Source organism: Acartia tonsa, chromosome 9 (genome assembly GCF_053477335.1).
Source record: "Acartia tonsa isolate MP-2025a chromosome 9, ASM5347733v1, whole genome shotgun sequence".
In the NCBI taxonomy this organism is placed as follows: Eukaryota; Metazoa; Arthropoda; class Copepoda; order Calanoida; family Acartiidae; genus Acartia; species Acartia tonsa.
The window spans coordinates 30,198,048-30,339,872 of record NC_137268.1 but is presented as its reverse complement, the minus strand read 5'-3'; the positions used below and the strand labels follow the sequence as shown (position 1 = coordinate 30,339,872).

At 33.4% G+C, this 141,825-nt stretch overlaps 6 protein-coding genes across 10 annotated transcripts; 3 read left to right on the top strand and 3 right to left on the bottom strand.

Annotated features, from left to right (window-relative positions):
• The first annotated feature begins 6,607 nt into the window (after positions 1-6,607).
• On the top strand, positions 6,608-13,452 carry LOC145328740 (uncharacterized). 2 transcript variants are annotated; one of them, XM_080172559.1, is made up of 11 exons: positions 6,608-6,765; positions 10,257-10,333; positions 10,491-10,521; positions 10,868-10,949; positions 11,762-12,253; positions 12,371-12,432; positions 12,512-12,612; positions 12,710-12,772; positions 12,864-12,937; positions 13,158-13,245; positions 13,354-13,452. In XM_080172559.1, the coding sequence occupies exons 1-11, from the start codon at positions 6,697-6,699 to the stop codon at positions 13,427-13,429; spliced, it is 1,215 nt and encodes a 404-aa protein (XP_080028685.1). In that variant the 5' UTR covers positions 6,608-6,696; the 3' UTR covers positions 13,430-13,452. The 2 variants fall into 2 exon arrangements, with proteins under 2 accessions (XP_080028685.1, XP_080028684.1); XM_080172558.1 differs by having other exon boundaries at positions 10,865-10,949.
• A 1,041-nt stretch (positions 13,453-14,493) lies between these two features.
• LOC145328739 (uncharacterized) lies at positions 14,494-16,734 on the bottom strand. The gene has a single exon (XM_080172557.1). It carries the CDS (start codon positions 15,884-15,886, stop codon positions 14,747-14,749), a length of 1,140 nt encoding a protein of 379 aa, XP_080028683.1. The 5' UTR covers positions 15,887-16,734; the 3' UTR covers positions 14,494-14,746.
• Positions 16,735-20,167: 3,433 nt separating this feature from the next.
• Positions 20,168-30,810, bottom strand: LOC145328745 (uncharacterized). The gene is made up of 3 exons (XM_080172567.1): positions 30,753-30,810; positions 30,459-30,611; positions 20,168-22,142 (listed from the first exon to the last, which is right to left on the bottom strand). Exon 3 carries the CDS (start codon positions 22,135-22,137, stop codon positions 20,716-20,718), a length of 1,422 nt encoding a protein of 473 aa, XP_080028693.1. The 5' UTR covers positions 22,138-22,142; positions 30,459-30,611; positions 30,753-30,810; the 3' UTR covers positions 20,168-20,715.
• Positions 30,811-39,338: 8,528 nt separating this feature from the next.
• Positions 39,339-81,489, top strand: LOC145328744 (uncharacterized). 2 transcript variants are annotated; one of them, XR_013882579.1, is made up of 25 exons: positions 39,339-39,364; positions 39,966-40,069; positions 40,478-40,606; positions 40,867-40,999; positions 41,827-41,874; positions 44,482-44,568; positions 52,176-52,235; positions 53,436-53,522; positions 58,997-59,079; positions 60,948-61,040; positions 62,502-62,575; positions 62,995-63,096; positions 64,113-64,199; positions 69,156-69,233; positions 72,122-72,195; positions 72,827-72,883; positions 73,184-73,255; positions 74,422-74,566; positions 75,549-75,618; positions 76,133-76,302; positions 78,143-78,248; positions 78,684-78,777; positions 79,213-79,385; positions 80,471-80,886; positions 81,200-81,489. XR_013882579.1 is itself a non-coding variant. In XM_080172566.1 (24 exons), exons 1-24 carry the CDS (start codon positions 39,354-39,356, stop codon positions 80,785-80,787), a joined length of 2,454 nt encoding a protein of 817 aa, XP_080028692.1. In that variant the 5' UTR covers positions 39,339-39,353; the 3' UTR covers positions 80,788-80,937. The 2 variants fall into 2 exon arrangements, 1 of the variants encoding a protein (XP_080028692.1); XM_080172566.1 differs by lacking the exon at positions 81,200-81,489 and having other exon boundaries at positions 80,471-80,937.
• Positions 81,490-85,927: 4,438 nt separating this feature from the next.
• Positions 85,928-108,451, top strand: LOC145328743 (uncharacterized). Its single transcript, XM_080172565.1, has 16 exons — positions 85,928-86,046; positions 87,163-87,224; positions 87,971-88,027; positions 89,494-89,549; positions 90,129-90,193; positions 93,633-93,679; positions 95,505-95,544; positions 96,093-96,194; positions 96,894-96,977; positions 97,644-97,709; positions 98,335-98,366; positions 98,654-98,720; positions 99,177-99,846; positions 102,459-102,525; positions 106,379-106,420; positions 108,300-108,451. The coding sequence occupies exons 1-16, from the start codon at positions 85,960-85,962 to the stop codon at positions 108,307-108,309; spliced, it is 1,554 nt and encodes a 517-aa protein (XP_080028691.1). The 5' UTR covers positions 85,928-85,959; the 3' UTR covers positions 108,310-108,451.
• A 6,149-nt stretch (positions 108,452-114,600) lies between these two features.
• LOC145328742 (uncharacterized) lies at positions 114,601-131,058 on the bottom strand. 3 transcript variants are annotated; one of them, XM_080172563.1, is made up of 7 exons: positions 130,977-131,058; positions 127,023-127,106; positions 121,680-121,762; positions 120,351-120,427; positions 115,899-116,008; positions 115,717-115,805; positions 114,601-114,757 (listed from the first exon to the last, which is right to left on the bottom strand). In XM_080172563.1, exons 2-7 carry the CDS (start codon positions 127,085-127,087, stop codon positions 114,726-114,728), a joined length of 456 nt encoding a protein of 151 aa, XP_080028689.1. In that variant the 5' UTR covers positions 127,088-127,106; positions 130,977-131,058; the 3' UTR covers positions 114,601-114,725. The 3 variants fall into 3 exon arrangements, with proteins under 3 accessions (XP_080028689.1, XP_080028690.1, XP_080028688.1); XM_080172564.1 differs by having other exon boundaries at positions 121,689-121,762; XM_080172562.1 differs by lacking the exon at positions 130,977-131,058 and adding an exon at positions 127,715-127,787.
• Between the last annotated feature and the right edge of the window lie 10,767 nt (positions 131,059-141,825).

Genomic DNA, 141,825 nt, shown 5'->3' with positions numbered 1-141,825 from the left:
TTTAGAATTAAGGTTGAAAATTAGGGATTTTCAGGCCCCCGGGAGTATTCTTAGCCCCCCAGCACAGCTTCACATCACTGAGAAAAAAATATAATGTCTTTATACTGGGTCTATTTTAGCCTCCCCAGACAGCTATTAATCTTTATTCTCAGTCCGACCACAGCTCCTCTATGCTCAGCAGGATTGTTCCGACATTTTTTGCCTGTCCCTTGACATTTTAATCACAGTTTAAAAGATCACTTTTTTTTATTTTCAGTGGGCTTACGGCTTCTGAAACATGAGAGGCTTGATCCACCTCTCTCTCTTGTAGAAGTGAATCAAGCAATATTAGCTTGGTCGTTTAGACCAAACAATAAAAATTCAATAAAAGTCCCCAAAGTTGTTGAGCCAAAGAATAAGAAAACGTTATATAAAACTTTGGGGACTAGTGTAATAAACATCCCAATTTCCCCTCCCTGTCTGTTTACTTGGAGAAACAAATGAACAGCACAAATGACCAAGCAGGGCGTGAATTATTTTGACATAATTTACTTCATTAATCTCAGTCTTTCTGTTAGGGAGGGTGCACCTCATTCAAAAAACATATTCTGGACATGTAAACTTTTTTTCACTTATTTCTGCGCTACTTATGGCCATATTTGTCCTTTTCTCAGCTACTGTTTAGGATTAACATCTAACATTTTTTGTGAATATTTTTTTTCTAGTGACTATCTGTTCCATAACTTTGTTTGTCGAAAATGCTACAGGTAACATTGAATTCCTTAAAACCGCGACTTTTGCGTAGCATGTAACGCATTCGCTCGTTGTTGAGCAGGTGATAGGTTCGAATCTCGGCCAAAGAACACCTCATAATCAAAGAAGCTAAAAGTTTTCAGGTGCGCGACTTCAATAGTTAGTGTAGGGGAATGCCATATAAAACAGGTGCAGCTCGTTATCATTCTTAGTCAGGACTTTCATACAATAGTTGTTCAATCAAAGGGTTGGTTTTACTAAATGGGCGTTTGACCATAAAATGTACATGTAACGTATATTTGATAAAGATCTCGTGGTGTATCCCGTCAACATTGGCTTAACATGAAATTTCTTAGGGGAAATGTTATGTACTCGGCTGATATTGTAGACAGAGATTATTTTCTTTGTTATTTACGAACAATAAGATGAGACTTCTGTGCTTTGCTGTTTTTGAATTTTCACATTCTTGTACTTTTATATTTCTTTGTATATTCGTCTGTTCTATTAATCTCTTTTATTTATTAGAATATTTTTCCGTGTCCAATAATTTTTTGCCTTTGCATTCTTTTCTCAGTATGATTACTTTAAATCTACTTCTCTAGTTTTTTCTACCTAACTTATCTCACCATATAAGTTTGTGCTGTTTTAAAAATGAATAAATCAACATGTTTAAAATGGACGTACGGACATTCTGGTAATGATTATAGAGTTGCTACGCTTTCTAAATCGTACCTAACTACTAGAGGAATCATCAGCCAAAGTTTGAAATCGATAGGACAATTCTAACATGTCTAAATTAACGAATAAAAGCTATCTATCTCGGACGGACGGGCCTACCCTAATTATAGAAAAGCTACGCTTTTAAAAAGGTTATAGAAGGAGGGGACATTGGGCTGTTTACCACACTAGTCCCCAAAGTTTTATAACTACGATCTCTTATTAGTTGGCTCAACAACTTTTAGAATTATTTCGAATTTTGATTGGTTGGTTCATTAAGTTGAGTGTCCTAACATTTCAACCACCAATTGTACCATATAGAAGGGGTAATTTTGTGAATCATTATTGGGGGTGTACATCAATTTTAGATTGCCGTATCCCTTTAAACCCCGTAAAAATGTGTAATGTTATTTCCGTCCATTAGTATCTCTCAAAATCATTGAACTTACTGGGTTCTCCATTTAAAAAACTTTACATGGTTTTCAGGACTGTTATTCTATACCCTCCTCTCCCTTCGAATAGGAAGCCTCAGCCAAATCAACGAAAAGTTTATACAGCCTCAGCCACCCTAAGCCTCACTTAACCTCAACCACCGTCAGCCTAAACCGCAGCCAACCTTACCAAGCAGCTTTCAGCAGTTGTAGCCGCTTTAATACTCGGTCAAACGGCTTAGACAAACCGAACGGATTCGAGTAAGCTGGCCACATTTCGATTTTATGAACTGAAGTCTAGAGGTTGCGTGATTTTTCTAATATTTTTGAATATTTTTTTTTTTAATTTACAACTGCTGTCACTTATGTTTATCAGCCAGTTTGATTTTTGTGAGCTTCGCTTATGTATGGTATAGTATCATCCTTGTTAACATTACACATTATTTGCATTTCTGATATAAAACATAAAAAGCGTTTTATCCGTAGGAGAGAGATAAAGAATTTTTATTCAATTTCCTATTTTGTAAGATTGCTTCTATCATATCCTCTATCTATAATACAAAGTAGCTTGATGTCTGTCCGTCTGTCTGTCCGTCTGTCTGTCTGTCCCTTAAGATCTTGGTAACCACTGAACCGATCGGATTCTACTCTTCAGGGAATATACCTACTGGTCCTGAGGTGGTTTTAGGCTATTTTCTTGGGGGGTGGAACACCCCCAACCCCCCCCCCCCCTAAAAAAAACCACCCCAAAATTTTTTTTTTTTTACATTTTTTATAAAATCTTAGTAACTGCTGATCAAATTGGGCTCTACCCTTCTGGGAATATACCTACTGGTCCTCTGGTGGTTTTAAGCTATTATCTTGGGGGATGGGCATTTTTTGTCTATCCCGAAGGATCTCGCTAACCGCTGAACCGTTATTGTTCTTCTTTACAGTGAAGCTTCTTATAGGTCCTGGGAAGGTTTTAAACTATTTTTGGGGACGGTGTCTTCACCCCCCCCCAAATATTTTATTTTATCTTTTGAAACTCAAATTTAAAATTGGATGAGGTCGACTTTTTCCCCTCCTACCTTAAGTGCACTAAGATGCTTCTAGGGGCGTAGCTGCTAGTCTATAATACAAAGTAGCTTGATGTCTGTCTGTCCGTCCGTATGAAGATTAAGATCTCGGTAACCACTGAACCGATCGGAGTCTACTCTTCGGGGAATATACCTACTGGTCCTGTTGTGGTTTTAGGCTATTTTCTTGGGGGGGGGGGGGTGGAACATCCCCAACCCCCCCAACAACAAAAAAATCCTCCCCCATTTTTTTTTGTAGAAGATTTCCTTGGTCCTTTTTTTGTAGAAGATTTCCTTGGTACTTTTTTGTGTAGATGATTTCCTTGGTCCTTTTTTTACGAATTTCACCTTAAATTGAATTGAATTGCGTAATTGGTAACGTGTCGGCTTGAGAGGTTTTATGTTCGATTCAGAACTACAACACATAATGCTAGAAACGTTAAAAATGGAACTTACTGCTACTATGTCAAGTACTTGGCACTAATAGAAAAGAGTGGGGGAATACTTGGGCCCTTAAACAGGTACAACATTTTACCAAGCAAAAGGAATTTAAGACAAAGGTTCTGCAGTCAAGGGTTAGTTGTTCTTTAGGGTGTTACCTAGTTGACATGGAGGGAATGGGTTCGAATCATTGCTAAGTCACTAACAAAGACGTGAGCTGCAGTGTTAAACGTATAATGTTACTTAAGTATTTAACATTTTTCATTATTTTTTTCAATAAAAGTATATAAATAATTATAGGTTTTGTTCCTTTTTAATTTGCCTAGAGACTGTAAAAAAAAGGAAATCTATATATTTCTTAATTTGCTTGGACAATATCTTTGAAACATGTATTGGTTTCCCAGGGCATGAATTGTTTTGTAATTTATACAGCCTAAAGAGAGAGAGAAAAAAAAAGGTGGAAATCACATTTTGAAGAAGTGTTGAACAGACCTGAACCAGAAATTACTGCTGAATTAGAACCAGGACATGAAATAGACATAGATATAAGACCACCAACTATTCAAGAAGTTAAAGCTGCTATACATAGCCTAAAGAATGACAAAGCACCAGGACCTGACTTGATAACTGCCGAAATGCTTAAGGCAGACATAGATCTTTCTGCTAGGACTCTAACTGATCTTTTTGATAAAATTTGGAGGCAAGAAAAGATACCAACGGACTGGTCTAAAGGTATAATCATAAAACTACCTAAGAAGGGAGATTTGAACAATTGTGATAATTGGAGAGGAATTATGCTGCTTTCTATCCCAAGCAAGGTCCTATGTAAAGTTATTTTAAACAGAATTGATGAGAAAATTGACAATAAGCTGAGAGAAGAAAAAGCTGGATTCCGTGCTGGAAGGGGCTGTGTTGACCAAATTTTCACCCTTAGGACAGTTATTGAACAATGTGTTGAATTTAACAAGCCACTTCACATAAATTTTGTTGATTTCTCTAAGGCCTTTGACTCCATACACAGACAAACACTCTGGAAAATACTAAGAAGTTATGGTATACCAGAAAAGATGATAATTATGATAACTAAATTTTATGACAACTTCCAAGCCTGTGTTTCAGTTGGAAACAATAAGACATCTGATTTCTTTAAAATAAGCACTGGAGTTAGACAGGGATGCATTTTATCACCTATTCTATTTATATTGGTCATTGACTGGGTGATGAAGGAAACCACAGAGGACAAAAAACGTGGTCTCCAGCTGGGCATACTAGGACACCTAGAAGATCTGGACTTTGCTGATGACCTGGCACTGATTTCAGAAACAATTAAACATCTACAAGCTAAGACAGATAGACTAGTCAAATATGCAGGACAAGTCGGGCTCTTTGTTAATGTCAAGAAGACTGAAATTATGAATATACCTACAAACCCTGATCAAACTATAACAATAAATGGTGAACAATTGAAACAAAGCAACAAATTCACCTATCTGGGGAGTGTTATCAGCAGTGAAAATGGCTCAAAGGCTGATATTAAAACCAGGATTGATAAGGCTAGGGTTGCTTTCATCAGTCTACACAACGTTTGGAGTTCAAAGAAACTTGCTCTGAAAACAAAAATCAGACTTTACAACAGTAATGTGAAATCAGTTCTTCTCTATGGAGCGGAATGCTGGAGAACTGTGAAAACTGAAACAAATCAACTTAATGCATTTCACAATAGCTGCCTAAGAAGAATTTGCAAAATATTCTGGCCAAACAAAATATCAAACCTTGAGCTGTATGCTAAGACCAAGTGCAATAGTATTGAAGCAGAAGTGAAATATAAAAGACTAAGGTGGCTAGGACATGTGCTCAGAATGGAACAAAATAGGTTTCCAAAAAAGTGCTTAAAATGGAACCCCACCACTGGTAAACGTAATCGGGGACAACCAAAAATGACCTGGAGGCGGAGCACTGAAAAGGACCTCTTTAATTTGGAATTAACATGGGGAGAAGCTGAGAAACTTGCCAAAGACAGCAGGAATTCATGGAGGAACAAGGTGTCCGTATTCTCTGGCCTTCAAAGTCAAAAAGAGAGATGATGAAAGAGAGAGAGAGAGTTAGATTAAAAAAGACAAAATCACGACATTAGTTATAGAGTAGCTTGGCTACTTAAGTAATGAAAAAACTTGAGAGAGCTCCTCTATAATGAACAAGATAGTTCTATTTAGATTTATTTATGCATTTATAACTAAGGAAAGCATTTAACTAGATACTTATTTTCGTTATTTCTTAATTTTCGTGATTTTTTTTAACGAAGCAACTCTATAATTCCCTTATACTCACCGTCAGCCTGTCAGTCTATCCCTAAATGTGAAAAATGAGATTTTCTCGGCTGCTTTTAAATGTACAGTGAAGATTTCCATGGCCTGTGCACATCTAGTCTATATATTAGATTTTCCGTCATGCTTTGCAAAGACAAAATTACTTAGGGATTTTAAAAAGATTTTGTAATTTTCTATTATATGTATTTTGCATATTATCTTTATTTTTTAAATCGGCTTTATAACTCACTAGGTCCGTTGGTAAATCAAAAGACATTTTGTGCTTCGCTACTTATTGATGTTGCCATCCTTGATTCAACATGACAACATCCATAAAAGCGAAGCTCTGAAACGGTAGGACAAAAGGGCATTAATAGTGTCAGAACTGAATAATCTGAACATGTATTAGAGTCGAAGCCAAATTGTAAAAAAATTGTTGAAAAATTACTTGATGCTAGATAATGTTTAAGGACATACTTACATTTTTAGGACTTGATTATAGAGTTGCTTCGCTTATAATATTGTACTTTGTTGACCCAGGAATCAGCATACAAAAAATCAGATTAATCAGATAATTATATCATATAAAAACTTGTTGTTAAAAAAGTTAACAATCGTTACGTTTAAAATGGACGTACGGACATTCTGAAAATGATTATAGAGTTGCTACGCTTTCTAAATCGTACTGCAGGAATCGCCACACAAAGTTTGAAATCGAGAGGACAATTTATTATTTTAACATACCTAAATGAACGAAAAAAGCTATCCGTTCCGAACGGACGGACGGATCGACCCTAATTATAGAAAAGCCTCGCTTTTAAAAACTGTGGGGTCTGTTAGAATTGAGTGATACATTTTAAACAAAAAGGAAATCGAATAAAAAATATCATAAGTGTTATGAGAGATAAGGTTTATAATTCTTTCCATGCATTCTTATATTACATTAATCACAACTTTGTTACAGTTAACCACAAAATATCATAACAAATACGCAGTGAATTAATTATAAAAATGTTAAAAAGAGGCCTTTTTAACTCGGATTTGAAACACCAAACCCTTGTTATTGGGTTCTTGTACGCGGTAGGTTCAGTTTATTAAACTAGCGGCTGCACATATAAACATCTCAAGATTTAAATCAAAAAAAATTATTAGCCTAAAACCATCCCAGGACCCATTAAAGATTCCATAAAATAGAAAATCCAATAAATTCAGTAGTTATCGAAATTTTATGTTAAAACCAAAATAAAACTTTACCAATTTATATGATAAAACTTCAAAACACTCGAAAACTTTTATAAATAAAGAAAAAGAAAACATCTATTAGGCACCAAAAAAATTTGAATAAAGTAATAGAGGAGAGGTTCAGTTTTCATAAAAAGGAGAAAGAGAAAATGTTTGATAAATCATAAAAATCACGAAACCTTTACAGCATGACCCTCGAAAAAGTATTTTTAAGCATCTGCAGCGCATATTTCTCAATGAATTATCAAAAAGTGTATATGTCCTTGTTCTCTGAAGATTACCACATAAGTAGATATAAAAATATTTTTTTTACATCAATTAACAGCTGAGATTTTTAAAGCCAAAGTTTTGAAAAAGTAGCTGAGGAAAAAGTAACTTTTCAAGAAAAATGTTTTTTTAAAGTGAAATGACGTGTTTTCCTCATAATTTCAATACTTTTATAAAACTTATATAAAGATGTTTCCAAGAAATTTATTTCATGCTGAAAGCACTTTTTTCACTTGCTCTAAAAGGCATTTTTAGATTAGTGTAAATTGCAAAAACACCCTTACAGAATGAAATCCTATAAAAAATAGTAGCAAATTGAAAGTTTACATAAACAGAAATCAAACACTTTTTATTTCATCAAAATAAGTTAAAAAACCAAAAAGTTACAGCTACAAACTTTTATTAAACATTTAACAATTTAAATGATTTTTATGTGTCTTAGATTAATTTGATGAGTGGGCGTGAATTTATTGGTAAAGGTGGCGCTAATCCTTCCTGTAATGAGCATAAATTGGGGAGGGGTTTATTTAAGGTCATATTAATAAGTGGAAGATATTATAAGATTTGAGGGAAAATGGTTATAAGAAAAATGTATTCAGTAAAATTTGAAAAGTAGGTAGTTTTTTATATGTAAAAGTAACGTTTTTTAATGCAATAAAAAATGTATCAATTGTAAACTTGCTCTTCTTTCTTATTTGTTTTTCAACTGGTTGATAAAAAGTAATATACTAATAAAAAACTAAGAAATATTTAGCAATATCCAGTTTCTCAAGCACTTTTTCCAAACTTTGGCTTTAAAAATCTCGGCTGTTAATTGATGTAAAAAAAATATTTTGATATCCTTTGATGTAGAAAATTATAGAGAACAAGTACATATTAATCTTTTAATATTTTATTGAGAAATATAGGCTGCAGATGCTTAAAAATACTTTTTCGAGGGTCATGCTGTATAAAAAAAAGTTTCATTCAATGTCTTTTAAAGCATGACCGACAAAGTAATTTATACACTGAATGCTCATTGGTACAGGTATCATCACCAAACATTTAAACTGTCTATCTTAAATAGCAGCCGAGATCATTGCATTTCCCCTACAATATTTTAAGCGTGGACGTACAAAGTAAATTATAGAGTAGATACGCTTCTAAAAAAAATAAGAAAATATATTAGAATTGTTAAAAAAAATACTAAAATATCACGAATAATTTCCGAGGTAGTGGTGTAGTGGCATATGGACGTACATGACATGTTTTACATACAAGCCGTTGCATTCTTTCTAAATGCAAAAACAACAGACGAACAATTTAACAAAAGTCTAGTTCACAAAAGACATATGTCGACCTCTGGAAATTTTAGGTCGACCTAAAGAAGCTTTAGGTTGACTGATTTTATAAAGGCATTTGTTAGTTGTACTTGTTTAGGTTGACCTCCAGAATAAATCTGTTGACCTCTAAAAGTTGTTTGTGAACTGGGCTAAAGATTAAAATTTAGTCAGCTATAAATAAAACGAACTGAGTGTCAATAATCCTTTTTATAAAGTAGATTTTTTTTGTCTGATGCTTAATATTTCATTAACTATTAAAGTGATCGACTTATTCTATTAAGGGAGCCTTTACATTATATAGTTCCCAGTATGGTTCTAGGATATTTTATTTTTAGATTTACACCTTTTTCTGTCCCTTTCTTACCATTTTTAATACAGAGCCCCTAAATGCTAGTGGGTTATATAGTGTAAAGTGGTCAATAACTTACGATTGACTTTACTGTTTTTAAAAGCGAAGCTTTTCTATAATTAGGGTCGGTCCGTCCGTCCGTCCGTAACGGATAGCTTTTTTTTGTTAATTTAGGCATGTTAGAATTGTTTTATCGATTTCAAATTTTGCATGGTGATTTCTTAAATAGTAAGGTACGATTTAGAAAGCGTAGCAACTCTATAATCAACACCAAAATGTCCGTACGTCCATTTTAAACATGTTGATTTTTTTTACTTTTTTAACAACATATTTTTATGTGATCTAATCAACCGATTGATCTGATTTTTTGTATATTGATTCCTGGGACAACAAAGTATAATGTAATAAACGAAGCAACTCTATAATCAAGTCCTAAAAAAGTAAGTATGTCCATAAACATTATCCTGAATCAAGCAGTTTTTCAACAAATTTACTTACAATTTTGCTTTGACTCTTATACATTTATATTATGATTATTCAGTTCTGACACTATACAAGTGTTAATGTCCGTTTGTCCTACCGTTTCAGTGCTTCGCTTTTATGGATGTTGTCATCCTTGTTTTAGTAGGGCTAGTTTTGCCTATTTTTGTAGCATTACTTGGGACATAATTTATCAATTTTCTTTGTAAAAAAATATTACTATTTCGAAATTAATTAATACAATTTACGTAAGCTCCAAAGACCACAATTCCAAATAATTTAATCATGTAATTGAATTTACCTGGAGCAAACAGGGTTTATTTGTATTGGTGTCCAATATTATTATGGGCATGGATTTGGGAGACCTGAAAATTATTTCATTGATGTTTAAACCAGACAACAATCTGTCCCATTTAGCAATGACCCCTGGTCTAGCAGACAAAACATCCTATGAACTTAAGGGTTAACAGTTTTCATATAACTTTCTTAGGTTTATGCCAGAATATACTTGTTCTATAAGGGTTAATGACAATTTTAGCATATCATTTAGTAATTTTCAAATACTTAACACTAATAAGCATGATCAAAACAGTATTAAAATGAATTTTCCTGACAGTGTTCTGAATCCACATTATCTGTCATGATAAGATAAGATGTTTCAATGGCCCAATAATAATTCAGGATTTCATCTCGAGTAAGTTTTATATATGTTGCCTCCTCTATTATTTTACATTCATTCAGTGATAAAATAAATAAACATGGCAAAGTAAGTTGTCATACCCATATGTTCCCTGTCCCTGTATTTTTCAAATTAATGATATTTTTTTTACAAACTATTCTTAAAACACTGTACAAATTAATTAATGATTTCTCATCTTATGCAGGGTCTCTTTTCATTTGGCATATTTTAGGGTTTGGCGATTTTTGGACTGTTCTATGGAATTGTGTTGCTACAGTACTCTGTCACTGAAACTTATACTGATAATGGGTATAATCTTTTTTTTAGCTAACTCTCTTTTTTAATTTTTTAAGTATTAAAGTATTAAAAAATTAAGTAAAGCAAATTTTCATAATTAAATTTTTTTCATAATAGAATAGGTAGAAAAGCTGAGACTTTCCTATATTATTAAATATAATATTTTCAGTGAAATAGAGTGGAATAAAATTGGATCAGAGGAATAAGATGTCAAATGTGGAAAAAATCATAAATATTTAAGCCTAGTTCACAAAAGACAAAGATCGACCTCTGGAAATTTTAGGTCGACCTAAAGAAGCTTTTGACCGTTTGACCATTTTTATATAGGCATTTGTTAGGTGAACTTGTTTAGGTTGACCTACAGAATAAATCGGTCGACCTCTAAATGTTGTTTGTGAACTGGGCATTACATTTTCATCTTTTATTATTTAACTAACTGATTTTGAATCCTACAACTAAACTCCTAAATATCTTTTAAAAACATTAAAATCTATGTATAAAATGTAAATTCTAATATCATAATAGACATTTCTTATGTGATAGAAGATTGAAGAATCCCAAAGAGCAACAGAAAAGTACCTCTCAAGCATTCTTGATAATCGAAAAGCTACCATTTTGAAACAGAAAGGTTAAAATGAAAAAAAATAATTCTACTACCTTTCAATTAAAAATTTCAAAATTCAGCATTATCATTAAAGGAAGCCTGCAAGAAATACATTACTTTAATTGCTGAAAGACTGCCACAAGTAGACCCAATACCCCAAACTTCAAGCCTTCAGCTTCAATAACAAAAAAGTTGTAGGTATTTTAAAATGAAATTTTATGTACAATGAAAATTTTAAAAGATTTCAATTGCTCATTAGAGAAATAAATACCTTATCTTTGTCAGAAACTTAGATTGCCGGTAACTGATTAGATTTTTACAATAAGAACACCACATTTCATAGTCAAAATCTGTGAAAAAAATTTGGTTTAAATTGAGTTTTAAGCATAAAATCATAGCGGAGACAAATGTAACTAAATACAACCTCAGCTGTGACTGGTTGTTGAGCTGATCCAGCCTTCTGATTGGCTGGAAATACTACAGTACTCTCAGTACAATGCAAGTTAAACTGATTTTTTTTAATGATTTTGATTATAAAAATGGATATTTTTAATTAAAGATATAATTAGTTACTGGCAACCTAATTTTATAATAAAAATAAGCTTATCATTTTGTTTCTGGCTACGTAGTTTAATTTCTAAATTTCTAACATGAGCAATCAAAATCTTTCAAAATTTTCTTTGTACATAAAACGTCATTTTAAAATGCCTACAACTTTTTTGTTATTAAAGCTGAAGGCTTCAAATTTGGGGTTTTGGGTCTTCTTGTGGCAGTCTTTCAGCAGTTCCAGCGATTATTTCTTGCAGGCTTCCTTAATATATTAACATTTTAATTAGAAAATACCACAGCTATCTCAGCAATTGAAGGAATGCTAGGAGAAGCAAGCTCTATAGATAATGATGTTGAAACACTGATTCAAGAGAGTGAAGAAGATTCACTAGATCTACCTCAATCACATGACGATGTAGCATTTAACAACACAGTTTTAGATGAAAAAGATATTGATCCCTTAGATACCAATGCAACATATACTGATATTGAAAAATTGGCTGATGATGATGATAGTGAACATGCAAATGAATTAGACATTAAAGCCAATGATTTTGAACAATCAAATAGTTTTAATGATTCATTAATGCAAAATGAAAATATTGCAAACACACTACACATTTTAAGAGAAGAAACAAATATAACTGATAAATCTACTGAGATATCATTAGAGAGTGATGTCTCAACTATAACATCTGATGAGAGTTTTACTACCACTATTACAATACCAAAGCATGTTAAACAGTTGGAGAGTCTTCTTGATAATGAAGGCATTGAAGGTTAAAATTTTAATATGATTTTTTATATTCTAAATGCTTAGGTTTCTATATTTTTAAAAGCCTACAAAGCTGATATTATGATTTACTATGAAGTTTAAACTTTATTGTTGTTTTCAGCAATATTTGCATCCATTGTAAGATTAGCATGCTCTATAGTTCTAATTCTTGGTGTAAAATCAGTAAGTAAATTTAATCAATTTTATAAAACCAAATATTACTAATTATTTATATTTTGGGTTTTGAAATATCTTAATCTAGGGTCAACATTGGTTTCTGGTACCATGGATTGTAGTTGAGTCTATTGAGATGGCTGCTTTTCTGTTCAAGGTTATTGTAAAAGTAGCTGTACATGGAAGTTGGTAAGATGTAATTGTATTTTAAATAAAGATACTTTAATAATAAATTACAATTCTCTTAGATTTAGATACTATTAAATAGGTAACCAATTTTTTCAAGGTCTCTAATGGGAATATTTATGTTGATTCTTTTGTATGTTTTGGGAGGTTACTTTCTGTACAGGTAAACATTTGACACCTAAATCATAAATTTAATCAAGCACCTAAATAATTTTGATAATATTTTTTTTGAGACTAAAACCCACTTAATTTAGCGTTGTTTCATTCCATTCATTACTGAGAAGAATGTCAAAACAAAGTAAAGAGGTTATTACATCAGTAAGTCATGGTAAGTTCTTGAAACAGGCAAATTTTAGATATTTATTGTAAATTTAGATAATGTAAATTCAAACATAATTCATTTATTGTAATAATGATATTACTATTACTTGCATGCAGCTTTAGATGATGGTTTGTATTTAGAAGTATTCATTGATTATAATAAAACTAGTATTTTATATAAAATATATTTAGCTCAACACTTAACACACATATTGTTTTTAAAAAAGGTGGATTCCAAAGTGACATGAACTACAGAAAGCTACAAGATGATACATGGGTTATTGACCCTCCTCTAGCAGTTGAATTTAGAGATAGGTAAGTCTAAAATACAAAATTTAAAATTATCTGCATTGATTTCACATGATAATGAAGAACAATATGAAATTAGTATGTAAATTAAGTTTAATTTTCATTCAATTTTAGAGATTCTGGCTTTACAAGGGAAAAGATAACTACAGAAGAAAATGATGATTATGTCTTGTATGTAAAAAATTCTTAATTTAAAAACACTAGAATATTGTGTCAATAGTTTTTTTTTTTTATTTTGAACTATGAATCAACTTACCTATATTATATTCTTTCTAATATTTTTAAAAGCGAAGCTTTTCTATAATTAGGGTCGGTCCGTCCGTAACGGATAGCTTTTTTCGTTAATTTGAATGTTAGAATTGTCCTATCGATTTCAAATTTTGCATGGTGATTCCTTTAGTAGTTAGGTCATAGAGAAAAAAATAAAAGAGGAATCGAAGCAACTAGAAGACGAAAATAGGCACTGGGCCTAGAGGCCTACTCAGCGCTGTTGCCGCGCTAAAATTTATTGCTATTCCACTACTTTTCAAATGGGAGGATTAAAAATTATTAAAAAAAATATTTTTTTACTTTTTACTATTTCCATATTTAGGGCAAGAATATTAGATTAGATATTTTCATTTTAATGTTTTAAATAAAAATTACATAGAATTTCATTTTTATTTAAAAAAATTTGTTCATGAAAGATGAATCCTTCTATTTCTAAAAATGGGGAAATTTTTTCATAATGAACATTCAGCTGATTCTGACCGCCCACGGCTGTTTGCTAAATATTGCTTTTCTTTTTATTCACATTATTATTTATGATTGACTTACAAAAAGCCCTGGGCGGCTTTTGATTTTTGTCTGCTTCCAAATCTAGGGATGGGGAAGTAGTATTTTACCATGAAAAAGGGGTGAGTATTCATCCTCTTATCCTTTTTCCTTATGAGTTAGGTACGATTTAGAAAGCGTAGCAACTCTATAATCACTACCAAAATGTCCGTGCGTCCATTTTAAACATGTTGATTTTTTTACTTTTTTAAATAGCTTTTTTCGTTAATTTAGGCATGTTAGAATTGTCCTATCGATTTCAAATTTTTCATGGTGATTCCTGTAACAGTTACAGTACGAGTTAGAAAGCGTAGCAACTCTATAATCATTACCAGAATGTCTGTACGTCCATTTTAAACATGTTGATTTTTTTACAACAAATTTGTATGTGACCTAATTATCCGATTGGTCTGATTTTTGGTATACTGATTCCTGGGACAACAAAGTACAACATTATAAGTGAAGCAACTCTATAATCAAGTCCTAAAAATGTAAGTATGTCCATAATCATTATCCTGTATCAAGCAGTTTTTCAACAAATTTACTTACAATTTAGCTTTGACTCTTATACATTCACATTCTGATTATTCAGTTCTGACATTATACAAGTGTTAATGTCCGTTTGTCCTACCCTTTCAGAGCTTCGCTTTTATGGATGTTGTCATCCTTGTTCTTTTGATAATATGACAAAAAATTACATGTTGAAATTAAGTTTGAAAACTTTGCTAAGTATTGAAAGAAACTCTTCCAGTATTCCTACAGCTGACCAGCCAAGCCATAGACCAAGGGATCCTCCTATATCAACAACTAGATTCAGAACATCAAATCCAATAATGTGTTTATCCACCTTGACATTCTCATCAAATGTCAAAAATACAGATATATTTCCATTCTTTGAATTTCTAGAAAAATAATGTTCAACAGTGGTTGTAATTTTTGGGCAAGGTTTTGGACAACCCCAGTTTTGATCCATATCTCCTAAAGATACAGGAGCTCCAATAGGATAAAATTTTACCCAAAACTCAACCTTGTCTTTAACCTCTGACAAAACTCCATAACAATGATTAGTTTTAGATATCCAAGGAGGATTACATCCAAGAGCAGGTTCAATTTTGTTCATAATGTTGTCTTCAAGGCATTCTGAATAACTGTAGTTGTCATATTCTGAGCAAACTTCGCCTGGAATGTTGTTTGAGTATAGAAACTTGTCCACTTTAACTTTGTAATACTTTTTTACACTTGATTGGTCATCATTGTCATAATTAATCTCAATTTTATCTCCTTTTGAACTTTCAGATGGAAATCCAAAGTTTGTAAGTTTAGACTTGTCAATAACATGCACAGAGACATTTGCATCAGATACAATCCCTACAAAACCTTTATACTCATCAAAGTTAAAATCATCAGCAAGGGCACAGAAACCATGTGGATAAAACAATCTCCAGGTTATATCAATAACTTTTTTTGTCTTATCCCAAAAATGCTTTTCCTTTATGTGGAATACTTTAACATAATAATCTGATTGAAAGAACTCTTGAACTAAACTTTCATATGATAGGTTTCTCTTGCCATTCCATGAAACTTGCTCATCAGATGCTGTTTTTAGTCTTCCAACCAAGAACTCAATAAAGTGAGTATAACCATGACGTTTTAGGGCATTCCAATTAATCGGATCTTTCTTGCAAACCACTATTGCTAGAGGTGTGGCATCATTCAGTCTTTCATCATTTGATGTAAGCACAATTGGCCCTTGAAAATATTTCCTAAATGATTGCTCAATTTGATATGCAAACAATATAAACGCAACAATTCTTATTACTATTCCAAGGTACATGTTCACCAGGAGACTAAGACTTAAAATTCTAATTACCAAGTTTTTTATGGTAAGAGTTAAACAAACAAATACAATTTGTGCTCAGAAGTTCCAAATGAAAATCAATATTTAGAAAGTAACAACTTTATGGCCAATAGTGCCAGTGAATATGTACTTTGCCAAAATGAATAAAAATACTAAATTTTTTTTCTTCTGAAAATCATGCAATAGGAAAACAAACAAAATGATGAAAATTTCTCTTTCTAAAAGTAATAAATTAACCTCAGAAAATGAATATTTTATACAAAATCAGGATATTTCTGTTCACAAGGAAAGTCGTACACAGACAGACTTATTATCTATAATTCAAAGTAGCTTGATGTCTGTCTGTCCGTTGTTGTGGTAGCCATTAGGAGCTAGACTTGTCCCTCAATATACCAAGCAATTCCACACATTTTTTAGGCTTTGTCCATAGATTGGTGGGGGTTAATCTTGTTGGTTTCGTCAGGCAATTAAAAACATGTACATTGGTGTGGTCCTCAAGGTTACAATCTTTACATTTGGGGTCGATTCTTGGGTCAATTCTAGCTAAATCAGATTGTAGGAATGGACTGTACCCTGATCTTAGCTGAGCTCTGTCAGACCGTCTCTTAAGATCTTGGTAACCACTGAACCGATTGGATTCTACAATTCAGGGAATATACCTACTGTTCCTGTGGTGGTTTTAGGCTATTTTCTTGGGGGTGGGACACCCACAACCCCCAAAAAACAAAAAATCTCCCATTTTTTTAAAGGAAACATCAGAGGTACTTATTTTTTTTTTAATTGCCTCTTTGGGCACAGCCCCTAGAAGCTAGCTATTTTTTAGAAAGATAAATGTTTATCTATAGATCCTACTTAAAGTGTAGCTGCGCTATTTAAATTTAATAAACAGAAATGCAGGGAGTAAGGGAGGGGGCAATGGATCGAATATTCAATTTTTAGGAGTCTCAGACTTTGGGTACTGGCTTAAAGGGAATGTGCACAAATACAGCAGATTTTGACTGACTTTGGGTACTTGCGCTTCAATGCCCCGCTAACTAGCTGAGCTAGCTTTGAATATGCAGACAGAAAATTTTGTTATTAAGGGGTGGTTTTTAACAAATATTTTTTCCAAAGAAAATGTCATTTCATGTATAGAAACTCTACTGTGATATTTATGTATTAAACAATCTAAGAACTTCTTGAATTTATGTGTCAGTTAAAAATATATGAGAAGGGTTGAGGTAGTTCTAAACAAGATTTTTCTAGTGATTAATTACAGAATGTTTACTACATACATGCAGTACTTTTCAGCTCCTCAGTTCCACTAGATGGCCCCTCTCCTCTTTATAGAAAAATATCCTCTTATAGGTCTGCATTTAGGTGTTAAAAAATTTTTTTAGCGCTTCGCACCATAGTAACACTAATACAATGGTAATTAATTTTTATTAGAATTAGATATTATGCTGAAGACAGTCAAAGAATCCCCTTCTTAACAATCTTAAAGCAATTTTATAGTTTTTTTGTGAAAAAGAAATATTTACAACTTTTTTTAGAAACTGAATTTTGATCAATTTGATTGGTTAATTAAAATGATTGATATTTTTTACTTATTGTTACTTAGGTAGTTATTTTTTAGACTTCAAGAAATATTTTTGTATAATGAATATTAAAGGGGGACGTAACTGAAGCTTTTTTGATGCAGAGGGGGGGGTTTTCTCAGGAACCACTTGATGAACCGTGTAAATTTTTTGGACTTAAGCTTTTATGGGTATGAACATCTTATGGTTTCAAAGTCAACCCCCTACCCCCACCCCCTAGCCCCTCAGGGCTCAAAAACCCCCTAAAAATGAACCTAACCTTAATTTTCTCAGAAACCATTTGACCAATAGGGATGATTTCTTAAACTTAAGCTTTTATGGTTATAAACTAGGTAACTTCTATTTTAAAAGTTACTCCCATGCCGCCAACCCCTAGCCCTCCCTGGCTCCAAAAAACCCTAAAATGGACCTATCCTTAATTTTCTCAGAAACCATTTGACCAAAAGAGATGATTACTTTACTAAGTTTTTATGGTTATAATCTAGCTTTTAGCCTAGAAGTCACCCCCCAGCCGCCAACCACTAGCCCTCCGGGGCTCCAAAAAACCCTAAAAATGAACCTAACCTTTATTTTCTCAGAAACCATTTGACCAATAGAGATTATTTCTTCAACTTAAGCTTTTATGGTTATAAACTAACTTCTAGTTTAGAAGTTACTCCCCTGCCGCAAACCCCTAGCCCTCCGGGGCTCAAAAAAAAACCTAAAAATGAACCTAACCTTAATTTTCTAAGAAACCATTTGATCAATAGAGATAATTGCTTAAACTTAATCTATAATGCTAATGAACTAAATTTTGGTTTAGAAGTCACCCCTCTGCCGCCAACCCCTAGCCCTTTGGGGCTCCAAAAAACCCTAAAAATGAACCTAACCTTTATTTTCTCAGAAACCATATGACCAATAGAGATGATTTCTTATACTTAAGCTTTTACGCTTATAAACTAACTGCTAGTTTTGTAGTTACCCCCCTGCCGCCAACCACTAGGCCTCCCGGGATCAAAAAAAAACCCATAAAAATGAACCTAACCTTTATTTTCTCAGAAACCATTTAATCAATAGAGATGATTTCTGAAACTTTTATGCTTATAAGCTAACTTTTAGTATAGAAGTCACCCCACCTGCGCCAACCCCTAGCCCTCCGGGGCTCAAAAACCCTAAAAATTGACCTAAACTTATTTTTTTCAGAAACTATTTCATCAAGAAAGATTATTTCTTAAACTTTTATGCTTATAAACTAACTTATAGTTTCGTAGTCACCCCCCTGCCGCAAACCCCTAGCCCTCCGGGGCTCAAATAACCCTACAAATTTTCTCAGAAACCATTTGATCAATAGAGTTGATTTCTTAAACTTATGCTTTTATGCTTATAAACTTACTTTTAGTTTAGAAGTCACCCCCCTGCCGCCAACCCCTAGCCCTGCGGGGCTCCAAAAAAACCCTAAAAATAACCTAACCTTAATTTTAAAAATCAGCATGTTTTAAATGGACATTTGGACTTTCTGTTAATAATTATAGAGTAGCTACGTTTTTTAAATTGTACCTAAATACTATAGAAATTATCATGCAAAGTTTAAAATCAATAGGACAATTATAATATGTCTAAATTAACGAAAAAAAGCTAACCCTCACAGACCAAACTGTCAAAGTCAAATTGTTGGCTAAGATAGATATTGTTAACAGACAGACACAAAGACTTCTAGGCACTTTGCTGGAATAAATTTTGTACCTGCTGTTTATACAGTGTGTTCTTCAAATCTGCTGTCCTGTTCTTTCCAGCCTCTGGTCTTCCAGTATCCCGGGTTACCACTGTGGTTGTCCCGGCATTTGTTTCTGCAAGTATCAAGGTCGTGGAAGTAGGGGGCAGGTTGATGTTGGTTTGCTGAAATAATTAAATATTAATATGTTTAATAAATCAGTTGAAACCTAAAACTTTATCCTAGCTACCAGCCTTAGTTTTCCCGTCCTGTATTTTATATACTTTAAGGGTTAAGGTACAGTAAAAGAGAAATGGCAGCTCTACCTGTATATTGGATAGTGCCAGCCTAGATTTCTCTTAAGAGCCGGCAGACATTATAGATAGACGGTCTGAAAAAAGTTTTGTTTTTGAATGATTGGAAAAAAGAAAGAACAGACCGATTATTTATAATATCTGCCGCAGTAGACTGAAAGCAACCTTCTGTTCTGGCTCGACCTAAAAATGGACAGCCGTTAGATTGGACTGCACACTCCGGGGAGGAAAGAAAAGAACATAGGGTTGCAAACAGACCACTGCATATTTTACAATATTTTGTTAGTGGGAAAGGGCGACACAAACCGGTCTTGAAGCCAATACCTTACAATATTAAGGTATTTTTTTTTTTACAGTATTGGACCTACTTTCAATTTGATTAGGTAGCTATTTCATTTCATTGTGTTTTTATTTTATTTACATTTATACCCGTGTATCTGAAAAAATATAAAATTGTGGAGCATTTAAATTTTTAATAGCTGGAATGTCAGGCACAAATTCTCAATAGCTATATCTGCCTGGCGCTGCTGAAGCTGTTCCTGCTCCTGGTTGATCCTGTTGTTGGCTGCAACGGCTTGTTCATGGGCCAGGTTGGCAGCCGCCAGCTGGTCTTCATAGAAATCCGCCATCTGCTCAGCCTGATATTCGGCCAGGCGGGCTCGAGCCTCAGCCCGGGCCTGTGACAAAAGGTTTTTTAGTTTTTTAAGCTTAGTAGCCGAAATTCGGCGCCATGGCACGAGTTGCTTTGGCTGGTTCCAGCTTGGGTCCGCAGCTTCCTTGTAGGCTTCAGCAGCTGGTCCCATTTTTGTGGCCAGCTCAAAGGCCTTGGCTCTAAAAGTCATCAGCATTGCTCTGGCTTCCTGCTCTGTCATATTGCCCATGCTTTCCTCCCAGCTGTCTACCGCATTTTCCAACAAATAAAAGGGGCGGGCTAATGTGGCCAGGTAGTGGCTGTTTTTCTTGTCGGCAGGGAAGTTCGTGTAGAACATGTCTACACCGAGCCGGAGCATCTCGAGCGTACCGCGAATATCACTGATTTGTGTGGCTAAAAAATTACCGTGGTGTAGGGGCATGTTATTGTTCATGGCTGCCATTTTTATTTTTGCTTTTTGGTTCTGAAATATTCAGAATTAATGCAGTGGAATAAAACTTTTAAAAACGGGATATGGAATATTAAAAAGATAAAAACACATAAAAAAAACTTATATTTTTTTTTTCATAAAATCAGGATAAAATGATACAATATTTTATTTTTCTTACTTTGAATTTAGTATCTTGGCCGCTTGGAAGACATCCTGCCATAGAATTCCTCATGATGTGGGTATTCTTGGTGGTCACGGCGGTGATCTTGGTACTGGTGGCGGTCACGGGGGTCATATTGATCAGGATATTGGCGGCGGTCGCGGGTTCATATTGTTCAAGATACTGGCGACGGTCTGGGGGGTCATATTGGTCCTCCCGATATTGGTCATGGGTCGTTGGGTAATCCCTACGACCATAAGGCTGGTGGTCAGACTGATATGAAAACTCGGAAATCTGCTGAGAGTTTTCACGGTGGTTTTCCTGTTGATAGTAATCGGTCCGATACTGAGTTTCTTCTTGATAGTGGACCTCTCTTGGGGGTGGTGAGGGTTGCCTAAACTCTGGTGAAGGTGCTATCCAGCGCTGTGATAGTGTTGGACGCTCTGGAGACAGTGATTTTTGGCGCCGTGGTGGTCTTTCTGTGGATGGTGATCTTTGGCGCTGTGATGGTTTCGGTGCCGGATTACGGATTTTAGAAGATTTTTTTTGTAGACCATAAGTAGCCAAAGTTGGGTTGGACTTATGTTTACAGTCTTTACACGTCTTTTTTCTGCAAAATAAACGATTTGTGTGATATTTGGGGATGGTCTTGATGAAGGCATCCATATTCTCCACGGTTTTCATTCGATGCAGGTACTTTTTTTGGGCAGCTGTATACTCCAATCTTGCCAGATGTACCTCAAGGGTTTTTCGTTTGGCTATAAGGTGATTGATGTACATAGTGTCTGTAAACAATCTTTGGTACCTTCGGGCTTTTGCATGATCTGGTCCGACTAGCTGCCGGATAAGATCAACATCAATGGCTTGAGTATACAGTTTTTCTGTATTGTTTCTTGCCGTGTATTCTACAAGATTGTCGATTTCTTCCAGTAAGTCATCAGGTAATGGAGGGGGAGTCCTATCCTCGTCTGGGACTTTCATTTTTGAAAGTAGTTGGAACTTTGCTCTCTTGACAACTTGTTCCCGGATGTATCGTGTTGTTTCACAAAAGGTACCTTTGTTGGTCCACTCTGGTGTAGGTATATCATCTTCCTCGCCAGGTGTGAAGTTGCCTCCTGTTTCGTCAGTGGCTTCGATTTGGTCCGAGAGATCGAATATTTTATGCTGGAGTTCATCAATCGTTTTTCTGACCGAATTGATTTTTTGGGCCGTTTTGGCTTCCTCCAGCAGAAGTGTTACCATACCATCACTGGTAATCTCATCATAGAGTTGCTTATCAATGGAATGTTCCTCATTTATTGCCAGCTTTGCGTAAGCTGAAGTCTGGACCACCTTTGACCTTTTCTTTTTGGCTTTATATGACTCTAGGGTAGCTTCTTTGATGGTTCTGTTGTTGGAATCCATCGTGACTAAAACAAAAAAATGTTTTTTAGACGCGGTAGTGTCGATAAAGGGATACAATAGTTTTTTACATAATATATAGGGACAAAATAAATTATAATAATACTAAATGTCGCTTCCATGGATGTTGTAACACTCCGGTTCTGCTCAACTGGGAGATAATTACAATCCCACCGTTTGGTTATGAAATGATTAAGCTACAACGCCGTAAACAGCGCTGTAGTTATGTTTGTTATGAGGTTGAAATGATTAAAAGTACATTACTACATAGTGTGGTAGTTGTGTTTCGAAGAGTTAAAATTACTTTAATGATAAAATGCTGTTAAAACATCAGTGACGATGAAAAAGCAAGAAGTCTTGTTTGTGCCAAGTAAAGTAAAAAAATCACCGTTAGGTACAAACATGATTGGTTTTGTCAAGGTTATTTGAATGTAAAATTAAGGCAGGAGCAAGCAGTTTTCAGGTAGCTTCAGCCGTGTTTTTGAAGAAGAAAAGCAATAAGTTCTGGGGACCAGTACTCATTTGCGATTTAGTGGCAGTTTCAGCCGTGTTTTTGAAGAGAAAAGCAATAAGTTCTGGGGACCAGTACTCATTTGCTATTTAGTGGCAATTTCAGCCGTGTTTTTTGAAGAGAAAAGCAGTAAGTTCTGGGGACCAGTACTCATTTGCTATTTAGTGGCAATTTCAGCCATGTTGTTTTATGAGGTATTATATGTGGTTTTGTTCGGTGAGGTATGACTTGTCACACTGGGAAGACGCGGACCTGATTTGGTCAACTAACGATAACTCGTCCTCGGAGAAGAGAATAGCAATGTGCCTGACACTTCTTCTGGTTTCATGAAACTCTTCTCTCCAGTGTTTCCGCCAACGAATAATTACTTGACGAACAATACCATCATCGGAAGTGATGAGGTGTAACACTTGGCCAAGGCGCCAAAGTTGGTCCCCGATTAACTCATCTGGGGCACGGAGAAAGACAACAATATCCATCTCTTTAGGCTGTGGACCTGTTTTGCCAAACTTTTTTGGCCTTGGGATGTAATCTGGGAGACGTTCATACAGCCAGATTTGCCACCATGATTGGTAGAGGCGCTCCATCTGTTCCAGGAGACGGGAGGGTTGTTCTACCCTCATTGGCCCAGTGGGTGCTCGCCTGTTATTTCTGCCGTGTATCAGACGGTTTGGAGTGATGAGGTCTGCATGACCTATATCCTCAGTCCTGGATACAGTGCAGATTGGCATGTTGTTTATCTCGTTGGCAATGTATGAGAACGCAGTTTCATATGACATAACATCCAATTTAAGACCATTGAATGTTGCATTGAACAAGGTTTTAATTTCCTTGATAGAGCGTTCCACACATCCCTGATAATTGTGTGCAGCGGTAGGACCGATTTCGTATTCGATGCTACAGCTTTTTCCATTCAGTGTTTTGGTAATGTCAGCCATGGAAAATTCTGACTTTGCTACGCCTTTGATAAGTTGTGCACCTGGGTCGATGTACACCTTTTTGGGGTAACAGTACCGATGAACAAACCGTTGGAAAGCCTGTAGGAAGGCGTCTGTGTTATACTTTGTCATAGCATAACAAGCAGTAGCAGAAGAAGCTGGGTCTCTACAGACTAGGCCCCAGACTTTGACTGAGGACCTGTGGTTGTGTTCACAGTGGGCCAGGAAGGGACCCATGAGGTCAAGTTGGCAGTAATAGAACGGAGGAGCAATGGTCAATCTGTTTTGGTGGATTGGTCCCATTTCAGCTTCTAAAAGCTTGGCTTTAAACCTACGACAGTGTGGGCAAGCTGCTCGAATCTCCTTGGAAAGATCTCTGCCATTGAGAATGTAGGCAATGTGCCTAGACTCTAAGAGTGTTGCATTTACATTTCTGTGTAGTGCGAGCTCTTGGTGGGCATATAGCATAATGGAGTATGCTATTATGCTATGACGATCAACAATTGGTCTAACGAAATGAAGCGGAGACAAATCTGGCATGATATTGTCAACATCTTCAATGTTTGTTCCCTCGACAATACGACCATTGTATTTTATGATCCCATCATCGGAGACGACATTGTTGCCGTGGGCCTTTGAGCTGGAGAACTTGATTATCTCTTTGGTTGCTAGCCTAAAGTAGTAATTCTCAGCTGTCTGGATTTCCTCGTCCGATAGCTGGACAACCCTTGTGGTGAGTTGTGCGGCTTTTGCCTTCGTCTTACTGCGATATGATTTGAAATCAAAGAAGCAGAACTTTCTAATAATGGCAATGACACGGAGAGATTTAGGCCAGGACCGTTTACATGGGTCATAAAGATAACCTGAAAACTTTGTTATCTCAGCTGTCCTTTCCTGAGGTGATTTTGAATCACTGTGAAGGATTCTAACCTCTTGGGCAGCGGCCTGTTTTGCCTCCATTGTTAGCTTGAGGTCTGTGAAGGATTTGGCTGGCATGTCCTGGTAGTCGAGATACATCCAGGGTTTGCCATTCTGCCATTCTGAGTTAGAGTCAATGTCCTTGATAGTGGCAAGGAAACGAGTCCCAAGATCTGCGATGTTGTTTTCAGATTCAACATGACGCCATTGATCAGGGGAAGAGAACCTTCGAATTTCGATTACACAGCTGCGCACGCCAAGGGAGAGTGGTCGCGCATCTTGATGAAGCCAAGACAGGACAACACTGGAATCTGTAAAAAAGGTGACCTTGTCAACCTTATTCTTGAGGTTTTTTGCGACAGTTGTTGCAAGAATGGTGCCTACAACAGCTGCCCTGAGCTCTGCTCGAGGGATTGTGGAGCCGGTCACAATCTTGGATTTAGCAGCTGCTAAACGGACAGTGACCTCTCCTGAGAGAGATGTTGATCTAACATGCACACATACAATTGCCATGTTTTGGCTAGCATCAACAGATACTAACAGATCAACTTTGGGTTGAGAGTTTGCCGGGATCACTGACCGTGGACATGAAACCGATGCAAGTTGTTGCATGGTTTCAATGTTGGCCACCCAGGTGATGAGCAGCTTGGTTGGGAGCCCATCATACCAACCAGTGGCATATGAAAGGAGGTCGTGATAATCTGCTTTGAATTTAGCAGTCACAGGGGTGCATAACCCAAGGATGTCGAAGTTTGAAGCAACTTGCGACAGAATGGTTCTTTTGGTAAAGTTAGGTAGAAGAGCCTCTGCAAGGTTGCCTTCTACTGGTGGAGGTCTTTTCCCTCGTTTTGTCTTACCAAATGACAACGGTTTTGCGTCCAAGCTGAGGGTGTCGGCTAGTGGTGCCCAGCGATAGCCGAGGTATCCGACATGTATTCCGTCACTGGACACGGTATCTTCAGGTACAGCTGAAGATCTGACGAAGCTTTTAACACTCATGCCTGCTAAGTCAAGTGTGAATTTAACTCCAGCAATAAGTTTATCCAGATCAGCTGCGGAGTCTGTTGAATCAGAGGTATCATCAACATATGTTTTAGTTTTGAGGACCTGGGCACCTGCAGTGTGTTCAGGGAAGTTGTCCATGACATACTGAGCTACCTGTTCAATTCCCTCTGCTGTTTGGTTGCCAGAGGGTTTAACACTGTAGATGATTGTGCGCATGATACGTGTTCTGACAGTGCCACTGGGGTCAAGACTGTCGACCCATAAGTATTTATGCCAGCGGAATTCAGATGGTTCCAACTTGACTTGGTTGTAAGCCATCCGTATGTCACATGCGAAGGCATGCGGGCCTGCTCTGAAGTTGATATCCAAAGCTAGGATCTTTTCCAATTTGTTGGTGCCTTTTGCCAAGACATCATTTAAGCTTTTACCTGAGGAAGTCGTCGCAGATGCGTCGAAGACTACACGCACAGGTGTTGAGATTGAGTTCTCTTTAGTGACGAAGCGCCAAGGGAGGTAATATTCTCCTGGAAGGTTGTCTACTAAAGCTCTTTCCTCAGTGGACAGGTCGTCAATGTCACATGAGTAGCCATTAGATGCTAGCTTGTCATGTGATGCCAATACCTGTAGTTTTGCCTCAGGATCTTTTTGGAGTTTTCGCAACTGTGACTCCAGGACTTTGAGGGCCCTATTTCTGTTGGGTTGCAACTCCTTAACCGGATCAGCAATGAAAGGGAGGGTTGCTACGATCCGTTTTTCGTCCGGTTTGAACTTAACCGAGTTTTTGATAAGGAATTGTTCGGCTTCTTCTTTGAGAGAAGTTGCCTCCAGGATAACGCCGTTTTTGCAATCGTTGCAGACGCGGCATCCTATACAACGGTAAGGTGCTTGTGTGCCAATGTCTTCACTTTCGAGGAATTTCCTTTCATGTGTTTTGACTTGTTGGATATTTGAGCTGTATGTATAAACATCCAGCGAAGTGTCCTCATCTGTAGTTTCCTCTACAGTGATTGGACGGAGATGTGGGAAGGTATCATCTTTGGGGTCAGTTGCACACCAATTTTTGCCACTGTTGAAAAGTGATTCAGTGGTGTAACGATATGCAGACAGTTCGTGAGTGAAAAATAGCGCAGCACCCACGAAATTTACCGTCTCAGCTGCTTTAGCCCAAGCCTTGTGTGGTCCACCAAGTACACCTGTGTGGCCATTGACACCCTTGAGTGGGCTTCTGTACAATGACAGGCCACAGGGTAATGAGCATATGCGCATTGGGAACAAGTAGTTGTACTTGATCCCGAGAATTATGTCGACTTGGCCTCCTCCAATGACATCGGGTACAGTTGGCAGGAGTTCATGACCCTTGTAATGTGCAACAAGGTCATTGTACGGCTCGTTGAGTTCCCATCTGGGAAACGGAGCCGTTAATGTGTCCATCTTTGCGGCGATTATGGTCGCAGACATAGAACTGTCGTCAACGGGCAGTGTAAACTTGTCACTTCCATAGGGTAAGTGGACAACTTTACCGCCTGCTACGTTCATGAGGGTTGGTCCTGGGCGGTGCTCCGACGCGTTTAGTCTTATAGCTGCTGAGGCTGAGACTGCTGCGGTACCGCACCCGCTGTCATAAAACACGAATAGCGGGTTCCCCGAGGGGTCAGGAACATTTTGGCACATGAAGATGCCAGGGGCGGGAACATCAGGAAAGGTGTTGGGGCCGGAATCTTCAGGTGAGGAGTCGGAGGTTTGGAGATTCATGGTGATATTATCCATGAACAGTAAATTGCCAGAGGTTATATGCATGTCCTTTGGCAAGGATTTGCGGAAGTCGTCCAGGCGACGCTTGTTCTGCTCGGTATGAACAGAACACGCAAGTATGTGTTTCTGTACACGGTGGAGTGACGCGTACTGGCAACTGTCGGTTTGACAGTAAAAGGTTGTGCGACAGTTATTTTTGTGATGATTCCACCAATCGTCAATGTTTTCAAAATTGACGTTGGCGTCCATCCTGAGGCACCTGTGACATGCTTTTGTCTTGCCGTGGAGTTTACGTTTCTCCTTGTGCGGTGTGTTGATGTACACGTTGCATTCAAACAAATATGTATGTTTGTTTTGACAAAGAGCACAATCAGTCAATACGGGCTTTGAAGATGCGCCTGTATATGCTAAGAGCGGGGTTTGCGTCTTAGCCGACTTGTCAACAGTCTTGCCTTTAAAACATTGTTTTGGCTCCTCTGATGCATTGAAAGTTGAAGCCGTGTAAGTGTTCGAGGCTGGTTTACTCCGGTTCGAGTTTTTCTGACCAGGGTTGTTACCAGTCTGGTGTGGCTGTCTATTGCCGGAGCTACCACTGCTCGTGTTGGCATTGTTTCCAACAGAGGTTGTGGTGCCAGTATGGAGGGATGCTCCTTCATGCTGATTAAGCTGGTATTGGAGTTGGCGTAGCTCACAATCAAGGAAGAGGAGAAGCTGTTCATAGCAATACTGCCCATCTTCCTCTCCATTTTCATCAGCGCTTTTGAGGAACGTTTTTGACATTTCCTTAAAGTAGTCGCCTTTGAGAAGGTTCAGCACGGAGTTGGCGATATCTGTTTTGCCGTGATACAGAGTTTGCTCCGCATCGTTCTCTTTTGCAAACTCCTGGGTATCAGCAAGTAATGAACGGAGTTTTACCATCCAGGTAATCTGCTGTTCCCAGTTGTATTTTGGGCATGGTCCAAGTTCCATGATTTTAGCCTTGCGTTTGGCTATGATGCTGGTTTTACTGCCATAGTGGAACGACAGTTGCTTCATACAAGCCTTAATGTTTTTTTCGGCTGAGCACAACATCTGTGCGTTGCCTTGCAGGCATTTTTCCTTCAGGATTTCTAACGCTTCGACTTCTGCTATTGAAGGCATTGAGTCGATGTAAATCTGGAACTTCTTTTGGAACGTGAATAGGTCAAATTTATCCGTTTTAGCCCCAGAAAAGCGAGGGATAGGAATGTTAGATGACCGCTGATTGAAAGAGTGTCCTGAGATAGGTACCCCAAATCGAGTTCTCAAACTTTCAACGAAGGATTCCACGCTGGATATCTCGGTTTCAAGCATGGTCGACTGGGCATCTAATGCTGTTGCATCTTGCTCCATGTCAGTAACCATTGCGTCCTCACATAAGGTTTTGGCTTTCTGTAAGGTACGCTGTGCTTTCTCAATTAGCTCTTTAAATTGAGCATTGAGCTTATTGAACTGACCTAACTGCTTAACTTCGGTGGTTTTAAGATCAGTGAATTTTTCGCAGAGGTCGTCAAGCTCCACAAGCAAAGGGTCCCTTTTTTGTTTTACCCTTGCTTGCTTCACCGCGTATGTCGTAGGATTTATGCGGTTGGGGATGGGGGCTGTATGCTGGAGCGTAGTTGCTGCAGGAACAGCTGTGGCTTGAGCCGTAACTGCTGGAGGCGCAGTTACTTGCCTGTCACATGGTAAGGTACCTGCCTCGGATCCGACTGCTGAAGTGGTAGTCGAGTCGTCAGAACAGGTAGAGAGAGGTACTGCTGGGGCAGCAATTGTCGTAATTGATTGAGCTTTCAATCGTGACGTACGATGTTCATGAATGAATTCGATTTTCGAGCGCATTGCTAAACGTAGCTGTAGTGCTTTGTTTACGTCAGCTTCGGTGACCCTTGGGTCTGGGCTGTTGCGAAAGAAAGCTATGATGTGGCGAATTGACGAGGCTTTTTCTTCCAATAATGATAGACTATTGTCTAGCTTTTCAATGCTAAACCTGTCAGGGTTATTTATGATGCCCTGACAGTCTTCGTCTATCATCATGCACTCATCGCATTCGATGATGAGTTTGGTTGCCTCATCAGTCATGGTTGGGGTCTGCGCTGTAAAAAGCGTAGATAGATCGACACTAATATTGTGTGTCGATGTGGAAGCGTTAGAAGCGGAGCCTGGGAGGTGGTCGTGTAACGGGAACTGTTCAGGGTTATAAAAAACCTCGTCCTGAACCTCTTTCTGTAAATCTTCAGAAATAATTATCCCAATCTAGTTGCTGTGGGGCTAGCTCAAACTCTTCAGTATCTGTAGGGGTTGTGGGGGTTTGTGGTGAAAGGCCGTTATACGGATGTGTAACGGGAAATGTTGTCAATGGATCAACAGGTGAGGAGGGTAGGTGGGGGGCTGCAAGTAATTGGGGAGCTGCAGGGGGTGTAGGGAATCCTCGGATAGGTGACGGGGATGGGCTACGGTGGTGGCTGTTTTGGCCTGGGGGGGTGCGACTAACACTGGACCTGCATGAAGAAACGACAGGCCTAGAGTTGCGGTCAACCGGTTTTTTCCGTTGAAGTAGCGCTTTTTTTGTTCTAAGGAGTTTTTTGGCGCGTAATTCAAACGGGGTGTTGAGTTTATGTTTTTTGGCTAAAACTCTGACGGTTTTAGGCTGCCGGTTCACAACAGTCGCAGAGTCGGATTTTGAACGTGTATTTTGTGGAGGGGTGGGGTGGTTAATGGAGGGTAGGTGAAGGGTGTTATGCCTTGAGCGTGTAATTGCTCCGGGCGGTTTTGTAATGAAAACTTCCCTCATTTACCACTTATGGATGGTTTTATTATATTTCTATATACTACCCTTTTTTTTTTTTATTGGTGATTATTATTTTCTAAGTTCCGGTTGAACAGAACCATTGAAGCTAATAATGGGATGGGTCTTGTAAAGTACAAGTACCGGAGGAAATAAGGGGGGGGGGGGGTTTAAGTGGCCTTGTGAACAAGTGCCGGGGGGTAAAGTTTGGATGTGCCCTCAATTAATAAGAGCTAAATTAGACCAAGCTGTATGGTCAGGAGTTTTTCTAGGTATGGCACAGTATCCAAGATCTTATATCAACATCAATGTCAAAGTCAAATTGTTGGCTAAGATAGATATTGTTAACAGACAGACACAAAGACTTCTAGGCACTTTGCTGGAATAAATTTTGTACCTGCTGTTTATACAGTGTGTTCTTCAAATCTGCTGTCCTGTTCTTTCCAGCCTCTGGTCTTCCAGTATCCCGGGTTACCACTGTGGTTGTCCCGGCATTTGTTTCTGCAAGTATCAAGGTCGTGGAAGTAGGGGGCAGGTTGATGTTGGTTTGCTGAAATAATTAAATATTAATATGTTTAATAAATCAGTTGAAACCTAAAACTTTATCCTAGCTACCAGCCTTAGTTTTCCCGTCCTGTATTTTATATACTTTAAGGGTTAAGGTACAGTAAAAGAGAAATGGCAGCTCTACCTGTATATTGGATAGTGCCAGCCTAGATTTCTCTTAAGAGCCGGCAGACATTATAGATAGACAGTCTGAAAAAAGTTTTGTTTTTGAATGATTGGAAAAAAGAAAGAACAGACCGATTATTTATAATATCTGCCGCAGTAGACTGAAAGCAACCTTCTGTTCTGGCTCGACCTAAAAATGGACAGCCGTTAGATTGGACTGCACACAAACCTTATTAAAGAAAAGCTTTGCTTTAACAAAATTTTTAATTAATAAAGTATAGAGTCCAAACTCTTTTTCCCATAACAGCTGAAGTCCAAAATATCTGCATTTAATAATGCGGTTCCTGAGAAAACTGAGGTTAGGTTATTCCTCTGAAAGCCTACTAAAAAAAATTTACTAGAAATTTAAGCTAAAGTATATTTTTTAGGGGGGTTTTGAGCCCAGGGTGGCTATGGGGTGGGTGACTTCTAAAATAAAATTAAGTTCATAACCATATTTCTGCCAAACAAAGTAGTTTATACACATAAAAATTTATCTCTATTGATCAAATGGTTTCTGAGAAATTAAGGTTAGGTTCATTTTTAGGGTTTTTGAGCCCCGGATGGCTAAGGGTTGGCGGCAGGGGGGTGACTTCTAAACCAAAAGTTAGTTTATAACCATAAAAGCTTAAGTTTGAAAAATCATCTCTATTGATCAAATGGTTTCTGAGAAAATTAAGGTTAGGTTCATTTTTAGGGTTTTTTTTGGAGCCCCGCAGGGCTAGAGGTTGGCGGCAGTGGGGTGACTTCTAAACTAGAAGTTAATTTATTAGCTTTATAGATTAAGTTTAAGCAATTATCTCTATTGATCAAATGGTTTCTGAGAAAATTAAGGTTAGGTTCATTTTTAGGTTTTTTTTAGAGCCCCGGAGGGCTAGGGGTTGGCGGCAGTGGGGTGACTTCTAAACTAGAAGTTAATTTATTAGCTTTTTAGATTAAGTTTAAGCAATTATCTCTATTGATCAAATGGTTTCTGAGAAAATTAAAGTTAGGTTCAATTTAGGGTTTTTTGGAGCCCCGGAGAGCTAGGGGAGTGACCTATAAACTATAAGTTAGTTTATAAGCAAAAAAGCTTAAGTTTAAGAAATCATCTCTATTGATCAAATAGTTTCTGAGAAAATAAAGGTTAGGGTTATTTTATAGGTTTTTTTTGATCCCAGGAGGGCTAGGGGTTGGCGGCAGGGGGGTGACTTCTAGACCAAAATTTAGTTTGTAACCATAAAAGCTTAAGTTTAAGAAATCATCTCAATTGGTCGAATGGTTTTTGAGAAAATTAAGGTTAGGTTAATTTTTAGGGTTTTTTTGGAGCCCCGGAGGGCTAGGGGTTGGCGGCCTGGGGATGACACCTAGACCAAAAGCTAGTTTATACCCATAAAAGCTTAAGTTAAAGAAATCATCTCTATTGGTCAAATGGTTTCTGAGAAAATAAAGGTTAGGTTCATTTTATAGGTTTTTTTTATCCCAGGAGGGCTAGGGGTTGGCGGCAGAGGGGTCACTTCTAAACCAAAATTTAGTTTATAACCATAAAAGCTTAAGTTTATAAAATCCAGTGTGGCCACAACCAAAAAAATACTGATACTGAAGAAAAAAAAGGAAATACTGAAAATACTGAATCCTAAAATAAGAAAAAATACTGAAATACTGAACAAAAAAATACAAATACTGAATAAGTATTTTTTTATTTGATTCCTCATTTCAAAATTTCATATATCATAGCTTTATTATTAGGGGGATATTTTAAAGATCTTTTAATTTTGCCTCTTAGATTTTCTTGCACCAATTAAGCAGAAAATGACTGATAAATATTTTAAATGATTACAAAACTTAAATACTTTTTAGTTTAGTTAAGAGCATAGACGTCCAACCTTTTTTTAGGGGGGGGGGTAGAATTTTTTTAATTGGGGGGTAATTCTTTTTTATTTTGAGGGGGGGGGTAAAATGGCGCCTGAAGCAAATTTTTTTTACCCCCCCCCAAAAAAAAATTTTACCCCGGGGGTAAACTTTGTTTGGGGTGGGGGTAATTACCCCCCATGAAATCTGTTGGCAGGAGTAAATTTTGTTTACCCCCCCCAAAAATTTATCCCCGGGGTAAAATTTTTGGGGGGTAATTTAAATTTGATTTAATATTTAGTATTAAAAATGCGCGCGAAGCGCGCAAAAATTTTTTTTTCTTAGAGATTTTTTATTTTTGGGGGGGTATATAGCCCCCCAAAATTGTTTGGTAATTAAAAGGAAAGTAAAGTGAGGCGCGAAGCGCCGAAAAAAATCTGACATCAACTACTTGAAAAAACATCTTATTTATGCAAATTTTTTTGGAATTTAAGAAATAATGAAAATACTGAATCATGAAAATTTCCAAAAACTGAAAAATACTGAATAAAATTTTCAAATACTGAATATTCAGTATTTACTGTAAAAACTGAACCCCCAATTTCCAAATACTGAAGAATACTGAATATTTTCAGTATACTGAAAAATGTGGCCACGCTGAAAATCATCTCTATTGGTCAAATGGTTTCAGAGAAAATTAAGGTTAGGTTAATTTTTAGGTTTTTTTTTGAGTCACTTAGGGCTAGGGGTTGGCGGCATGGGAGTAACTTTTAAACTAGAAGTTAGTTTATAACCATAAGAGCTTAAGTTTAAGTCTCTATTGGTCGAATGGTTTCTGAGAAAAATAAGGTTAGGTCAATTTCTAGGGTTTTTTGAGCCCCGGAGGGCAAGGGGTTGGCGCAGGTGGGGTGACTTCTATACTCAAAGTTAGTTTATAAGCATAAAAGCTTAAGTTTAAGAAATCATCTCTATTGATTAAATGGTTTCTGAGAAAATAAAGGTTAGGTTCATTTTTATGGGTTTTTTTGATCCCGGGAGGCCTAGTGGTTGGTGGCAGGGGGGTAACTACAAAACTAGAAGAAGACTTTGAAACCATAAGATGATCATACCCATAAAAGCTTAAGTCCAAAAAATTTACACGGTTCACCAAGTGGTTCCTGAGACCCCCCCCCCCCCCTACCTGCATCAAAAAAGCTTCAGTTACGTCCCCCTTTTACTCATATTAGCAACTATTGAAGCTTCATGAAGAAATTGTAAAAAAAAATCGTAAAAAGTTAGCTTTTTTGTGTAACACAAGAGAATTAAATTGTTAAAAGTTAGCTTTTTTGTTTAACACAAGAGAGAAAAAATACATGATGTCAAGTTCTTATTTCTGTATACAAACTTTAAATGAAGATAGCTAGACTTTGAATAAAGGTAATAACACAAAATCAAAAGTTTTTTTTAAAAATTAGGTTATTGTTGTTTATATCTGTAAAAAAGGGGGGAGGCGGATGTGCCACTTTTTGAAACCAAAAGTAAAACATGCATGATCTCAGCCCATAAAAGAGTTACAGCTCTAAAATTCAGCTCAGCAGTTGCTTTTGTGGAGAACAATATTGAATTGTGAAGAAACGGCGACAGAACAGCCGCTCCCGCCGATTTTTTTTGCATTTTTTCGCCAAATAAGACAGTTCTCAATCAACTGAGATAAACTTTTTTCTCATAAAGTGTAAAATCTTATAAGTGTCAAGGCAAAAGAAATTTCGGCGGGAAACAGCGGTTTTCGGAGATAGCGGCTGTTCCGCCGCCGTTTCTTCACAGTTCCATTTTGTTCTCCACAAAAGCAACTGCTGTGCCGAATTTTAGAGCTGTAACTCTTTTATGGGCTGAGATAATGCACGTTTTACTTTTGGTTTCAAAAAGTGTCACATCCGCCTCCCCCCTTTAAAACATGCATTTTAAGTGTCCTATTCTACTTATACTAGGCCTACCTAAAAATACCGGGACTCGAACTGGGCGCACCTGACGCTATATTCTTTGACACAAACTTTGTTTGCATATAAGAAATATTTACATAGACGTTGATTTTGCTAAAATATTCCTATCCTAACTAAAATTATGATAATTTATAGATTTTTTAAAAATAGGGTAGCTTCGCTCCTCCAAAACAGCCAGACGTGCTTACCAAATGCACATTAGAAGTTAACAGAAGCAAATTTAAGTTATTTCCGAGCTTAAGCAAAAAAATTACATAATTTCTTCAAATACAAGCCTAGATATTGAAGTTTACTTTTGTCTAAAGATCGCAATGTGTAGTATAGAGAACTAAAATCAAAGAGGTTGCTCCTCTTTTTTAGAGGTTGGCCCCTCCTTTTCAAGGTTATAACACCTTAAAATAGAACATAATTCTAATCTATAATACAAATTAGAACGATGTCTGTCTGTTTGTCTGTCTGTCTGTTTGTTTGTAGAGAAGGATCTCGCTAACCGCTGAACCGATCGGGTATTCCTTTACAGGGTAGCTTCTCATAGGTCCCGGGAAGGTTTATAACTATTTTCTTGTGGGGTGGGACACCCCCAACCCCCCCAAAAATAGTGGGGTCGACTACCCCCCCCCCCAAAAAAAAATTTTTTTTTTTTTAATTTCCTTTAAATCTAAAATACAAAAAATTAGTTTGATCTAACCGCTTGGGGCAAAGCCTCTAGAGGCTAGGGGCGAAGCCGCTAGTTATTTAATAAAGAATCATAATATAAAGAACTAAAATAAGAGGTTGCTCCTCTTTTTTAGAGGTTGGCCCCTCATTTTAGAGGGGTGGTCCCTCCTTTTTAATAGAGTGGCCCCAACTTTTCAGGGTTAAAACACCTCAAAATAGAACATAATTCTGATTATTTAATAAAGAATCATAATATAAAGAACTAAAATAAGAGGTTGATCCTCTTTTTTAGAGGTTGGCCCCTCATTTTAGGGGGGTGGCCCCTTCTTTTTAGGGGATGGCCCCTCTTTTTTTGGAGGGTGGCCCCTCCTTTTTGGTGTTGGCCCCTCCTTGCGAGGAGGTTGGCCCCTCCTTTTACTAGGGTGGCCCTTCATAAGGAGGAGAAAAGTTGGGTTCCAGTTGGGTTCCAAGAACCCAACTACTGCATGTATGGTTTACTACATTGTGATGTATTGATAATTTAATTTTCAAGTAAATGATTTTTTTCTTAGAACTAATTTTGTTCTAAATTAGGTTACCATGATCCCCTTACAATTTTGGTAATATTTTCTTGATAAATCTGGTTTTCATTGCTTTTCAGCGAACGCTCTTAAATTAAATTAATTGCCCATTGTCCCCTCCCTTACTCCCTGCAGAAATGTGTTTTATACTCAATTTGTATCACACACACTTGCAAGGATTTGATTTATTTTACCTTAAAAGATTTTAAAAAATAAATGCTCTACAATAAACCCTTTCATTGTATATTTGCAGAAAAGATTATCAAGGGGGGTTTGAGCTTTATAGGGGTATTTTACAGACAACAAATAAGGTAAATAGTACCCCCTTTGGTGTACATCTACCAGCTACCTACTAAAAATTTTTAAAAAGCGTCTCTAAAATGATATTTTTATTTTTAACACCTCCCCTTATGTATAAGGGAGGGGGAAGTGACTTTATACCTTTCTCCTTTGGCTGTATTAGGGTGTGTAGAGTTAGACCCTTGTGAAGAGGATTTAGAGTTGTGTATCAACCCCCATCTGCAAGCCACTGTTGTTGACGTATGAACAGAAAAATAAATCTAGGTTTGGTGATGGTAGATTAATAATTGACGAGTTTTTGGTCTGTACTGAATCCTGAGCCGGGTTATACCTGGGTTCGCCATAGATAAAAAAAACAGATCTCTAAAATGTCGTTTCTTCCTTCTATTCAGCTGGACGACAGAAAATTTCAGGGACGCTTTTTCGTACAATTGAACTACATCATCAAAATGCAGTGTCAAAAAAGTCATATATGTATTAATACGTATTTTTCATGGAAATGCCACAATTTAGTTATTAGTAATGATGTTTGATTTCAATAATAGTAATTAATTTTCCATGACAGAAAAATTTTTAGAGAAATAATTTTTCAACGAAGAGTCAATATTCACTGATATTGGGTCCTCCCCTCCTTCCTATGTGGATTTATCAGGATAGTAGGGATGTTCCCTGGCAATTCAGTTTGCAATATCTGAGGCTTCATGGGGACAGACGGACTGACAGACCGATATAACATTTTTAAGTTTGGAATCTTCTTACTAGTTATTATATTTATTTTGAATTTGGAACAATAATAATTGTCTGCTACAAAGCAATATCAACAAACAACAGCTGATTGGCTAGGACAGAAAAATCCACCAATAATATGTCATATACTTCTTTAATAATAAAATCCGCCAACCATAATTCAAAAGAAAGTCACGTGATCTATCAAAGGATATCTACTATAGCTTCTGTGGTGGAGACTTCTAAAAATAAGCCAATAAAAACTCAGAGTTTGGTCAGCTGACGTTTAGTCATAAGCGATCAATAATTTAAAGTAGAACAATTTTAAAAGTGTTTACACCATGTTTCCTTTTTTATTTAGAAATAAAATTCTAAAAAAAGTATTTTGTAGTTTTACGATGAATTAAAAAATACAATACCACGATTATTTACAATTTAAAAAAGGGAAAGCTTAAATTATTTTGTTAAAGACTGGCCACAGCCTCGGAACATGTTGCCAGCAAAACGTCAAAATTTGGTCAAAAAATATTTCTTTGTTGTCAAACTTTTGAACTTATCTAAAATATTTTTTAATTTCGATTTTTAGATTTATTTCTAATAAAATTTAAAAACTTACTTCCAATTTTCACATAATGAACTTTTTCAATTACCAATTTTTAAAATAAATAATTATTATAAAGTTTATTGTTATTTTATTTTTATAGATGAATATTTCAATTATCTCATTTAGCGTTCTTTTTTTACGTTAATTTTATTCTTATGGTATATTTCGGTTTAAAATTTCAACAAAGCAAAAACTGGCCAAAATAATTTGAAAATTTGTGACAACAGTTTATTTCCTTCTTTGCTTTTGTTAGCTTTGCTACAGCTTCTCGTCAATTTATTCTCTACTATTTTCTGCAATTTTATTGCGAAACAATCAAAAATTTGCATAAAATATATTGTCAATATTATGATTTTTCAGTTATACACGTGAATATTATATTGTTATAGTGAATTTTAAGATAAAAAGTATCTCTTATCTTTATTATTTGAATATTTCGTAATTGTTTTTTAATTTCGTTCGTATTAAAAAAAGAAAGATAAGGTTTTAATTTAATTTTAATATTAAACAAAAGCATACATAATTATCGTTTGTTTATTACTAATAATAAACATTTTTAATATAAATAGCTTTTTTTACGCAAAGTTTAGAATGTCCTTGATTTTAAAAACCTGAAATTAAAGGGTAATTACCCCTTTTTATATCAGCTTCCCACTTTTGTTAAATACATGGCTTTTTTCGTTAAAACAATTTTAGGAATTTTTCGGCTTTCATTAAATTTTGTAATACTATTTTATTATCAACTTTACAAAATATTATTTTGAATTTAAAGTATATTTGTATAAATAATTATATAAAACTTTTTTTTCGTATACGATTGAATGCATGTTATTCCAATTTATTTTACACAAGCGATATTTCTATAATGATGAAATCCATTATGAAAGATAAATTTCTAAGCTATGGTTTGTTTTTCTACAATAAGCTCTGCAAGGGTTTAGGGCCTCCATAGATTAAATTTTCTAAAATTAATTAAAAATAAATTCACCCCTCTCTTTTATATTCGTTTATTTGAAGAGTAAGGGTTGTAGGGGTGGGTTTTGTGTTCGACAGTCATTTATAGGGAGAACACCAATCAATACCTGTAGAGGTATTCTCTGTAATAATTTACTTGATGTCGTGTACTGTCATGCGCTTGACATAACAGATATCATGCTATTTTGATTTAACGTCTGCTTGATTAAGTCTTAATTGTTTAGCAATGTAACCTCATTAATGAATTTTTATTAATCCAAATGATCCCCAATTCTATAGCAGACAACCAACCCATGATTCTACAACGATAGGGTGGAGAAGTCCTAAATATGTGCATGACAATCACCTGTTTTTATCCAAGGCATTCCCCTAAATATCACTAGCTAACAATATCGAACGTATTACATAATAACTTAGACTGATGATTTATACGTCTTTTGTTATGACGCAGTTTGAGCTATGATTCGAACTTATCACCCCTCCTCCTCCATCATAACGAGCGTTGACGCAATGTTTTACGCTAAAGTCGCTGGCTCCTTATACCCAGACTAGCTACTGACAACTGTTACTTTAAACCAAGCTAACGCAACCAAAGTTTTTTTTTTAACTGGTTGAGTTACTAGTATTTACGAGATTCAATGATTTAATTTTGTGTCAAATATACCTTTCATCTTTTTCGCACTTTTTAACTTCTTAGTTATTAATTATGCAATATTTTTCTATTATATTTTATGATTGGCATTTTTAATATAATAAAAGAAAGTTTTTTTCATTTCTAGTTAAGATATCTTGGTAATGTTTTTCTATTTTTTTGGTCAAAACTTTAAAAATTCTGTGGACAATATTTATCCCTGACAGCGGAGATAAGTAGTGTTTTTGGTGTCTTATGAATTCAGTTTTCAAACAATAAATGTATAGATAAGAAGTTACTGTATTAGTGACGCAAAAAAATGGACAATTGGTAACTTTTTAAATATTATTTTGTTCATAAATATTGACATATGAGATGACTAGGAATTTTATACCTATAAAAGTCATAAAAAGCTATTAAAGATCATTTTCAAAGTTTTTGTTTTAAATTAATTTTGATATTTCTGCAGCTGTCGAAATTCTAACAAAAAGGGGTAAAACTTAGGTATTTTTAAAAAGAAATATTAAATGAAATCTTAAATTATTAGGTAGGTATTAACTAAGATAATATAGAATTATTAACCTGCTTACTCTTAGGTTAAATTAAATCCAAATGCAATGTAAAAATACGTCTTGTAATTCTTTTGTAAGTTATTTAAGTTAAATGTTAGTTATTATTCAATAGGTATTAAGTATTTCTTCTCAGTGCAGAATAAATGTACATTGAAAATAATCTCTAGCTCCTGCGGGAAGCCTTTACCATGGTAGACTCTATCCCTATGTGGTAATATTCCTCCGGGACTTTTGTAACTTCTACCAAGTATAGTATAATCACCTAAGCTACATAGGGTGTTTTTTTTTCTTCTAAAAAGTTCGCTATAAAATATTAGATAAACCCCCATAAACTTCTTTAATGGAACATTTCTTTTCAGGAATGAGAATGTTGGCCCTGGGCTTGAGGATGGTGTGGGGACCACTCTGCTCTCCCAGCCACTAGGAATGTTGCGCATCAAGAACAAACTCTCTATTCTCTCAGGTAGGGTTCAATTTATCAACCCTGCAGTGAGTAAGAATCACAACTCGGTCTAAACACATCTTTTATTTGAATACCAGAGTTGTGTAGAAGGTATTTATTCAGACTTAAAGCCTAAAAATTTTCTGTGCTTGTATTTTTTATTCATTCGCGGTTTTATACCTATCTACTTTTCACCACCTTATTTGTTATGATAGGCATTTATTTTAACTAAATTAATAGATTAATAGGTAGGATAAAGAAAATCATCCACTTTACCAATCTCGTGAATACAAACCGGTATCCAGTAAGTGTAGACTTTAGTGTACTTCTAAAATCTATACAAAAACAAGTGATATAATTAAATATATTCTGTATCGTTACTATGAAAATTTTTATCATACAAAATTACAAATACAAAATTGCTTGCAGGTAATGGGATCAACCCGTTGTATCTGAGCAGTGAACAGTCCTCGGATACATTAAGCACCATACTTCCCACCGACCTCAACAACCTTCTTGCCTCCCTGGGAAGTGGGCTTGGCCTCCTAAACAACTCAGGTCATTCATTGTATTATAACATGTAGTTTTCATAATATTAAAAAGGGGAGTTCTGACACTTTAGTCTTCAAATATGTAAATAACATGAGGTGCTATATATTTATACTTAACATGTTTAATGTAAGTTTCTGTAAATGATTTCTAGATGTTTATGTCTTACACGAAAGGACAGTAATATTTTTTTCATATCAGGCATCAGTTTTTATGAAAACTAGGTACCTAATCTTTTTTAAATTTTTTTTTCACTGTTTAATATTTAGGAGGCCAAGACCCCAGCACAGTTACCCCCGGAGGAGAGGACCTTATTGTGACGGGAGGAGAGGACAGTATTCATGGAACCAGATCTCTATTAGGATACACAGACGGTGCATACAAGTATTATTATAACACCAGGTATTACCTACAGTTTTTTTTCTTGGTTACGTAGACGAGTTTTATTGAGGAACACTTACAGTTCCAGGGGTATTTGTTTAAGTCACCCTAATCATTAAAAAACAATGTGTTAATTTTAATTTCCTTAACAAGCCTTATTGTTAGGTTATGTGTTTACTGTTTATTAAGATTAAAGAAGGAGACCTGTCATATGTGGGCATGGTAAGGGCTAAGTAAATAAGTTAGAGCTGATTAGGAAGCCGGGTCTAGCATGGCACATCTGATGTTAAATCATTCATCCTACATCTAAACATGAAGCACATAAATAGAAAAAAATCTTTTAGAGCCTTTTGATGTGTATCTTATTCATGTACCAGTACCTACACTACAAATACAATAATAAGTCAATTCGACAACAAGACGGAGTCGTGCATATGAACGCATTGCAACGGATTAAGAATACGTGGATTTTTTTCTTACACGTTTCTCCCTGCTGGCTAATATAACGAGACGCCCCCCCCCCCCAAATATCAGTCCAAAATAAACTTCTCTTAAGTAATCTATGCCTAGTCTACTTTTATATAGCTGTCCATTAACAAGGCTTAATTGTTGCTGCTTTTGAATTTATTGTTCACGAATATAAGGATAATATACAATTGTTGTGTTGTGGATATCATTCTCAATCTCATGTAAAGGGCTGAGATACAACCATATTCAAATTGTTTATGTTGTTCTCATCTTAATACAATTTTTAATATATTAGCACCTTAGATTATGAGATTGATCGTTAAGTAAATTTATCAACAAATTACTAGGTAAGTACCTTATTAATAATGTTTTTTTTTCAGGATGCCGTGTCACGCAAATTGTTCTGGACACGGTGAATGTCTTAACGGGTAAGCTTTCACTTAGTCCCATTGTTTTTATTAGCGGAGCTATCTTATTCGTTGGCTTAAAAATTTTGGGTACTTGAGTGTTAAATTTGGATAGGATGAATTTAAACTATGGATTAGCAGGGTGACCACCATGTACGTTATGTTCAATATGTTCATATTGAACACCATTTAAAGTTTTTTTGGTACGTTTTTGTACGTTATTGGTTTTTGTGTTCAATATGAACATTTCAGCATACGTTATTGTACGTTTTTCTGTAATGTATGATTGTATTAGAAATCATTAATAGTTTGTATTTCTTAAAAACTAATATAAAAAAATTTTACAAATTTTTCCTGGGATCTATGACGTAATTGTGAAGCTTCCATAAAATAACTATACTCAATCAAACATTTCAGTAAATATAAAAAAAAATTCCTCTAATTACAAACCTTACCAAGACAAATGAGAATTTACACTTTAAAGGAGTGTTATATTTGTTCATCAGTTAGCGAGATATTTTTTAGTTGTTTTTTGTGTTTTCATGTACTTATAGGAATGAGATACTACTTTCTATATTACAAAGTAGAACGATGTCTGTCTGTCTATTCGTCTGTCTTAAGCTTAAGATCTCGGTAATTGTTGAACCGATTTGGTTCTACTCTTCAGGTAATATACCTACTGGTCTTGTTGTGGTTTTAGGCTATTATTTGGGGTTTGGGACAACCCCAACTCCCCTACAAAAAAGCAAAAATATCCAATAAAAATTTTCTATTTTTAAAAAATTTAAGTAGGTAAGTGGGGGGGGGGGGGAACTCCCTTTAAAAAAAACCCACTCATTTTTTTTTCATTTTAAAAGCGAAGCTTTTCTATATTTAGGGTCGGTCTGTACCAACCCTAATTATTAATTTAGTTATTTAGGCATGTTAGAATTAACCTATTGATTTCAAACTTTGCATGGTGATTCCTTTAGTAGTTAGGTACGATTTAGAAAGCGTAGCAACTCTATAATCGTAACTAGTATGTACTTACATCCATTCTAAACATGTTGGTTTACTTTTTAAACAACAAATTTTTAAATGATCTATTCATCCGATTGTTCTGAATTTTGGTATATTGATTTCTGGGACAACAAAGTATAATGTTATAAGAGAAGCAACTATATACCTAGTCCTAAAAATGTAAGTATATCCATAAACATTATCCTGTATTAAGCAGTTTTTTTCAATTTACTTATATTTTTGCTTCGACTCTTATACATTTTTATTCTGATTTTTCAGTAATGACACTATACAAGTGTTAAAGTCCGTATGTTCTACCGTTTCAGTGCTTTGCTTTTATGGATGTTGTCATCCTTATTTTTTTTACAAATTACAAACGAACAATTTTATACCTATAAGAATGGGAATTTCCAATACCTCTTTGGGTGAAGCCCCTAGAGGCTAGGGGCAAAGCTGCTGGAATATTTAACCGTACATAAATAGATGAATAAAAACTTAATTATGAGGTAGGTACTTTTTACATGATTAAATTGGGGTAAATTTTCTTAGGGGAGGTAATTAAGTGGGGGTAATTAACACCCAAAACAGATTTCAAGGGGGTAGAAAAATTGCCAGCATGCATCGCGTGCCAATTTACCTTCCCCCACCCTCTCACAAATTGAGTTTTTTTATACCCCCCTTTAAATAGTAAAGGTTGGACAACCTTGGATTAGTATACTTCTTTCTATATATACTAGCGGCTATGCCTCTAGAGGCTTCTAGGGGGGGGGGCGCACTTGAGGAGAAGGGAATTGAATTGGATAACCCAATTGCTTAATTTAGATTTTAAAAGAAAAATAAAAAAATATTTGGGAGGGGGATTTTTTTGGGGGGGAAGGGTTGATGCCCCATTTTAATTTTAGTTTTAAAAATTTTAAGGGGGCGGATTTTTTTCTAGGGGCGATTTGGAGGGTGGTGGTACCCTCCCCCAAAATAGTTATTAACCTTCCCGGGACCTCTGAGAAGTTACCCTGTTAAGTTATTGGAAGGAATATGGAGGGCAGAAAAATAGCCTAAAAAAACCATACCCGGACTCTTTATAAAAATGTAATAGAATATAACCATCTAGGGACCAATAAGAAGCTTCCATATAAAGGAGGACCACATCGGTTCAGCGGTCAGCGAGATTCTTCCCTACAAATAAAAAAGCTTACTACTATAATATAATAGGATATCAATTCCCTGAAGAGTAGATCCCAATCAGTTCATCATTTACTTAGATCTTAAGCTTCAGACAGACGGAAAGACATTGTTCTACTTTGTAATATATATATATATATATATATGTGTGTGTGTGTTTTATGGTACGTTATTGTACGTTATCTTTTCAAAAAATGTACGTTATTGTGTTCATTGTAATTTTTTTGTAGTACGTTATTTTCAATATTAATATAAAAAAGGCGGTGGTCGCCCTGGATTAGTGTGAAAAATTCCAATTGATAATTTATCATCATTTGGATCTATGTCAGTTTAGCGTCCATTATATTATCTTTTAAAATCCCTACATATTTGATAAAAATTATGTGATAAATCTTTACAAAACCTAAACCCGCATAAATTATACCTAATCGTTCTTGTTTTTCTTTTCAGGTCTTGTTACTGTATGATCCAGTATGAGGGGACTCAGTGCAATTCTGCAAATTTTTCCTACCACGTTGCATTCACATCAATATTCAGGAAACAAATCCAAGCATCAATTCGCCAAAATTATGCATTTTAAAAGCGAAGCTATATGATATCCCCCCCCCCTGAAACTTGGTTCTCCTTGAGGTAAGAAGGACGAACTAATGGACAGACACTACAATTTCAATTTAATTTTTCAACAGAAAAGGTTATTTTTTAAAGGGGTAGTTTCACGAAATGCATTTGAACTTAATTTAGTGAACCGCATATTTTTTCTTAGTTAATGGGGTAAACTACATTTAAATAGCATATATTTGAAATAAATTCAATTTTCTACCACGTAGTTTTTAAAATATCAAGACCTGAAAATTGTCTTTTTGTGATATATGCAATTTAAAAAGACGATTTTCAAGTCTTGATATTTCAAAAACTATGTGGTAGAAAATTGAAATTTTTTCAAATATATGCCATATAAATGTAGTTTAACCATTTAACCAGGATAAAATATGCGGTTCACTAAATTAAGTTCAAATGCATTTCGTGAAACTACCCCTTTATGGAGGATTTTTTTTCTTGGGCGATTTCACTCAGGAGGTAGGAGGTACCCTCATTCAAAATATTTATAACTACCTATTTATTTGACTTATATAAAACTTCACGGTAAAGGAGGGCCATATCGGTGCTGTGCTTTGCTAAATCTTAAGACAGACAGACACAAATCTTCTTTTTATATAAGGATATCTTGTCATGGTATAGTTCCGCATCTTTTGGTAAGTACCTATGCAAATTAAATATTTTATATTTCACGCAACTGACAAAGTATATGTCTATTTTGTATCTAAAAGTCATTGGATGACGTAGTTTATGGATATGGATTATGTTGGAACACCTAATTGGATAATCAACTCTATTTATTGCAAAAAGATCAATTTACCAATTATTGCTTATTTTGTTCTATTTACAAAGAAAATGTTTTTTTTCTTCATATATAAGGAAGGGATTACCAATATCTAAAAAAAATTCATATTTACATTAAGTTTTTTTCCAAGTTTAAGAAAAAAGATTCTTTGAATACTGTTTAGATTTAAAACTTTAATATGCTAGGGTAATGATTAATTTTGGATAAGATTGATCTATAGTAATTTTTCTTTAGTAGTCATATCATTGTCTTTAATTTTTCATAACTTCATAGCTAGGTACCTACAGATTTTAAAATAATTTGATAACATATATATTCATATTTTGCTCCATATTATGATCCTCAAATGTACAATCAATCAATAACATATGCTAAATTCGTTTCGGGATTGGTGTATAGATTCAGAAAAAAATGTATTCATTTTTCTGCCAATAAAAAATATTTCAGTTTTATCGATTCTACCAATCCAAAATAACGCTTTCCTTAATATTATTTCTACAATACTACATAACAATAAAAACTCTTTTGGTTGATCAATAAGTTTCGTCTTATTCTCTTTCTTTTTTTTTTTATTGACTAGGTTGGTATAAGTTTTATTGACCAGGTATAAGTTTGAGATATTCAGAGAATATAATATGTTCTGAATGTATCTGCACATGTGAAAAGAATTACCATTGTGTACTATTTACATTTCCAATCACACACACACAAAAAAATCTCTTAAAAATTTATTTTTATTTGAAACATTATAGCTATTAATTAGTGGGTAATTTTAAACGTTTTAGGTAGCTAACTATTTTTCTGTTTTAATTTTTAATTCTTTTTATCTTTGTGATTGCATATGCATATAGTACACGTGACATAAAGTTTGTTTGTATATCTAGGCATAAGCTCTATAGATCTTCTCACTCTAGCTACAATCAGGGATAGAAGAATAGAAAAATGGTCGAAAATATTCTTTAAACATTTATTAAACATTCTGTCTTTGGAAGCGGTTAAATATCTAGCGGGTGGGGACAGGATTCTTAACGGATAAAACAATGGCCGATAAATTGTTGTCCATCCCCAATGATGATACACAAAATTCCCCTTCTGTAGATAACAATTGGGCGGGGGGGGGGGGGATATAAATTTGTAAATTATTTTTATTCCTCTACATCCCTGGTAAAATATAATATTGTACTTAGTACATATACCTATATTGTATTCCTTTCTCCAGATCCATCAAATATTATATTATGGATACGTACTCTTCAAAATTTGAATGATTTTCTTGTTGTTATCTAAATTATCTTTAAATTAAAAGTGCACTTTTGACTTAAAGAAGGCATTTGATAATGTACGAATAGCAATAGAATTACTTCATTTTATTGTTTGGGGGTAATTTGCAGTAACTGTGCAATGTCTTTTCAATACTATTCATTTTAACGTGTAACTTAAGATAAATTTAATCTCATGCTTATGAATTATTATTTTTTTTTGTATTTTCTCCATAATTTGTAAATCCAGTATGAATTCAAAATTCACATTTTCCACAATTTAATATTCACAAAGTTTCAAAGTTGACACAGCATGATCTAGAAAGTGTCACAGGAATAAGGCTTCTAAAATTAGCATTAATGAAAAGATTAAAGTACTACAGTAAACATTTAAGTAAAAGAATTATAGAGGGGGCACGAGCTATATGTAACTCTACGTACGTGGTGGGGACCCTGTGCCGACTTTCAATTGGTTTTTTTAATATTAGCCAATAGCGTCGGAAATATAAACACAACAAAGTCGCTACAAAAGAGCAGAAAGCAATATGCTAGTGTAAGATAAAGGTTCCCTGCACTTGGGCGAGGTAGTTGTATGGGTTATGCATAAAACATTAATAGACGTTTGTTCGATTGTAGGTATTGTTTTGTTAAAATTTTTGCTTTTAAGAAGTGTCCAATTTTTATTTTGACACTGCATGAGACATGAGAAGGAAGGACTTCTTTGTTTGAAAACAAGGAAATCAAACTTTCAGAATAGTATAGCTATGATAGAAAATTGGGACAAAAAAGCTAACAGTACTAAAAGCTGAATAACATGATTTAATTTTGATAACGATTCAAAATGAGACTACAACATGAGATAAAAAAAATTATGCCTCACTAAAAATCTTATGCATAATTTTTTGTATTTTACCTCTAAAGGTTTCTGGGATCTTCTAAACAGACAACTTTTATCTAAGGATTTATTTGCAGACAAATAAAAATAAGACTTGTAAAGTAGCTCCAATATTAAGTTAAAGGTCAATTAACCGCCATTGACATAAATTACAAATTAAACCTTTCATTATCAATTACAAGTTAACTACGGCTCGGATTTTCATTGAATTAGTTAAAATTCCGCATAAAATTCTTGAAGCAAAAAATGTTTACACACTTCTGTGCAAAAACAAGCTTGTTGAAATATTTATAAATGTTTTGCCCAAATTCTTAAAGGTTAAGCACAGATTACCTTTTAATGTAAAGAGAAAACAAAAATATTAACCCCATTCAAATTTTATATAAAAAAATTATTTTTTACTCACAGCAGCTGTAGCAAGCAAATGATGAAGTTAAAAAATTATTAGAGCGCAATTTTCAAATCCCTCTAATATTTAACATAGAATAGACTCGTTGAATATATTTTATATTTGCTTATAGACAAGGAATAGATTGTTTCAGAGACAGAGGGGAGAATGGGCTGATTATTGCACTAGTCCCCAAAGTTATATGACTTAATAACCTTGGGGACTTTCATCAAATTTTGATTGGTTTGTTCATGAAGTTTGGTCTCCAAATTTTTCATCCACTAATTTTGTTATTTAGGGGTAATTTTGTGTATTAAGATTGAGGATGTAATTTAATTTATCGGCCATTGTCTTATCCCTTTAGATCCCTGTATTCGATGATTTTAATTTATAAATAACGTTTGAGTGATACTAATATAAAGATACAAAGAAGTTTTTGATTAAAGATAACACTGTTTAAACAATAAGGAACATATTTTTTTTTAAATATTACGTTTTATTGTTTTAAATATTAAATTAAATTTGCAATACATAGCTATTAGAAACGTTTTTCTGTTAAAAAATTAGAATGCTACGACTTTTGAGACTACAAACTTAGAGGTTTGTCCTTATTTTTGAAAATGAATCATTTGACACGCATGAAGGGGGGGGGGAGATAGAAAAGAAAGTATCTTTGCTTAGTTCTAGGTGACAAGGACTGGGGAGGTCTTTGTTATTTATTATATCCCAGGGATAAAAATAAATGTAAGTTTTGAATATGGGTTTTATTTTTTTGTTGCTTATGTCATTTTCATTGGGTTGAAGGATTTGATTATTCCATTCTGTAATGTTTTTTTTACAAATCAAATTTTTAAAATAATAATTAAGCATATCTAGAAATTTTTAAAAAAGAAGCTTTTTGGCCAGTTGAAAATGTTCATGGGTTATTCTTAATTATTCAGTTGTTTTAACTATAACTGGGGGGGGGGGGGGTAATCAAAACGGTTCTTGATGTTATTTTTAATGTCTATTTCTTTGTCTCTTTATCTCTGATGACTTTGAGAGAATGTAAGGAGCCGCCATATGAGCAGGCTAAACTTTGAATCTAGTTCATTCTAGTTAAAAGGAAAGACTAATCTTACAAACTTACAAAGTAAATAAGCTATGATGCTTTTATGTTCTATGTAAACACATTTCTAACCAGGGTTTGTCAGACGCCAACTTAGCTGCTGCAGATTTTACTTGATGGTAGCTTACGACTGCGAAACGCACAAAATTTGGGCGGCTGCTGACCTTCATTTTTAGCGGATCCATTTGCAGATAAGGATCATGGAAAGAAACGAAGTAGCGGGTTTCGTCGTATTTTCACATTAGCTTTTCTATTTCTTCTATTTACCTAACCTACCCAAAAATAACCCTGTCAAAAGCTACTATAAAAATACGACGAACTCCATTACTTCATGTTCTTTTCTTGATCCGCAGATTATCTCAAATATTGGGGGCTGCGGCTGAACATTTTCCATAACTGCGGATGCCGACCCTTGGGGGTAACTTAATCATCTGTCTCTTAAGAGAAATTTAATGTATATAGAAAACTTTTAAAGATGAAAGGAGAATGTTTATTAATATTATTGTTAGGCTAGCAGCAGAGCAAACAAGAATTATTAGTATGTTTAAAAATATGAAGAATTAAATACAGTAAATTAAAAGAGAATGTAGCATAGAAAATAAGTCATTTATTTGAGCACAATGAAAAATCTTAAAAATGCATTACTTACCATGATCTAAACATTTCCCCTTGTATTTCAAAAATTCATTGCAAATCTTAACTTACCTTTTTTCCTAGAGTTGTACTCTTAACTTGAGTGACTTCTTAGCATTTTACAGTACAGCCAGTTAAAATATACATTATAAATATCCAGGAATAGGTACAAATATTCTAGAAAATCTTTGGAAGAAATCTGAAAGTTTAGTGGGTTATTAGTTTTGGCCCTAATTCGCAAATCTGTTTGGATTTCCAATTTATACTTGATGTATGATTTACTCAGAAAAAGCTTAGTTAGGTAATAATAACAAGCTATTGTTTGGAATGAAGTATTTATTCATGATAATTTATCTATGGAAAATCAAGATACAGCTTAAAAAATATTATTTGCCTTACAGTGATTGTATTTTGTCCTAAAGCCTACATTTCTTCAGTTTAGGTTTTAGACTTGTAAAACTAGTTTGAGCATTTAACTTAACTTTTGTTCGACTATGGCATGTGTCCTACTTAAATCCACTTAATTAGTCATTGAGTATCCTATAGAAGCCACAAATAATCTGCCTTTAAGCAAGTTGTATGGCATATTTTATTTGATCACAGAATCTTATTCCTATTACAGCAAGCAAACATCCATTAGTTATTTGTTTACATTTCTAAGATAGATGTTTGGTAGGCAGAGGCATTGGGAGCCAGGTTTAGCATTCATGCATTCTAATATTAGACTGAAGATAGATGTTATTTAGACTAATCTTAAACAGATTTTCTTACATAAGATGTAAACAATAGAACATGTTTTTTAACCAAACCTGTTATGTTTTTTTTTAAGTCACAATTTTCTTACACAAAAGTTTTGTTTTTATTTTTGTAAGGGTAACTATTTTCACTAAAAATAAGCTCAATTAAGCAAATCTACAAAATAAAAGCTATAATGTCTAATTCTATTTTACTCTATTATTACAACTATAAATACCAAAGTTATAGCCTACTTTTCAGATACTTTGAAGTTGCATTTCTTAGAATATCTTCGTACAATTTTCAATTTTGTATTTAATTTTTTCAAGAATTCCATCTAATGGATTAACTAAATTTGCTAAAATCAATGAAATAGAAAAACATTCAAGAGGCCATATTTGAAATGAAAGAAATTATCTTGAAGATGAAATAACCCATATTAATAATGGATTCATGAATTAAATACATATTAATGCATAAACGATTTTGGCAAATGTATCTTTAATCATTGAATAAAGTACCTAACAGGTTTGGATGGAATTTAAGGAGGAAATTTTTTCATTTAAAATTTTTTTCTTATTCTTATTCAATCTGTAATTTGTCCGAGTTTTAATAATTCTTTGTATAGTTGCACCCTTGCTGTTCTTGTAGTGCATTCTCTCAAAATATTGAATAAAACAGATAACAGAACACTTATGATTGTCCTATGAAAAGTATTTTGTCTTAAATCATTAAAATAAAAGACTTCCTTTTTACTTTTAAGATTTTGATAGGCTTACAAATGATCTACCTATTCCATGTTTTTTAGTCTTTTGCTATTTATTTTTGTTATTCTGAATGGTATTCCCTATTCCAGGTTGCATTATGGCTGTGCACCATAAACCTATCTTTACATTACAATCGAGGCTTGCAGCAGCCTGTACCAGCCTCCAGGGACAAGGGATGACCAAATTTAAATCTATACATAAAAATACAAATATTGATGGAATAAGAGATCTATAGTATAGATGTTGTATATACAGATAACTTCCCCCTTTCCCTTTTTCAATCACCTTTTTTGTCTGCTAGCAAATTGTTTTCTGCTACTTGGCTGTGTTAATATAACCTACACCATTGGTTGATTTTCAATGACACAATTGAGAGTCGGCACAAGGAAAGTACGATAGGGAGATACAGTTTTTAGTCACATCCCCCTCTAGTGTTTTACTCTAATGATGTAATTTTCTGTTTCAAAATATTTAAGTTTCTAGTTCTTCACAATAGCATTTTACTTGCTGATTATCTGGTTTAATTCCGCGCCAGTAAGGCCTATTTTATCACCCTTATTAGAATTTCGAAGCCAAACTTTGTTGATTGGCACCATTGAAATTTACTGGCACACGAACAGCTGTAACTCTCTGAGAAATTCTCAAATATTTAGGTTAAATCTATCAGTAATAGTTTTGGTAATTATATTTGTCTCAAATTTATTAATTGAATTAAGTAATGCATATTCGAATTAAAGTTAAGCTTATAATTAAGAGCAGGGATGAAAAACTTGATTTGTTTCGGAATAATCTGCCAATTTATTAAAACCATCATAAACAAAATCTGAAAAAATATCTCGGATTCATTTGGGATCAGAATCTTCCAATAACCAATTAAAAAAACTTTAAACTAGTGGAATACCTTTAATAAAACCATACTTTTGAATTAATGAATTGATGTGGTGTTTTGTTATGCAGTTTGATGGCTTTGACATCTTTGATACAGCTGGGGATGTGTATACACGCAGAATATCTCAGGTACGGCTTTGTAAAGTAGCGCAGCTTCTCTTTATAACGTTAGGTTGAGGTTGACCTACTCCTTTAAAATTTACAAAAACTAAACCCGGACCTAAACAAAGCTATCTTAAAATTAAGATTCTTGGGTCCTAAGTTTTGAAGCTTAAATGAACGCATTCCCAAACAGACAACTTTCAAGTTGTTGAGTGTCCTTTAAAAATGTACACATAATATTATTTGTGCAACTATGGGTATGACACTTCACAACATCCTTAATATTACCAGGGAGGGGGAGATCTATTGTGACAGTTTAATCAATCTACAACCTTTCTTCCCCCCCCCTCCTCTCCCAATTTTTTATCCTATCTTAATCATAAAATATTTAAGAATTGAGTACCTAAAGATTTATTTTTCATCTGTTGTTCTATCTCTGTATTACTAAATGCTACCCAGTTTTGCCTCTTTTCAGGAATAGGGAAATAGAAAAACTGATTTACCTCCAACTTTTACATTAATACTTTTTAAAAAATCCAATAATGTTTACTTTTATGCTGTAATAGTTCTCAACTAAAACCCTTCTAAATAACTTGTAAAAAATCTGTCAAATGTTTTTTTTTCAAATCCGCAATTTTTTTTTTGTGAATTTATTGATTCTGAATTCCTGGTCTCGCTTGAAAAGTTATAAATACAATATTTCCTGTAAAATCTAGGCCAATAGCTAGTAGCTTCATTTCTGAAAATTGCAGATTCAATTTGTATGGAGATTCTGAAAAATATAAGTTCAGATTAAAACAGACATTATCTAACCTTTATAGTTTGTCTGCAGAAACCAATTAAAGGCAGCTTTATTTAAAAGCGAAAATGAACAATATTTTTATTTGGAATCTAAGAATCAGAGAAATCCTTAACCACATAAATGTTTTATCAATGTCTTTTTATATTTGAATCTGCGGACAGTTGTCTTTACTTATAAAGCCATGCGCAAAAAAATATTTCTGCAATCCAAAAAAATTCGCTCATTTTTTGCTTAATGTTTATATCTGTTTTGGGGAAGATGCTTGCCTTCCTAAATATATAAATCGCCTTTTCATTCAAAAACTGAAGTTAAGTTAAGGGTAGACTCTGAACCTCTTCCCTAAAATGCCCGTAGAGTCCTCTGGGAGCTTTACCGCTTAAATTATAGAAAGAGAATCCTAAATCTAAAAACATATTTTTATTTAGGCAAAAGACCCCGTCAATATGGCGCGCCTGCAGAGTCACAACACAGAAACTTTTGTATTTCCTTGTCTTTCTTGCTTCTAGTCTTAGGTAAGTCACATTGTTGCCCTCGTCCTTTTAGTATTATTGTTCTTGTTAAAAAAAATGTTTTAAATGGTAAAAGTTGATAGGGTACAAGACATTAAAGGTTTTGTCCACTTTAAACTTCGAATCAAAACGTTGACTAATTTTTATCCAACCCTCCCTTCTTTCTCCCAGGGAGGGTGTGGGCAATGGCAGTTAAATACCTAGTATTTTATTATTTTGTACTCCTCTACCCCTGCAAATATTAATTACCATCATCATAAAGGTAAAAAACTTTAGGGTGATAACTATCTCCTCCACACAGGTAAATTTGCGTCAATTAATGGAATTTAGACTGAAACAAAGCATTTGACGAATGACATCATAATAATTTTACTTTTTATTATTATCTTTTAAAATGAGGTGCAATATTTTGCTATGTTGTTCACCATATTGAATTTTCTTTACTAAGGAGAAACCTTTATTCGTAGAAGAAACCTTTATTCGTCGCATATCTTTTTCATGGATGTGCCTTTATGTACATTTTACTTTATTTTTTATCAAAATCGAACTTTTCCCGTTCTCTGTGCCTTATTGAAATGTAAAAGAATTGATATTGACGTACATGAGCTGACATAATTGACATTGTTCTCTGTTTTCACTTAGTTTTTCTATTTTGTATGCAGCGCAGCTACTATATAATAGCAAGTGGACTGTCTTTACGTCCATCTAAGTATGATAACCGTGCCATCTAAACTTATTTTGTACAAGTTAACTTTTTTTTATTTTCCAAATGATTTTTATGTATTCAAGTTTTTTAAAATTTCTTTGGAAGTCATTTGATAGATTCTCCAGCCTCCAGGTGGTCTCTCTAAAGGTAAAAATGAAAAAAAAAATTTAAGAGTTAGATGTCAGCTTATGAGACAAAATATGTATGTTTTTTCTTCTAATATGTGAATAACAATCAAAAAGAAGCATATTTTGTTTTATAAGTTAACCTCTAACTCTTCAAAAAAAAAAATCTTATTTTTATTTTTTACCTGTACAGAGACCACCTGGAGGCCTGGAGCTCCGGAACCTGGAGGCCTATCCAAAAAATCTTAAATCTGGGGGAAATTCATCATATAAGAATGATTTTATTCCTAATAACCTATCCTCTCAGTCCAAAGACAAAGCCTATAATCACTGTTTACGCAAATGTGTCAGAACTCCCCCCCCCCCCCTTTATATCATGTTTTGAAAAAAGCTTCATAAATTTCTTAATATGGCTCCAGTTAATCTCAGCTGGATTAAACCCAGTTCTGAAGAAAAAAATATGTACCGTTAAGTATTAAAGAATATTTCTTCTTAGGGCCTAAAATCTCAGATTAATTTTTATCTTATTATTCGCGGAAAACTGTCTAAGACATAATTAAATAACTATTAAATCATATTGTTGACTTACATATTCTACACACAGTTTAAGTTAAATAAAAATTATTAGAATACAATGAAAAGAAGCATATTTTATTTTCTTAGTGACAGCATATGAAATTAAGCAACATGTTTTTGCGTAGAAATAAACCACGGAAAAAGATATAATTATAAAAATACAATAAACATTCCTAAGATAAATAGGTATTGTGAACATTTCTCGGGTATAGAATACCTTTCTCAAAGTACCTTTTGAGTACACACATTTTTTGGAAATAAACCAAAGATAAGGTTGGAAGGGGTTAGTTTTTGTTTATTGCTTTAGGTTGAGTTATATTGGGCCTAGGAAAAAATAACTATCATTTCCCCCCTATCTTCAATTTTTTATTGAAAATGATTTCAATGGTTGATGAACAATTTGAGTTAAAGCACCAAAGTCACCGTTTTTTCTCGGGAGTTGATAGTTTCTTAATCCAGTTTCTCATCCATGCTGTCCCTGGTAGAACCCTGATAATTTGAATTCCTAAAATATCTGAACGAATTCATTTAGCAAATTCTATTATCAAGGTGGAATTTTTTCATAACATATTATTAGGTCAAGTTTAAATACGACGAAGTTTTGGCAACGTTTTTAGCTTAAATAAAAAAAACAGATCTATAGTACGTTTTTTTTCAAATGGAGAACTCAATCAGTTTAGCGGTTAGCGAGATCTTAACGAACAATTAAAAAGCCTTAATACATTTTATAAAGTTTTAGTTTATTATTACGTAAATAATCTCAGTCTCATGCAAAACGTTCTAACACACTTCACTTGAAAGGAAGCGTTATTTCTTAAAAGTACACTGTTCTAACTAACTACTGTATTCAGCAGTGTTTCGGAGCCGGGAGCCGTGGAGCCGCCATATTTAGCTGGAGCCGTATTTTCGTTAAAAAACGGCTCCGGCTCCGGACTAGATAAATAAAGAGATTTTTTATAAATTATAATTTGGTAACTCTGTTTTTTCATGTGCAAATGCCCCTTTTAAGTTTTTCAATTCCATTTTTATCAAAAATTGAACTTTTAAAACCTTCAAAAGTCAAAAATAGACTTGGGAGAAAAAAATATGTCGAGATTTTCTTGATTTTAGGTCGGAGCCGGAGCCGCACCAAAATCAAACGGCTCCAAAACGCTGGTATTCAGGGATATACCAACCAATGATGAATGGATTTCTCACTATTTATTTCCTGTTAAAACTGCTTTTTATTGCTAGAATTATTGGATGGAAGAAAGATTGAAAATTAATTTGTTTGCTATTGTCCTCTCCCTCCCTGACTGAAAGGTCATTCCTCTATAATTTAAATTCCTTAGCTATGTATTTCTGTTCAATATTCATTAACAAACTTTTAACAATGTAATTTAAGTGACTTTTAGACTAAACAAAGTTAAAATATTGTATTAAATATTTAGTTTAATACAAATACATTTTTTATGCCTAAAATTTTATAAAAACTTAATTTTTCCTTTTTTAAACTTACAAACTAACAAAACTTTTATTGATTTTCATTTGTTTTCCTTCAAAATTTACGTTTTCTGAAAAGCACTGTCAAAGTAACACACAGGACATATATAAGAGAAAGTATACCTATTGTATATAAGTGTGATTAAATTTTTGTAAAACGGCTAAGAATTTTGTGTAAATAATTTGAATGTCTTTGTCGCTTAAATATTAATTTGTTTGAAATAAAGAAGGCAAGAAAAAGCTTTTATTGCATAATATGACACATTTTAACAAAATATTACACAGCCAAATTTATTCTAACAAACAAGTGTATGCATATTTTGAAGTAATTGTGTATGATTATTGTGTTCAGTAGGATCCCAAAAACTGCTCTAACTACATTTAGGCGGCCTGTACTAGTAATGGTCCCGTCTACATAGTAGATAGGCGTTTGGAATATCATGTGGGGATTCCTATGACAAATGAATTGTCCATTTGTTTTGTATATACTTGATATTTTGAGATTTTTCTTTGTTTATCATTTATTTTAAGGGATAGAATGATCTTGAAATTATTATATACTCTCACCTAATTATGATAAATAAAATTACCACTTAAGTCTGTAGATTAAACCAATGGTGGAAAAGTTTTGACACCGTTAGTTTGGACAAACCAATCAAGTTAGATTTGTAAAAGTACCCAAAGGTTTTTAGCTAACCTATGATATATGTATTTAAAACTGTACCCTCCTCCTTTGCTAATCATGGATGTGTTAATCCTTGTTAATACCAAATTTTTTTCATTGTATACTATATACTACATCAGTTAGTTATCAGTACAACTAACCCAAATGCAATGTTTACTTTTGTTCCTTTCTTTCATTCGTTTGCTGAAATATATGTTTGTCTCCTTGCAAAATGTTTTCTTTTAAAAACAAGGATGACAACATCTATAAAAGCGAAGCTTTTAAATGACGGGACAAACTAACATTAACACTCGTAGACTATCAGAAGTTAGAACTGAAAAAAATGTTTTCAAGAAGTAAAAATCAGCATGGTTAAAATTAGTGATGGCAATCCGTCGAATTTTTGGGCCGGATTCGGATTCCGGATTCTTAAAAGAATCCGTCAAAAAAAGTGGCGGATTCCTTGCGGATTCCGGATTCTTATTTTTAGTGGATTCCGGATTCGGATTCCGGATTCTAGCAATGTTTTAAAAGGCTTTTTTTTTAAATTAAAAAATTTATGTGCTACATATGTCCTAAAAGTTAATGTTTTTGGTTTTTTCTATAATTCACTTTCGAGAATTGAACCAGATTTTAAAAGATAATATATATAATGATGATAATCTTTGCCTTCAAAAAGGGGAAGTTGAAAAAATAAACTCAAGACGCTAAATTTAGCCTACTAATTAAGAATCCGGAATCCGCTATTAAAAAACGGATTCCGGATTCGGATTCTAAAATTGGCCCAAAAATTGGGCGGATTCCGGATCCCGGATCCGGATTCCGGATTGCCAACCCTAGTTAAAAACTTAAAATGGACGTACTGACTTTCACGTTTAAAATAGGCGTTCTTTTTATTGTTGCTACATTTATATGGATCATCATGCAAAGTTTGAAATCGATAGGACAACTCTAACATGCATGTTTAAATTACCGAAAAGAGCTAACCGTTACGGAAGACCGGACCGACCTTAATAACACAAAAAGCTTCGCTTTTAAAAATCCAATTTGATAATTCATTGACATACAGAGAACGAAACTGTATTTTCTTTCAGTTTTAAATTTTTCTCGAAGCTACTAAATAATTTCATTTGATGGATATTTTGAATTATCATTTTAAAAGGACATTAAGCAAGAAAATTTTTAAAAAAAGATAAGAGTTTATCTTCCTTGTTTGTTGAAGAATTTAAAATTTTTGATCATGGAAAGAAAACCATGATGTAGCAGGTTTCCGTCGTATTTTCACAGTAGCAAGCTTTTCTCCTATTTCTAGCCCCTGCGTGGAGCTTTAAACCACCGGGGCCAATTTCTTAACCCTTCGGGGCAATCATTTAACATTTACCTAACCAAATCATAAGGACAAAATCGTTAATGTTATAGTTCTAATTGATTTATTTTGTTTTACAGTATTATGTAATAATTGTAAAAATGTGTAAAATATTAACACATATTATCATAAATGTCTCCCTAAATTATACATTTTTAATCTATTACATAAACTTAAGCTTTTACAGGAAAATAAGATAGTAAAAATATTTTTTTGCAAATTGATGTTTTTGGAAATAATTACAGATGTATTATTACTCTAACTGTAGCAATGTCTCTCATTTTATATAGTTTTTAAAATGGATATTGGTACTACGTGGGACCCCAACCCTATCCCTGTGTTGCTCTTACCCTGCAGGGCTACCCCTTATACAACATGACATAACCTTACCTATCCAAAGGTTACAATTAGCACCAGAAAAAAACTGACCACCCTCACCCTTAATTTAGTTTTTTCAAAAAAAGAAGGTGGATTTTGTACTCGACAAGTCACTTTAAGGAAAGCGATTAAATAAAACTGAAGAAACAACATAAACTAATTTTGTTTTTTACTTTTCAGGGCAGTATACTTTGCTTCCCCCAAGCTCGACTCCAGTATTCTTGCCAGTCTACTCACAGCTTACTATCCAGTCCTATTGACAGGTAATATTTTATATCCTGATATCTACTTTGCTATTCACCTTAAAAACAAGTAGCATATTTGATAAAGATTTAAATCCGAGGCCCGCTTTTTGGATAATTATGGGTTTAGCATCCAACCCACTCCTTTGTCCATTCGTTAAATTGTAGATATACTGCTGATTTGTCAGGCACGTGACATAAATATGTATATTAGAAGATATCGTAGGCAATAAACAGGCAAAGAAATATACAATGACAACTTTAAAAATGCTTTGCTGATTGTTTCTAACCCTCTAATACATCTAGTAGGCGACGTTTCTCTATAAATAGTATAATTTAAAAACGTGAAATTTCGCCTGAAGCTCAAATTTTCTTACAATTTTTAAGATTTATCAGTAAATTTAAAAGTGTAGGTAAGTTTTCATTAATATTAAATATTTAGAATTATATTTTCTACGTATATTTATCATATTTTAATAAAATTGTTACCAAAATTGAGTTTTAACACGATCTCACATTTTTAAATATTTGCATTAGATAGGTGATATAATGACATAATTTTGTGTTTGTGTGTGTGTTTGTGTTTGTGAGAGATACTTTTGGTTATAAAATTATTCTCAATCCTTATACTAAAGTAACAGGATGTCTATGTGTCTGTGTATCTGTGTGTCTGTACCGAAAGATCTCGCTAACCGCTGAACCGATCGGGTTCTCCTTAATAGGGTAGCTTCTCATAGGTCCCGGGAAGGATTATAACTATTTTTTGGGGGGGTGGGACACCCCCAACCCCCCCAGAAAAGGAAAAATCCCCCCCCAAAAAAAAATTTTTTAAATTTTTATAACTAAAATTAAAAATGAGGGGGGGCATCTACCCCCCCAAAAAAAAATTTTTTTTGCCTACCCAAAAATTTTTTTTTTTACTTTTTAAAAAATTTAAAATAAGAAATTGGGTTATTAAATTTGACTCTCTCCTCCTCAAGTGCCCCTAGAGGCCTCTAGGGGCGTAGCCGCTAGTTTTTAATATTGGACTAAATGCTAAACGGTTCAAACTTTTTATCACAAAGATTATAAAACAAAAAAAGTATTCCAAAACTTTTTGTGTAGAATATTACCTACTTGAATCGTCTTTTTTTTCAAATGTGCCAGAATTTATTTGGTCAACATTAAGAACAGCTAGACTTAATAAGCGCATTTGCCTAGAAGCTTGCTCACAATTTTACGGATTATTGCTTAAGCTACTATTCCCTTTGCCCTCTTTTTTTAAAATCTAGGTAACACTGCATTCAGTTTTATGTCGGGCAACATATGGACATAGTTGTGTTTGTTTGAAAATATGATTTAAAAAATGAAATAGGAAGTTGCTGCAGTGGGAGGAAGCCTTTCATATTAACTTGCATTACAATTTTTATATCAGCTTTGATCTTGTTCAGTTCAATAATTGGATAAGAAATTTCATTTTTCCTTAATAATCTTTGAATTTGTTTTATATCCCTTTTTGTCACCTGCCATATTAAGGGGATAGTTCAACGAAGTGCTTTTAACGAGTTGTGGTAAAAGTCACGAAAAAGATAGAAAGCATAATTACAGTAATACCGTCCTACATATAGAATTTTGTAGAACAATAATAAAGTGGAAAAAACTACTTAGTGATAATTTAACATGTGTTTAAGAAAAATAGCCTAAAACCATCTGTTATTCTATAATAAATTTTCATAAATTGGATAACTTTTTCTTTTAAAAGTGTTTTCTAAAAGATAAATGGGCCAGCAGTAAAAATTGGGTACTGGTAGATACTGTTATCCTTACAACTTTACAGTGACCATCTCAAGGACTTGCTAATGTACCATAGTCATAGATAATGCTCGCAATAAACAATAACTTTATTTCAGGATCTTCCTTAGTTGTCTGTTTCTGGGCAGAAGTTTTTCACCTGGAGTCCATCAGATGGGATAGGCCGAGGTTCCTGTCCAAATCCTTTTTAGGTAAACTTTGCTATAGTCCGCTGGCATTAGCTTCAAGTTTAGCGTTGGTTCAAATATTCCGGCTTACAGTGCGTCATAACCCAAGCTTTAATCTGTGTTAACTCTATATAATGCCAACAACATGACATAATAGCCAGGACTTTCAAGTAAAGGTGCAGCAATCATCAAGTGATGTCTGTAGGATATCATATGACAAAGAACGTATATACATAGTATCCTACATTTATAGGTTGTTTCTTTAATGGAGGACAAAGAATTGGAATTTTACTATAAAAAATTGCTATCGGTTATAACATTTTTGGGTTGTTTTATTAAATTTTGATTGTTAGGTTCTGGCTAGCAGTAATAGTTAAATTTAAAAAAGTTGAGTTTTATAATAATTGGGAATGTGTAGGTATTGATTTAACGTCCATTGTCCTCATTCTTTCTAGAATTTTTTAGTGAGAGAGGGGATATTGGGTTGTTTGATTTCACTAGTCCCCAAAGTTTTATAATAATATTATAATTTCTTATTCGTTGTCTCATCAACTTTGGGAACTTTAATCAAGTTAAGTGTTCAATTGAGATCCCTGAGAATTTCTACCCTTTTGCATAAACGAATCCTAGTTTCCCTTGTAAAGACAATAATACATTCAATATTATACATACTTGACAAGTTGACATTCAACAATTTATACATGGCCAAACCACATGAATCTAAAGGGATAAGACACTGGCCAATAAATTTATGTACATCCCAAGTGATGATACACAAAAAATACCCCCTAAGTAGATTAAGATTAGTGGTTGAAACGTTTTGACACAATCAATCAAAATTCAGTAAAAGTCCCCAAAGTAGTTGTGCCAGTGCATAAGAAAACGTTATTATAAACTTTGGGGACTAGTGTAATAAACAAGCCCATTGTCCCCACCTCTCTGCAAAACCTACGTCAGTAGTATTGAAAAATCAATAACTCAAGTCAGGATAAAAGATTTTTAAATTGATAAAGAATTTTATTTGGGATAAATCGTATTAAAAAAGTAGACATCTCCTCTTAAGGGGCGTTTCGTCTTATTTTCACAGCAGCCTTTGATAGGTTATTTTAGATTAGGTAAATGTTAATCATTGATCCGCAGGGGCTAGAAATAGGAGCAAAGATACTGTGAAACGCCCCTAAAGAGGAGGTGTCAAGAAACTGACAATACCCAAAAAGTAATATTTTTTCTAAAGAAAACTTAATTTGCCTTCAACTTTTTACAAAAAAAAAGTATTTGATTCCATTAAAATGCAAAAGAATCAATATAATTACGAACTTTTTGAGCTGAAAGTCTTAATTTAATTTGAGAGATTACTCCAAAATTTAATCGGCTTCCCATCCCTATTTCTTTAACCTAATTATGGGATTTATCCATCCCTTTATTCTTGAGTGAATTATTGAACAAAATATATAAAGATTAATATATTATGTGTTTCTATTTCAGGATTTATTGCATTCAACATAATAAATTATTCAATTCTCATTGCTGAGCTGTTCCTTATCAAATTTGGATATGAGGTAAGATAGAAATGTATTAGTCATTGCTTTATCAAATAACTTAATTCTATGAAAGCGTTGAACTTGATTTTTCTACGGCGAAAAAAGCAGTAGGTATTGTGTTCATGTCTGAATTTATAGATTTCGTCAAATACTTAACCGATTGAGTTCTACATTATGTGGAAGCTTCACAAAGGTCCCGGGGTGGTTTTAGGCTATTTTCTGTTTTCCCTACCATTTGAAGAGCACCTAGATTATTAAATAATTGTAGTCTTGCCCATTAGTGGAAATTTATCGTATTGGAAATACTTTTATCTAAAATAGATTTTAAAAAAACTTCTCATGATCTATAAGAGACTAAGAAAGACTATAAAAGTCAAGCGATTAGCGTAATCACATACAATCAGACATCCTTTTGCATAATAAATAATTTGTTTTAGGACGATGAGTATTACGCCCACATATTCAATGGTTGTTACGCGGGACTCATGTTTATTGTTGTCATTTTCTTCCTCATCTATGGAGTCGAGGTCTTCTTTAAGGTAAGCAACTAGAGCCTAGTCGACAGGTATATTTCGGGTTCGAGTCCGTGCTATGAAAGGGTATGGGTGAGTGGCACCTGAACTGAACTTCAGTCAACTTAATGCTAGACTCTTGGTCCTTCACCTCATACATGTGATACAGTACAAAGCATACAACCAACCCTTTGATTGCACGATCTTTGTCCTCGATCCTCAAGATCCTCACTGTGCATGGTAATGAGTTGCGCCTGTTTGAGGCCAAGGCATTGAAAGTGTAACATGTCATAGCAATAATATCTATAACTTGTGAAATGACGTAATGAGTATGTATTTAAGGGTAAATACCCGACTAAGATGACATTTAATCATCATTTTAAGTAAAGTCATATATCCTTTCATACTATCATGGAATAAAATGGTTGTTATCTTAGCATACAAAAGTTGACTTTCATTCATCATTAACAATGGATTTAGAGTTAATGTTGCGTTTGAAATAAATATTACATATTTATTTTATGTATTTTTGACTTAATAAACGCGTTTGATGGTTTATTTACATCATTTAAATACCTATGATTTTTAAAAATGATTAAGCTCAATTACTTTATATAATTTTAATCGAATTATTTGGTACTTACTAGCGGCTATGCCCCTAGAGGCCTCTAGTAGCACTTAAGGGAAGTTGGAGAAGCTTCACTGTAAAGGAGAACTATATCGATCCAACGATTAGTGAGATTTTAAGCTACAGACTTGATAGATATCATGTTACTTTTATATAAGGATATAAAATTCCTGAGGGGAGTGGATATAGGCTGTTTATTACACTAGTCCCCAAAGTCTTATATTAACGTTTTTCATTTGTTTGCTTAACAACCTTGGGTACTTTTATAAAAATTTAATTGGTTGGTTCATTAGTCGAGTGTTCAAAGGTTTCAAGCACTAATTGTAATCTACAGAAGGGGTAATTTTGTGTATCATCATTAGGGATGTACATGAATTTGTTCCTCAGAATAATAATTAAATAGCTACCTACCTAGGTACGTGGCGGTTTTACAATCCAGAATGTTCCAAACATAATCAACACAAGAAGATCACCATTGAAAAAGAGAACCTCCACCACAAAGGTAAAGAATAGTTATTTATCGCATCCTAATATAAACAGCTTTCCGCGGATATAAAAATGTACAATTATAAGATTAAAACCTGATTTTTAGCCTAGAGATGCCGAAGGCATGGCCAAAAAAGTGGTTTTAATCCCATGATTATGGCGGAGAACCGGTTCTTATTCACCGGATATTTAGAACCACGCTATCTTATTCGTTGGCTTATAAATTTTCACCACTTTTATAAAAGTAAAAATAAAATTTGAGGGCGACTTCTCTTTGGAAGGTGAGGGTACCCTACCCTAAATACACAGATAGACGGATGGAAATACTGTTATTTTTATATATAGATAGATATATACTGAAGTTAAATTCTCTAGAATATATGTAAATCTAAATATAACAAAGTTTACTTATGTAAGAAATTTCATGAAAAATTAATTTATTTTCTCACAGAATTGAATTGAGCTAAGTATAGTACCTATACATATTTTATAACATCAAACAAGAATGATTAAAATTATAGCTGCAGCGTGGCCATATTCTTCAGTATACTGAAAATCTTCAGTATTCTTCGGTATTTGGAAATTGGGGCTTCAGTATTTTCAGTAAATACTGAATATTCAGTATTTGAAAATTTTATTCAGTATTTTTCAGTTTTTGGAAATTTTCATGATTCAGTATTTTCATTATTTCTTAAATTCCAAAAAAATTTGCTTAAATACGATGTTTATTTAAGTAGTTGATGTCAGATTTTTTTCGGCGCTTCGCGCCTCACTTTACTTTCCTTTGAATTACCCTATAACTTTGTACATTAATTTTTTTTTTTTTATGGTAATATACATTTTTTTTCAATTTCATCTCAAATATAAATTTTTTAGATATTTGAGATGCTTTTATACAGTATTTTTTTTGTCTATTAATAGAATGAATAATCTAAGGTGAGTACTTTGCATGATTATTGAAGGTAAAGTTTTTTAGCATGCTCTTAACCATAGACGTCCAAGGGGGGGGGGGGTAAAGTGGCGATTACCCCACCCCCAAAATTTTTTTCATTTTACCCCCCCCCCCCCATTCATAATTTACCCCTACCCTGAGGGGTGCCTACGGCACCCCCAACCATTTAATAAAATTTAAATTACCCCTCCAAAAATTTTACCCCGGGGGTAAATTTGGGGGGGGGGGTAAACAAAATTTACCACTGCCAACAGATTTCATGGGGGGTAATTACCCCCCCCCCCTCCCCAAACAAATTTTACCCCCGGGGTAAAAATTTTGGGGGGGGGGTAAACAAAAATTTGCGGCGCGCTTCGCGCGCCATTTTACCCCCTCCAAAAGCGAATTATCCCCCCCTTCAAAAATTTCCCCCCCCCCCCCCCAAAAAAAAAAGGTTGGACGTCTATGCTCTTAACTCAACTAAAAAGTATTTAAGTTTTGTAATCATTTAAAATATTTATCAGTCATTTTCTGCTTAATTGGTGCAAGAAAATCTAAGAGGCAAAATTAAAAGATCTTTAAAATATCCCACTAATAACAAAGCTATGATGATATGAAATTTTGAAATGAGGAATCATATAAAAAAATACTTATTCAGTATTTGTATTTTTTTGTTCAGTATTTCAGTATTTTTTCTTATTTTAGGATTCAGTATTTTCAGTATTTCCTTTTTTTTCTTCAGTATCAGTATTTTTTTGGTTGTGGCCACACTGTAGCTGGCAATCCGAATCCGCCAAATTTTTCCATCATTTTTTGACCCAGAATCAGAATCCGCAAACCGCAATTCAAATTGCGGATTCAGAATGTTAGTTTTTATGACTTGTAGCACTTTAAAAAAAATTTATATATGGTAGACAAGAAAAAGTATTTTATTGTTTCTTAACTACAGGTAAAATGGTGGGTAGCTTCCAAAGTTATTTGTTATTTTCACAGTAGCTTTTCATGCTTATCTAGATTAGGTTAGGTTAAGTGAGGGTTAGAAATGGCCGCAGTAGGGGCAAGAATATTATTTTATTTTAGAAAGACCTTTGAAAATATTCTGGAATCCGCATTTTTTTCGTATTTTTGTAAGAATCCGAATCCGACCCAAAAATTCGGTAGATTTACCATCCCTAATCAAAATTCATCGTGTTTAGTAGCGGAGCTACAAATGGATTAGGTCTATAAGTCAGTCATAACGATTATATAGTACCAATACATTGTAGTATGATTTATTATACTTAGGTTTTTTAACATAAAAAATGTGCTTTTTTGTTGCGCTACTTGTCCAAAATCATTAATATCCTAGTTTTATTAAAAAGTTCAAGTTAAAAAATCTAAAAAGGAAAGACTGTTATAGGATGCTACACAGTAAAAAATATCTTTTTTTAATGCTACTCAAATGTAAATTGAGTTTCATATTTTTGCTTTGATCATGTTTAAATTGTATAAGTGTTTTGTTTCTTTTAAAAACAGAGTTGAAACAAAAAATATTTGTTTTTATTTTTCGCTCTTTGATTCATTTAGTTTCTATGCGAAATATTTGATAAAATATATAAATTGTTAAACTTTTGGTTGTTGATAAAGTTTTTTTTGCTTACATTTGTTTGAAGGGAAAATATTGCTTTTAAGAAAATGGTACATAACATGGTATTTTAATACAGTATGTTTATTTTGCTTATAAATTAAAATTATTTTTGTCCTTAAATAAATCTATGCAGGAAGGTACAATTTCTACAAGATTAAAAACCTACCTATCAAATCTTTTTCTGACAGTTCTTCTAATATTTTTCAGTTTGCTGATCCCTGCCCCTATATATTTTTATGTGGATCTATTTTTATTTTTGTTGTACGTGTGTACTTTGGTCATGTGTTGTAAAATTAAAGGAAACAAGGATGATTGCGTTAAAATCATCCTAGTTAAAATAAAGTAAAAGGATGTTTGTGTGTGTCTATTTTTACCGAAGGATCTCCCTAACCGATGGATAGATATGTTTCTTCTTTAAAGTGTAGCTTCTCATATGTCCTGGAAAGGTTTATAACTAATTTGGGGGAGGGCGCATCCTTTTGCATAAGATAAAGTTTGAACTTAGAACTTATCTAAAGTGAGAAAATGCTTTGATACATTAATATTAAACTGTAAGGCAGTTTCTCTTTTAGAACGGTCTATTGATCTTTTTTCACCTTAAGGGTATTTATTTAGGCATAGGGACGAACAAGACTTGTAGAAAAACATCGCTACATAAAAAAGTACACCTCTGTTTAAACCTACATATGCAATGTCATTTTTAAGTGTGAATGTATTTTTTAGTAGGTAGCGAAGCTAATTTGTAATGTCCGTCTGTATGTCTGTAACGTTTTTAAGAAAATGCGATTTTATCGGCTCTTATAAAAGAGAGACAGCTGAAACTGCTTGTCAACATTCTTATCAATATGGAGCTTAATTAAGTGTAAAACCATGGCGGTCGGACTGCTTTTAAACAGATTATTAGCCGCTTTTATTTTTAACAACTGATTTTATTGACTCATAATAAAGTACACCTCTGTTTAAACCTACATATGCAAAGTGTAGGCATTTTTATGTGTGAATGTTTTTTGGCGTACTCTTTTTACTTTAGCTAGATGTTACTTTATTACTACAATTTTTTTTAAGCAAAACAAAGGATTGAATTTTCTGAAATCGATAGTTGGTAGTTTGCCTTCTACTTTTCAATCGATCAAAATGTTGCTTATTATTTTGATAATTTTTTTTTAAAAAGTTGATGGATTTTTTTTGCTACTTTTAGGAAACATTTCATGCATTATGTTCTTTTAACTATTTCCTTCCTAATCAATTTTTAAACACACAACTTAGAAATTTTATATTTGATGAATTTTGAATATGAATTTTTAGCATTGTAGTATGTTACTAAGAAGTGATTTTTTGCTTACTAGTAGATTTGCCCCAAGGGGAGATGGTAAGTCCCCCTCCTCTTGTAGTTATTTATTAATATAGTTGTTAAAAAGATGTTTTGTTTATTGTTATTTATCCTGAGAAGCAAAACTTATGCGGATTAGCCATTAACGAGATTTTAAGCTTTATATTTTACATCGTTCGACTTACAATTGACCTACAGTCATATTAATCTGAAATACACACGGATTGTATTAAAAAATAGCGCAGCTACGCTACAAAAAAAAAGTGCATTTATGATCTAACTGGGTCTTAACGTCATTGCCATAAGGTTTCACTCTTCTAATTACATTGCGAGGCCAGGGACTTAAGGGACAGATAGATAATGTTCAAAATAATGAATTTATTTTCTCTCTCATTTTTCTATTCTTAGATTTTTCATGGTCTCATATAAATGCTATATAAATTATTACAAGTTACCATAGACAGAAAATGGATAATATTTATTTTTGGATGGTGGTATGCCTGTCCAGTGTCCCTACTTTATAATGCCAAATTGTTTTTACCTGTATATTATTGCACTTGACTTTTAAAGTTTGTTTTAGATTAGAATCAAATGCAGGTTAAATACATGAAGAGTATAGATGTGTACATTTTTCTTTTAAAACTTAACCTTCATATTTATAAAAAAAATAATCTCCTGATTTTACCATTAGTCATATAATCTTTCTACACCGAACAAACATTGTTTTCTACTACATCTTATAATATATTTTCAAATATGGCTTCGAAACCGATTGTTTTCCACTGGATTAGGGATTAGAACCGGATCTCAGCCATATTGAAATCATGTATAGCATCATATTAAGGACAATTTTCCATAAATATTAAAGTAAAAATCTTAAGATTAAAACCAATTTTTGTTAGTACGGGCCTTCGGCACCTTGGGGCTAACAAAACTGGTTAAAATCTTATGATTTTTCCTTTAATATCCACAGAAAACTGTCTATGATACAATGTGATAAATAACTATTCTCCCTTATTGCATAATACTATTTATTATGTTAAATTGTTATGACTGCACCACTTAAATTTATATTTGTTTTTAGATAACAACAGAATCCGAAGAACAGAAGCCTATGGTGGGTTCCTCCAAGTTTTGTGGCATTATCCAGCAAACCTCTCAGGTATAAAAAGTTGTAAAAGTAAATTATCTCATTCGTTGGCTTAAAAACTTCAAGAAGTTTTCCAGTGTGACTTCGAAATCGGTTAATATCCGCTGGATAAGAACCGGTTCTTAGCCATACTAAAAATCATGTAAAGCATCGTATATGAGACAATTTTCCGTAAGTATTAAAATAAAAATCTGAATAAAAAAATAATACCAGCTTTGTTAGCCTGAGCCATCAGCGAAAAGCTGTCTATAATACAATGCGATAAATAACTATTAATAAATCCTGTTGTATGAACTAAGTCTAAACTATATGGAAGTGTCTAAACTATTCCACAAAGTTTTCGTATATAACCTAAAGAAAGGGTAACATGGAAAATAGAGCCCTCTAGGGGCGTAAGGGGGGGGGGAAGTTTGTACACTTATAGGAAATGAAATTCAGTACCAAAGTTTGGGAGGGTCGTATGGGCTTGTTTTTAAAGTTATCAACCTAATTCTTTTTGTAGGCTCTCTTATATGACTTGATATACACGGAAAACTTTGAAAATTGAATTTCGGTACTTTCCTTCTAGGGGCTTGTGGAGCAAAAGACCCCCAAAACACTAAAAATATGAGTTCTGACCTTATTTTTAAAGATATCAACCTGATTTTTTCTTTATAATACTTTTTTAACATACCCGAATCAACGACCTATTACAGATTTCATTTTGGGACTTTCCTTCTAGGGGCTTGTGGAGCAAGAGACCCCCAAAACACAAAAATATGAGTACTGGGCTTATTTTTGAAGATATCGACCTGATTTTTTTATAATACTTTTTTAACATAACCGAATTAATGAACCATTACAGATTTCATTTTGGGACTTTCCTTCTAGGGGCTTGTGGAGCAAGAGACCCCAAAAACACAAAAATATATGTACTGGGCTTATTTTTGAAGATATCAACCTGCTTTTTTTTACATAAAAATAATATTTAAACATAACCGAATCTACGAACCATTACAGATTTCATTTTGGGACTTTCCTTCCAGGGGCTTGTGGAGCAAGAGACCCCCAAAAATCATAAAAATATGAGTTGTGGGCTTCTTTTTTAAGATATCAACCTGATTTTTTATATAAAAATACTATTTTAACATAACCGAATCTACGAACCATTACAGATTTCATTTTGGGACTTCCTTCTACGGGTTTGTGGAGCAAAAGACCCCAAAAACACTAAAAATATAAGTTCTGAGCTTATGTTTAAAGATATCAACCTGATTTTTAAAAAATAATACTGTTTTAACATAAGCAAATTAAGAAAACATTACAGATTTCATTTTGGGACTTTCCTTCTAGGGGCTAGTGGAGCAAAGATTCCAAAACCACTAAAAATATGAGTTCTGAGCTTATTTTTAAAGATATCAACCGGATCTTTTTAAAATAATACTATTTTAACATAACCGAACTAAGAAACCATTAAGGATTTCATTTTGGGACTTTCCTTCCAGGGGCTTGTGGAGCAAAAGACCCCCAAAACACTAAAAATATGAGTTCTGAGCTTATTTTTTAAGATAACCTGAGAACTCAATTTATTTTGTTTTGAGGGTGTTTTACCCTACTTTCCCCTAAAAGGAAAGTGCCAAAATGAAATTATTAGTGGCTACCTAGTTCAAACATGTGAAAAAAGTTTTCATGAAAAAAATCAGCTTAATATCTCTAAAAATATTTTTTGGGGGTCTTTTGCCCTACTAGCTTCTAGAAGGAAAGTCCCAAAATGAAATCTGTAATGGTTTCTTAGTTCGGTTATGTTAAAAAAAAGTGTTCCTAAAAAAATCAGGTTGATATATTTAAAAATAAGGTCAGATTTCATATTTTTAGTGTTTTTGGGGTCTCTGGCTCCACAAGCCCCTAGAAGGAAAGTCCCAAAATGAAATCTGTAATGGTTCGTAGATTCGATTATGTTAAAATAGTATTTTTATATAAAAAATCATGTTGATATCTTTAAAAATAAGCTCCGAACTCATATTTTTAGTGTTTTTGGGGTCTTTTGCTCCACAAGCCCGTAGAAGGAAAGTCCCAAAATGAAATCTGTAATGGTTCGTAGATTCGGTTATGTTAAAATAGTATTTTTTTATTATGTAAAAAAATAAGGTTGATATCTTAAAAGAGAAGCCCACAACTCATATTTTTATGATTTTTGGGGGTCTCTTGCTCCACAAGCCCCTAGAAGGAAAGTCCCAAAATGAAATCTGTAATGGATCGTAGATTCGGTTATGTTTAAATATTATTTTTATATAAAAAAAAAGCAGGTTGATATCTTCAAAAATAAGCCCAGTACTCATATTTTTGTGTTTTGGGGGTCTCTTGCTCCACAAGCCCCTAAGAGGAAAGTCCCAAAATGAAATCTGTAATGGTTCATTAATTCGGTTAAGTTAAAAAAGTATTATAAAAAAAAAATCAGGTCGATATCTTCAAAAATAAGCCCAGTACTCATATTTTTGTGTTTTGGGGGTCTCTTGCTCCACAAGCCCCTAGAAGGAAAGTCCCAAAATGAAATCTGTAATGGTTCGTTGATTCGGGTATGTTAAAAAAGTATTATAAAGAAAAAATCAGGTCGATATCTTTAAAAATAAGGTCAGAACTCATATTTTTAGTGTTTTGGGGGTCTTTTGCTCCACAAGCCCCTAGAAGGAAAGTACCGAAATTCAATTTTCAAAGTTTTCCGTGTATATCAAGTCATATAAGAGAGCCTACAAAAAGAATTAGGTTGATAACTTTAAAAACAAGCCCATACGACCCTCCCAAACTTTGGTACTGAATTTCATTTCGTATAAGTGTACAAACTTCCCCCCCCCCCCCCCTTATTAGTAATTGAATAATAAACTATAACTGTTAACTTGATTAATGTTTTTTTGTTACTCTAGGCACGAGGACAAAAGATGGAAAGAAAAGAGGGCATCACACCCACCATCAATGCTTCCCAACTACATCAGTCAAGGTACAGGATTTATAACTACCTCTGGATCTTACACCAGATTTTCATGTTCTATAATACAGTGAACTCTGTGGCGGGTTAATAAAATAAAGATCTCACCCCCTCCCCTACGACTGTATAAACAACCAGACAAATAAATGCGAGGGGATATTGCGACCTAAAATGACGACAATTTTTCTCCTGTCATAATATCCACGTATATTCTACATCCATTGTCAAGTGAAGCAGAGTGATCATGAATGGTAAAGGATTACAAAGACTATTAAATCTCTCTTTCGCAGCGTTGTGGAGCCGGGAGCCGCCATATTTTGCCGGAGCTGGAGCCGCCATATTTTCGTTCAAAAACGGCTCTGGCTCCGGGTAAGCTATAAAAAGAGATTTTTTACTAATTATAATTTGGTAACTCTGTTTTGTCGTGTGTAAATGCCCCTTTTAAGTTTTTCAATTCTTTTTTTTATAAAAAAGTTAACTTTTAAAACCTTCAAAAATATGTTGAGTTTTTCTTGATTTTAGAGTGGAGCCGGAGCCGCACCAAAAATCAAACGGCTCCGCAACGCTGCTCTTTCGGTTTAATACTTTACTAATGCCTTATCTTCTTTTCTTTAATATCTTCTAAATATGATGTCTTATTCAGGTTTGGTTTGTTGGCTCAAGCACTTATGATGATGGTTACAACTGGATTTCTCTTGAGGTAAACTAATAAATTAGTCCTTGATCCTGATAACCTCCCTCACCCCCTTATTTTTGAAATAAATTGAAAGTAAGTGCGGATTTTATGATAACCTAACCTAACTTATGGTAATAAACAGACAAACAAACAACTACCCCTCTCCCGCTAATTTTAATTTTTTTCAAAGTAAGTGAATTCTATCAAACATTTATATTAAATAAAGATTATAAAAACTTTGTTCAATAAATTGTTTTTTTTTTTGTTGTTGAAAATTAACTTTATAAATACTAAATTCTTTTTATTTGAAATAACTATTTTCAGTGAGACACTGTCAGCAAGTTGGAAGGAAAAGGTTGATCTCAGTTCAAGGAACACTCATGTCATTATTTTCAGGTATAATGCTAAAGTCAATAAAATAATCTAATCCCTAGTTATTATTAATTATCCCTTATTCTGCCTTTGGTTTGTTCTTTTAAACATTGAAATATCCTGTTTTTAAGTTAAGCATGTTTTTTTCTCCTCTATTTCTTTCGTGAAACGCCTAACAAAAAATAATAACAGCACGTATTATAAAACCTACACTTATTAAATATCCATAGACAAATATTCAAATTGAATATGAATTAAAACCAAGGATAATAATACATTCAAACATTTATACCTAATGTTTCTAGGTATGTTAAATTTAAATATTATTGATATTGATTCTAATAAGATAGAATTATTGTACGTTATCATACAGAAAAAAGGAAGATAAGTTTGAGGCAAAATAATATTCTTTAAATTCCATTTTAGCCTGACTTTGAGGTCTAATTCTACAATACATTTTAAAGAGAAATGACTAGGACTAGGTATACTTAAAATTCAAACTAAAAACAATAAATAATTTTAAAACATTAAATAAACTTTATCAAGATACAAAAAATTGTTTGATAAACATGTTAGTGAGTACAGTTTCAATAAAGATTATGTTTTACTACCTCTAAAATTCTATGGAAAATGCATAAAAATTGAATTTATGATTAAATTTAAACTTTATGTTTGTGTATGCAGAAAAAAATCAGGGAGGGAGGGGACAATATCAAAAATTAATCCACTCAGATATTTTCTAGCTACTAAATTCATTCCTTTGACCTTAGGAATTGGGTATAAGATTATATTTACGGTCATTGGCATATCCCTGTGTCCCTGAGGGAAATAAAATCCAGTGTTGTGTTGTACTATTTGTTTGTTTAGTTTGTCAAATTTTGTTTTTCATTTGTATGACAAGGACATCAAAATTATAAGGGTAGGAAGCTGTAATAACAATGTTTAAATGTTATTGGAGAAGGTAATGTTGAGGTTGCACAATCAGAAAATTGTAAAATTGCAGTGATAGGACAATATCTGTTAAATCATTACTCTTTTCTCACCCACCTCAAAATTGTAGCATGGTAATAAAGGTTTGTTTAGGATGAAACTGTTCAGTAACTTGAATGAATAACAATATTTCAACATCTTTTTCTACATATATCATTTGAGTTTTACCAAAATAAAATCTGAAATTCCTTCATTTTCAGGGTAATGGAGATAGGCATTGCATTGTGGTTTCCCTGCGTCCTTTGGAATTGTATTAGGCCAGAACAACTCTGGATTCTTAATCCCAAGAAGCTTATCACAACATTCAAAGCTGATCGGAATAAAAACAAAGGCATTGAACTACAGGTAAAAAAAATCATGAAATGAAATAACAATAGATTTACTGAAAAATGTTGGAAAGTAAACGAAGTAGCGGGTTTCGTCGTATTTTCATAGTAGCTTGTTATGTTAGGTTAGGTAAATGTTAATGATTGACCCGCAGGGTTAGAGTCCCCCGCAGGTGCTAGAAATAGGAGAAAAGCTACTGAGAAAATACGACGAAATCCGCTACTCTGTCTTCTTCAAACTGTTTGTAAAAAAATAGTACCTACTAGATTTGATTGATATTTAATTTAACTCAACTAAATACTGTATAATTATAGAATTATTTGTTCCCTTCAGGATTATTTTTTACGAAATAGTCCTATCATAGAATTTGGGATAAGACTTTGGACCCTGAATTTATGTAAACCCCCTACACCCACATTTGTAGATAAAATAATGATAAAAGTTTATACATCGGTATAGTAGTTAGAACAACCAGCTCAAGATTTTATTTTTAAATCACTAAAGTTTTGAAACCAACGAATAGCAGAACAAGATTTATATGTCCAATGTCCCATTCCTTCTTTACTCCAACGTACGTTTACTCTAAGATAAGGCTTTGAAAATAGACAATTCTCATGTGATTTATGTGGCAAATCACTTTAATTTTTTTTAGAAATTGTCAAATAAAAAAAGTTCTGTCAGGTCAATGTTAAAAATTCTTTAACACATAATCATATCTATCCAATGCCTAATATATTCTACTAAGACATATAAAAGTTCACTACTCTAAGTACCTCAACTCTTTAAATACACTTCGTGGAACTATCCCTTTTATTAGTTCTGTTTTTGTCTTTTTTTTAGTAGCTTTTCTACTATTTCAGTCATTGCGGTTGGCTCTAAACCTGCGGGGCAGACATTAACTAATCTAAAATGACCTAGCAAAAGCTACTGTAAAAATATGACGAAACCCGCTAGGTACCTCGTTTTCTTTTCATGATCCTAACGCATTTTTATTTCCTAGGAGATGAAAGACGCTACAAGCTCCAGGGATAGCTCTGCTTCTCGTGGTTCCGAAGAAGGATCAGATTCAGGTAAAATGCCACCAACGTGTTGCCTATTGGTTAAAGAGTTTGAACACTTCTTGTTACAAACTACCAAAATAAATCATATTAGAGCACTCGATATAGTTAATGAGCCAAAGAAGAAGATAAATGGGTTATAAAACTTTGGATACCGGTGTAATTATAGTCCAATATCCTTTCCCTCTTTTTTACTCAACCTAAGTTTGAGTAAATAGAAAGAAGGTTTTCCAGATAAATTGAACTCTATTACTGGAATCTGATTGCAAGTTGTGAGAGGAAATTCTATGAATTTATACCTCTGAACCAAATCTTATTGGTGATTATAAGGTCTAACGTCTTTTAAACAACAACAAACCCTTAGATTACACGACCATTTTATGTACATAGCGAACCTTACATAGCAGCAGTAGGAACATTATTAACTTCTTTAGATATAAGAATGAAATGGCAATGGGACGAGATTTTAACCCATCATCTTCCCTTAGTCGCTGGTTCATTATAAATAATACAAATATATTTCCAGGACTAGAATGTTGGATTTGTTATGACACGGACAATGAGACATTTGGTGCCCTAATCCAGCCGTGTGCCTGCAAGGGAGATGTGTCCATGGTCCACCATGACTGTCTCAGAAGATGGCTGGTCGAGAGTGCTGATAACCCGGACAGTTTGATTTGCAAAGTGTGCAAACAGGTAATTTTTTTTCAGTATAGCAAAGAAACCGATTGATTGATTGATTAGCCATAGTTTCTTAGGGTTTGGACCTAAGTAGTCATGGAGTAGGTTGAGACACTTTTGTATAGCCACTAGGGCTATCAAGCTCCACGTTCAAGCACATTATGACTTGACCCGCTATCTCATGAGAGCTACTCATTATTACCTCACCCTCGCCGAGTATGGCAGGTGTCCCAAATTAAGTCACCGTCATGAATGACGCTCTCCGCAGAGGAGCTTGGGATAAGGGAAGTACTGATATTATGTACGTGACTATTGAGTATCCAAACTTACTCAATAATCCCCTTCTTACACAACCAGGGGAAGTTGCGTGATTGTTGCGAAGAGAAATTCGAGTCAACACATGGAGAATTGAACTCGAACTCACACCACCGTAGCACAGTGTGTAACCACTGAGCCACGACGCCCCTTAAAAGAAACCGATTAATATCCGGTGGATTAGAACCGGTTCTCGGCCATACTTAAAATTTTTAATCTGACTAGAATACGATACGATGAATATTGTTTAACATAATAAATAAATATATGTTATATTTTTATCCACAAAAATTATTTTAGCTTAGAATAACTTTTCTTGAATATAATGCAATTTACTGACACGTTTTAAAGTTAGTTAACACCCAATCTTATTCTTATGCATACTAATTTCATACAAAGTTACACCTACACTGAGCAAATGATAGATAGATGGAAATTTAGTTTCATAACCAAAGTTATTTAAAAGTTTGATGGGTTGGCGTGATGTAGTTGAAGAGTTAATGCTTTGATCAAGTTAGTCTTCAAATAGAACCATCCATGAAATAGATTTTACTTTTTACACTACTTAAGTTTTTGATTTGTTCATATTTGCAAAAAACCCTTAGATATAAAAAGTATTGTAATAACAAAAGTATATTTTATTGATATTAGCAGCTGCATACCTAGCATGTATGTATAGGAGGGATGGCAGTACGAAAGCCAAAACCATTCTGGGATTAATGTGAAGTTCTAATAAAAAAAACTCTTTCGGTTGAGTGGAAAAAATTCGCAATCTTAACCTCATTACCAATGTGGTAAAACCTTCTAATTTCTATTCTTGGGTAGTCCTATTTTCAGATGTAATAGGTATTTGTTTGGTTTCAAACTTTGCAGTCTATGTAGGTATGACGCATTTATTTAGACACATGCATACATAAACTTAGTCTTATTTTCAACCTTCACGTTAAGAGTGAAACGCGTCATTTGTGTGTCGTGTTAATAAATGTAAGAAGTATAGATGTAAAACCCAGACAACTACCTGGTCCCGGTCTCGGGGACCTTTTTCGTCTGCAAGCAAATTATTTTCTGCACATATGCAGCTTCTTGGCTGTGGTACTATTTACGAAGCTATTGGCTGACATTAATACCCATTTGAAAGTCGGCAAGGGTCCACGGGGCGGGGACATTCAGTTATTTAACCTTTTCTCCTCTTTTGTTTCACTCTAATGTGTAAAATCTATTCCAGTCTAGTCTATAAGTGTAACGTATAAAATAATAGGAAGCTGTCTGTAGCGAAGAATCCTATATAGGTCTCTTATACAATGAGGCTTCTTAAAGGTCCAGGAATGGTTTATGACTTTGGGGGGGGGGGGTAGCTTCAACCTCCCAAGTGAATTTCACCTAAAAAGATATTTGTACTTCTTATTTTTAGAACTATAGAATTGAAAGTGAACTGTTGACTTTTCCTCCAACCCTCTTCCTCAAATGACCGAAAAGAGGATTGCTTTTTGTCACGAAATCATATAATATGAAAATTTGTCAACGTATTTTTTTTATCTAGGCTTATGAGGTAGAAAGAGGTAGTCAGTTTTCGTTGAGCCAGGGGTTCACAACCAAACATTGGATCGGCACAGCCGGAGTTGTCGCCATTATGATGATGGCTGCAGGTCAGTTAGATAGATAGATAGATAGATAGATAGATAGATAGATAGATAGATAGATAGATAGATAGATAGATAGACAGACAGACAGACAGACAGACAGACAGACAGACAGACAGACAGACAGACAGACAGACAGACAGACAGACAGACAGACAGACAGACAGACAGACAGACAGACAGACAGACAGACAGACAGACAGACAGACAGACAGACAGACAGACGGACGGACGGACGGACGGACGGACGGACGGACGGACGGACGGACGGACGGACGGATGGATGGATGGATGGATGGATGGATGGATGGATAGATAGATCAGACAGAAAGCCAGACAGAAAGACAGACAGACAGGCAGGCAGGCAGGCAGGCAGGCAGGCAGATAGATAGAGTTGTCGCCATTATGATGTTGTTCCATTAAAAAAAATATATTGTTCAGGTGGTTGTTGGGCGGCTGTACAGATATATTCTCAGGCATATATCAAATGTTTGGCGGTTGGACTAGCCTTGCTTGTACAGTATATTTGTCTTAGGTAAATCAGCAAGTTGGATTGGAAAATTAATTGTACTGAAAATATTAGCTAATACTATTATCAAAAAAAAATTTTTAATCGGACCAAAAACACGAAAGATTTGGGGAAATATTTGAAAAATTTGCAAAAAGCTATTTGTCCTCTCATCTAGACTCAAAAATAACACAGAATGATGGCAAATTTAAGTTTAACTAGAAGGGGGGGGGGGGGAGTTTTTTTTGCAGCAGGGGGAAAATCATAATAAAGGTTTCGTGATTATCATTTTTTTCGAATTAATTCCGTTGTTGATAGTTATAAGCTGAGATTTTTTAAGCATTGATTGAAACATTTGTCTAACCTATTAAACTGAAGAAACCAAATAAAAAGATATCCATTCAATTTTAAACTTATTCTGATGATTGCTGTAATAATGTAATTGTATATTATTCCGTTAAGATTCCTGGGTTTGAACACAGTGACCGCGTACCAACGCGCCAAGGTCTACGGGCTCAAGATCATCAACAGGGGCATGAACAGGAGTAGCAACAATGGTACTAGTGCATCAGAGTATAATGATGGTCATGAGATTGCGGAGGGATGGACCCATACAAAGTGTTCTGTTGGAACAGGTACTTTCATATTGAAGCATAGATTCTCATTATGAGCTATGTATTCATTGGAATGATGAAAGAGAAAAAATAGCCCAACACCAAATTTAGATATAGGAATTAAATAGCCTAAAACTATCCAGGGACCTATAAGAAGCTTTTATAAAATGGAGAACTCAATCGGTTAAGTAGTTATAGAAATCTAAATACATTGTACAATAGGATATAAAGGGCTATTTAAATACTCTTATTACAATAAGAAGTAAAAAACAAGGATGACAACATCCATAAAAGCGAAGCACTGAAACGGTAGGACAAACGGACGTTAACACTTATATAGTGTCAGAATTGAATAATCAGAATAAAAAGGTATAAGAGTCGAAGCAAAATTGTAAGTAAATTTGTTGAAAAACTTGTTGATACAGGATAATGATTATGGACATACTTACTTTTGTAGGACTTGATTATAGAGTTGCTTCGCTTATTATATGATACTTTGTTGTACAAGGAATCAAAATACCAAAAATCAGATCAATCGAATGATTAGATCACATAAAAATTTGTTGTTAAAAAAGTAAAAATATCAACATGTTTAAAAGGGACGTATGGACATTTTGGTAATGATTATAGAGTTGCTACGCTTTCTATATCGTACCTAACTACTAAAGGAATCACCGTCCATGCAAAGTTTGAAATCGATAGGACAATTCTAACATGCCTAAATTAACAATAAAAACTATCCGTTACGGACGGACGAACGGACCGACCGTTGACAATAGTGTTCTATAGAGTTGAGAACCAACCATAGAGTAGGAAGGAATATTTATTATTTGATAACAGATGGATAATGCTACATCATTTATTAACCAAAGTTTACTTATTATATATCCTGAGAATGGCAGTCCGACTACTTTCATACACCAGAACAAACAAAACCTTTCAGTAAGGCAGAATGGCTTTTCATTATGACTTTTTTGTAGTTATGGAGGTATTTTAGTCTACCTCCAAAACTACATATAAGCGAATTCCGTATATACTACCTACAGTTTAAAATTATCTGTATTTGAAATATTTTTTTAAGTATTTACATTGGACAAATTGTTAAGGACTGAAAGATGAAATAAGACTAGAGCAACCAACAAGCATTATCAAGAACCAGACTCTAGTGCCACAACCAGGCTGCAGCAAGTCAACAACCAACGCCAGCAACCAATTACCCGGTACCAGCAAATCTGCAGCCGGTAGCAAGAAATCAAGCGATATTTTTCCCGGAACCAGCAAATCTGCAAATGTCGGCCAAATATCAATTGAACCTCAGCCGGGTACAAGTAAATCCACAAAAGACGGCGGTAGCATGGCAGCTGCTATTGAATTATCCAGTATCAAATCCACAGCCAAGACAAGCAAACAATCTCATCTGTAAATACAGTTTTTGTTTTTCCTGTTCCGACGTAAATTTTGACAAAATATTATCATATTTATTTGTTGATTATTGTAATATGCTACAAAAAACATGGATTAGGTCAAGATTTCTAAAAAAGGATTTAGTTCTATAAAAGGTATTTCCCATTCGGATTAAATTAAGATGTATTGAATTAATAATGTTATTCTTGAATATGTTTAGGAATTATATTGCATATGTCATAGGAATATGAATTTCAAATCACTATTTTTATAAACTACATGGAAGCATATGATAATTCTGTCTAATATGATTACAGAAAAAACACTAATGAAACCTTTTTCATGGAACTTTACCTTTTTATGTGTCTAATCCTGGAAAACTAATTTTTCATCTACTTTATATCTTATTTCCCTTCCTTTATTTATTTTAGATTAATTAGGAATGATTGTAAGAATAATTATGATTAAAAATGAATGTGATAAAATAACAAATTGTAAAAAAAATCGAAATTTTGTAAAAATTAATGAAGAAGTCATTTCTTTTTAATCTAGAGAAAAAAAACCGTTGTCAGTTTTAAAACCGTGATACCTAACTAAATTTAGGCAATTTTGTTTCTAGAATTTTCTTATTTTGTATGAAGAGGATTTTTACGAGAAAAAAGTGTTTGTGTATTAAAAATACTGATCTTTTTCGTGGATTTTTCCCTTTGGAACCCTGCCCAGTGATAAAAACCAAGAGAAATGTAATCAACTTTGTATGTACTTGTACACTACCTATTTTAAACAGCTGATGTCACATTTATATGTGTAGGTATACCTATCTTAGAAGAGTATAGATACCTAATTTTATGTGGTTTAATAATATCAAACTTGCATTCTATTTCCTGTATTAGTAAGAAATAGACAGCTTTTAAATAAAAATAAATGGTAATTTCCACATCATATTGACAATTAAATGTAAATCAATTTAAAAACATCATTTATTACAATTGCATTTGTAAAAAAATGTTAAGAGCCAAAAATTATAATCCACTTTTATTCAAGTAATATTGTTAAACTTTTATGAATGTATTAAAAATGTTAAAAGCTTTAAAATTGCAATTAGGTTTTTATTGTATACTTTAAAACAAAAGTAGGCATGTATGGATTTAAAAAGGGGGGGGGGAGAAAGTGACACTTTTTGGAACCAAAACTAAAAGTCAACAAAGGAACTCAACTAAAAAAAGAGTTACAGGTCTGAGATTTTGCATGGCAGTTGCTTTATAGGGGTACAATATGGAACTGTGAAGAAACGGCGGCGCAACCGCCGAATACCGCCGTTTCCCGCCGAAATTTTTTTTGCCTTTTCTCGGCGGTTTTCGGCGGTTGCGCCGCCGTTTTTTCACAGTTCCATATTGTACCCCAATAAAGCAACTGCCATGCAAAATGTCAGACCTGTAACTTTTTTTTAGTTGGGTTCCTTTGACTTTTAGTTTTGGTTTTAAAAAGTGTCACTTTCGCCCCCCCCCCCCCTTTTTAAATACTTATCAGTGTACCTATTTGTTTTAATGTTTAAAAAAATCCAAAACGGTCTTATTCATAAATGTAAAGTTATAAGCCTCGAAGCTTTGTATATCATCAAATAGCATTTTGTGAGATAATAAGAGTGAGATGAAATAAAGTAGTTTTTGAATGTACGTACCAAATTTTTGTTCTTAAATCATGGGTTTAAATAAGTCAATTTTACTCTCCTTTTTCAATTACAGCAATTTGACGGATTTTTCATTATAGAAAAGTTTAAAATTTGCTGAATGGTTTTTGTGATAAATAAGATTACATAAATTTATCTATTCTGTTACTGGTGATTATAGAGATCTAGTTTATTTGCCTTTTTTCTTTTCACCTTTGTGTTTATAAATGATTGTTTGTTGCCAGGAAGGGAGGAGACATTAGGCTGTATATTACACTAGTCCCCATAGTTTTATAATAATATTTCTTATTCGTTGGCTTAACAACTTTGGGAAATTTTATTGTAATTTGATTGATGGAATCATTAAGTTGAGTGTATAAACGTTTCAACCACTATAGTAATCTACAGAAGGGGCAATTTTGTGTGTCATCATTGGGGATGTACATCAATTTATCAGCCATTGTCCTATTCCTTTTCTCCCAAGTGCCATAACAGAACTATGTGTTATTAAATATCAAACATAAAAACGATTTTTTAAAAAATTGTCATTACAAAGCTTTGAAAAGTAAAAAGGCAAATAAATCATCTCTTCTTTAAAAAATTGTAAATATGAATTTGAATAATTGTGGTGTATTATAGATATTATTATGATTATTCATTAGTATTATAAAAATTGCATTGTATCAGTGTATATATATATACTTCCCATTATTATTATTATTTATACCTATGTGTAATATTACAATCTTAGTTTTCTCAAAGAGGGTCATTTTTTTACGCAATTCCGTAAAGTTGGGCGTTGAGTGGTGGTCAAACGCTCTTCAAACTGTTCTTAATCATGGATCATTTCATAGATATACAACACATTTGGTTATAATTAAGAACACTTGGACTTTATAAGAGCATTTGACTACAGTCAAACACCCAACTTTAGGGAATTACGCGAAAAGAATGACCTTCTTCTTAGATATTAGTTTTCTTTCTGTATTGAACATGGATCTTTTATTCTAATGAACAATGCTCAATACTAAAGAAAATAGGTAGTTATTTTATTTCTAGACTTTTTAAATAGGTACCTACAGTAAAGTTTTTAAAATTCTTTATCAATAAGGAGGGATGAATTTATCACTAAGTTGCCATAATTTATTGTATGCTACTTGCAATGAAATAGCAATTAGCATATTATTGTAATAAAAAGTTTTGTAAATGCTGTTTTATCTTTAAGCCGGTGAATTTTTTTAGCAGTATAATAGTTCTTTTTTCATCGTATTATAAACAACTTTTCCAAAAATATAAAACTGGTTGTAATATTATGATTGTACATTTTTATATTCGTAGAAAACTGGATATAATACGATACGATACATGGTTTTTCAGTGTGGCTGAGATTCGGTTCTTATCCACCGGATATAAGTCGGTTTGGAAGCCATACTGGAAAAAAATTATAATTATTGACATTCTTAGTGGGAAATGCAAATCTCCATTTATTAAAAGATAAATTAAGTCACTAAGGTAATAAATTATTGTTGACCTATGTAGATTATTAAATTATTGAAACCAAAGAATTATAAAGACAGTCAGTGAAATATTAAAGTTATTTTATGGTTTATTTAAGGGATTAAGTAAAACTTTTCGCCAATTTTTAATCCGATTTTGTTGGATTATCAGAAAATTAGTAGATTTTATAGAAAATAAAGCAAAAGCGAGACAAAATTTATTTATCTAAACAGGGTACCTACAGTTTTAAAATGATGCAAAAAGAGCATTGACATAATTGTTATTTATCGCATCGTATTATAAACAGCTTTCCGCGGATATAAAATATACAATTATAAGATTAAACCAGTTTTTTTAGCCCCGAGATGCCGAAGGCACGGGCTAAAAAACTGTTTTTAATCTTATGATTGTACGTACAACTTTATATTCGTAGAATACTGGATATAATACGATGTTATACTTAATTTTTCAGTATGGCTGGGAAGAGAACCGTTTCTAATTCACCGGATATTAATCGGTTTTGAAGCGATACTGGATAAAGCATTAAATTTTTATATATTTTAGTTTATGATTTTGGCTTAAATTATCTAACAGACTTTTTTGTGCCATAGACATTCAACATAGTTTCGAAATTTAAAAATGCCAAATTTTTTTTGTTGATATGATTGTTAAAAAACTTGCTTAATTAAAAAAAATATCTAAAATGGTTAGATAAAATAGGACTAAAATTTATTATTATTTATTCCTTTTAACCATAAAATAAAATGTGATTTTACTAGTATATAATCTAAATTGTAAATATAATATTTAAATTTTTTAGGACATCTGTGTGTTACGAGTTTCCTTTAGAATAATAAATGCTTATAACCCAAAGTTTTCTTTATTTTTAAAAGAATGTTTATTTTAATTTATCACTCCCTTGTAACCGAGCTAAAATTATTACATAATTCGTTACATTCTCATTCATATTTCATTAAATTAAAAATATTAATAATTTTTAGCCATATAATTTAGTTTTAAATGTTTTGTTTAAATTTGATCTTTAAATTGTTTTGATTATTTAAGGTATTAACTGACGGATAATTGATGTAAACCTACAATTCCAATGCAAAATTACGATAAAATTTTAAACAATGAGAAGTTATGCTCCTTAAAATTTTTAAGTCAACGAATGTGTGTTTCTATGATAGGCATTATATTGTTTAACCTTTAATGTACATACTTTGTAATCAAAAATGAATATAGAATACATAGGCATATTGATAAGGGTATAAATTTAGGTTGCTAATATAAATCTCCTTTATTGGTAAGTTCGTTCATCCAGTATGAGAATTTAGGGAGTATCGTTACTTTAGCCAGCTGTGAGTATCACTTTATTAAAGTACATGAAAATCTGGTGCAACATCCAATTAATATTATAAAGTTGTAACAAAGGGGGGGGTTAATGCAACCATCTCGTAATCAATGTATAAATGGCACTTAGAATTAGAATTTCGATCTGAAATTTTGCATGAGTAATCCTTGGTAGGTCTATTTTCCCTAAATCGAACAAAAAGTTGGAAAAGTAACGGCTGGCGGCTCAGCCGTTTAGCCATTTTTTGGGCTATTTTCAAGTTAAATCATCACGAAACCTACCCCCACATAATACTCTTTGCTGCGTTTCAAACGGTTCTAGCCGGTAGTTGCTGGTACTAGAAATCTAGAAATTTTTTTTTTGTATCATTTCACATGATTTAAAGCAAAAATATGTTTCAAAAAGTTGATTCCTACGTAATTTATGACAGATTTGCCCTAAAAATAGCCTAAAAACGGCTAAACGGCTGAGCCGTTAGCCGTTATTTTTTCAACTTTTTGTTCGATTTAGGGAAAATAGACCTACCAAGGATTACTCATGCAAAATTTCAGATCGAAATTCGAAATCTAAGTGCCATTTATACATTGATTACGAGATGGTTGCATTAACCCTCCCCCCCCCCCCCCCTTATCTAATGCCAGTTTAGGAATTAAACCAAAGAAGTTGTTAAAATGTCTAGCTGTGTACAATTGAGAAGACAAAAGAGGATTTTGAAAACTGATAACACTTACTTCCCTACAGAGTTTAAAACTCAACAGGTAAAGTTTTTTTTCTAGTAGTAAGGCTTCGAAACTGGTTAATATCTGCTGAATTAGAACCGGTTCTTGAGCCATACCAAAAAAACTATATAGGTAATGTATCTTACTAAAAGACAAATTTTGAAATTATATAAATCTTCTAGTTCTGTTAGCCAGGGCCTTCGGTGGTCTTAAGGTTAACAAAACTGAAATTAATCTTATAATTTTACTATCCGAGGAAAACTTTATACTTTTGGATAAATAAACATATACCTAAGGTTTTAATCATAGAAACTTTTATATATTTTTACCTCGTCTCGCACGAAAGAACAATTCTGAGGGATTAAAACAGTTTTATTTATTGGAATTGACAATATTTTTTTCGTCATTTACAGACGGATTTGGAATACAAGAATAAAATATCAAACGCCATATTTAAATCAAGGTGATTAGAAGAGTAGTTTTTTGTACAGTATTCTAAATTGAGCGACATATCCTTATAATAAAGTAACAGGATGTCTGTCTGTTTGTTTGTGTGTCTGTCAGGGTAGCTTCTTATTGGTCCCGGGAAGGTGTATAACTATTTTTGGGGAAATCTCCCCTAGAAATAAATTTTTTTTTAAATCTGAAATAAGAAATTGGGTTATCTAATTCGACTCTCCCCTCCTCAATTGGCCCTAGAGGCCTCTAGGGGCGTAGCCGCTAGTTACAGGAATAAGATATAGCAAACTAGCGATATAAATTTAAAGGTCGTCATTTCTACTAAGGGTTGCTTCTCAAAGCTAAATACCTACTGCGTAAAGGTTTTGTGATTTGTTGGTAATAGCTGGACAGTGGACATGTTCCCTTTTGTAAAAATGCTTACCTAAGAAGTTAAATTTGATTCTATACATTGTCAAGGGTGCATCATATTCTGCATGGGATCCCCTGCTAAAGGGATGGAAAAAATAGGTATGTTGGATAAGAAAAAATAAAAAGTTCTGAGAAAAAAAAATTCTCTATTTTATTTTTTTCTCCCTCCTTGATCGGGTAAAAACTAAGGGGGAAAGGAAAAATGAAATATTTTGCAGCTGGTGAAAAAATTACCTAATCTTGTGCAGAATATACATACACACCTGTTCATTGGTTTAATTTTAGCAATCCTGTCTTCTGATCAAGAAGACACTCTCAGCATGTATATCCAACATCACATATGTCAGGTATACAATTTATTTACATTGTTCTTCATGTACCTAGCCATATTATTATTGACCGGCATGCAGGGGTGTATATTTTTCAACCTAGTGAAATTCCTCCCCCCATCCCTCTATTAAATCACAATTTAATCAGTAATGAAACAGATTATTGTTTAAAGTATGGTTTCGACTTCGAATAATATCCGCTGGAGTAGAACCGGTTCTCAGCCATACCATAAAAATCATGTATGGCTACAAACAATTTTCCACGATTAACAAAATAATAATTAAAATCATAAAATTAATTCAAGTTTTATTTTAATATCCGCGGAAAGCTGAATATAATACAATGCGATAAATAACTACCTTTTCTTAACTTATCTAGAGGATTACTAGCTAAGTGATGAATAACTTAATTTCTTAACTTATCTAGAGGATTACTACCTAAGTGATGAGTAACTTAACTTCTTAACTTATCTAGAAGATTACTACCTAAGTGATGAGTAACTTGATTTCTTAACTTATCTAGAGGATTACTACTAAGTGATGAGTAACTTAATTTCTTAACTTATCTAGAGGATTACTACCTAAGTGATTAGTAACTTAATTTCTTAACTTATCTAGAAGATTACTACCAGAAGTAATGAGTAACTTAATTTCTCAACTTATCTAGAGGATTGCTACCTAAGTGATTAGTATCTTAATTTCTTAACTTATCTAGAAGATTACTACCAGAAGTGATGAGTAACTTAATTTCTGAACTTTTCTAGAGGATTGCTTGGTGAGGAGTGTTACAAAGATGACAACTTGGGCGAACAAGAACTTAGGAATGAAATACAAAATAGCTATTTATTAAAAGCGAAGTCTTTCTTATAGTTTAATTAGGGTTGGTCCGTCCGTCCAGAACGGTTAGCTCTTTTCGTTAATTTAAGCATGTTGTTTGAATTCTTTTAGGTATCGTTTTCAAACTTTGCATGGTTTTGAATATGCCTGTTGTAGTTAGGTACAATTAAGAAATTCTAAAATCGTTACATTGATTAGGTATAACTTTTTAAACAAATTTTTACCGATGTGATATAATAATCCGATTGATCTGATTTTTGGAATACTGATTCTTAGATCAACAAAGTACAATGTTGTAAGCGAAGCACGATCTCTATAATCAAGTCCTAAAAATGTAAGTATGTCCTGTAGGTATTTTAGCAGTTTTTCAACGAATTTACTTAGAATTTTGTTTCGACTTTTGACATCTACAATATATATTCTAATTATTCAGTTCTGAAACTCTAGTTCAGTGTTAATGTTCGTTTGTCCTACCGTTTCAGAGCTTCGCTGTTTTGGATGTTGTCATCCTTTTTAATAACAAATATATTGAAACAAGGTTGACAACATCCATTAAAGCGAAGCTCTGAAACGGTAGGACAAACGGATATTAACACTTGTATAATGTCAGAACTGAATAATCAGAATGCGAATGTATAATAGTCAAAGCAAAATTGTAAGTAAATTTGTTGAAAAACTGCTTGATACAGGATAATGATTATGGACATACTTACATTTTTAGGACTTGATTATAGAGTTGCTTCGCTTATAATATTGTACTTTATTGTCCCAGGAATCAGTATACCAAAATTCAGACCAATCGGATAATTAGGTCACATACAAATTTGTTGTTAAAAAAGTAAAAAAATCAACATGTTTAAACTGGAAGTACGGACATTTTGGTAATGATTATAGAGTTGCTACGCTTTCTAAATCATACCTAACTACTAAAGGAATCACCATGCAAAATTTGAAATCGATAGGACAATTCTAACATGTCAAAATTAACGAAAAAAGCTATCCGTGACGGACGGACGTACGGACGGACCGACCCTAATTATAGAAAAGCTTCGCTTTTAAAAAGATCGTAGCCTCGGTAGGAAAGTAAGGTGCATGATTTTCTGGTAATTACAAAAACCAACTTCTATTACAACTAAAATTAATTTTGCCTCATGATTTATTTAAAAACTTGCGGCTTCGCCCCTAAAAGCTGCAAGGGGCACTTGAAGGAAGACCTACAAGGGGAGGGGGAGGTGCAACCCTCCACTTTATATTAAGTTAAAATATAGGAAAAACGTAACCAATTACCATTGCATTGCATTCAGTTGGGACTTCCATACAAGGGACTTGCAATCAAACATTGTTACTTCTTGCAATGCCCAAAGCTTCATAACTTATCATATTAATCCTTAATTAAAGGTTGATGCTAAAATTATGCTTAATAGCTGTTTATTATTTAATTGATAATCAGACTGATCAAGAAAGGAAGGAATTTTATTGCGGATAGTCTTATTCGAGCCCTTGGAGGTAAGGTTTCTTTGTTTAATTGATTGGAGTCATTGGAGATAAGTTTATATAGTCTTATTGGAGCCCTTAGAGGTAAGTTTTCATAGTTTTATTGATTGAAGCCCTTGGAGGTAACTTTTCATAGTTTTATTGATAGGAGATCTTGGAGAAAGTTTATATAGTATTAATGGATTCCTTGGAGGTAAGTTTTCATAGTTTATTGATTGAAGCCCTTGGAGGTAACTTTTCATAGTTTTTTTTTTATTTGAGCCCTTGTAGGTAACTTTTCATAGTTTTATTGATTGGAGCCCTGGAGGTAAGTTTTCATAGTTTTATTGATTGGAGCCCTGGAGGTAAGTTTTCATAGTTTTATTAATTTGATTTAATACTCTGCTTATTAAGTTAGTTTTGACACTCGACATGTGTTATGTTCGGTTGTCCTACCGTTTGTTTTTAGATCTTTGCTTTTATGGTTGTTGTCATCCTTATTTCATTTTAAAATTATTTCGCATGTTTTTTGCATGTTTGTTTAAATAGTTGTTAAACTTTGCTCGAATTCCTACTTGTTTGTTTTGTGTGATATTAATTTTACTTCTCTAGGTGCATTTGAAGCGGTTGAGAAGAAATATTTGAAAGACTTTCTTTTTATTATTTTTACAGACAAGGTAATTTAAATATTGTTTGCTGAAAGGTTCTTTTTGTTTGTAGGTTAAGATCTTGATAAATGCTGATCTGATGAGTTCTCTTTTTCTATTAAGCTTTACTAGTGTCCTGGGTAGTTTTAGACTGTTAACTTTTATAAAACGTCTGGGTATGGTTTTAGGCTATTTTTCTCCCATTCAATATCCCTTCGAATTTAGAGCCACTAGACGCTAGGGGCAAGACGATAGTAGGGTATTTAAAGGGGGGGGGGGAAATGTGGTGACTCGTGCCACGACATACCAGCAATTTTATTTTGGGTGCTACTCCCTTAGTTTTAGAGATAATTGGGTGAAATCTTTTGGGCTGGGTCACTAATTACCCCAACTATTGGTATCTTTCAAAAAAAACGGCTCCCGCCGTTCGCCTCCATTTTCCGCCGCCGCCAAAAAAAAATTTTTATTGCATTTCTCGCCGAATTAGGCAATTTGGAATCATTTGAGACCATGTTATTTTTTTCAAAAATTTTTCCCCTTTTTTTTCAAATTCTCGTTTATCAAGGTATATCTTAAATTCAGTGCCTCTCCTAAGCTTTTAAAGATATTGAGACAAAACCTTTTGAGATAGATCAGTAAAAAATAATTGAATAAAAAATGGCGGCGGTACCGCCGCTCCCGCCGTCTACCGCCATTTTCCGCCGCCGCCGCCAAAAATTTTTTTATTGCATTTCTCGCCGAATTAGGCAATTTGGAATCATTTGAGACCATGTTATTTTTTCAAAAAATTTTCCCCTTATAACCAACCCTGCGGGGGGACTTGGTCATTTTTTTTCAAATTCTCGTTTATCAAGGTATATCTTAAATTCAGTGCCTCTACTAAGGTCAGTAAAAAATATTTGAATAAAAAATGACGGCGGTACCGCCGTCCACCGCCATTTTCCGCCGCCGCCGCCAAAATTTTTTTATTTTATTTTTCGCCGAATTAGGCAATTTGGAATCATTTGAGACCATATTATTTTTTTCAAAAATTTTTCCCGTTACAAGCCGTCCTGTGGGCGGCGGAAAATGGCGGTGGATGGCGGGAGCGGTGGTACCACCGCCATTTTTTATTCAAATATTTTTTTGCTGATCTACCTCAAAAGATTTTGTTTCAATATCTTTAAAAGCACAGGAGAAGCACTGAATTTAAGATATACCTTGTTAAACGAGAATTTGAAAAAAAATGACCAAGTCCCCCCGCAGGGTTGGTTATAAGGGGAAAATTTTTTGAAAAAAATAACATGGTCTCAAATGATTCCAAATTACCTAATTCGGCGAGAAATGCAATAAAAAAAATTTTGGCGGCGGAAAATGGCGGTGGACGGCGGGAGCGGCGGTTCCGCCGCCATTTTTTATTCAATTATTTTTTACTGATCTACCTCAAAAGGTTTTGTCTCAATATCTTTAAAAGCTTAGGAGAGGCACTGAATTTTTTGAAAAAAATAACATGGTCTCAAATGATTCCAAATTGCCTAATTCGGCGAGAAATGCAATACGTGGTGGCGGAAAATGGCGGCGAACGGCGGGAGCGGCGGACCCGCCGCCGTTTTTTTTGAAAGATATTAATAGTTGGGGTAATTAGTGACCCAGCCCAAAAGATTTCACCCAATTATCTCTAAAACTAAGGGAGTAGCACCCAAAATAAAATTGCTGGTATGTCGTGGCACGAGTCACCACATTTCCCCCCCTTCCCCCCCTTCCCCCCCCCCCCCCTTTAAATAGTAATGTCTTTTTTGTCTGTCCCAAAAGATTTCACCCAATTATCCCTAAAACTAAGGGAGTAGCACCCAAAATAAAATTGCTGGTATGTCGTGGCACGAGTCACCACATTTCCCCCCCCCCCCCCTTTAAATAGTAATGTCTTTTTTGTCTGTAGCTTTAGATCCGATTGGATTCTAAGTTTTAAGCTTCATAAATGCAGCGTGGCCACATTTTTCAGTATACTGAAAATATTCAGTATTCTTCAGCATTTGGAAATTGGGGGTTCAGTATTTTCAGTAAATACTGAATATTCAGTATTTGAAAATTTTATTCAGTATTTTTAAGTTTTTGGAAATTTTCATGATTCAGTATTTTCATTATTTCTTAAATTCCAAAAAAAATTGCATAAATAAGATGTTTTTTCAAGTAGTTGATGTCAGATTTTTTTGGCGCTTCGCGCCTTACTTTATTTTCCTTTAAATTACCCTATAACTTTGTACATTAAATTTGCCCAAAGCCCCTAGATGTGCCAAAATTTTTTAAAGATTTATTTAGATATGATCTACGAATGATACTTATAATAAAAAATCATCTAATATAAGTTCAATTTTGATAGCAACTTTTTATTTTATGTACAATTGCACAAATATTTCCACACTTCGATATATTATTGAAATATTGAGAATTTAGTGAGGTTTAATACAATACCTACCTACCAATTCATTTCTTGTAACATTTTTTTTTCAATTCATCTCAAATATAAATTTTTTAGATATTTGAGATGCTTTTATACAGTAAGTTTTTTTAGATATTTTTTTTGTCTATTAATAGAATGAATAATCTAAGGTGAGTACTTTGCATGATTATTGAAGGTAAAGTTTTTTAGCATGCTCTTAACTCAACTAAAAAGTATTTAAGTTTTGTAATCATTTAAAATATTTATCAGTCATTTCCTGCTTAATTGGTGCAAGAAAATCTAAGAGGCAAAATTAAAAGATCTTTAAAATATCCCCCTAATTATAAAACTATGATATATGAAATTTTGAAATGAGGAATCATATAAAAAAATACTTATTCAGTATTTGTATTATTTTGTTCAGTATTTTTTCTTATTTTAGGATTCAGTATTTCCAGTATTTCTTTTTTTTTTCAGTATCAGTATTCTTTTGGTTGTGGACACACTGTAAATGTCCCTGGGTAGTTTTAGAATATTATTTTAGATATAGTGATAGTTTTATGCTATTTTTAATTCTTTAATCTCTGATTCTTAATACAGAGTCCCTACATATTAAAGAGCTTCACATGGGTCCAGCTTTGGTTTTAAGCTTTTTATGCCTCCTTCTTCCACGTATTGTAAAACCTATTAAACGGCTGGACCGATTAATAGACAATTTTTAAGGAAATTTGGTGATAGTATGAAGAAGGTTTTGGGCTATAGGGCGGCGGAATGCGGCTTTTGATTTCATCTTTTTAAGGACAAAAAATAATTGTGTAATGAAACTCCCTACAACCTCTTGGGACGAAACCCAAAGAGTCTCCCCACGCCCTTCCACAAAAAAATCTTATTTTTTAAAAATAAGATAAAAGTGGCCGGCCTAGGGTCGAAGCCCCTACATGCCAGGGGCGAAGCCATGAAATGAACAGCAATAGCACGCTGACTTTGCTCGACTAGGGTATTTGAGGGAATTAGCTAATAATTCTGTTAAAATAGATATTTATATTTTAGAATGATCCTGATAACTCAGTCCATGAGGTTTACAAGTTTACTTTCAAGTAAGAATTATAAATTAAATTTCCTAAAAAGTTTTTCAATAAAAGTTAAAGTACCCAAAATTTTGAGTGTTCCCTTTTCTCGAATTAACTTAGTAGAGAGGCTTCCTATTTGTTCATTTCCAAAGACATGGAACAGTTTTGATGACCGTGATAATATAAAAAATGCCTTAAACCTAAATCAATTTAAGATTAAGCTAAAAAAATGCCTTCTTGCAAAAATAGACATAACATGTTATAGACTTCTTTGCCGTTCTTGCCACCTAAGAATGTAAAACACTTATTCTGTCTGTTCTACAAGTCTTCACTGATTTACCCTTCTTTATTAATTAAAAATGTTTATAGTCAATATTACAAACGCACATCATATTATTTTCCCCTCCAATTCCTTTCCTTTCAATTCCATACTATAATACCCATCATATATCATTGCGTAAGTTCTTGTTTTAAATAATTATGTTTCATGTTATCTATTATTTTTTTTTATCATTTTTTCTTATCTGCAAAGGCTACTTAATATTACCTCGAGAGAGATTATTTAGTCCTTTGACACGAATTTTGAATGTGAATAATATTATCTTTATTATTAAACTGTAAGTAATCATGATCAATTTTATTGTTTGTTTGTGATTATACCATGTTATGTATATATATTTTTTTGTATGTGTCATAAAATAAATATTTCATTTCATTTCATTTCATTTCGATAATGTAGTTAAAAGAAAGAGCATATTGAAATATGACAATATAGATGACCAATGTTAGGTCAGTATACATTTTACCATTTACCAAGTTCCTTCAGTTTCAAAACTTTGGGTATCAGTCTTATATAATTTACAATAGAAATAATTTTAATGTACAAAAGACGTCCAAAAGGGGGGGGGGTAAAGGGGTGATTATCCCCCCCCCCATTTAAAATTTACCCCTTCCCTGGCACCCCCAACCATTTAGGAGGGGGTATTTACCCCCCAAAAAAAAAAAAAAAAAAAAAAAAATATTGCGCGCTGTGCGCGCATTTTTAATACTAAATATTTAATAAAATTTAAATTACCCCCCAAAAAATTTTACCCCGGGGGTAAATTTTGGGGGGGGTAAACAAAATTTAACCCTGCCAACGGATTTCAGGGGGGGTAATTACCCCCCCAAGCAAATTTTACCCTCGGGGTAAAAATTTTAAGGGGGGTAAAAAAAATTTGCGGCGCGCTTCGCGCGCCATTTCCCCCCCCCCCCAAAAAAATAAAAAGCTTGGACGCCCCTGCAATGTACTCTCCCTCCATGAATAAAAGAAATAGATTTGCTATCAAATACTTTACTAATATCAAGCTGCAACTAATAATGTAATCCTATATAGGTATAGGTACAAAACACAAACACTGAATATCTGCTCTATAAATTACACCATCCATTGTGGTCCGTTCACAAATTTTTGTACTAGGCTACTTATTAAGATATATAAGTTTTCCGGAATTTTAATGTTAGGGGGAGATTTGAAATCTGCATCAAATTTTAAGGATTTTTTATAAAATTCGTTTTTTGTAGAATTCTTTATCTAAAAGCGGAAATGCATTTTAAGTTAATTAATTTTGACCAATAGGATAGGTGGATTTTAAACTACCTGCTCTCTAATTGGTTGAATGATGTACGCCATCCAATCAGAGCGCAGATTTTTTAAATCCACCAATCACAGATGCCAAAATTAATTAACTTAAACTGTATTTCCGCGAAAAAACGAATTTTATAAAAAAAATCCTCAAAATTTGATGCAGATTTCAAATCTCCCCCTAACTTTAAAATTCCGGAAAACTTGTATATCTTACTACTTGTTTAGGTATGAAGGAGAGGACAATCTGGCCCAATTTCATATCAAGGTAACATTTAAATTTACTTATAGATTAAAGTTATTTGTGTGTGTGTGTGAGTGAGTAAGTGTGTGTGTGTTCATGTACATAAGTCTGTAACATGAACGAACAGCTGAACAGATCATTAGTTTTTTGGTTCAAAATAAGAGGGCGGGGTGTTACGTGGTATCCCGCGACCATGACTTAACAGTAACACAAAGGTCATTGTCAGAGAGGTAATGTGTTCGATTCTTCATCATAACAACCGCATCATAACTGAAGACGTTAAAAATGGTTTTTGTCGCGACTTTAATGGTTAGAGCACTGGGAATGCCTTGACCCAAAATTAAAACGGTGCTTATTACCAAGTACTGTTAATACCTCCTGATAAAGGTCAGGCAATCAAATAGTTGGTTTTCTACTGAATGTCATGGTTGTTGTACCTGACTTCACAGTGTAATTGTACAAAATCGCCCGTACAAAGTAATTGAAAACTCAATACACGGTATGACAGGGAGGGGGGGGGGGGGTGCTAAACAAGGCACTTTGAGGGAAAACGCCATACTTTGTTAATTTAGACTAAAGACAATGACGACGCTGAATCAACTTTGATGAAAGTTGAAGAAATGGTGAAACATCTGAACACGGCCATCAACGAAATGGACCCTCTACCTCAAGAGGTATTTAACAGGGTGCGAGACAACCATGGCCGATAAATAATTGCTATATTATACCACAAATGTAATATCAGTACTAATGTCAGAGATGGTCCTTTACTGGTTTTTACCGGGCAGTTATGTACCACCTACTATTTTTAAGCTGATTTTAGAGCAGGGGGGGGGGGGTTGAAAAAAGGGAAGGTAGACTGGGTAATTATTTGGGAGTTCCAGAAAATGAAAAAAAATTTGATGAGATGCATTACACCACCTTTTAAAATTGATTTATAATTACTTGGATCTTACCCAGATAATCATGTACTAAAATAAAGAGTACCTTGTAGCTTGCTAAAATAATGGGTATTATCCTCTTTTTTATATTGAAAATTTCAGTAAACATAAATTAGCGACAAATCCCCCCCCCCCCCCTCCCTATCGTAATATCCACGTAAATAATATCCATTCATTTCATATAATAGATATTTAGTACCTATATATGTAATATGTATATACAGAGAACTACTTCCCCCCTTTTCCAATGACCTTTTTCGTGTGCTAGCAAATTATTTTCTGCTGCTTGGCTTTTTTAATATTCCCGACACCATTGGTTGATTTTCAAAGACTCAATTGAGATCCAGCACAAGGTCATTGGGATAGGGAAATACAGTTATTTAAACCCTTCCTCCTCTAGTGTTTAATTCTAATATTCTTATAATTGATTAGACGTATATGCGCACTGTGCTGACTTACTACCCTAGCTGTCCTGACAATTATGAGCCCACAGGATACACTCCTCACGTCATCCAGGTAAACTCAGCTTTAGATTCTTCCCAGTACCCGATAAAATTTAATCCCTTAATTTACTTTTAAAAGTGCCTTTTAAAATATTTGTAGAATCCGAAAATCTGGAATCCGTCAAAAAAGTAAGAATCCGGAATCCACGGATTAATCCGTTTAAATTTTGTAAGAATCCTAATCCGGTCCAAAAATTGCCAACCCTAGTATTTGGATCATGGAAAGAAAACTAAGTAGCGGGGTTCGTTGTATTTTCACAGTAGCTTTTGATAGGTTATTTTAGGTTAGGTTAGGTATATGTTAATGAATGTCCTGCAGGGTTAGGAAATTTGGCCCGTAGGGGCTAAAATAGGAGAACAGTTACTGTGAAAATACGACCATTATCCTAGTATTTCAATGGGAATACCTAACGGATTAATAAGGATCTGATCTATGGATGAAACAATGTTGTATGCAACAATTATACTTTCCTACTGTAAATGAAAATTATGGATTGGAAGAATTTAGATACTGCTAGTATAAACCAAAAAATCAAGATCTAATTAAAGTCCCCAATGGTTTATGTCAGCAAACAAGAGAGCAGGTTTATTGCACTTTTGCCACTAGTATGATATAAAGAAGGGGTAATATTGTTTATCATTAATGGGCAGTTGTTAATTTATGATTTTCTTAATTAAGAAAAAATTGCTAAGAGAAATGCCTTCTGGTGCGAACGGACCATCTACCAACTTCCATGGTATTAAGGTAAACCCCAAATATAAATAAACACTAGCGGCTACGTCCCTAGAGGTCTCTTTGGCCACTCGAGGTGGAAATGGGAGGGTCATTTTTTTTTTGGGGGGGGGGGGTATGGGTGATTTCTCTTTGGTGGTACCCTCTTCAAAAAATTATAAACATTCCCAGGACCTATGAGTAGCTACTTTGTAAAGGAGAACCATATCAGTTCAGTGGTATGCGAAAACCTTCGTCACAGACAGACACACACACAGATCCTGCTGCTTTTATATATGGGTTATATTTCTGTTATCCTATGAACAGAAAAAAGGACCTCCCCCCCCCCCCCCCCCCTACTCAATATTTCATCATTTTAAGATAAAAAATGGGTTTTTTGGTGGGAGGGATAACCCGGGTGGGACTCGCTTAATTCTTGGAAGTTGAATCTTCAATTTTTTTAAAACAAACATCACAAAACTTATCAAATGCGCAAATACAAGGTTGACAACATCAATAAGTAACGTAGCCATGAATATAAAACGAACAAATTGATATACAGAGTATATATTTAGTGGTGATAAATCATTACGAACAGGTGGGCGGACAAATTTAATTATAGAGTGGTTTCGCTACTAAAAAGATATTTTTGTTATAGGCTGGATGGTGTTCTTCCTCTGCCAGTAACAGGTATGCAATAATTTCTCAATATCCTATATGTCTTTTTATTAACAAGGTTCACATCAATAAAAACAAATATTGTGATATATCCAATTTAAAAAAACGATTTTCAAGTCTTGATATTTTAAAAACTACGTGGTAGAAAATTGAAATTCTTTCAAATATATGCCATATAAATGTAGTTTAACCAATCAATCATGAAAAAATATGCGGTTCATAAAATTAAGTTCAAATGCATTTCGTGGAACTACCCCTTTAAACTTTATATCTGAAACATTTATTTTTTATTGTTTTAGTGAATTTGTTTTGTTACATGATCTTACCGAGGCTGATAAATCCGCTATCGAAGAAGCTTACAAGATGGTAAGTTTAATCAAAACCTCGACTATAGCGTAACACGTAGCGCATCCGCTCATTGTTGGGTAAGTGGTAGATTAGAATCTAAACCCAATACCGCGTTATAACTAAAGAAGTTAAAAATTGTCTTACCGCTGCTATGTCAGGTGCACGGAATAAATAGTTATAGTACTGGAAATGCCTTTTAGTTGTAACAATTTTACTACATTTTTTATTTCAAAGTCATTCTTTAGGTAAGGTATATCTGTTTGCACGTATTTGCACGTCAAAGTCAAAGAATATGGACTCTATTCAGCGCATAATATACTAAAGTCTTGTAATAAGAATTAACGCAATATCATTAATAAAATTTCATTTACTAAATTTATCATAAGAATTTTACTGTATTATAGTATACAGTTTTACAGCTTGTTGATGATTCGCTGTTATGTTAAAACATTTCCTTGTTGTCTTAATGTTTAGATAGGAAACACTGATCATGGAGATATGATGAGTCCTGCTGTTGGTGCTAGACTGATTCCCTCATCCCTACAAGAGACTGCCTCCGCTGCTAGACTGGTTTCCTCATACCAACAAGAGACTGCCTCAGCTGCTAGACTGATGTCCTCATCCCAACAAGAGACTGCCTCAGCTGCTAGACTGGTTCCCTCATACCAAAAAGAGACTGCCTCAGCTGCTAGAATGGTTTCCTCATCTCTACAAGAGACTGCCTCAGCTGCTAGACTGATTTCCTTATACCAACAAGAGACTGCCTCAGCTGCTAGACTGGTTCCCTCATCTCAACAAGAGACTGCCTCAGCTGCTAGACTGGTTCCCTCACACCAACAAGAGACTGCCTCAGCTGCTAGACTGGTGCCCTCATACCAACAAGAGACTGCCTCAGCTGCTAGACTGGTTCCCTCACACCAACAAGAGACTGCCTCAGCTGCTAGACTGGTGCCCTCATACCAACAAGAGACTGCCTCAGCTGCTAGACTGGTTCCCTCATACCAACAAGAGACTGCCTCAGCTGCTAGACTGGTTCCCTCATACCAACAAGAGACTGCCTCAGCTGCTAGACTGGTTTCCTCATACCAACAAGAAACTGCCTCAGCTGCTAGAAAAAGAAAGTTCTTTAAGCACTCAAGCCCAGGTAATATATAGGTGATGGAGCTATAAAGCAGTGCCTAAATTACACCACCAAATTTATTTTTAACTTTCATTTTTAAAACTAAAATTAAAAATGGGAGTGCACAGGTCTCCTTAGCAAAGCCTTAGATAAAAAAAATCTCGAAAGAAACGGACAACAGAGCTTTCAAATAGGGTACAGTGGTGGTCAGAATCCGTTGGAGATTAAATCTTAGCTGCTCCTTCTTGCCAGATATTGCAATTTGAAGTTTTGTGGTAAAAATGCCTAAAATTACAAGAATTCCAAGGATATACGCATAAGAAAACACCTTAATTCATCAAATAAAATGGTTTGAGTTTAACATTTGAGGAGTTTATATGTCTCTGCATATGTAAACTACACAGTCCCTCCCCATTTAGAAAATTTTGTTTCTTTAAAGAAATTATTTAATGAAAAAGGTACATTGTTCTGTTTACAACTTTAAGCTAGAGGCTGTTACCCTGGAACCAGTAAAGAAAACCTCAGTTCTAGTTTTACATATTGCTAAAGTTAATATTTAAAATACTCTCAACCCCCCCCCCCTTCAACCCCCTCTTGCAACCCATAAATTTTAGGGGGGAGGGCAAAGTAATAGTATTATGTTTTACTCAAAACTACTTGAAGTATTGAAAGAAAACATTATATGTAAGATTCTTAGGCCCAAAGTTTCTGGAAATATAAGCTTTAGTACTTAAACTTTATTAGCCATCAAAATCTCTTGCAAATATTGCTGCAACCAACCCACTCCCTCCTTCTTAGACCACAAATTATTAGGAGGGGGGCAGTGGATATGGAAAATATTCTTGTGTTACTTTGAAATCACTGAATTATGTTAAGCAAACTTTGGATTTAAGCTTTTTTGGGATATTAATTACTTTTACAAATATTGCTAGATTCCCCCCCCCCCCCCTCCATCTGTTGGAAGTAGTGGCTAGTGGCATAGGTAAATAATATTGTATATTATTAGAAACCTCTGGAGATATTCAGGGTATATTTAATTTTATAAATATCTATTTCAACTACAACCCTCCCAATCTAGTACAATTATATTGCTATATAATCTCCTCCAGCCTATTGGACTAATAAAAAAATTATTGTCAACCCATTGCTCCTTCACTAAACATTGAATAGGTAATACATATGAAGCAATTTGAAATCTAAAAGTTTTATTCCAATGTTAGCTCCTTATTGCTATAGTAGTTTCTGAGTAAAACACAGGTGGTGAGGTTGTATGGAGCGTAGCTGGAGAGGGAGGGCAAGCAATATTTTAACTTTTTTTTATGGGGGTTGAGGAAATTGAGCAGCAATATAATTTTTCTGGATGGGGTTGGTTGAGGTTGGGGAAAGGTCAGCAATATTTGTTCAATTATGAAGTAATTATGGACCTACTAAAGTTTAAATCCAAAAGCACTCTATATCTTGAGTAATCTACAAGTAAATCACAAGGGTATTGCTATACTCCCTTCTATTACTTATTTGGGAGGGAAGGGGGGGGGGAGAGATTGTAAAGCAATAGGGAGGGAAAGGGGGCTTGGAAGGAGAATTTAGCAAAATTTGTTAAAATCACTTTTGACATAACAAAGCATATTTGCTTTGCTGCTACAATTCTAGTGGTTTCTTAGTAACACACCATAGTAGTAAACTTTCAACTGCAACCCAACCATTCTCTCTTTACAAAATGTTATGTTATTGATTTATGAGGGGAGGGGAAGAGGTCAGCAATATATGTAAAAGTGCTTTGGGTCCCACAACAATACAAATCCAAAAGCTTTATATGTATCTCTAATATTTTCTTAAAACACATTGGAATGATCTTCTGCCACCCCCTCCCCCCCCCCCCCAATTATGTCAGGACGAGGGAGAGGGGGAGAGAAGGTGGTCAACATAATTTCTACAAAATTTTGGCATAAAAACCTTACATAAAAATTTTTCCCACTATACTTCAATTAGTTTTTGAGAAACACATAATAGTATTACTATGCTCCCCCCCCCCCCCCTCCACCCTAAAGTTGGTAGGTTGTGAGAGTATGGGGGGGGGGGAAGCAGAATTACTAAAAGTAACTTGGGCCATATGTAAACTTAAACTTAAGTTTTTCCCAGGGTAACAGCCTTTAGGATAAAGTTGTAAATTGGGCAAACCTCTTTAAGCTTATAGTACCTTATTTATTACTCTTATTGAAGTTAAAAACATCATTTATAGTAATAAAAATTGTTCTAAATGGGGATGAAGTGTGTAGTTTACAAATGAAGAGATATCTAAACTCCTCAAATGTTAAACTCGCCCTTTTTATTTGATGAATTAAGGTGTTCACTTATGCATATATCCTTGGAATTCTTGTAATTATAGGCACTTTTACCACACAACTTCAAATTGCAATATCTGGCAAGAAGGAGCAGCTAAGATTTAATCTCCAACGGATTCTGACCACCACTGTACCCTATTTGAAGGCCCTGTTGTCCGTTTCTTTCGAGATTTTTTTTAATCTAAGGTTTTGCTAAGGAGACCTGTGAGTGGTCAACTCCCCCAAAATAAAAAAGATAGTTTGTAAGTAGGTAATAAAGAAACATTATGAAATAAAGCTGCAATTTTTTTTCAGGTGCCGTCCTGAGAGAAAATTATCTTAGTTGTAGTGGCATCGAACCAAATACCTCAACTAATAACAGGAATTTTATTCTTTTAACAATAATTCAATATTGTAATAGATTCTTTATATTGCTTACTTTGGATCATGGAAAGAAAACAAAGTCATTCCTAAATTAGGACAGAAGTCACCTTCCTAGGAAGGACATAAGTAGCCTTCCTTAAGTGAGAATTTGTTATAACATGCCTCCCTGAACAAAGATTTTGCAAGATTGAGGACATAAGTAGCCTCCCTTCACCTCACAAAACCTAGCTTTTTGATCCTTCTTTGGTCCATCACATAGCAAAATATTGGAAAACTTAGCTTTTTTGTCCTTCACATAGCTAATTCTTGCTAAACATAGCAAATTCTTGCAAAACATTGCAAATTCTTACAAAACATAGCAAATTCTTGCAAAAGATAGCAATTTCCTGCAAAACATAGCAAATTATTGCAAAATATAGCAAATTCTTACAAAACATAGCAAATTCTTGGAAAACTTAGCTTTTCTGTCCTTCACATAGCTAATTCTTGCAAAACATAGCAAATTCTTACAAAACATTGCAAATTCTGACAAAACATAGCAAATTCTTGCAAAACATAGCAAATTCTTACAAAACATAGCAAATTCTTGCAAAACATAGCAAATTCTTACAAAAAATAGCAAATTCTTGCAAAACATAGCAAATTCTTGGAAAACTTAGCTTTTCTGTCCTTCACATAGCTAATTCTTGCAAAACATAGCAAATTCTTACAAAACATAGCAAATTCTTGTAAAACATTGCAAATTCTTACAAAACATAGCAAATTCTTTCAAAACATTGCAAATTCTTTCAAAACATTGCAAATTCTGACAAAACATAGCAAATTCTTGCAAAACATAGCAAATTCTTACAAAACATAGCAAATTCTTGCAAAACATAGCAAATTCTTACAAAACATAGCAAATTCTTGCAAAACATAGCAAATTCTTACAAAACATAGCAAATTCTTGCAAAACATAGCAAATTCTTGCAAAACATAGCAAACTCTTGCAAAACATAGCAAATTCTTGCAAAACATAGCAAATTCTTACAAAACATAGCAAATTCTTGCAAAACATTGCAAATTCTTACAAAACATAGCAATTTCTGTCCTTCAAATAGCTAATTCTTGCAAAACATAGCAAATTCTTACAAAACATAGCAAATTCTTGCAAAACATAGCAAATTCTTACAAAACATAGCAAATTCTTGCAAAACATAGCAAATTCTTGCAAAACTTAGCAAATTCTTGCAAAACATAGCAAATTCTTGCTAAACATTGCTAATTCTTACAAAACATAGCAAATTCTTGCAAAACATAGCAAATTCTTGGAAAACTTAGCTTTTCTGTCCTTCACATAGCTAATTCTTGCAAAACATAGCAAATTCTTACAAAACATAGCAAATTCTTACAAAAAATTGCAAATTCTTGCAAAACATAGCAAGTTCTTGCAATGAGGGTCCCAAACTCAAAAACAAATTTTCAGCGCGATCCGACCACCGGTTCTCAAGATACGGTGACCTGGTGTCCTTGGTACCAACGGAAAATTTGTTTTTGAGTTTTGGACTTTTGTTGCAAGAATTTGCTATGTTTTGTAAGAATTTGCTATGTTTTGCAAGAATTTGCAAATTCTTACAAAACATAGCAAATTCTTGCAAAACATTGCAAATTCTTACAAAACATAGCAATTTCTGTCCTTCAAATAGCTAATTCTTGCAAAACATAGCAAATTCTTACAAAACATAGCAAATTCTTGCAAAACATAGCAAATTCTTACAAAACATAGCAAATTCTTGCAAAACATAGCAAATTCTTGCAAAACTTAGCAAATTCTTGCAAAACATTGCAAATTCTTACAAAACATAGCAAATTCTTGCAAAACATAGCAAATTCTTGCAAAACATAGTAAATTCTTGGAAAACTTAGCTTTTCTGTCCTTCAAATAGCTAATTCTTGCAAAACATAGCAAATTCTTACAAAACATAGCAAATTCTTACAAAACATAGCAAATTCTTACAAAAAATTGCAAATTCTTGCAAAACATAGCAAATTCTTGCAATGAGGGTCCCAAACTCAAAAACAAATTTTCAGCGCGATCCGACCACCGGTTCTCAAGATACGGTGACCTGGTGTCCTTGGTACCAACGGAAAATGTGTTTTTGAGTTTTGGACCCTTGTTGCAAGAATTTGCTATGTTTTGTAAGAATTTGCTATGTTTTGCAAGAATTTGCTATGTTTTGTAAGAATTTGCAATGCTTTGCAAGAATTTGCTATGTTTTGTAAGAATTTGCTATGTTTTGCAAGAATTAGCTATGTGAAGGACAGAAAAGCTAAGTTTTCCAAGAATTTGCTATGTTTTGTAAGAATTTGCTATGTTTTGCAAGAATTTGCTATGTTTTGTAAGAATTTGCTATGTTTTGCAAGAATTAGCTATTTGAAGGACAGAAAAGCTAAGTTTTCCAAGAATTTACTATGTTTTGCAAGAATTTGCTATGTTTTGCAAGAATTTGCTATGTTTTGTAAGAATTTGCAATGTTTTGCAAGAATTTGCTATGTTTTGTAAGAATTTGCTATGTTTTGCAAGAATTTGCTATGTTTTGTAAGAATTTGCTATGTTTTGCAAGAATTTGCTATGTTTTGTAAGAATTTGCTATGTTTTGCAAGAATTTGCTATGTTTTGTAAGAATTTGCTATGTTTTGCAAGAATTTGCTATGTTTTGTGAGAATTTGCAATGTTTTGCAAGAATTTGCTATGTTTTGTAAGAATTTGCTATGTTTTGCAAGAATTAGCTATGTGAAGGACAGAAAAGCTAAGTTTTTCAAGAATTTGCTATGTTTTGTAAGAATTTGCTATGTTTTGCAAGAAATTGCTATGTTTTGTAAGAAATTGCTATGTTTTGAAAGAATTTGCTATGTTTTGTAAGAATTTGCAATGTTTTGCAAGAATTTGCTATGTTTTGTAAGAATTTGCTATGTTTTGCAAGAATTAGCTATGTGAAGGACAGAAAAGCTAAGTTTTCCAAGAATTTGCTATGTTTTGCAAGAATTTGCTATTTTTTGCAAGAATTTGCTATGTTTTGTAAGAATTTGCTATGTTTTGCAAGAATAAGCTATGTGAAGGACAGAAAAGCTAAGTTTTCCAAGAATTTGCTATGTTTTGCAAGAATTTGCTATGTTTTGCAAGAATTTGCTATGTTTTGCAAGAATTTGCTATGTTTTGTAAGAATTTGCTATGTTTTGCAAGAATTAGCTATGTGAAGGACAGAAAAGCTAAGTTTTCCAAGAATTTGCTATGTTTTGCAAGAATTTGCTATGTTTTGCAAGAATTTGCTATGTTTTGCAAGATGAAGGACATAAGCAGCCTTCTTAATGTAAGAATTTGTCAGACAAAGCACATAGGTCACCTCCCTTAAGTTAGATTTTGTTAGATGAAGGACATAAGTAGCCTTCCTTAGATCAATTTCCAGTGACTTCTGTCCTAATTAGGAATGTTTTCTTTCCCTTACTTTTAATCTGTATCAAGGTCCTTAAAAATTAATTCAAGATTCGAAACATAATTACAATAATGCAGTTAACGGGCTAAGGTATTTCTCCTACTCTAACTAAATGTGTCACGTGCACGACTTAGCAACAATAGGTATCGTTTTAACATCTCTAGTACGACACGGTGTGGTGAGGACTTTTCTGTGAGTAATGAGATTTGATATCTCGGTTCAACACTTTGTCATAAACAAAAGACGTTTAAAATCACATATGTCTCCTAATTGTTAAAATGCATTGGTCTAAAACAGGCGTAGAAGTGTGATAATCAAAGGGTCGGTTGTATGTATGACGACGTTTTTTGAAAAATATCAAATAAGAATATTATGTAGTAGAGGAAACCAAGCTGGGAAACGTACCAAGCTATCAAAGAGGTATGTGTATTAGTGTAAACTTAAAGGGCGAATATAGGTTCGATATGATATGAGCTTATATCAAAGGTGCCATTACATACTTTTAGAATATCTATGCCAAATTTAAAAATTCAAAAAAATCCTTAAGTAGATTTTGCAATTTTCTGTTTCAATTGAACATATAATAAATGAGATTGCCGACAAAATCGTTTATTTTAGCCCTTTACAAGACTTTTTTTGACTATTTTGCTTAAGTTTGATTGACTATTACATTGGCACGCACCTTAAAAGATAATTTAAATGTTTATTATTTTAGATTATATACTAGTTTATTTAATTTTTTAAAATGCATAAAAATAATTTGCGTAGAAGGGCGTCAGGAGTATTGACAGGGTAAATAATACGTCTTAAAGTTTATTTTCTGTACAGAGATCTTTGATTAATTCATGATGATATAAACAACCCTTTTGTACGCATTTTCAACACACACACACACGGCCACAAAAAAACAGGGATTTGAAATCATTCTTCCTCCAAGAAAATTTTATCGATTATTTTTTTTTACTTTTTACATTATTTGATGTTTTTTTTAACTTTTAAATAATTTACTTTATGAAGGTAGAAGGAGGGTATATTTACCCCTGATTAATTGGTTTCCACGTTATTACGACTATCATTTAACGAAAGCTTTTTAATTCAACGCCACGAAGCCTTGTGTGATGCTAGGGTGTTTGAGTTCTTAGGGAACCACACTAATTACAAAATATTTTCTTCGAGATTGACGGGTTTTAAGCTATAAACAGACTTATACAATAAGATATATAAGTTTTCCGGAATTTTAAAGTTAGGGGGAGATTTGAAATCTGCATCAAATTTTGAGGATTTTTTATAAAATTCGTTTTTTCTATAATTCTTTATCTAAAAGCGGAAATGCAATTTAAGTTAATTAATTTTAGCATCTGTGATTGGTGGATTTAAAAAATCTGCGCTCTGATTGGATGTCGTACATCATTCAACCAATTAGAGCGCAGGTAGTTTAAAATCCACCTATCCTATTGGTCAAAATTAAATAACTTAAAATGCATTTCTGCTTTTAGATAAAGAATTATACAAAAAACGAATTTTATAGAAAGTCCTTAAAATTTGATGCAGATTTCAAATCTCCCCCTAACATTAAAATTCCGGAAAACTTATATATCTTATTATACAATTGAATATGTCAATATTTTTAAGTTATTTATAATCTATGGAATTGCACCTTTGATATGAGCTCATATCATATCGAACCTATATTCGCCCTTTAAAGAAATTCTGCAAGAAACATACCGCTCAGCTTTTTAAAGACTTCCATAAGTAGACCCAATACCCGAAATTTGAAGCATTCATCTTCAATAACAAAATAAATATAGGCATTTTAAAATAACATAAGTATATGAAAATATTGAAAGTTTTCCACACCTCGTGATAGAAATTTAGAAAATAAAGTATTTTGCCAAGAATTTTCTAAGTGTTGCTGTAGTTTTTGATATCTGAATGGCGTAATGGGAAGTGGATAAGAGAATGGGGGGGGGGGGGGGAATGGAAAGAAGTGGGTTGTTGGGAAATTTTCACCTAGAATTGTTTGTCAGAATCTTGGTCCCTGAGTATTTTCTATTATCAAACTGTCATTATCAAATCACTATAATATGTATGTCTTTACAGAGAGAGATGGGACAATGGGCTGGTAATTACACTAGTCCTAAAGTTTTATAATAACTTTGTCACATTTATTAGGGATGTACTGTACATCAATTTTTCGGTCATTGTCTTCTCCATTTAGATACCTGATGTCATTGTCTATCTATGAAAGTACAATACCTAAATTATATTTGATTACACAAAGAATTTTTATTAATTTCAGGAGATGTTAAGAGAAAACCCAAGTTCTCTTCCAGTTCAACTTTACTTGATAAATTGTAGATTTGTTTTGATAAATTAACTTTAGACAACTTGATAAAAAGTAAATTATTTGTATATATAAAGTGTGTTTTTTTTATGAGAACTTTTTTGAAAGCAATTTTACCCCACTTATAGTTATCAGAATTTAATGATTAACGGCTTATTTTCTTCGTTTTTTATAGGTAACCATTTATAAAACATTAAAAAATATTTCAGTTTTTATTAAAAAAAGTACAGTAAAATCAAAAATTCAAACTTTAGGTGTCAACATCTAAAAAAGGTTTTAGCGCATTTTTATTAAGCTCAAATCTTCTACTCTTTGCAAGAAAAAAATTGGATTTTCAGTAGTCCACTTTGGGGGGCCAGTACTCCCTCCCTGGTTGATATATGGCCTTCAAACTTTAATATGTTCTAGTACATGTCCCCAAAAGTATCTGTATCAATTTTTAACTCTGTATCTCAACTTTGAAGCGTTTTGCAGCAATTCTTGCAAAGGGTAGAAGATTTGAGCATGAGAAAAATGCCCTAAAATCATTTTTAGATGTTGACACCCAGTTTTTGAATTTTTGATTTTACTGTACTTTTTTAATAAAAACTGAAATATTTCTTTAATGTTCTTTAAATGGTTATAAAAAACGAAGAAAATAAGCTGTTATTCATTAAATTCTGATAACTATAAGTGGGGTAAAATTGCTTTCAAAAAAGTTCTCATAAAAAAAACACACTGTATTTTTGATACCTTGAACATTGAAAGGTTTTTTTATTTAATATTCGATCAATTGCTAAATTATTAATGTTCTTAGATAATATATTTATTTTCTTTTAGTGTTTTGTCCCTTTTTTCTTATTAGATTGATCCAAATTTTTTTTGGAACCTAGTAATAGTGTCTGACTTTGATTATGGCGTAAAAAAAAATTAACAAATGAGAGGCCACTATAAATTTTAACATTGGTCAATTACAGTCTATACTGGCCTCTCATTGGCTATTTTTTTACGTCATAATAAGAGTCAGACACTTTAACTAGGATCTTTTATTGTTATTGTAGAAATTATAATTTTTTTTTGAAAAATAAATTGTAAGTTGTTCTTATATTGTATTATTAATTAACTTCCTAGTCAATGAAAAAATTGACTAACTAAGACACAGAATAGAAAGTACTGGCGGATTTTTCTGTTAGGCTTAAGCAATAAATTGACAGAAATTACCTTTATAAGATTTGACCTCAGATGGTGTATGAACAAGAGTCGATGTTTAGTGTCTTGTTGCGGTTTGGCATGCTTTACTAAAAGAACATTTCAAGTACTTTGTACGAATAAAACATCTGAAAATTTAGCTTTCAACAAACAAAGCACAAAGCTAATCAGAGGTCAAATCTTTGGAGGGTAATTTCTGCCCTTTAACGGAAAAACTTCATCTTCTTTACATGATCCGGCAATTTTGGTATATTTGTAGTATTGGTAGTTTACAAATATTCAAGAAAATAATCACTAAACCTCTAATTCAGATTAGTTTTGCCTTGAGCACTCCCTGGATGTTATTTAGATTAGATTACTTTTCAGAGATGTTTCACATTTGCCCTGGGGAGGCGGATCTACTGCAGTTCACGGTAAAATATTGCTGGTAACGAATATTGCCAAAAATTTATGAAATTTAAAGGCTGCTAGCTTCCAAACGGCTGAACGTACAGATCATACCCGCACACCATTTTAAGCGGTTTAAGAAGGCCTACAAATAATCTGGAATAACCAAGATCCAATGATGCACAGGGAAAGCTTCACTGAAGAAAAAACGCGTAAAATAGATCTTTCTCGCGCATTTCTCTGCACTGCGAAATAATTATGCATAATTGATTTATGGCTATTCCAGATTATTTGTAGGCCTTCTTATGCCGCTTAAAACAGTGTGCGGGCATGATATGTACGTTCGGCAGCTAGCAGCCTTTAAAATTCAAAAATTTTTGGCAATATTCGTTACCAGCAATATTTTACCGTGAACTGTAGTAGATCCGGGGAGGCTTCAAAATATTTTATAATTAACTTTTAAAAAATGTTACATATGAAGTACAATGTTATAATAGTTATTTCTCGCATCGTATCATAAACGGCTTTCCGTGGATATAGAATGAACAAATATAAGATTAAAACCAGTTTTTAAGCCCCGAAAAAATGTGTTTTTACTCTTATGATTGTACATTTTTAGATTCGTAGAAAGCTGGATATAATACGATGCTAGACATAGTTTTTTTCGTATGGATGAGAACCTGTTCCTATCCACCGGAATCGAATGAATATGAGAAAGAATTTTATTTGAAGGGAAGCTTAACCAGGGCTCGACAACCGCGCGTCAGCCATCTGTAAGCCTCAGGGAAATCTTCATTTTACAATTTTACAAATCAGATAGAAGTCTAAGCCTGACCCAAACATGGAAATTCCTCTTTTTCAGGAAAATTTTCAAAGCATCCAAACGAGTTTAAGTTTTTGGCTTAGTCACGGCTGCCGAGCCCTGAACTTAACTTTATTTAGAAGGATTGATCAAATAATAATACCAGCAATAAACTTAACTAAAAACGAATCATATTTTATCCTTATAATAAAGTAACAGGATGTTTGTCTGTCTGTTTGTTTGTATTGAAGTTTTTTTTACTTTTTCTTTAAAAATCTAAAATAATAAGTTGGGTTATCAAATTCGATTCTCCCCTCCTCAAGTGCCCCTAGAGGCCTCTAGGGGCGTAACTGCTAGTCTAAAATGATGATATACAAAATTACCCCTTCTATAGATTACAATTTTTACAAAAGGAGATTTTTTTCCTATAATTTTATGGTTTCCGTACATATAAAAAGTTACACCCAGAAGCTGTCTTAACTTTATTGCTTTCTAAAAGGAGAACGCCTGATCTCCTTTACAAAGTAACTGAAACAGTTTCCAAGAATTCAGTTTTGAAATATCTTTATATTTCATGGAAAACTAATAAAAATACTAGGTAAAAAATATGCAAAGAAGGTGTCTTAACTTTATTGCTTTTTATTTAGAATAGCTAGCCGGTTCTTTTAGTAAGTAGTAGATGTAAAATGGGTCATAGAATTTAAATATGCAATCGGTTTTTATGTAAACCTCTTATTTTTGAAGTTATTTAATTTTTTTTTTTTTAATAATTAAGTCGGTTTTAAGGTACTAAAAGGCAACAAAATAAAAGAAGAAAATTACCAGTATGAACAAAAATAGTAAGATCTTTAATTTGACACCTTACTTTTTAAATTCTGTTGAGTAATTATTGATAAAATCTATTTTTTTAACCTTGTTTTAATCAAAACTTTGAACCTAAATATTTTCTCTCAGAGGCATAAAAAATATGTGTTTATATATGACTTTAGAATGAGAAAAATATTACGAATCCATTCTAAGCAAAATTGAAAAAGTTTTATAAAATTATAATAAAAAATATAAGTTTATTTTAAGAATCATAATTTTAGCTTTAAAGGAAGCCTGCAAGAAATACCACGCTTTAACTGCTGAAAGACTGCCACAAGTAGACCCAATACCCCAAATTTGAAGCCTTCAGCTTCTATAACAAAAAAGTTCTAGGCATTTTAAAATGACATTTTATGTACAATGAAAATTTTGAAAGAATTGCAATGCTCATGTTGAAAACTTTGAAATTAAACTACGTGGCCTAGAAACAAAATTATAAGCTTATTTTTGTCATAAATTTAGGTTTCCAGTAACTAATTATATTTTTACAATAAAAAAACCCATTTTTATAGTCAAAATCTTTAAAAAAAAATTAAGTTTTACTTGCATTGTACCGAATGTACTGTAGCCAATCAGAAGGCTTAATCAGCTTAACAACCAATCACAGCTAAGCTTGTATTAGTTTACCCCTTTGTTTCCGCTATGATTTTCGTTTAAAAATGCAATTTAAATCGAATTTTTTTCATAGATTTTGACTATGAAATGTGGTGTTTTTATTGTAAAAATGTAATTAGTTACAGGCAATCTAAGTTTCTGACAAAGATAAGGTTATAATTTTGTGTCTAGGCGACGTAATTTAATATTATTTTTTCTTTTATGAGCATTCGAAATCTTTCAAAAATTCCATTGTACATAAAATGCTATTTTAAAATGCCTAGAACTTTTTTGTTATTGAAGCTGAAGGCTTTAAATTTGGGGTATTGGGTCTTCTTGTGGCAGTCTTTCAGCAGTTAAAGCGTGTTATTTCTTGCAGGCGTCCTTTAAAGGGTTGACTTGAACAAAACCTAAACAAATGTACATACACTGTAACATATATTTTAAACACAAGAAACAATAATGCACTTTTAACTGCATTGTTTTGAAGTTTATAAACAGACTGAAGCATATTTTTCATTCTTTACATGTTATATAAGTATCACTATTTTTATTGTAGTATCTATTGTATATATTGTATGAACATTATCCTTTTTTTTGTCAATTCTATTGGTTAAGTTTTGAGTTGAAGCTCATTGATTTGTCAATTTTTGAGATTTTTGATTGGCTAGTTTAATAGTTACAATTAAGTGTTGCCTGTAAAAATATAATATTTTAGGCCATTTTTATTTTTTTAAAGTTTTTACTTTTTTTAATTTTGCTTAGAATGGATTCGTAATATTTTTCTGATTCTAAAGGTATATATGAACCCATATTTTTTATGTCTGTGTGAGAAAATATTTAAGTTTAAAGTTTTTATTAAACCGAGGTTAAAAAAATAGATTATTTCAATAATTACTCAACAGAACTTAAAAAGTAAGGTGTCAAATTAAAGATCTTACTATTTTTGTTCATACTGGTAATTTTTTTCTTTTATTTTGTTGCGTTTTAGTACCTTAACCCATTAGTGACGAACCGGGTATTAAAACCCGGTTCCGAAAAATTGAAAAAAAAATGGTTTCCAGTCTTCAAATTTCATCATCCTTTTTTGAGCCTCCCCTTTACTCCGTTCTTTATCTATTGGCCCCGGAGAGAAGTCTCAGATATGGATCTATGATATGAATAATATGGATCTGCTGCGAAAAAACAGGTGCTTTCGCAAAACGTTAATAACTTTTTTGTTTTTATAGTTAAGTTGCTGATTTTTTTTTGTGAAATCTAACGTTTATTGATAAGTACATCTATTTGTGAATTCGTTTTATCCAAATTATTATTTTTTATATGATTTTTTTATCATTTTTTTATGCCCTATTAGGACCCAGTTCGTCATGGCCATAAATACCCAACAGTTTTAAAACCCGGCTCGGTTTTGGTTTTATTACCCGGTTTTAACTTTTCAACCATTAAATATTTTTTTATGATTTATTATTCTTGAGCCACCCTAATCAGTATACCCTAGTAATCTCTATATGTGTCCTCCAATAGTTTTATGCTCTTTTTCTGATATGTATCATCCAATTTTTATATGTTCTTTTTTTGTGTATGTCAGGTTTTAAAACTTCGACAAACGGGCTTTTTTACCTGGTTATGGCGGCCGAAACCGGCCGAAACACTAAATTTGAAATAAATCGCTTCGTATATTACTTGTAGCCCTATAGATTACATGAGGTTGTGTAGTTTTCAATTACGGATCGTATCAAAGTTCTAAAAAGTGTTCATCTCACTTTGGGCGTTCAAAAATTACATTTTTCATTTTTTTGTCGAAATAACCGGGTATTTAGAAAAAAGCGGCTTTTAATGCCAGCAGAAAACCACCCAAAACAAGTTTAAATACCTGTTGTGCATTTATGGCCATGCCGAAACGGGTTTTTTTGCAACTTTCCTGTGCACGCCACTAGAGCAAAACAAAAAAATTGGAATTCCGTTTTGACCATTATAAAGCTTCCCTGAAATTTTCAGCTTGATCAGCCCATAAAAGTGGCGCTCGGCACTAATGGGTTAAAACCGACTTAGTTATTTTTTAAAAAAAACTTAAATAACTTCAAAAATAAGAGGTTTACAAAAAAAAAATTGAATATTTAAATTCTATGAACCATCTTACATCTACTACTTACTAAAAGAACCGGCTAGCTATTCTTAATAAAAAGCAATAAAGTTAAGACACCTTCTTTGCATATTTTTTATCTAGTATTTTTATTAGTTTTATAAAGATATTTCAAAACTGAATTCTTGGGCATGTAAGGAAACTGTTTCAGTTACTTTGTAAAGGAGATCAGGCGTTCTCCTTTTAGAAATATTTTTTTCAATTTTGACAGAACAACTATTTTTGGTTAGGTTAGGTTTTAGGCTAGGGAGCCGAGCGCTGCGGCGAGGCAGACAAGGGGGCCGAGCGCCGCGGCCAGAGTTCATAGTTCTGTTAGGGGGAGTTCAAAATTGATGGATGTAATTGTACAAGCATATGTTTAATTAATCCAAAATATAATAATAATCATTTTGTTATGTATTTAAACTTTGTTGTTTGATGACTCATGTGTACCTGAAAAAAAAAGATTGTTTTATGCGAAGCTTTTCAATAATTATGGGTTTTCCGTCTAGACATTTGTATGTTTTCGTAAAGGATAGCTCATATTTTTAGAATTGTCCAATTCATTTTTAACTTGGCTACATAATCATTACTAGAAAGCCCATATGTCTAATTTAAATATGTTGATTTAAAGTTTTATACAACTTTTTTGTATGACATAATTGTCCTATTCATCCGATTCCTATATAATTCCTATAACAATTCCTATGATAATAAGATACAAATTAATTAATATATCTATGTGTATCTAAGTGTTGATGTTCATTTATCCTTATGTCTGATTTTAGGGCTTCGCTTTTATGGATGTTGTTAATGTTATCCTTGTTTTTTGATTAATAAGTAGAAGGGTTCTTTCAAAGTGAGCTTTCAATCATTCAGTTTTACCCACTTCCCGTTAGTTTTATAACAAAGCTAAGCATACGCTTATATGCACCCGAAATTATGAAAATATTAAATACTAGGGGCTGTATCCTGTCATCATACCCATTCTGAATATTAAAATTATTGGGAGTAGTCCCTCTCGTAGCAACGCCCCTTAAGGGGCGATTCGTGGTATTTTTGAATAGCCTTTTTATATGTTATTTTAGGTTTGGTTAGGTTGTATTGGGTTAGGTGATTGCCTCACAGGGTTAGGCAATTGGCCCCGCAGGTTTAGAGCCTTGCGAAGGAGAAAAACTACTGCGAAAATTACGAAGAATCGCCCCTTTAGGTGCGTTGCCACGAAAGGGCTATACCCAAATTATTGGTTGCAAAGTTTGAACAATAAAGGATTGGAACCAATTATCACTATGCAATTAAAGTACCCAACGTATTTGAGCCAACCAATAAGAAAACGTTATTAATAAACTTTGGGTACCAGTGTGTTAAGAGTCCAATGTCCCCTATTCCTGCTAAAAAATAAAAGTATTTACCAGTTCCCGAGTTCAAATTTTTGTAGAACGAATTCAGCGCCAGACAATAATAGCCAGTTAGGCCAGCTAGGATCATTCCGATGATTGCACTAAATAGATAGATAGATAAATAGATAGATTGATAGATAGATAGATAGATAGATAGAATATATAGATAAATAGATAGGATTTATAAACAATACCTGCTAAAATCAAAGAAGACCAGTTTGACGACAGAGGTTGCAGCGAGTGATAATGTGTTGAATACACTTGCTACCAGAGCAGCCATCACATAGTTACCCTTGAATATCTCCTAGATAGATAGATAGATAATGTGTTGAATACACTTGCTACCAGAGCAGCCATCACATAGTTACCCTTGAATATCTCCTAGATAGATAGATAGATAATGTGTTGAATACACTTGCTACCAGAGCAGCCATCACATAGTTACCCTTGAATATCTCCTAGATAGATAGATAGATAATGTGTTGAATACACTTGCTACCAGAGCAGCCATCACATAGTTACCCTTGAATATCTCCTAGATAGATAGATAGATAATGTGTTGAATACACTTGCTACCAGAACAGCCATCACATAGTTACCCTTGAATATCTCCTAGATAGATAGATAGATAAATATTACTTGGATGTACCATGTTTTTTTTTAAAGCGAAGCTTTTCTATAATTAGGGTCGGTCCGTACGTCCTTCCGAGATAGATAGCTTTTATTCGTTAATTTAGGCATGTTAAAATTGTCCTATCGATTTCAAACTTTGCATGATGATTCCTGTAGTAGTTAGGTACGATTTAGAAAGCGTAGCAACTCTATAATCATTACCAGAATGTCCGTATGTCCATTTTAAACATGTTGATTTTTCTACTTTTTTAACAACAAATTTTTATGTGATCTAATTATCCGTTTGATCTGATCATATATCCATTAACTTCTATCCTTTCCAAAAAGAGAGAGAAGATTTGTTGTCTGAAGCTTTATAGCTTCACTTTAAAAATACGGAATATTTCGAGACAAAGCCCAAATTGTCCAAAATGATCCATGTGACGTAAAACAAATTATCTCTTTTTTAAGGGGTTTTCTTTCCCACTTCTCATCTCCCTCATTTTATTACGTCACGTGGATTATTTTTGACACAATTTGGGCTTTGTCAACATATTTCCATATTTTGAACTTCTTTCCAACCCTCCTAAAATTTAATACATTAGCTACTACATAATTAAACTGCGAACCAAAAAAATAGGCAAATCTGAATTTGCAGAATAGCAGCTTTAATATTCATTTAGGATGATTTTACTGTAAATATAAAATGTAGATCCATCTTTTGGTTACAAGATTCCACTGTTATTTTTTATTAATCAGCACCAATGAAGCACAAGATCTCCAAAACAGCATTTTGGGTAAAAACTGGTGAACCAAAAAGATATGCAAATCCAAAACAAATCAATGGAAAAACGATTTTTTTGCACTTTTCTCCTCTTTTTAAATTTGATTTGGATAAATTAACAATTTTTTAAGAGATTCATGCATTAATTATTATGAAATGTTGTATAAGGTAGAAATTAATGATTTTTTAAAATAAGAAATATTAGAAAAAAAGAAATTCGACCTCTATCACTTTAGAGGACAGTTGCTGACCTCCAGTCTTATGGATGAAGCTAAATACATATAAAAAGTAAAAATTAGTCCCAAAAGTATACAAAAATGATTTTTAATGTGTTAAAAAGATCCATCTTAAAATCTTAATTTTGAGGATGATGGCCTTTAAGATTCTCCTATGGGTAGTGATGGTGAGCCAAATGTTATCAAAGTGCATGACCATGATGACAACTTATATATTAAACTATGGTCCAATTTTTGTATTCATAGCAGCCTCCAGCCAAGCAGTATTAAAAAAGAAAAAAATTGCAATTTTAATTACTCAAATGCATAAGGTAAATACTGTCGTTTTTAGAAGATGTTTATATTTCTTGTCATCAGGCTCCATTGGAGATTGCTATGACTACAAAAACTGGTACATAGGTTGATAGACAAGTTGTTGTAATGGACATGTACTTAGATAACATTTGGCTCACCATCATCATCAATAGGAGCATCTGAAAGGACATCATCCTCAAATCATGATTTTAAAATGGTTTTTTTAAACACATTAAAAAGCATTTTTGTATACTTTTCAGTGTAATTTTTATCTTTAACATGTGTTAGGATACATCCATTAAACTGGAGGTCAGCAGCTGACCACTCTAGTGATAGGGGTTGAATTTCTTTTTTTCTAATATTTCTTATTTAAAAAAATCATTAATTTCTACCTTATACTACATTTCATAATAATTAATGCATAAATCCCTTAAAAAATTGTTAATTTATCAGAATCAATCTTTAAAACAGAAGAAAAGTGCAAAAAAATCGTTTTTCCATTGATTTGTTTTGGATTTGCATATCTTTTTGGTTCACGAGTTTTTACCCAAAATGCTGTTTTTTAGATCTTGTGCTTCATTGGTGCTGATTAATAAAAAATCAACGATGGAGACTTGTAAAAAAAAGATGCATCTACATTTTATATTTACAGTAAATTCGTCTTAAATGAATAATGAAGCTGTCATTCTGAAAATTTGGATTTGCCTATTTTTTTGGTTCGCAGTTTACAAATGTCGGATCAAGTCAAGCTGAATGTGCCAATGGCAACAAGTAAAACAGAGCGTGCCAATATTCCCCCTAGTCAAGTAGAGTATGCCAATATTCCCCCAAGTAAAACATAGTATGCCAATATTTCATTAAGTAAAGCATAGTATGCCAATAGTTTAGCAAACAAAGCAACATGACAAAAAAATAAAAGAAAGATAAATTTAACATATTTTCCGATTTATGTTATAATAATTCAACCTACAAATTTACTACTTTATGTACGTTAAATATATAAATTAGCAGTTGCGTCCCTAGCATCTAGGAGCTCTCTATTCCAAGAAGTAGAAAAGTTAGCCTAAAACCGTTAAAATTTCAAAATAAAAGATCTCACTAATCGATGGACTGTTATGGTTCTTCTTTCAATGAAGCTTCTTATTGGTCCTTTAAAATACCATGATTTAGTTACAATAGTTTTTCTTTTTAAAACTTAAATGTAAAGGATATTTCCAGCTCTCTCCTTCCCTCAAATGCCCCTAGAGACATCGAGGGGGGGGGGAGGTCGGGGATGGAGCCGCTAGTATATATACATAAATTATTTCAAAATTTTAGAAAAAGCATATCTTGACAAGTAAAGCAGAGTATGCCAATATTACGCCAAGTAAAGCAGAGTGTGCCAATAATCCCCCTAGTCAAGTAGAGTATGCCAATATTCCCCCAAGTCAAGTAGCGTGTGCCAAAACAGGCTATTGGCATACTCAGCTTGACTTGATCCCAAATGTCCGTAATTAAGGAGTTGGGTGAAATGTGATTTTCTCAGCCCCTATGAAAGATAGAAGTCTGAAACTTCATGTCAATATTACCATCAATGTGGAGCATAATCCTTAAAATAAAGTAACAGGATGTCTACTGTTTGTGTGTCTGTTTGTCTGTACCGAAGGATCTCGCCAACAGCTGAACCGATCGGGTTCTCCTTTACAGGGTAGCTTCTCATAGGTCCTGATAAGGTTTATAACTATTTTGGGGGAAAGTACCACCACCCTCCCAAGAGAAATCGCCCCTAGAAAAAAATTATCTCCCCCACAAAAAAATTTATTTTTAATTCATTTCAACTAAAATTCAAAATGAGGGGGGGATCACTCCCCCCCCCCCCAATCTGTTTCTTTTAAAATCTAGAATAATAAATTGGGTTATCAAATTCGACTCTCCCCTCCTAGGGGCGTAGCCGCTAGTTAAGTATAAAACATCTTTAGCGGTCGAACTGCTTTTAAGCAGCTTTTTAGCCGCTTATATTTTTCACAACTGATTTTTTCAGCTCCTGTAAAAGATAGATATTTTTAATGTTTCGTGATTTTAAGTTTATGCATTTTCTCTCTCTTTCTTTTCTTTTTTTATTAACTAGCGGCTTCGCCCCTAGCCTCTAGGGGCTTTGCCCCAAGAGGTGAAAAAAAAATTAAGGCGAAATTCATTAAAGGACCAAGGAAATCTTAAGCAAAAAAAAAAAAAAAAAAAAAAAAAAATGGGGAGGATTTTTTTGTTTTTTGGGGGTTGGGGGTGTCCCACCCCCCCAAGAAAATAGCTTAAAACCACCACAGGACCAATAGGTATATACCCTGAAGAGTAGAATCCGATCGGTTCAGTGGTTACCGAGATCTTAAGGGACAGACAGACAGACGGACAGACAGACATCGTTCTACTTTGTATTATAGATAACAGATAATCCGTTCTACAGTTAACTTGTACGTTTGTCTATTTCATAAAAGATTTTGTGCTTCACTACTTATGGATGTTGTCATCCTTGTTTTTATATATATTTTGAGAATAAACTATTAAGTTTTGTTTACACAGGCCATTTTTTTCACATCAAGATATTATGTGGCTTTTAACATATTTACGTATAATTACAAAGTGAAGAAAACTTCTGAAGGAAAAATTGAAGAAAGGAAAAAAATCAAAGCATCTAAATTTGATGCTTAGTTGTAGCTGACGCGCAGCTGCCGAGCCCTGATATTTACCTTGGAGATAGAGTAGTAGAGGAGAGAGTAGACAGTTATACAACAAATACACCATATCATTCCAATTACTTTCTCAGCTAAATATAATATTACTAGTGGCTTAGCCCCTAGCATCTAGGGGCTTTTTTTCCCAAGAGGTATAATTACATCTTTTATTACCTGGAGATCCCACACTCCACCTCTTTTTTAAATAATTAAAAAAAGAATGACGGTTGAATTTTTTGTTTTTGGGGGGTTTGGGGGTGTACCACCCCCCAAGTAAATAGCCAAGGAAATCTTAAGCAAAAAAAAAAAAAAAAAATGGGGAGGATTTTTTTGTTTTTGGGGGGTTGGGGGTGTCCCACCCCCCCAAGAAAATAGCTTAAAACCACCACAGGACCAGAAGGTATATTCCCTGAAGAGTAGAATCCGATCAGTTCAGTGGTTGCCGAGATCTTAAGAGACAAACGGACGGAGAGACATCATTCTACTTTGTATTATAGATAACAATATACAGCCTTCCGCGGATATTAAAATGAAATTTAAAACTATTTTTGTTAGCTATGAAAGCCCAGGCTAACAAATTTCATGATTTTTATTTTAATACTCGTGAACAAAGAGCGTAAAAAACCAATCGCTCAAAATTTAAAAGTACTTAAATTCTTGAAGATTGATACCATAATGTTTAAAGTTTTTGATGGGACATGTAAAGACCTTTTTTATCTACACCTTAACCAGGTTTCTAACTCATGAAAAAGACAGACCCATTGAGAAATGACGACTCTGTCTTTTTTAAAAGCGAAGCTTTTCTATAATTAGGATCGTTCCGTACGTCCGTCTGGAACGGATAGCTTTTTTCTTTGATTAAGGCTTGTTAGAATTGTCCTATCGATTTCAAAATTTGCATGGTAATTCCTGTAGTAGTTAGGTAAGATTTAGAAAGCCTTGCAACTCTGTAACCGTTACCAGAATCTCCGTGCGTTCATTTTAAAACATGTTCATTTTTAACGTTTTTAATAAAAAAATTTTATGTGATAAAAATATCTTACTGTTCGGATTTTTGGAATACTGATTCCTAGGACAACAAAGTACAATGTTATAAGCGAAGCATCTCTATAAGTAAGTCCTAAAAACGTAAGTATATCCTTATCATTCTCCTGTATTTAAGCAGTTTTCAACAAATTTACTTACAATTTTGTTTTGACATTTATACATTTATGTTGTGCTCTTTTAGTTCTGACAATCTACAAGTGTTAATGTACGTTTGTCCTACCGTATCGGAGCTTCGCTTCTCTGGATGGTGTCATCCTTGTTGAGTTTATGATGTTTGATGTAAAACAAAATAGAAACCATAAGTACTGCTATCGGCATCATGGAATGGAAGGAGCAGAAGTGTCAAAGAATAGAGCACAGCTAGGACTCCTGAACCACACCTGAAAAAAGCATTGTCACTATTTTAAAAACAGATTTTGGCCAATCCGTATATAATTACTTGTATGTTGCACCAGATTTTCATTTACTCTAAGAAAGTGATAATCCCAGCTGGCTAAAAAAATGCCTCATCCCTCCCCATCTCCTATGAACAAACTGACTAATTAAAAAGTTCATATTAGCAACCTAAATTGACGACAAATTTTCCATGTCAATATATTCACTTAGATCTTTTCATGAAAATACCCTTTTTCGAATTTCAATCTTCTGCTAACCTAAAAAGTTACTTTAGGGGCCTAGAAATAAATGTACAAAATTTCAGCTCTCTATCTCTACTGGCGACCTAGCGCCAGGCATGTAAAATATCAACAGATAACGGTAGCACGGCGGTTTTAACAATATCTCAGTAATGTGCAGGTTTTCAGCTCTTCTGCATATTTCAATTTAAACACATAAGGCCAAAGATATTTTATCCAAAAAATCTTTTGTCAAAGTCTACTCTAGACCTAGCGCCAGTCAGTTTTCTAAAATCATGCATTTTATACCTGTGAAAAATGAAATCGCCAGCGCTAGGTGTAGAGTAGACTTTGACAAAAGATTTTTAGGATATCATATCTTAGGCCTTATGTGTTTAAATTGAAATATGCAGAACACCTAAATTCACCTTCCAAGCCATTCTCTAAGCATTTTAATTTTATTTTTGAAATAACGGGATTTCAAAACTGCCTTTTGAAAAGGCCTAAAAAATATCTTTTTTTGTCCCTTTTTTCACTGTATATAGAACTACAACTTATTAAGATATTATTCTCAGTTAAAAAAAAATTGGCGCTTCCAGCACCAAAACTGGCAAAAACAGGCAGTTAAACTTCTGAACCCCTACTTAACCCCCTGACAGACCCCCCCCCTATCTCGGCTCCTGTTACAGATAGAGACGTAAAACTTTTTTCTGGTTGTTCATGTGTATTTTTAGAGAATTACTTTTTCTAGTCATAGCGGTCAGACCGCTCCTTATCCGCTTTTTAGCGTCCAGCTGCTAAATATTAAAACAGCTGTAGAGCGGCCAATTTTAAAGCTAAGAAAACCAAATTTTATGACAAACTATTATTTTTTATAATAAAAAAATACCTTATTTGACCATCGCCGAAAAACGATAAATAACGGAAACCGCCAATTTTGGCGGTAAAACGGCCAATTTTAAAGCTAAGAAAACCAAATTTTATGACAAACTATTATTTTTTAACGGCCAATTTTAAAGCTAAGAAACCCAAATTTGATGACAAACTTATTTTTATAATAAAAAAATACCTTTTTTGACCATCACCAAAAAATGACAAATAACGGAAACCGCCAATTTGGCGGTAAAACGGCGGTTGGCGGCACTAAAAAATATTTGTATCTGTTTATAGTTACAACTTATTAAGATATTATTCTCAGTTTTAAAAAATTGGCGCTTCCAGCACCCAAACCGGCAAAAACAGGCAGTTAAACTTCTGTATCCCTACTTAACCCCATAACAGACCCCCCTCTATCTCGGCTACTGTTACAGATAGAGACGTAAAACTTTTTTCTGTTGGTTCATGTGTATTTTTAGAGAAAATTACTTTTTCTAGTCATAGCGGTCAGACTGCTCCTTATCTGCTTTTTAGCAGCCAGCCGCTAAATATTAAAAAAGCTGTAGAGCGGCCAATTTTAAAGCTAGGAAAACCAAATTTTATGACAAGCAATTATTTTTCATAACAAAAAAATGCTTTTTCTGACCATCGCCATAAAACGACAAATAACGGAAACCGCCAATTTCGGCGGTAAAATGGCGGTTGGTGGCGCTAATTAATATTTTTATCTGTTTATGTTCACAATAAAAGACTACATACAAAAATTGGCTGATTAAGGTCTGGAAAGGGTCAAGACAGTTAATTGTTTAAACTAATGTAATAGATTTTTATTTTAGTCAGATGCCAGACGCAGACAATTAAAAAAAAATAACATTTAGAAATATTATCAATTTGTCTACAAAGGGTTAACAACAAAATCAAAATATACAAATCTAATTATTAAAAACATCAAGATGATCTTCTCTATGAATTTTATTTGTAAAGCATTGATATTTCTATCAAATAATATGACAATGATGACAACATTAATAAGTGATTAAATACAGACAAAAAATAGGATGACAACATCCATAAAGACAAAGCTCTAAGATCAGAAGTAAGGACAACTCTCTTGTAATTACTTTTGTAATATTTAATCAACCTTAGTAAAAAATAAGATGAAAATTAGGTGTTCAGGTATGATCCAGCAGGATATAATCCTCCTAGTCTTCAAATAACTTTGAATGGCTCCAGTGTATTTAATTTTTTACTCATAGACTTAAAATTGTAAAATTAAGCTTATCTTACATGCCTACATGACATATTAAATTTTTTTTTAAAATCAGCTGTTGTTTCCAGCTGACCGCAGCCAGTGGCGGCAGTCCATGTAAGCTTCAAATCAATTAAATTTTTAATATATAATTAATAATAATTGCTTGTCATAAAATTTGGTTTTCCTAGCTTTAAAATTGGCTGCTCTACAGCTTTTTTAATATTTAGCGGCTGGCTGCTAAAAAGCAGATAAGGAGCAGTCTGACCCCTATGACTAGAAAAAGTAATTTTCTCTAAAAACACACATGAACCAACAATAAAGGTACTAAGAAAGAGAGGGAATGTCTGATTGAGCCAATAGGAGAATCACATCGGTACATACATTTAATTTCATTGGTTGAAATTTTGTACACATCTTGTTACAAATGCATGTTTTTTTTCATTTCACACTTAGATAAAAGTCAGCTGTAAACAGTATATTTTCTTAGTAGAAAGCTTGGCGGAATCAGAATTAATTGCCCAAAAATTTCGTTTAAATTTGAAAGCTTAGTAATGAGGTGGATTCTTAAAAAAAAGTTAGGCTGGCTACTCGCTGGTGAGGCAAAATTTATTTTGTGAAAAATCCTCCAAAATCGAATAAAAAAATTTACAAAAACTAAATAAAATCTTAAAAGGGTTATTAACATTTGATTTTGTTTAATTTTTGTAGATTATTAATGTGCTTTTGGATGATTTTTCACAAAAATAATTTTGCCTCACTATCGAGTAGCGAGTCTATAATTTCTTAAGAATCCACATCAGCTTGAGTCGAAAGTAAACAATACTTTTGTCTGCTAGAAATGTTCCTTCTTAGATTTGACGAAAAAAGGGTTCAGAATATGCTTCTATTCTTCTATTTCTATTGAACCAACAGAAAAAAGTTTTACGTCTCTATCTGTAACAGGAGCCGAGATAGAGGGGGGTCTGTTATGGGGTTATGTAGGGATACAGAAGTTTAACTGCCTGTTTTTGCCGGTTTGGGTGCTGGAAGCTCCATTTTTTTTTTAACTGAGAATAATATCTTAATAAGTTGTAACTATAAACAGATAAAAATATTATTTAGCGCCGCCAACCGCCGTTTTAACGCTAAAATTGGCAGTTTCCGTTATTTGTCGTTTTTCGGCGATGGTCAGAAAAGGTATTTTTTTATTATAAAAAATAATAGTTTGTCATAAAATTTGGTTTTCTTAGCTTTAAATTGGCCGCTCTACAGCTGTTTTAATATTTAGCGACTGGCCATTAAAAAGCGGATAAGGAGAGGTCTGACCGCTATGACTAGAAAAAGCAATTCTCTAAAAATACACATGAACAACTAGAAAAAAGTTTTGCTTCTCTATCTGTAACAGGTGCTGAGATAAAGGGGGGGTCTGTCAGGGGGTTAAGTAGGGGTTCAGAAGTTTAACTGCCTGTTTTTGCCGGTCTTGGTGCTGGAAGCGCCAATTATTTTTTAACTGAGAATAATATCTTAATAAGTTGTAACTATATACAGTGAAAAAAGGGACAAAAAAAGATATTTTTTAGGCCTTTTCAAAAGGCAGTTTTGAAAAACCCGTTACTTCAAAAATAAAATTAAAATGCTTAGAGAATGGCTTGGAAGGTGAATTTAGGTGTTCTGCATATTTCAACTTAAACACATAAGGCCTAAGAAATGATATCCCAAAAATCTTTTGTCAAAGTCTACTCTACACCTAGCGCTGGCGATTTCATTTTTCACAGGTATAAAATGCATGATTTTAGAAAACTGACTGGCGCTAGGTCTAGAGTAGACTTTGACAAAAGATTTTTTTGATATAATATCTTTGGTCTTATGTGTTTAAATTGAAATATGCAGAAGAGCTGAAAACCTGCACATTACTGAGATATTGTTAAAACCGCCGTGCTACCGTTATCTGTTGATATTTTACATGCCTGGCGCTAGGTCGCCAGTAGAGATAGAGAGCTGAAATATTTCTAGGCCCTTAAAGTAACTTTTTAGGTTAGCAGAAGATTGAAATTCGAAAAAGGGTATTTTCATGAAAAGATCTAATATTCACGTATTCTATAACCATGGCAGCTACCAACAAGGATCGGCAGCTTTACTACAGCCGCCTAAAAACGTCATGGAAATCAACCTTTTATAATTTTAAAAATCAGCTGAAAGTACAAACCTGAAAAAAATAAGCATCCAAACGAGCTTAAATTTGAGGCTTAGTCGCGGCTGCCGAGCCCTGTTAAAGTGCAATAGACAGAAAAAGGTGCTATGTTCACCGACTTATAACTTATGAATTTTTCCTTAGAACTCACTTTGTCCGTCTGACCTAGTAGCATCCAGTCTATGCGTTTTAATTCTTTTAGTCCATTGCATGGGTAATACGATTCATAAAATATTTGTTAAAAGTAAGATTCCACTGACCAATGAGCATCCAATCTATATATTTTTTTTACATAGAAATTATATTTATTCGGCTACTAGAGCTACAAGGCAAAAACGTATTGTGAATTTCTTCTAACCATTAAGAATCTTCAATTATATCGAAACGCATAAATAAGTTTTTTTTTTAAATATCATTTTTCTTGAAACACCCTGTAGCATTTTACTCAGAAGCGTACAGAAGAATGTGTATCAAGGGGAAGGACGCAACCCGCACTAAAATTGTTTAAGTTGGCCGGGTGTAAAAAATTATTAATGCGTTTCGCGTGTCAGTTAACCAAAGGATGCTATCTTACTTTAAAATAGGGTAGTGAACAGAACATCAAGGGGGTGTAACCACCCCCCTTGAAAATAGAAAAAAAACTCTCTTGTCTTTTAAACCACACTATAGCTCACACTCTCCAAATTTATCCTATTATCTATTGTATATCTGACTACCTCTCAACTTACTTCAGTCCATCTTGGATTTCAAAGCAACAGCAAAGTTTGTTTCCAATTGTTGGCAGTTCTGGCATAATGATTTAGATACAATACCTACGAAAAATAAATATCATCAAATTTATATCTTCAATAAACTCAATCAAAATAGTTATTTTTACAACAAAAAAACAAAACAAGGATGACAACATCTATAAATTGAAGCTCTAGAATCAGAAGAGTAACTCTGAATGTCAGAACTAAATAAGCAGAATATTATTTTGTAAGTCTAAACAATAAAGCACATAAATTTGCTGCAAAATTGCGTAAATACAGGATAGAGTAATAGGACATACTTTAATTTTAAGATTTGATTATATATGGAGATACCTCGCTGATTAGATATTACTTGTCCTAGAGATCATTATTCCAAAAATCAAATGAAGAGGATAATTATATTATACTGAAAGTTTCTGCCAACAAATTTAAAAATCGGCATGTATCAAAACTTTCTGGCAACAATTATAGAGTTGCCACGCTTCCTAACTGTTACAGAAATAAAAATGCAAATTTTGAATTCGACATTTTTAACATTTCCAAATTAACGAAAAGAGTTGACCTTTAAGGACAGACTTGCCATTATTATAGAAAAGCATTGCTTTTGAAATTATTGGTAAGTTATAAAAAAAGAGCAAACACAAATGTACAAAATATAAATTACTCACTTTAAAAAATCAATAAAGTTTTAATTGAATTATATGCTAGCTACAAATAAATTTGATTACTAAATAATAATAATAATAATATTTTGCATATTAAGCAATATCTCTAATTACTGCAATTTAATAGCAAACTATTAGGGCTCAGCAGCAGCTCAGCAGCCGCGTGTAAGCCTCAGTGAAATTGTCATATTATAACTTCATTAAATAAATTCAGCTGGACGTCAAAACCTATTTTTAAACAGACAATCTTTCTTTTCGAAATTTTTGCACACAAGCGGCAGCCTAGCCCTGTTCTTATGCTACATATTTTTGGAAACAAACAAGAATGACAACATCCATAAAATCGAAGCACTGAAACGGTAGGACAAACGGACATTAACACTTAGTGTTAGAACTGAATAATCAGAATATAAATGTATAAGAGTCGAAGCAAAATTGTAAGTTAATTTGTTGAAAAACTGCTTGATACAGGTAATGTTTATGGACACACTTACATTTTTAGGACTTATTAAAGAGTTGCTTCTCTTATAATATTTATGACGTCATTCGGGACATTTCGGCCAAAATATTTTAAATCCCCATTTTTTATAAATAGTTTCCTAAGGGGTATACTTTGTGTATCGTCATTTGAGATGTACATCCATTTATCGGCCATTGCCTTATCCCTTTAGATCCCTGCATGCTTATTCTTTAACAGATATATTGCCATAATTGATTGGCTTTGAATATGAAGTAGCAACTAGACACAAGTGAGGGGGGGGGGGAGGGTGAAGCACAGTGGGATCTTTTGAAAAAATCGGGACATCCAAAAAATTTAAAATCGACTTTTATCTATCCTAGGAATTAATAATGGCTGTAAGTAGACAGCTAGAAAAGAATTTTTTTTTAAATATAAATTTTTGGTGGATTTATGCCATTTTTAAAAAAGATAGTGAAATTTTTTTTTTCAGTTTAAATGATTTTCCAGATTTTTTTGCACAATTTTTTCAAAGCAACAAAAAATACATTTATGTTCAGCTTATGCAAATAATTTTTGATTGAGATACTTTTCAGATACCTGTACCAATGTCTAATTAAAGAAAAATTTTAAAAAATATTTTTTTGGTGGTGTAAATTGACATTTTGTGAGAAAATTTCACCAAAAATATTAAGATTTTTACCCCCAAATAATCAGTTTTCTTCATTTTACCCAAAAACGGCCAGGAGGCCCCGGGTTTTGCAACAATAATATTAAAGGAAGCCTGCAAGAAATACCACGCTTTAACTGCTGAAAGACTGCCACAAGTAGACCAAATACCCCAAATTTGAAGCCTTCAGCTTCTATAACAAAAAAGTTCTTGGCATTTTAAAATGACATTTTATGTACAATGAAATTTTTTAAAGAATTGCAATGCTCATGTTGAAAACTTTGAAATTAAACTACATGGCCTAGAAACAAAATCATGAGCTTCTTTTTGTCATAAATTTAGGTTTCCAGTAACTAATTATATTTTTACAATAAAAATACCCATTTTTATAGTCAAAATCATTAAAAAAAATTAGGTTTTACTTGCGTTGTACCAAGTGTACTGTAGCCAATCAGAAGGTTGAATCAGCTTAACAACCAATCACAGCTGAGCTTGTATTTGTTTCCCCCTTTGTTTCCGCGTTTAAAAATGCAATTTAAATCAAATTTTTTTCATATATTTTGACTATGAAATGTGGTGTTTTTATTGTAAAAATGTAATCAGTTACCGGCAATCTAAGTTTCTGACAAAGATAAGATTACAATTTTATGTCTAGGCAACGTAATTTAATATTGTTTTTTCTTTTATGAGCATTGGAAATCTTTCAAAAAATTCATTGTACATAAAATGCTATTTTGAAATGCCTAGAACTTTTTTGTTATTGAAGCTGAAGGCTTTAAATTTGGGGTATTGGGTCTACTTGTGGCAGTCCTTCAGCAGTTAAAGCGGGGTATTTCTTGCAGGCGTCCTTTAATATGCAACATGTATTGTGTATAAAACAGTTTTCACAACCTGGGGCATCCCGGCCGTTTTTGAGTAATTTAGCATTTTACATTGCATAGTTTGAACAATTTCGTTCTTGTTAATTTCAAATTTTCCTTTGTTAGAGGGGGAAGGAGTCATTTTAGAGCCCAAAGTCATCTCTGCAATATTTTCAAACTTTTTAAGGCGGATCTTTCTTGACTTATGCATCATTTGCCTCTGGCGAACTGTTTCGTTGTTTTTTGCCGCCTTTGGCATGATTTTTAACGATTTTTGCCGTTCCCGCGGTTTTAATGGACATTTAAGGGATAAAGGAGTCGTTAAATAAAGATGACTTATAAATACTTTTATTTTAGCAATTAAATTTGCTAAATTTCATTTGTTCTAAAAGAATTTGTATTTCTAACTGGCTTTGGTCCATCAGAAATTCAAATTTGGGGATTAATTATAATATTGCAAAAACATTATATATGCGTCAGAGAGAGAGAGAGAGAGAAATATATGTTGGAGAGAGAATATAATATAAGTAATTATGTTTATATTCTTATACAAACTTTAAATGGAGATAGCTAGACTCAGAATAAAGGTATTAATACAAAATCAAAAGTGTCTTGAAAATTATGTTATTGTTGTTTATATCTGTAAAAAACATTTGAAAACATGCCTTATAAGTGTCCTATTTTACTTATACTGGACCTAACTAAAAATGCTGGGACTCGAACTGGGTGCACCTGACGCTATATTCATGTCCACAAACATTGTTTGCACTGAAGAAATATTTACATAGACGTTTATTTTGTTGAAATACTCAAATCGTAACTAAAGTTATGAAGGTTTATAGATTTTTTAAAAATAGGGTAGCTTCGCTCCTCCAAAACCGCCAGACATACTTACCAAATGCACATTAGAAGTTAACAGAGGCAAAATTTAAGGTAATTCCTGGCTAAAGCAAAAAAAATTACATCATTTCTTCAAATACAAGCTTATTTATTGAAGTTTACTTTTGTCTACTCTTAATGTCCCGTTTTTTGGCAAAAGATCCCACTGTGTGAAGGTTGATATAACGCTGTCTGTTTGCACCAAAAGAACTCGCTAACCGCTTAACCGATATAATTCTCCTTTACAGCGTAGCTTCTCATGGGTCCTGGGGAGGTTTATAACCATTTTTTGGGAAGATACCACCACCCTCCCAAGAGAAATCGCTCTAGAAAAATTCCCCCCGAATAAAAAAATTATTATTTTCTTTTAACTAATATTATATAATATTAAATTTTTACCTTATTTTCTTTGTTTTGAACAGCCAATGATGAAGTTAAAAAGAGATGCTCTTTCCTACTCTCGTCAAAACTGCGAAATAAAGAGAGTTGAATAAACAGAATCTGAGAGCAGTTGCGAATAATAAGAGAGCATGTAATGGATATAGAATACATGGACACAGTCAATTTGGGTTGCTAATATCATCATTTATCTATAATACAAAGTAGAATGATGTCTGTCCGTCCGTCTGTCTGTCTGTCCGTCTGTCCCTTAAGATCTCGGTAACCACTGAACCGATCGGATTCTACTCTTCAGGTATATACCTATTGGTCCTGTGGTGGTTTTAAGCTATTTTGTTGGGGGGGGGGGGGGACATCCCCAACCCCCCAAAAATGAAAATTTACCCCCCCCTCCCCAACAAAAAAATTCACACTTCAGATAAATTATTGGCAGCAGCAGCAGAATTTATATTTAAATTTTTTTTAAATTACCTCATGGGGCAAAGCTCCTAGAGGCTAGGGGCGAAGCCGCTAGTTGGTTATATAGTTCGATTATCCAGTTTGAGGGGAGAGAATTGGGTAAAGGGTTATCGTTATTTTAGCCAGCCGGGAGTATTACTTTGCTACAAACATGAAAATCTGGTGTAATATCCAAGAAATTAAATATCTATTGATGTACAATTATACAAATGCATTCATTTAGTAACAACAAATCGTCTCTATAGGTTTTCATGTCTGTCTGTCCTTCTGTCTGTAATGCTCGTGCTGTTTACACCTCTACATCCCCATTGACAAGGTAATACACCACTCAATAATAAAATAAATCTATCCGTTTATCTATTTATCCACTAGTATACATTTTGTGCATCCATTAATCTATTAATAATTCTGTATAAAAATATCACTCTTCCTATTATCCTGGAATCTTTGAAGATAATACAATTATGATAAACAAATTACCCCCTCTGCCGATTGAAACTTCTAGTAGAAACGTTTGGACACAGCTAGTATGAACAACCCAATCAAGATAAGTCCTCTATGGTTTAAGGCCAACTAATCTAAAAAGCTACATTTAAAGAATTAATTATCTATCTATTGAACAATAAATGTAATAACCCCGACAACTACATGTCCCCTTTCTTGGGGACCTTTTTCGTCTGCTAGCAAATTGCTTTCTGCTCTTTTGTAGCGACTTAGCTGTGTTAATGTATTCGATGGAAATCAAAGACCTAATTAAAAGACGGGACAAGGTCCATGGGATGGGGACATATATTTATTTGACCCCTTTCCCCTCTCTCTAATTAATGAACCATTCGTCTCTACAGCATCTCATTAGCAGAATTATTTAGTTTTGTCTATCTTTCAGAAAATATTTATTGTGCTATTCTAAATCTTACTAATTAATTAGTAATTCTTAACATTGCAAATTTATTTTCTAATTTTTGTTTAAAAAACAAAATTATGAAAGTTGCCATGGAGTGAGGGGACATTGGGCTGTTTATAACACTAGTCCCAAAAGTTTAATAATAACGATTTCTTATTTATTAGCTTAAAAACTTTGGGGACTTTTACTGGTATTGATTGTTTTATTAAGTTGAGTGACCAAACGTTTCAACTACTAATTGTACTATACTGCAGGGGTAATTTTGTGTATCATCAATCCATTGGCCATTATCTTATCCATTTAGATCCCTGGAAAGTACCAGACTTAAAGTGATACTGATTACTGACCCCCAAAGTTTGTAAACTTGTTCTGCCCTTGCTAAGCATAAAGTTTTTGCTGGGTTAGGATTGGATTGTTCAAAAAAATATTTTTTCATGACAATTTCTTTACTTTTAAATTAAACAAGTTACTTCACCCCTAGCCTAAAACCTGCCTTTAAAAAAATTTATGGAGAAAGTATAGCATAAAGAAAGTCATTTACTAATAACTCTTATTCTTTAAAGCACTTAGTATTTACATATTTTTAGTAGCAAAGCTACATTTTAATTCCCTTTTTTTGTCTGTCGTCTCATTAACCTTATTTTTAAAAGATTTCGTGATTTTCGTTCGGCCTTTGCTTACTCTCTCAGTTTCTTTGTTATGACAACTGAAAATCTGTGCTATAACTCACTTTATCCATGCATGATTTAGTTGTGCTTCACTTCTTATGGATGTTGTCATTCTTGTTTTCATATCAAAGACACAAAATTAAAAAAGAGAGATTTTTACATTTTTTTTTAATTCCCTTTTTATCATTTCCAAGATGCAAAATTAATATGTAATTATATCTAAGTTAAATTAAAGATGATATTTTATTAATTCTATTAAGATATTTTAACTTTTATCATTTCTGATATATAGCATTTAAAATTTTTAACTTTTATATATTTTAGAAATAGAAAATTCTGAATTTTCAAAATATTGTTTTTATTTTAAATAAATATTTGTTTTTTTTTCTATATACTAAAAATAAAATATAAAGTGATGGTATGGATAATCTTTTTTATCACATTTAATGTGAGAATGTTGCTATTATCATATTCAAAATAAACGCTGTAATAAGCTTTAAAATATTCTAACACTAGTCTCTCATTTGACACAAAATGACGTCCAATAAGAAAAAGGAATAAAAATATTGGAAAGAAAATTATTTTATTTCAAAATTAATTCTTGGCATTTTGGAATAAAAAATATAGGGGAAAGAAAATTATTTATTTCAAATTTATTTCTGGTCTTGAAATAATATTCATTATTTTATTTTAATTAGAGTGTCAACCAATAAGAAATAGGCATGCTGTTTTAAAAGTTTGGAATAAAAATTATTATTTTTTGTCAATTCCTTTTTTCAGAGTATAAAATAAGAATAAATTTTCCAACATCATTATTGATTTCTAATTTAACATTTCATACAGTGGGTAATATTTATTTCAACATTTTTTGTCATTCAAAATCAAGTGTCACAAAACATAAAAAAGAAATTTTTAAAATAATTTTGTTTTCTTTATTTGTTGAAGATTTAAGCCCAAGCTTTTTCTGAAGGGGGAGACCCCCCTCAACCCCCCCTCTCCTGAGGGGGGAAACCCCCCTCGACCCCCCCCCCTGACGCTCTCTTCTTTAAATCTTTCATTATTTCTGTAATTCATTCTAACTATCTTATAAATTTCAAAACATGAGATAAAAAGGAAATAATTTGCTGTACATTATTAAAAAATTTAAAAATTGTAAAAACATGATTTTTAATTTTAAATACAAGAATATTTTTTCCTATATGATATGTTAAATTTAAATACAGGAATAATTTTGTACTGTGGAATTGAAGAAATAAATGCTGTACATTAGAGTGGCTTGATTTTCAATGATTTTCTAATTTTAAATGTGCTACATACACTTTCTGTCTGAACATCATATAAGAGACCAAAAAATGAAAAGAAAATATTTTGAATAATGAGGAGGCTCGTTGATGCATGTAAACTTTTAGAAAGACACTTGTGGGGAGAATTTTTTTTTTTTTTTGGGGGGGGGCAATTATTTTTCTTTCAAAGTATAGCTTTATGCACCTTCCCAATTTTGTCTTGAAGAGTAGAATAAGAATAAAAAATCTGTTTTTAAAACTATTGATCCTAGCAAGAAAAATCCATAAATTAATTTAAAAACCAAGAGATTTTACATTTAATTTAAGATTTTTCATGCTTGGATGAATATTTTTAAAACCAATTTGATATTCTTATTTCAATCAACAAGACAAATTCAAAAAGATGCATAAAGCAATACTTTGAAAGAAAAAAAGCTTCACCTCCAGAATAAACTTCTAAAATTTTTAATGCATGGAAACACCTTCCCCCCATTTCCCCTCAAGGACAAAATCAATTTTTTATATTTAGGTTTCTTATATGACGTTTAAACTGTAGATGTTGATTACAAATTCAATGTCCAAAATTGATCCACTCTACTGTACATTGTTATAATTTAATATTTGATGTGGGTATAAACATTAGACATATGTAGATGGTCAATCTGACCCCATTTTTTTCTTAAAAAGAAACCTTTGTTCACTTTTTGTTGTATATGAAATACAGCCCTATAGGCAAAATTATTTGCAACTAAATTTTGCAATGATATAATTTTTAGAAAGATAACTTTATTATAAGAAATTAAATTATTTATAACTAACTTATTATATATTGTGTCATACGCTTCACATTATATGATGGAAGAAATATTTTCTTCAAATATTTCACCCAAGGAAAGCTTTAACCTAAGATATTCAACAATTTATAGCTGATACATAATGTAAACAAAATTCCCTTGTGCTGTCTCTAGGTTATCTCTATTGTATAAATGAACGTACAAAAGAGGAGGAGAGAGAGAAGGAAATAGACAGAAAAGTGAGGGAGGGGGGAGGGGGAAGAAATATAGAGAAAAATAGACAGAGATATTTATTGTTCACCCTTAGATGATGTAAATTTTTTGATAGACTTTTTTGAATTTAAGAAAAAGATAGAGAATGAGACAAAGCCAAGTATCATATTTTATTAATATTGCTTATACAAGAAAGGTCATTCAAAATTATTTCACCAATGTTAAGGTCAAGTGACAAAAATTTAAATTTCCACCTACTTCGCCCCCAGAGGGGGCAATAGTAGAAGGAAAATTCAAATTTTGATCACATGACCAAAATTGTTGAAATAATTTTAATATCCTTTCTAGCATTCACAATATTACGTAAATATGATAAATAACTATTCTCGTATTCATTCGAATCCAGTGGATAGGAACCGGTTCTCATCCATACGAAAAAACTATGTCTAGCATCGTATTATATCCAGCTTTCTACGAATATAGAAATGTACAATCATAAGATTAAAACTAATTTTTTTAGCCGGTGACTTCGTCACCTTGGGGCTAAAAAAACTAGTTTTAATCTCATAATTGTACATTCTATATCCGCGGAAAGCCGTTTATAATACGATGCGAGAAATAACTATTCTCGTATTCATTCAAAACCGGTAGATTGAAAATTAAAAACTTAGGTGTCAACATATAAAAATGGTTTTAGCGCATTTTTCTTAAAAAAATGGATTTTCTGTAGTCGACTTTGGGGGGCCAGTACTCCCTCCCTGGTTGAGATATGACCTTCAAACTTTGATATGTTCTAGTACATGTCCCTGATAGTATCTGTATACATTTTTAGCTCTATATCTCAACTTTGAAGTGTTTAGCAGCCATTCTTGCAAAAGGTTGATTATTTGAGCATAAGAAAAATGCGCTAAAACCATTTTTAGATGTTGACACCTAAGTTTTTAATTTTCAACTTTACTGTACTTTTTCAACAAAAACTGTAATTTTTTTGTTGTTTCATAATTTCCCTTAAAAAACGAAAAAAATAAGCCATTAATCATTAAATTCTGATAACTATAAGTGGGGTAAAATTGCTTTCAAAAAAGTTCTCATAAAAAAAACACACTGTATTTTACTTAAATTTTCAAAATTAAAAAAAATTGTTCTAAGAGGATATTACCTATTAAAATCTCTTCTGTCTTATTTATCTATTTAACCTCCTGTTCATTGTTTGCTGAAAAAAAAATAAAGAAGGCCCAATTTGCTTTCTCTAAAGAAGGCGTCTTAACTTTTTTGCTTTTTATTTAAGATAGCTAGCTGGTTCTTTTAGTAAGAAATAAATGTAAAATGGTCCATAGAATTCAAATATGCAATCGGTTTTTTTGTAGACCTATTATTTTTGAAGTAATTTAAGTTTAAAAAAAAAAAAATTAAGTCTGTTTTAAGGTACTAAAACGCAACAAAATAAAAGAAGAAAATTGCCAGTATGAACAAAAATAGTAAGATCTTTAGTTTGACACCTTACTTTTAAAATTCTGTTGAGTAATTATTGAAAAAATCTATTTTGTTAACTTCGGTTTAATAAAAACTTTAAACCTAAATATTTTCTCAAACAGACATAAAAAATATGGGTTCATATATACCTTTAGAATCAGAAAAATATTACGAATCCATTCTAAGCAAAATTGAAAAAGTTTTATAAAACTATAATAAAATATATAATTTTTATTTTAAGAATCATAATTTTCAGCTTTAAAGGGTTGACTTGAACAAAACCTGAACAAAACCTGAACAAAACCTAAACAAATGTACATACACTATAATAGATATTTTTTAAACACAAGAAACAATAATGCATTTTTAACTGCATTGTTTTGAAGTTTATAAACAGACTGAAGCAAATTTGTTCATACTTTTTCATTCTTTACATGTTATGTAAGTATCACTATTTTTATTGTAGTATCTATTGTATATATTGTATGAACATTATCCTTTTTTTTTGTCAATTCTATTGATTAAGTTTTGAGGTGAAGCTTCCTGATTCGTCAATTTTTGAGATTTTTGATTGTCTAGTTTAATAGTTAAAATTAAGTGTTCCCTGTAAAAATTTAACATTTTAGGCCATTTTTATTTTTTTAAGTTTTTACTTTTTTTCAATTTTGCTTAGAATGGATTCGTAATATTTTTCTGATTCTAAAGGTATATATGAACCCATATTTTTTTTGTCTGTTTGAGAAAATATTTAGGTTTAAAGTTTTTATTAAACTGAGGTTAAAAAAATAGATTTTTTCAATAATTACTCAACAGAATTTTAAAAGTAAGGTGTCAAATTAAAGATCTTACTATTTTTGTTCATACTGGCAATTTTGTTGCGTTTAAGTACCCTAAAACCAACTTAATTATTTATTTAAAAAACTTAAATTACTTCAAAAATAAGAGGTCTACATAAAAACCGATTGCATATCTAAATTCTAGAGACAATTTTACATCTACTGCTTACTAAAAGAACCGGCTAGCTATCTTAAATAAAAAGCAAAAAAGTTAAGACGCCTTCTTTACTCCCTTACCCTTAAATTTACCCTTTCCTTAATCCCCCCCTCTCCTGTGTTCAAACAACTTTTATGTAATTATGTTCGCCTTTTGATGTTACCAATTTTGATGTTCTATGTTTTCTTTTGTGGTGCTTTTTTTCCCCTATATTTGTTAAATTTTAAAATATTTTAAACCCAAATAAATAAGGGGAGGGGGGGAGGGGGGAGTTGTACACTTATAGGAAATGAAAATCAGTATCAAATCTTGGCCTGGCCGTTTGGGCTTGTTTCTATAGTTATCAACCAACTTCTTTTTGTCTCTTATATGATTGGATTTACCTGTAAAATTTTGAAAATTTAATTTTGGGACTTGTCTTCTAGGGGCTAGTGAAGCAAAAGACCCCTCCAAACACTAAAATTTTAAGTTCTGAGCTTATTTTTAAAGATATCAAGCCATATTTTTTTAAGGGAACCTTTTATTACATAAATGAGTTGATTAGCCACCCCATATTTCATTTTTGTACTTTACTTCTAGGGGCTTGTAAGCTGAAAATTTAGAAATTTTGTATTTGGGGGGGTTGTTTTAACCCAAAAGCCCCTAGAAGGATAGTGCATAAATAAAATCTATAGTTACTACTTATTTCCAGGGATAAGGGATAGGAAACCTGGCCGTTAATTAGGTCCCGGCCTAGATTCTAAAGGGATATTGCAACTATTACAAATTACTATCAAACTGGCGGACGCTCCCAAGTAGCTATAGCTCTAAACCAATAAGAATCGGCCTGTTTTTAACAACCAATCACCAATTGGCGAAAATTTTAGAAGCAGACAATTCTGGAAAAAATAATGATTTCGTCTGCTACTAAAAAATAAATATAAATGGTGTTAGATCACATTAGCTTAATTATTAAATCTGCTTAGAGTTAAACATTAAAAAAGGGCCATATAGAAAAAACAAAAATAACGGGATCATTTTTTGGAAAGGAGGTAGCTACGAATTTTCATTTGGTAGTTTATAAATTAGATGTTGTATTTTGAATTTTAAAAATTTAATACGGAATTGATACAACACTTTAACCCTAATATATGTAAAATACACAATACAACACAGTACAAATATATCACTACATATAGTATCCAAAGAATACTTGATAGAATGTTACCCAAGTGCATATTAATTTATTTATTTTGAATTTTAATTAGCAATGAAATTTTCAAATAAAATTTTTACTCATTAATAAAAATGCAAATAATACAAACTAAAATCTGTCTGAGGGAAACCCAACGATAGCTTTCTGACAGTTCAAATTACCAAAGTAAAAGATAAAAAAATTTTGGGAGAGAAAAAACTTCATTTTAACAAAAGCCATTAATATATGGGTTTATAAAAAGTTATGTTTTTTACTTTAAACTAGCTACCTGAATTTGATTCTATACTTTATCTACACACACACACACAGCTTTTTTATTAGCGTTTTATACGAACCACTGCGCCATCCCAAAACTGGTTTATTAGGCTAGAAATAGGCCTAGGCTTGAAATAGGCCTGAAATAATATTTTCCTACGTTTCCCATCCCTTATCCCTGCTTATTTCAGTTATGTGAAAATAGTTTCTAATAAAAATCTTTAAAAATATGTTCAGTATGGTATATATCACAAAAGTGTGTTCTTGTAAAATGAAAAATATAGATGTATTTGTATATAGGATATACGTTGAGATATTGAGAGGAGGACATGTACTGAATTTAGTTTGCTAATATGAACCTCATTTATTTATCAGTTTGTTTAGTAGGAGGGGAGGTGAAGAGTAAAGGGCGTGATTTTAGCAAGCTGCAAGCATCAATCTGGCGCATCTTTAAGTATTAATATATTGGTTGTTACATGAAAAAGGACATCTCAATTCTCAGAATTATTATCTCAGAATTGAAATATTATCACAAAATTCTAGAAACCTTCCAAAATCTAAAATGCTAAATAATCCGCTTTTAAAAACTATCAAGTTCTCCATTTTAGTAAAGATCCACATTTAGGCTACCAAGGAAGGTTTTAGGCTATCTTATTTTAATTGAAAAGGAGCTTTATTAACATAAATGTAAAAGATAAATTTAAAAAAAATTCTAGTCTGAAAGACGACATTTTAACCTATATCAGATTTTTATTCATATTACTTACCTAAAATTCACGAAACCTTTGTCTTAAATAATGTATCAAAAATGTCTTAATTTTAAACGCTAAAAACTTTGGGAATCTTTATATTTGTAGAGGAATAGATGTATTATACTTAAATGGAGTATTTTTCAATTCTAAAAGGATACCTCTTACGGGCGAGGCTTCTGTCCATGACACTTTAACGTCAGGTCCAAGAACCTAGGATAACTAAACCAAATATCTCCTTTTCCGCCCAAACACCAGAGGTAGTAGGTTTAGTAACGCCCATTAGCCAACTCTTTAATTGCACAACCTTTGACTGGAAGTCCTAAATGTGCATGAGTTGCTCCTGTTCTTGACCAAGGCATTTACCCTACTCTACCTACATATATAATGTCGCTTGACATAGCATCAGTGGGATTAATGTCTTTAGTTATGACACGGTGTTAAGCCAAGATTCGAACTCATTACCTCCCCAACGACGAGCGGATGCGCTACCTGTTGAGCAATCGTCGCCGGTACTTTAACCGGGATAAGGTTTCCAAATTATTCTGTCAATATAATGATAACCTGTCAAAACTTGTGACTTTTGCCTCCTTTGTCTCCGACGAAGTAAAACACAAATATAAAGTTATGCCATGTGATGAAATATTGAAAAGAAGTATATGGAAACCCATACAAAGATATAACATAATAGTAATTTATTGCATCGTATTATATATAGCTTTCCAAGAATATTAAAATGAAAAATTATTATATAAGATTAAAACCATTTTTTTAGCCCCCTAGGGGTCAACAATTTTGTGTTTGACTAATCATAATAAGGAAATTGTAAAAATTATGATGAAAATATAAAATATACGACTTGTTAACTTGGCTCTTGTCTTTAATGATTTAAAGATAGTCAGAGGTCAGGGGCGTCCAAGCTTTTTATTTTGGGGGGGGTAAATTTTTTTTAAGGGGGGGGTAATTTGGTTTTGGGGGGGGTAAAATGGCGCGCGAAGCGCGCCGCAAATTTTTTTTACCCCCCCCAAAATTTTTACCCCGGGGGTAAAATTTGCTTGGGGGGGGTAATTACCCCCCCTGAAATCTGTTGGCAGGGGTAAAATTTGTTTACCCCCCCCCCAAAATTTACCCCCGGGGTAAAATTTTTGGGGGGGGTAATTTAAATTTTATAAAAAATTTAGTATTAAAAATGCGCGCGAAGCGCGCAAAAATTTTTTTTGTTAAAGATTTTCTATTTTGGGGGGAGTATTTACCCCCCCAAAATGGTTTGGGGGGGGTAAATACCCCCCCCAAAATCGTTGGGGGTGCCTACGGCACCCCCAAGGTAGGGGTAATTTTTTTTTGGGGGGGGTATTGTTCACAAAATTTTGGGGGTGCCTACGGCACCCCCAAAATCGTTTGGGGGTGCCAAATGGCCCATTAACCCCCCCCCTTGGACGCCTATGTCAGAGGTTCAAATAATTTTCTCAATAGAGCAAAATCCTCTGTTCGCATTAATCTTAAATTTCATGATCAATATTTTTTGGTAGAATTTATTTAATTAGGTTACTTCGGCTGAATTTTATATAATTCAGCCTTTAAAAATGTTTTCTAATAACAAATTATCGGCGTTTTCTCTCAAAGTGCCTTGTTGAGCAAAGACAACCCCACCATCCATATTTCGAGTCAAATTGACAAAAAGGGGAGGGTATGTTAGTTTTTTATTTCCTTCTTTTTTTTATTTGAGTTTAGGTTAGATAATATTTGGTACTAGGTAGCCCTGCATGGTTAAACCCCAGAGAGGAAGCAAAACTGCTCTTCACCCGTTTTAAATGTATTTTAATGAAAAAGTGGAGGGGGTGTCAGCAATCACCAGACACGTTG

What these genes read in the sequence shown, in the direction of transcription:
- LOC145328744 (XM_080172566.1), top strand. An exon ending in TTTCTTGCTTCTAGTCTTAG is followed by an intron (nt 53,523 to 58,996) that starts GTAAGTCACATT and finishes TTTACTTTTCAG; the next exon opens with GGCAGTATACTTTGCTTCCC. An exon ending in CATTATGATGATGGCTGCAG is followed by an intron (nt 78,249 to 78,683) that starts GTCAGTTAGATA and finishes TATATTGTTCAG; the next exon opens with GTGGTTGTTGGGCGGCTGTA.
- LOC145328742 (XM_080172563.1), bottom strand. Translation starts at nt 127,087, where the DNA reads ATGCCAGAACTGCCAACAATTGGAAACAAACTTTGCTGTTGCTTTGAA. An exon ending in TCTACTACTCTATCTCCAAG is followed by an intron (nt 116,009 to 120,350) that starts GTAAATATCAGG and finishes CTATCTATCTAG; the next exon opens with GAGATATTCAAGGGTAACTA. An exon ending in AAATTTGAACTCGGGAACTG is followed by an intron (nt 114,758 to 115,716) that starts GTAAATACTTTT and finishes TTTTTTTTTCAG; the next exon opens with GTACACATGAGTCATCAAAC.
- LOC145328739 (XM_080172557.1), bottom strand. Translation starts at nt 15,886, where the DNA reads ATGTACCTTGGAATAGTAATAAGAATTGTTGCGTTTATATTGTTTGCA.
- LOC145328740 (XM_080172558.1), top strand. Translation starts at nt 6,697, where the DNA reads ATGTTAAAAAGAGGCCTTTTTAACTCGGATTTGAAACACCAAACCCTT. An exon ending in TTATTGGGTTCTTGTACGCG is followed by an intron (nt 6,766 to 10,256) that starts GTAGGTTCAGTT and finishes GGCATATTTTAG; the next exon opens with GGTTTGGCGATTTTTGGACT. An exon ending in TATTACATCAGTAAGTCATG is followed by an intron (nt 12,938 to 13,157) that starts GTAAGTTCTTGA and finishes TTTTTAAAAAAG; the next exon opens with GTGGATTCCAAAGTGACATG.
- LOC145328743 (XM_080172565.1), top strand. Translation starts at nt 85,960, where the DNA reads ATGTCTAGCTGTGTACAATTGAGAAGACAAAAGAGGATTTTGAAAACT. An exon ending in TTATTATTTTTACAGACAAG is followed by an intron (nt 90,194 to 93,632) that starts GTAATTTAAATA and finishes TTTATATTTTAG; the next exon opens with AATGATCCTGATAACTCAGT. An exon ending in TCTTCCTCTGCCAGTAACAG is followed by an intron (nt 98,367 to 98,653) that starts GTATGCAATAAT and finishes TTATTGTTTTAG; the next exon opens with TGAATTTGTTTTGTTACATG.
- LOC145328745 (XM_080172567.1), bottom strand. Translation starts at nt 22,137, where the DNA reads ATGGATTCCAACAACAGAACCATCAAAGAAGCTACCCTAGAGTCATAT.